Source organism: Schistocerca americana, chromosome 4 (genome assembly GCF_021461395.2).
Source record: "Schistocerca americana isolate TAMUIC-IGC-003095 chromosome 4, iqSchAmer2.1, whole genome shotgun sequence".
Lineage (NCBI taxonomy): Eukaryota > Metazoa > Arthropoda > Insecta > Orthoptera > Acrididae > Schistocerca > Schistocerca americana.
In genome coordinates, this window is record NC_060122.1 from 430,301,439 (window position 1) to 430,445,617 (window position 144,179).

The window sequence follows — 144,179 nt, forward strand, 5'->3', positions numbered from 1 at the left end:
GCTAGCTTTCCAGTTGAGCATCCATGGCGCAAACAGCCTGATCAAGGTGGTCCCACAGATTCTCCATTGGATTTAAATCCTGGGAGTTTGGTGGCCAGGAGAGTACAGTTAACTCATCGTGGTGCTCTTCGAACCATGCACGTACACTGCGAGCTGTATGATACATTGCATTCTCTTGATGGTAGAGGCCATAGTGCTGAGAAAAAACAAACTGCATGTGGGGTGGACATGGTCTCCTAGGATAGATGAATACTTGTGTTGATCCATTGTGCCTTCCACAAACATAACTCTCCCTCCTCTGGCCATGCGTTTGCTCTTTCAGATGTTTCGCGCCGTACACGTCTACGGCCATCCGTCCAATGAAGCATAAAACGTGATTCATCTGGAAAGGACACCTGTCGCCGTTCAGTGGACATCCAGTTGTGGTATTGGTGTGCAACCTCCAACCTTCGTCGCCGATGAACAGCAGTCAACATGGGTGCATTAACCACACGCCTGATGCGGACGCCCATACGCAGCAATGCTCGATGAGCGTTCGTTGGGGAGACATTGTTGGTAGCCCATTGGTTCACCTGGGGGGGGGGGGGGGGCGGGGACAGTTGCTCGTCTACTCACCAGATTCACCAGTATAAAACTCCGCAGCCGTCGTTCATTCGTGTTATCTATGGCCTTTGGATATCATCACTTTTGGATAGCGCCACTTTTGGATAGCGCCATTTTGGCATCCACGGTATACTTTAACCACGGCAGCCTGCGAACAGTTTGCGACTTCGCCGTTTCGGAATGCTTTCACCACTGGCCTGAAAGCCAATGATCGTGACCTTTTCGATATCAGATAAATCGGTCCGTTTCCGCATTACGACGACGACTGACTCTTGTCCGCATCCCGCCGACATGTTTTATACACCGAGGTGACAATAGTCACGGGATACCTCCCAATATCGTGTCGGACCTCCTTTTGTCCGGTCTATTGCAGCAGCTTGACGGAAACAAAACGGCAATCCATGGCGCCAGTCCACCTCTCGTCCGAAGAAAAAGTTCAAAGCCGCACCCTCAGCCGCTCAAGTCATGGCGGCGGTCTTCTGGGATTCTGCAGGGGTTATTCCGTTTGATGTCCTGCTCCATGGTACAATGATGTCCGCCCCGATAGCTGAATGGTCAGCGTGACGGACTGGCGTCCTAAGGGGCCCGGTTTCGATTCCCGGCTGGGTCAGGGATTTTCTCCGCTCCGGGACTGGGTGTTGTGTTGTCTTCATCATCAATTCGTCCCCATCCGGCGCGTATGTCGCCCAATGTGGCGTCGAATGTAATAAGACCTGCACCCAGGCGGCCGGACCTGTCCCGTAAGGGGCCTCCTGGCCAATGACGCCAAACGCTCATTTCATTTCCACGGTACAACGATCAACTCTGAAGTGTGTTGTACTACTCTCAGGAAATTGAAGAAACAACTTCGGCGTATTCGTCGCCACAAAAATGCAAGCGAACTTCCCCTTCTCCACGACAACGCAAGACCTCACAAGATGTTGCGCACCCGAGAGGAGCTCACAAAACTTCATATGACAATTTTTCGTCAGCTATCCTACAGGCCGGATCTCGCACCTTCCGACTTCGATCTGTTTGGTTCAATGAAGTATGCTCTCCGCGGTAAACAGTACGCAAGTGAGGCGAAGGTCATTAATGCAGCAGGACGCTGGCCACGATGTCGACCAGTAGAGTGGTACCATGAGGGCATACGGACCCTCTCAGTACGGTGGTGTAAGGCCGACGCATTGAACGGAGATGAAAAATAGGGTTTTGTTGCCAAAAGAGTGGGAGCGTATTGACGTCAGCCGGGTCAATCATGGTTCTTTCAGAGTATTAATTACCAAAAAACAGAATACTTGACTAATGATTCAGATGAGCTATACGTTGAAGGAAAGAAAATCAAAAAAATAAACACTTTCTGTTATTTGGGATCCATTATAGAAATCGAGGGAAAATCAGAGTCAGAAATCAATAAAAGAATTAGTAGCGGACGGAGGGTCATTAGAATGCTTAACTCAATCTTATGGAGCAGGAACGTAATGAGAAGAACTAAAAGATTAATATACAAATCCATATTAGAGAGTGTGGTTCTGTATGGAACGGAGACCTGGACAATTAACATGAAGCACATTAAAAAATTACAAGCTCTAGAGATGGACTTTTGGAGAAGATCGGCAAGAATCTCCAGGAAAGAAAAGATAAGGAACACCGAAATAATAAGGAGAATGGAAATAAAAGAAAGAATATATGACGTAATGGATAGGAAGAAATTACAGTGGTACGGGCATGTACGGCGAATGGAGAAAACCAGAATACCAAAATTGATACTGGAGTGGGAACCGGAGGGGAGAAGAAGAAGAGGACGACCTATGATCACCTGACTCCAGAATGTACAGCACACAATGAGGAGAATGGGCGCAGAGGAAGAGGACACACAAGATCGAAACACCTGGAGGAATATTTTGAAAATATAGTTTAAGAACGTTTATTGTTTGAATTTGTAATTTCCAAGTAAATTATTGTGTTGGAGATAAGCCTCTGTAGTGAGGAAAATCTCAAAATAAATAATAAAAAAAGAGTTTCTTTTCAAAATGTAATATGTATGAAATACAGTAAGTACAATGTTTAGTTCTTGTGCAATAAACAACTGGAAGTGTTCCCGGACTTTATGTACACCCTGTATATAGATAGCGGTAGTACCGCGTACACAAGTTATAAAAGGGTAGTGCATAGGCGCAACTGTCATTTGTACTCAAGTGATTCATTTGAAAAGGTTTCGGACGTGGTTATAGCCGCACGGCAGGAATTAACAGACTTTGAACACGGAATAGCAATTGGAGCTAGACGCGTGGGACATTCCATTTCGGAAATAGGGAGCTCAATATTCAGAGATCCACAGAGTCAAGAGTGTGGCGACAATACCTCATTTCAGGCATTATCTCTCCCCACGGACAACTCAGTGACCGATAGGATTTCATTTAACGACAAGAACAGCGGCGTTTTAGTAGAGTCGTCAGTGCTAACAGACAAGGAACACTGCGTTAAATAACCGCAGAAATCAATGTGGGACGTACCACGAACGTATCCGTTGGGAGAGTGCGGCGGAATGTGGCGGCAGTGGGCTATGGCAGCAAACGACCGACGCGAGTGCCTTTGCAGACAGCACATCGCCTGCAGCTCATTTCCTTGGTCGCGACCATTTCGGTTGGACCATATAAGACTGAAAAACCGTGGCCTGGTCAGATGCGTCCAGATTTCAGTTGGTAACAACTGATGGTAGGTTTCGAGTGTGGATCCTCTGGTCCAGCTGAACCGATATTGACTGGGAATGGTTATGTTCTGCTACTTGGATACCATATGCAGCCAGTCAAGGACTGCATGTTATGGATGGAAATGCGCCATGTCACCGGACCACAATTGTTCGCGATTGGTTTGACAGTTCGAGTGAATGATTTAGCCACCCAGACCGCCCGACATGAGTTCCATGGAATATTTTTGGGACACAGTCGAGAGGTCAGTTTGTTCACAAAAGCCTGCACTAGCAACACTTTCTCAGTTATGGACGTCTATAGAGGCAGCATAGCTCAATATTTCTTTAGGGGACTTCCAACGACTTGTTCAATCCGTACATGGAGCTGCTCCACTACGCCCAGCAAAACGAGGTCCGACACGATATTTGTCACCTCAGTGTATATTCCTTCCACATTTCAGCTTTCACTTCGTTGCTTACTTGTGCACTCCTCAAGTTTCTCTTTAATGTCCTGTAGGCGGCGTCTACCTTCCCTTAGTTATTCATGATTGACAGCCTTGCATTCGTCTTCTATCCATTCCTGCTTAGGCATTTTGCACTCCCCGTGGATCGCATTTTTTAGGCGTCTGTAGGCGTCTGTATTCACTTTCGCCTGATTCGTTTGCTGCATTTTTATAATTTGTTCTTTCGTCAGATTTAATATTCACTGTGTTATCCACTGATTTCTACTAGGCCTTGTCTTTTTGCCTATGTGATCTTCTGCTCACTTCCCTACTTCGTCTCTCAAAGCTAACCATTCGACTTCTCTTACCCTCCTTTCTCCTGTTTTTGTCCAATTTTCGCTGGTACTTCCTGTGAACTCTCGACAACCTCTGGTTCCTTCAATTTATTCTAGTCGCATCTTCATAAGTTCCTACCTTTTTGCGATTTCATCTATTTTAGTGTACTGTTCATAACAAAGAAATTGGGGTTAGAGTCCACACTGCCTTTCCATTACATAATAAGTCTTAATCTTCTCAGTGTCCCCAGGTGTCTTTCACCTACACTGATTCTTAAGCAAAGCGTTAGTAATGACTGAATTTTGTTCCATGTAAAATTTTATCGGGCAGATTCCTCTTTCATTACCTTGCCCCAGTCCATGTTTTCCTGTTATTTTCCCTTGTCTTCTTTTCCTTATATTGAATTCCTGTCACATATCACAATTGAGTTTTTATCTCCTTTAACTACCTGTATAATTTATTTTATCTCACCATACAGTCTCTCAATCTCTTCATCATCTGAAGAGCTAGACTGAGGTGAGTGTTAAGCGTCTTCCTTGACTAGGGCAACACGTTCACTATGCTGTTCATGGTAGCTTACCTGCATTACTGTTTTCTTATTCATTATTAAAACTGTTACTGCATTACTCCTATTTGATTTTGTGTGAAACTGTAACCCGCCTATATTCCTTTCTAAGTTATCTTGCCTATCTACCGGATTAAGAGATCTTACATACCATGCTCCGAATCGTAAAAAGCCAGTTCTGCTTGCAACTATGATCAAATGTATTGCCTCTGGGCCCTACTTCGTATGACATAGAAAGGTGATCAGTTTAGATTGTGCAACTATATGCTGTCTTTCAGCACAACAGAAAAGGCTTAGGAAAATTATTTCATATGGATGTACGAACTCAAGTTTAAGTGATCATATGGTTCAAATGGCTCTGAGCGCTATGGAACTTAACAAAAAAAAATGGCTCTGAGCACTATGGGACTCAACATCTTAGGTCATAAGTCCCCTAGAACTTAGAACTACTTAAACCTAACTAACCTAAGGACATCACACACACCCATGCCCGAGGCAGGATTCGAACCTGCGATCGGAGCAATCCTGCGGTTCCGGACTGCAGCGCCAGGACCTCTAGACCACCGCGGCCGGCATGGAACTTAACATCTTAGGTCATCAGTCTCCTAGAACTTAGAACTACTTAAACCTAACTAACCTAAGGACATCACACACACCCATGCCCGAGGCAGGATTCGAACCTGCGATCGGAGCAATCCCGCGGTTCCGGATTGCAGCGCCAGGACCTCTAGACCACCGCGGCCGGCATGGAACTTAACATCTTAGGTCATCAGTCTCCTAGAACTTAGAACTACTTAAACCTAACTAACCTAAGGACATCACACACATCCATGCCCGAGGCAGGATTCGAACCTGCGACCGTAGCGATCGCTCGGTTCCAGACTGAAGTGCCTAGAACCGCTCGGTCACACTGGCCGGCAAAGTGATCATATTTTTATGAGAGTCCCATTTGGCGGTTTTTACACCGTAACAGAAGACTCTGGTAACATTTCCTTTCAGTTTTAGCGGGAATTTGGCCCACGTTTCCGAGAAGTTTTAACGTCAATATTAACAGGAGTTATATCACTGTTTCTGTCTGTTCAAGAACTTTCGACTGTCGTTCAGAAAAGTATAAACATCTTTTTTTTATAAAATATTTATTTCAATGCCTTGTTTGATACATTAAGAGTATTAACCACACAACGAAATTATTTGCCCTTTTGCGCAATACCATGTGCTGAAGATGTCGATTAGAGACGTTAAGACATTCACGAAATAAAGTGTGTTCATTTTGACGCGACTCCCTCTTTATATTCGCATCAACACAGCATCAGCGCTCCTTCTCTTCTCCATCGGTGTTAAACGCTGATATATTTGATGTTTATGAAAAAAAATAGGGAAAAATGCTACTATCGGAGCACAAAAAAGACGAAAATGCCCTTGAAAGTGTGAGGTACCAGCTGCCTCATTTTACGTCCCTCAGCACTTTTTAAATTTTTTCAAGCGAACATATACACCGCTCTTTTTGACATGCAACTCACCTCTCACACCCACGAGCTCCCTTAACTGTAGCTCTCTCACGCCCACTACTTCATAGTTTTAAGTCGCTCAAACTCATACACTTCCACTGGCCTATTCTCCTTCACTCATTCAGCGCAACGCATTGATATAACCTTTTTGTGTCTCTCTGTCACTGTCTCCTGTCTCACATCCAGTCTCCTTCGTTCTGTTCTACTAATTTGGTGTCATCTCATTGTCTCCTTGTTATCTCTTACTACTACTGTCTTATTCGTTCCTTCCCATGCTGCCGTCTCTTCTCACTGTCACTATCTCTCTCTTCCCCGTAGTCTTCGCCAAAGACTCTATGTCTAATTATCACTGCTTCTCATCCACTTCCATTTGTCCTTCTCTTTATTCCTCTCCCACTGACACTATCTCCTCCACTATTTTCTTAGCACTTTTCTGTCAGTGTCGGCTCTGTTCCACTGCCACCCTCTCTTTCTCTAACACTGGCATTGTCTCCTTCGCATTTTCACAACCTTACCATTGTCTACTATCTTCCAGTATTTTTTGAGGAAGATAGAATGAGGCAGCTGATACCCCACATTTCAGTCAGTCTTTTAAATTAATTCGCCTCTTTTGTGCTCCGATAGGAGCATTTTTCCGCTGGTTCCCTTCTTTTCCCTGCCACAGCAGCGCATGTAACTCATACAAAAAGAAATTTATCGTTCATTAAAATTTTGACAATTTATTTACATGAAATCTAAATAGCACAAAACTAACTTTACACCTGAGAATGGATTTGACATTCACAAAAAATTCGTATGGGCTTCAGTGCTACAAAGCACGGTTTCCAGAAACATTCTTATGATAAAGGAGACATTTTACAGCATATTTCTAAGTGCTACGTCACTTTAGAAACTACATCTTCGCCTCACACTGAACTTTGCGCGTTCAAGCAGCGTAAATGTGGACTTCTGTATCTCTGAAATGGATAAATGTATCAAGAAAATTATCAGGGTTGTTAGAGATGAGGGTCTAAGGAATGCACTGCAAAAATTCCAGCCATTTGCTGTGCATAGTCGTCTTGGAATCCACGGCTCAGTTTTGGTTTCGAAAAAATGGTTCAAAAACATCTTGTTTGGGTTTTCTAAGGAACCTCCATGAACTAATGGTGCCTCCACAAGCCCCTCAAGGGCCATGGTAAACCACAACAAAAGGAAAAAGAAATAATAGATTTGTTCCATTTGCCTAAGCAGCAGGAAGTGTCTAATATTATTACTTTGATCCTGTGTGTAGGATAGTGACACTAAGACAATCCTTTTATGATCGGCGTTTTGGAACATATTAGCTATCACATGCGTACCGACTATTCGTCACGTAGAAAAAAGGGAGAAAAGGAAAAAGGAAGGAGGGCAAGGGCTCAGCTGGACCACCGTAAGCAACGGAGACAGAGAGAGAGAGAGAGAGAGAGAGAGAGAGAGAGAGAGAGAGAGAGAGAGAGCGTAGGCCGCACTGTGACACGGCCGCAGCGGCCACTCGCGTGCTGTGGGCAGGAAGCGATGCGAGCGCGCGTTTATTTCGCTTTTGGCGGGCGCCGCGCCGCTCTGCTTTGTTTTGTGCTCTGCGCTGCGCTTTGAGATGGCAATCGCGGCGACACAGCACTGACCGCCGCCGCCGTGTTTGTTGCAGCTGCTGACGGGGCCCACAGAGGACGCAATGGAGGTCCTGCGACAGAGCGGACAGCACGGTGAGTACAGCTCCGTCCTGCCTGCCGAACTACTCACAACGCCAAGTTTATTTTCGCGCCTTCAGCTGGACGTAAACGGTAAAAGTATTAACTATAATCATTTCGTATTTCAGCGTTGTCACTAAGAAAATGTGTACCGTAATCTTACTTTTTTGTAGTAGCTAAAAAGGAATTTGTTAACGTGGACTATTAATTTCTTGGGAAGTATTTTTAGATTGTATTATTCTGCAGTGTAATCTTGTACGCAAGTGAAATGTAGAAATAAACAATTCAGATAGGAAAAGAATACAAGACTTAGAGTTCCTGGCTACAGAAATATGCTGAAGATTAGAGGGTGAGTTCGAATAGCTATTAAGTGCTGCATTTTCGGTAGTACTTGACTAAAAGGATCGGTTGCTAGGACGCCCTGTAGCATCATGGAATTGTCAAATTGGTAATGGAGGAATCAGTGGGGGGAGGGGGGCGGGGCGCGTCTAAGATTGCAGAGGGAGACCAATGTTTGAACACAGTAAGCACGTATAAATCTGTGCACTGTAGGCTGCAGTAGTCACGCAGAGAGGCGTCTTGCACACGACTGGCTAGCGTGAACAGCTGCCTCAGACCATTTCTACCGAACGCAAAATGTTTGAAAAAAAAAAAAAAAAAAAAAAAAAAACGGTTAAATGATTCGACTAAAGGTAAGAAATAAAATAGATTAGAGAAACATTTCACGCCCTTTTGAATAAGGCTCAAATCGTGTACAGCAGCTAAGATGCTTATATGTTAGTGACGTAAGGAGACCACTCAGTGAACTTCAACCAAACACTGAACTTCAAATTTTGAATTGCCACCCCATTTGCTGTAGACGATTTCGAGCACCATTCAAAGCCACTTCAAATGGTTGTTTTATTTCTTGCTTTTACATAAATCACTTCACAGAACATTTGATTCCTTTTTTCAGTTTTATAAATAGGAATCGGTGTTTTGTTATTTTTAAGTGTATATAGATCAAGAGGAAGGAGAGAAGTTCAAATTTGTACTGCGATTTTTTCACACTTCAGTTACGCAGCTAGTACCAACTGTTAGTGATTTGGGGCAAATTGAAATATTCCACAAAGCATTTTTAACTACTCTGGTTACTTTCAATAATTTAAAACCTTTTATGTAAAGCTAGACCTGACTCTGATCAATTTGATACGCTTTATGTCAATTTCTCGCTCGTCATTTAGCTATGAAAATTTGGGCAAAAATCCATTATGTAATTTCTAGGGCGGCCTTTTTTCTCTCCGCTTATTTGACCATCAAAACAACATATCACTGACTGTTCTATGTATAAACAGGACAGTGCAATGAATGGACAACTTAATAATATTCCATTAGTGACTTTTCAATGGCGTTTTTAATTTGTAAATGTACACTGTCGTCTTTATATGATCTGTGAACCACATCTGATTCACTAGATTGTGTTTAGTATAATGCAGAAAACGGCGAAATACCGGACAGGCGTTTATGGCGTGTTGACATTGCAATGAAGGTCGTAACATAACTGACATCCTCATGATGCTGTGACTTCAAGATGTACGTTGATAAAGTAAAAACGTTATTGAAAATTCAGTAAAGGAAGAAGATGGATATTATTATTAAGCTGTCCATAGCTTCACTGCTTAAGACAGTACCGAGTAGTTGAGGACTGCTTCATCTAAATGAAATACCACTGGCACCGGCTCCTACTTTTATTTTAGTAAGAGCTGACAAACAGCTTTGTACTTTATCATCCTTCATACACCGTTTTAGTGGAGATAGTAGTAGACATTAGACGTCCTTGCTAGACAAGGACGTCGTCGTAGACTTTTGCATACATTTCGTTTGTCCGTTGTACAAACGCATGTTGGCCATGCATGATTCCGAAGATCTGCCCACCTTGCATTAACTTGTCATGCCAGTCCCTTTATTGGCTGTTGGGATACAGGAACTAGCTTTCCTGGCTCACCTACTATCCATCCGCCTGGTGTACTCACTTAATTTTCATTATAATCATATTTACGTCTGCCACTCCAGTCTGTTCCATCGTCCACTTATTTGCTGTCCTTAATAACTTCTCTTCAGCAACCACCATTTTTCCCCTGGTCATAAAGTCGAAGATCTAGTGATGTTACAGAAGAGAATATGCTGTGTAATATAACATTTTAACCCTAGAACACTACATGGCGGAAAAATTGAATTTTTACTAAAGCGTCGTAAATTTTACTGCATATTTTATTCAATGTAAGTCACAATATGTAGTTTATGCAGTAGTTACTTACAGTTATAAGGTGTCTTGTTTCCACCCTAAACTGACGATACAAGATAGGCGGGAACCGCGAGTTGGTAGCAACCGCAATCGTAAGTTGTACGAGGGTTTAGTAATTTAGGGTTAAATTAGACTAATTTTCTTTGGGCACTACTAATTTTGATCTAAAATGTAATGACTCTGATAACTTTGTTCTAGAGATTCTGTAATTAGCACCAGAAATAAAGAGAACAAGGTAAGGCTAGCATCTTTGTTCCTATGTCTGTCATAGGAGCACAAACTGGAAAACCTGTTTCAATGCAGTTGCATGAGGACTACAACAATGTATTCATTAATGTTAACGTTAATCGTGTAGACATGTCCTATAAACTCATTCGATCCGCGTCATTTCGATAAAAGAATCGTTCAAATGATCTGTGGAACATGTAACTAACCAACCAGCTAACGGCGTTTGATTATAGTGGAGGAAGGAATCGATTTTGGCCTCCTTCAACGTACCATCATAGTACTCGCCAGTTGTCGTTTTCCTCGCCTTCATCCCGTATCTTCACATGGTCCGCATCTTGATTAATGAATTTGAACTCCTTCGCCCCACCCCCATCCGGCCCAGCTCCCTCCCAGGATTGAATTTGTGTATACCTTTTCTGGTAAGTAGAATGTCTGCCTTGATTCATGTTATTATTGTGATCGTTGCTGATACTGGTTGGTTTAGAGCGTTCCGCAGCTCGGTGGTAATTTAGTGTAGATCGCAATTACGTTGCACAGTCTCACAATTTTGGCTTGAAAATATTTCAATATTATCCCAAGCGAAAGAATGCGAACGTTTTCCAAATGTCTGCGACTCGTGTGATGGAGAAGCGGCATGGGGACAAGCGCGGTATTCATGTAGTCGGATGTGGCAAAACGCACAAAAACAGCGTTTATGCTGGCTGGCCGCGGTCGAAACTCTGGGGTTGGCATGCCTCCGGAATCCCGAAAGCGGCGTGCTAAAGTGCGGCTACGCGGGCGTCAGTGATATAAGGAAATCATGGAAAACGTCTGCTGCAAGGTCTCTACCGAAATTAGATGACATCTCTTTGCGAGTTGCAGTTTTAAAGCTTTTCCAACTCCCATAGCTCAGCCTAATTTGAATGACGAAGATCGTAAGACAGAGATAATTCTAGAAAGTTTCCGTTCCTAAAATCGAGTCAGATCTGTTTCACACGTAATTAGAGTTCCATTTGCTGTTTGAAGTCCCTCATACTGCAACGAGTTAGCTACTGATAACGTCTGGTTTACACAAGTCTCCCAGTAAACAGTACGGCGCGGCACTCTTGATGGAAACTGTTAACACAGTAGCGACTGCACGTGCTGCTAGGCTATTAACTCCTTTACCCTTGTTTACATCATGTGCGTTCTGTTTGCGTTGGTCACAGACCACACAAACTGGCCTCCGCTCTCCAATTCATTTTCAAACCGTATTCTGCTTCCCTTCTTCCTCATTCTAAATTCATACGTCCTGTTTCTGGTAAGTAGAATGTCTGTCTTTATTGATGTACTTTTTGAAGCTGTTATTGTTCAGGTCGTTACTGATAATACTTAGTTCAGAGCGCTCCACAGCTTGGTGATAGTTTAGTGTAGATTGCACAGTCTCCCAAAATAGTTTCAGCTTGAAAATATTTCAATTTTTGTTAAAAAATAGAGCACATGTGGTGTTAGATAAGTATGTCGAAAAATGTGAAAAGATAAGAAACGAGGTGGTTCTCCGGCAAAGAGAGGAACGTGTGGAAGACATTGACAAGAATGGAGAGTATGACAACATGGATGAAAACATCAAGGTAATATTTCAGTGGTGCTGGAGGCAGTCGTAGAGCATAAAGCTCTAGAGGGAGATTGGAATATACCCAGCAAGTAATGGAGCACGTTGGATGCATATGCTAGTCGTAGATGAAGAGGTTGGCGCAGGAGAGGAATTCGTAACGGGTAGCATCAGACCCTTCAGCACATACCCTGGAAAAACAAGGACAGGACACTTAATGAGAAATAGCACAAGGTAAGAAAGAAGCCTTCAAATTCGTGAGAATGCTGCTCGACAATACCGTGGACAGACAGCATCAAATGACCTACTGAGAAAAAGCAGCGCAGAGATGTATTACGGTACTGATCGCTTGTGAATGATGCTGTTTGGAGATGCCAAAGAAAAATGTCACGCTATGAGTGCTCCATACGAAGTGTTGCTGCATGAGTACATGTCGAATCGCTAGAACATACACCAATAAACTATTGACCAAACTGAGGCTTTCATGTTTGTTTCAATAAATCGATTGTAATAAAACGTTAGGCACACTTTCAAACAGTAATAGTTCCCATTTAAGTCTCAAGTTGATAACTTTAATACTTCATGATATATATAAATTAATTTATTCCAGACTCGAAGTTTTCGGTCTTGCCTAAGGAACCTTGGTCTGATGCTGTCTATGTATATAAAAAACCTAGCTAAACAAGTCAAAACGTGGCTTTTAAACATCAGTATCAATCAGTCAAATCTAGAGGCCGTAAATTCAACTAAATACCTAGGAATTACAATTACAAACAACTTAAATTAGAAGGAACACACAGAAAATGTTGTGGGGAAGGCTAACCAAAGACTGCGTTTTATTGGAAGGACACTTAGGAAATGTAACAGACCTACTTAGGAGACTGCCTGCACTACGCTTGTCCGTCCGCTTTTAGAATGCTGCTGCGCGGTGTGGGATCCTTACCAGATAGGACTGACGTACATCGAAAAAGTTTAAAGGACAGCACATTTTGTGTTACCGCGAAATATGGGGGAGAGTATCACTGAAATGATACAGGATTTGGGCTGGACATCATTAAAAGAAAGGTTCTTTCGTTGCGACGGAATCTTCTCACGAAATTCCAATCACCAATTTTCTCCTCCGAATGCGAAATTATTTTGACACCTACCTACATAGGGAGAAACGATCACCACGATAAAATACCGAAAATCAGAGTTCGTACGGGAAGATATAGGGGTTCGTTCCTCCGCGTGCTATACGATATTGGAGTAATAGAGAATTGCGAAGGTGGTTCGATGAACCCTCTACCAGGCACATGAACGTCATTTGCAGATTATCTATGTAGATGTAGATGAAATTGTAACATTTTTTTCTGTTCAAATTTATTTTTGGTTTTAATAAGTAGTTGTCACGTTGGCAGAATGCGTTGTGGAATGAATCACGAGCTTATATATATATAAGGACGATTTTTTCCCACCGGCACAAACTATAGGGATTGATCGATGAGAGGATACGGAACAAAAAAGGTCTAATGAACTTATGTCTGGGAGTACATTGTTTCCAAGCTAGAGCCCATTAATTCAATCGTGGTTGAATGGCTCTGAGCACTATGGGACTCAACATCTGAGGTCATCAGTCTCCTAGAACTTAGAACTACTCAAACCTAACTAACCTAAGGACATCACACACATCCATGCCCGAGACAGGATTCGAACCTGCGACCGCAGCAGTCGCGCGGTTCCAGACTGAAGCGCCTAGAACCGCTCAACTCAATTATGCTTTGTTACATAGACTGCAGTCTAACACGCCCTGTACCACGAAGCCACAGTTACAGTATGCATGGATTCCTCCTACAGGATGGTACTGTTCCTCATGCGTCACGCCCTAGCGGCCTCTCCTGCCGTAGTAACTGGTAATGTTGTCCGATTCACTTCCCTTACTGACTCACCTTATAGTGGATGTGATACAGCGTTGTATACAATGGTTCCGTATTTGAATCTAGAGCTTGCCGACATAGTGTTTACTTACGTAAAGGGAAATAACAGCCGGCAGCAGGGTTGTATCAGGAGACTTATCCCCGCCGACAACCACCACAGCATTTAGTGTTTGCAACAGTGTTTCGCCGTTCGTCTGAGGCAGGGTCGTTTCAGGAAGCAGGAAATCATGAAGGACGTACGCGAAATGCGAAATGTTTGGACACCAGACTTGAAAAAAAATGTGATTAACATTGTGGAAGGCGACCGCCGCGTCAGAACCAGGAAGTTGCCCCTCCTGTACAGGATAAGCCAGACGACCGTGTGGAACATTCTCTATGACAATTGTTACTACGCTTATCACTTACAGCGGCTGTAGGGCTTACTAGCGACAGACTTTCCACTACGGGAGTAGTTTCGTCACTGATTCATCAGGCAACCACGATACTGGGATTTGTCATCCATCCTATACGCGGGGTGATATCTTAAACTTTCATAACTGTCATCTGTGGAATAGTGTGCAGAACCTCCATGGTATGGTAACAGCGAATCATCAGCATCTGGATGTGTGGGCCGGGATAATTTTGGGACCAATCTTCCCTCCACATACCCTAGCAGGTTGAACTATCGATGTTTCTTGCGGATGACTTTGCCTTCCCTGCTGGAAGAAGTCCACTGGTGATACGAAGGGTTATATGGCTGCTACATGATGGCGCTGCAGCCTACTTCGCCGTTAATCGCCATCTAATCGTGTCTTCCCTGGTCGATGGATCGACCGGGGGGAGGAGGGGGGGGGGGGTCCAGTTGCATGGCCTGCTCGTTCATCGGATCTCATCCCGCGCGATATCAGGTTGCAGGGCCGTCTCAAAGGTATCGTGTATGCAGAGCCCATTCCGGCTGTGGAGACACTAGAGCAGCATATTCATGCTGCCTTTGACACTGTTTGGATGCAGCCTGGCTTATGTGAAGGTGTAAGAGAGAACATGCTACGGCGCGTATACGCATGCGTTGAGACACATTGAAACCATTTTTAACACTTGCTGTAACTGTGGCTGCGTGCTACAGCGCGTGTTAAACCTCTATCTTTGTAACAATGTAGGATTGAATAAATTGTCTCTAGCATGGAAACCATGCGTTTCTGGACATAAGTTCATTAGAGTTTTTGTTGCGTATCCTTTCATCGAACAAAATGCTGTCACTACGTAGAGGGTAATGCTCACTGCATGAAAAAATTTTGTAAAGTGGCCGGTATTTGTATCGAGGAATTAATATCTGATTCAATCCTTCATATGGATGTAAAGATATTATTTAAAGGTTATCTGGCTTTCCGTGAGTCGATAGTGGTCAGAATTTGAAAGAAAATAAAAGGCTTGTGATTGATTCAGCAGGGGGAGTATCAGTTATATGAAACCAACAAACACTCCAACTGGCCGTAGTTTCTCAGCCAGCTAGAAACAGTGCCGTTCAGCGTTCTGGGGACTACGGATTGACAATGCGAGCGAATTACCATGTAGTCTAGGTTAGTTTACGTAGAGGATGGCTCAGTCTCAAGTTACTGTGGAACTTCTGAGAAATTGTTCACTCGTGTATTTTGATGAAGTGTGATGAAAGAGAGTACACACTGAGAAAAGTCATGGGATGGTGACATGCACATGCACAACTGGCGGTAGTATCGCGTACACAAGGTATAAAAGGACAGTGTACTGGCGGAGCTGTCATTTGTAGTCAAGTGATTCCTTGTGAAATGGTTTCCAACATGATTATGGACGCACGATGTGAATTAAGACTTTGAACGTGAAATTGTAGCTGGAGCGACGCATGGGACATTCCATTTCGGAAACCGATAGGGAATTACTCAGAGATCCATAGTATCAAGTGTGTGCCGAAAATACGAAATTCCTGGCATTACCTTTCACCAGTGACAACGCAGTGACCAACGGCCTAACGACCAAGAGCAGTTGTCTGCTTAGCGTTGTCAGTGCTAACAGACAAGCAGCAGTGCTTGAAAGAACCTCAGTAATATGACATATTACGAACGCATCCGTTACGACAATTCGGCGAAATTTGGCGTTAACAGGTTATGGCAGCAAGCGACCGACGCGAGTGCCTTTTCTATCAACACATCGCCTGTAGCGTCTCTCCTACGCTCTTGGCCATATTGGTTGGACACTAGTCTAGTGGAAAACCATGGCCTGGTCAAGTGAGTCCCCGGTGTCAGTTGGTAAGAGCTGATGAGAGTGTGTGGCGCAGACCCCACGAAGCCATAGACCCAAGTTGTCAACAAGGCACTTTTACAAGCTAACGGTGGCTCCTTAAGGATGTGTGCTGTGTTTAGATGGGGTGGACTGGGTCCTCTGGTGTAACTGAACCGATCATGGACTGGAAATGATTGTTCGGCTACTTGGAGACCATTTGCAGTCACTCATGGGCTTCCTGTTCCCAAACAGCGAAGGCATTTTTATGGACGACAATGCGTCTTGTCACCGGGCCACAGTTGTTCGCTATTGGTTTGAACAACATTCTGGACGATTAGAGCGAATTATTTGGCCGCCCAGATCGTCCGACACACACACACACACACACACACACACACACACACACACACACACACACACACACACACACATATATATATATATATATATATATATATATATATATATAATTTCGCAATTATGGACGGATATAGAGGCAGCATGGCTCAGTATTTCTGCAGGGGAATTGCAACGCCTTGTTGAGTCCATGCCACGCAGAGTTGCTGTACATTGCCGGGCAAACGAATGTCCGACACTATGTTAGGAGTTATCCCATGACTTTTGACATCTGTGTATATGCAGAGCTCCTGACGGTAATTCTTGTTTTATTGTGTTAATTCTTTAACATAAGATTACACCTCCTAATGAGTATATTGACAGTATTTTCAAATTTTAAATTTTTTCAGAATTTATGTGGAATATTGAAAACCAGATTTTTGTTTCCCCTGGAAGCCGTTAGATAGGCACCCTTCGACTGGGTCCTTGCACTGTGTACTGGGTTTAGTAATCTACACTGTGCAACAGAATTAAAGGACTATTTTTCGAAATCCTGCAACTGTCTACTACGGCGACACACAAGTTTAAAATTTGGCCCAAAGGTGCATATAACCTTCCTCTGTAAAAGTGAAAAATCATGGCGCCCTGTGATATTTCCCTCTGGTTCAACGACGCTTCAAACAGCAAGGTAGCGACACATTCTAAAAAGGTCAGACCTCAGAAGTTCATATGACGTGTAAAGTAGATTGATGTGACATTGACACCAAATTTCACCAAAATTCTGCCCAACGCCACCGTGGACATGTCACACGATGCGAACGTTGTCACAGCACCTCTTACCCAGATTTCACCTTTTTTTGACACCTTGTCGATGGAGCTCAGAAACGCGAAGCCCGGCGTTGAAATCAAGCGGTTTTGTTATGGGTAGCCGAAGAAAAAAAATCATACAAGCCGCCTCTCAAAATCGACACGAAAAGGCATCAGGAAAGGCGTAAAGTGCGTCAATGAAAACACCCCTTTCCTTAGAACGTGAATTCCCACACATATCGCTCAAAAACGACACTTTGCAATGCGATGAGCAACAGGAAAATGTTTTCGATAACCTTTGACGCAGCTGACACCATTGGACGTTTCAACCTTTCCTCTAACGAAGTGGTGGTGCTACATCCCCATTAAACACGATCTGACCCCTTTGGAGCGGAGTGTGACTGCAATTTTTGCTCCAGCGTATTGGCTGGAACCACTAGGGACAGTTCTAAACCATTCGACGAAATTTGAACGCGAGCTGAAGCAGCAAAGTGTCCTTAAGCTTTTTTCAGTGTTCCTGTTTTGTGACTTCCTATGGCTTGATCGTGGAGGGTGCGACATTGATACATGCGCGAGTTCAGCGGCAGAGAGCCCTTTTAAGTCCCGCGCCAGTTCGCCAAAACTCTAGCTGACACCCACTCGCATTTGTTGACAATTTTAAAAATGTGCCTTTACAGAGAGAATCTGCGAAATACTGCCAGGTGACTGGAGGCAGGGAACTGGCGTCGGTGGTTTGTCTAGAGGTTGCCTACCTGCAGACTTCTTGAGCTACTTAAATTTTCTGTGTAAAGGCACATTTTTAAAATTCTCAGGGGTTGTTTCTTTTCATGTCCATCATACATCCTTTAAACTGCCCCCTGAGTCTTATCGTGTAGATTGTGAGCCACGGTGGCGTTCGTTAGAATTGTGACGAAATTTGGTGCCATCATTAATCCACTTCTGAGCTCTGGTCTTTTTTTCACATGTGACGCCACCTTGCTGCTTGAAGCTTCGTCGAGCCGGAGGGTGACGTCTCAGCGCGCCAAGCTTTCCCACAATTACTGAGGAAGGTTACAGGCGTGTTTGAAGGAAATTTCAAACTTATGTATCGCAATGAAAGACGATTACTGGATTACGAAAAAGTGATCTTCTAATTCCGTTGCGGAGTGTAGGTAGCTCTCTGACGAGTAAGGAACCGCGTAATATTTTGACGAGGAAACCTAACTACTGAATAGTCCTGAACATTTGACCGTTAACAGAAATTTTTGTTGAAGTTTCTAATGGAAGATCGTGAGTTCGATATGTTGACTGGTAATGAGGGTGTGTAGATTTAGTGAAGTGAAACTAAAAAGAATTGATAAAGATCACGATTTGTATCAAGAACTCTAAATTATAAAAGCATAATTGTAGTTTAGTAATCACTTGATGGCAGTCTTTGTGGCTTAATATCATGAAAATACAACGCAGTTATTTGCATTGATCTTATTCATTCAGCCAGCGAACCTAAAGAGGAAGCGAGGGACATGTATACAGCAGATCAACAGACACTAGTTCAGGTACATACTCGGCACGTACAGTACAATTTTATTGCTTTTCTTGTTCGTACACCAGGTAGGAGCCTTGTGGAGGTTAGGTAAATGAGCGAAGAGCAACAAAAACACCACGCCACTAAATTAAAATATGCGAGCAGCCTGCTCGGAGAGGAGAAATAACACGCTTAGGCAACTATTCCGTCGTTCACAAAAGTTCATTCGAGGGACTAATGGAAGGAAGACAGTGGAAATGACAACCACGACGGGAATTCACTTGAAAACATAGAGATCAGACTAGCTACAACAAAAGAATATTACCCTGAAGTTTTCCGTTCGTCGTGAGAGCAGAAGTGCTCGCTAGTTCAATTACTCCAGAGTGTAGTTCGATTACCATTTGAGCTGATGAGCTGTGGAGAATACGATAACTTCACAGTGTTGCACGGCACTGAGTGCATTGTTGGCGCCCTTGTGGTGCCTGTCAAGTACGACGGCGACCGTAAAGTGGTCTCCCAACGAACATGTGGTCAGGCATTTTTACAAACTGTATTGCAGATTGAAGAACCACACTTATTATAGGTCACTGTATAACTGACTGGATTAGTCAGTTAAAACTTACAATGGGACCATGCCTAGAAAATTGTGATGTTCAAATCAACTTTTGAATTGAGGACAGCTTTACCTGGTCTTACGTCAATCATAGCCTATTCTCACTATTCATCATATTTACTTGCTATGGTAATATATTCTTACATCACATATATTGTAATGAACAGTGAGAGCAGGTGAGATGCCGCATAGCCCTCTCACAGAAATGAAAACAAAAAGTAAACGGGTCTTAACTATGTTACAATTAAGGAATTCAAAAGTCAAAACTTCCAAAACGGAACGCAAGAGGCATAACATGTGGTATCTGTGTGAAACAAATAGGAGGTACATGTGGCCACTTGCTGATGCTCTGCCCCTGGTGTTAGTAGAGAACGCCATAGTGGCTGACCTGCTTTTAAGTTTTATCTGTGACTTTTTTTTCTACTCTTCTTTGTGAGGAAGGGCACATTGGCCTCGTCGGTCGCTTGAGAGATTGGAGGGGTGCCGTGTCATCTGCTCCAACCCAGGGGCCCATAGCTGCCCTTCCCATCTTTTTAATTCTTCTTATTCTTTTTACATCTGTCGTTGTTTACTCTTTCATCATCCGTACCTTCCCGCATATAGGATGTAGGGACTGATGATCTCAAGGTCCCTTTAACCCTATCAATTCAATCCTTATGACAGTTGGTCCTCGGTATCTTTGCAGAAACCTAGCCCTAACTACCACTCTGAGAATCCTTTGGTATGTCCTACCACCAGGTGCCATGAATATCTTCCTTAATGTAATGGACTGCGCACAAAAGGCGTTTTTAGTCTGGTTGTTAAGACATCACTAAAAGTTGTTTCAAGTTGTAATGTTAGATCTGTAGCAGCTTCCTCTACAACAAATCCTGGTCCATATAACTTAGTTGAGTCGTGAATATCTCGCAGTTCGCCTTACATAGATTGTCATTAAGTCCTTCAGTGATTTTAGCATGTGGTTGTGACAAGTTTTTTGCCTACTTCTTGGATTATTGGGTGTGATAACTGTTAGTAATACCCTCTACTCTTGTCCTTCAATATATCTGTCCAGCAATGGTGGTGTTGGCTTGGGACCTACGTTGTTCTCGGCTCCTACACTTTTGTGGTAAGTGGATACGTATCCAGCCCTTCACTATCACTTGCTTCACAGATCCAACTGTCAGTGTTTCTCACCAACTCGTTATTCGCATTTCCTTGCCAGAACACACACCTGGAGTTTGCTCCCGTTGTGAAGCTGTGACACCACCGGCCCCGAACAGGATTTCCAATTTTCAGCCACTCTAAGCTCAATTTCCTGCAAGTACTAGAAGACTGGAAGTACTTGTCAGAGTAAAAATCCTTCGGTTGGTTCCTGCACTTTAATCCTGACTGTCTCATCACATGACCAGGTTTGGTGATAGCAAGTTCTCGCCTGCAATTACCACCGTCGAGCTTTACCATTAGATCTCTGTAGCTGTTTTCTATAAATTATGACCTGTGAAAACTCGTCAATCACCTTCCAAATCTCTTCTGGAGCAGTGGCGCCCCTAACTGTTTTTGTGACATATCCCTAAACTCGCTATAGTCATTTCTTAAACGTATCTGATAGGAAGATGGAATTTCAGAGAAGAGTCGAATATGACCCTACTGTATGACCTAACCAAGTCACGATTCACATCTATGCCAAACACTTAGTTTTGCCTGATAAAACTGCCACATAGCTCCTTCACACTCAGATTGATTCGCCCATTGCTTATACGGTCTGCCGCCGTTGATACCAGATGCATCATTCATTCTACTTTTGGATATCTAGACCTCATCATAGCTCACATTATTTGTATCAATAATTTGCTCTCTTGAAGCCTACCAAACGTCATACCGAGCGAGGTGGCGGAGTGGTTAGCACACTGGACTCGCATTCGGGAGGACGACGGTTCAATCCCGTCTCCAGCCATCTTGATTTAGGTTTTCCGTGATTTCCCTAAATCGTTTCAGGCAAATGCCGGGATGGTTCCTTTGAAAGGGCACGGCCGATTTCCTTCCGAATCATTCCCTAACCCGAGCTTGCGCTCCGTCTCTAATGACCTCGTTGTCGACGGGACGTTACACACTAACCACCACCACCACCACCACCACCAAACGTCATAGAGTCCTCGAATATATATATATATATATATATATATATATATATATATATATATATATATATATGCTCGTCGTCTTAGTGATTTGCATGTCCCTCCTCAGTGGTAAAGTTTCGTATTATAGTAATTTAAGTTTTATACTGAAAAAGTACTATGGCGTTTCTGGAGGTCAACATGTGAATGACGCATTCCCTTAACCACAGCAAAGAGTTATATTGACATTCTACTACATACAAGGTTATTGAAAAAATTGGATCTAATTTAATAAATTTTTATTTAATGAAATATAAATTCGATATGTATAACTTAAACAGTGCTAAGGAAGAGAAGGGTCTAAAGTTCTCATTATCACTGCAAGATTGCGGATAATTATCAACGACAACTAGTCTTCGCACCAGCAGCCAGCCAGCTCGTGTTGGTTGTAAGATGGCTACTATGCAGCATAAAATTTTCTGCGTTCTTGATTCATAAGTAATGAGCTAAATTTCAGTGCAGAGGGTGTTTCGGCTCGAATTTGGCATTGAACCACTGACTAGGAAAAGCATAAACCCTTGCTTGAAGTGATTTCAACAAACTGGATAGCTCTGCAAAGGAATGCACAAGCCTACCGCAGAGGACATCACGTGATCTGACGCAATGTCATTTTTTTTTCCTTGAGAGACTTTACGAAAGACAGTTTACGTTCGTGGAAAAACTTGAGAAATGGTATAACTCAGCGACACACATCAGATTTTTCACCTGTGGGACGAGTTCGGCTACAGCTTAGATATTAGCCATGCAGTAGGAGGGGCGCACATTGAATATTTATAACCTGTGCGTGGAAATTTCAAAACAAGTTTCCTTCTGAATAGACAGTGTGTCCGAGAAGTTCTCCATACCCCTGCTGATTTTGTACAATTGGGGGAAATAAACAGGGGGTCGCACGAACGTCCACAGACAGAGCAATGACAGAGATAATGATGGCGTTTGCAGATCGCTTCGACAAGGTCACACTTCGTGAAGCAACCCTGCTGCATTGGGAGAAACGTACTTTTCTTGCAGACTGCGTCAAAGAGAAGCCCCATAGTGGACGTAAAAGACACGAAACGTATGCCACAACTATTCAATCAACTAAGCAGACCCCATTGATAAACATTCACAACAGAGCTATTGAACTTAAAGTACCGCTGCCAACACTGCATGACCTCATTTAAAAAGATTTGAAAACTGAAGTATTTGGACCAATGTTTGTGAATAATGTGGATGGCGACGACAAGGAACAGCAGTTTCAACATGCCGTACTTCGTTGGCGCAATTTCCAAGTGAAGCGTCTCGCTCAAGAGTGTTATTGTATGATGAATGTGCGAGGTATCGCAGTTCACACAGGAGGAACCTGGTTTTCTGATTTAAGGAAAATCTTCATTACGTGCAAGGTTTGGAAAGAGAATCTGTCCACGTTATGGGCCAAGACGTCACTAAGACTCCCTTCGAATAGTCTTTTTGTATGGTTAAGTACATGCAAATTCTTATGTCGACAGGACATGGTGTAAACGTGGTTCAGCCTCAGCTCCAAGATAAAGGAATCATGGATCATGAGTGATTACTGCAGGATACACTTTATAATTCGGGTGCATGAGTTTCTTGCTGAACAGTTTCAAAAGGCCTGGATTGGACATCATCTCCAGCCCCATTGATGTGGCTACCACGAAGCCCGGACCTAAGCACACGTGATAGCTCATTATGGGGGATAACCAAGTCTCAAATGGCTCATCGTCGTTAAAAGCAACGAAGAATTGAATAAGTTTTCGAAACACATCACTTGAAATGCTCCGAAAGGTGTCTCGGGAGGCATGAATACATACCTGACAAAGATGGAGAGCACGGTAAGGCACGTCGAATGCAACAAAATTTTCCACGTAACCATCAGTCGGAAACGCACCGTTTTGGAGCTACAATCAATCCGTGACTAGCTGAGTGGAAGTGTGCATTTAAAGTAACCTGACCCAGATAAAACCCTTTATGATAAAGAACAGAGCTATTAATGAAATTAGCTGAATGTAACAGTTTCATTTCAACTGTCATAACTGAGGTTTGTATCTGCACATGCGTGACAATGCTGCAAAATTATGCGTTCGCCATAGACGTTACTAATCTAGCTGACTGTGGGTGCTTGACCCGGGAGTCAGGGCACTGAACACTGTAAAAGAAAAACTCGACGTGCAGGACGGGGGAAACACTGCATAGAGAGAGGCACAGAGAAAAGTTCAAAACGCCACCAGCGCGAGTGACCGTAACAGCTAGCCTACAAAACCAAGAGCCTGGTGCGATGCAAAAGCCAAGTCCACGTTAGTCAATCTCACTATAAGAACTGACTGGTCTTGCCTACTGCCGCCAGCAAAGAAATACCTGGGTCAGCAATTCTGTCCATATGACAGGTGACGTGCGCCGTTCACAATAGCTTTCAAGCACTACTCTGCAGTGGGACTCAAGCCAGCTCATCTATGTCCGTATATCCGCTGGTGAGATACTAAATCATTCCCTCCCCCCCCCCTGCCCCCCCAGGGGGTCCACAACTCTTTTGTGGATACGTGCGTAGCGAGCACGGGACCCCGAGCTAATGTGGCCCTCCTTCCTTTCTGGGCTGCATACCTTCCTTTTCCACATCCTTCCCTAACCCCCATTTTCGCCCCCCCTCCTCTCACCGCAGACTCTTTCCTTCCCTTCCTCCCTCTCTGGGAGTATGTTTTGTGCCTACGTCCGGAGACGGACGCTCGAAAATGTAACACATTCTTCGCTTTCTCTGCTTGCACATCTTCATCCTTCCTTTGTCCTTCTCTTTCCCTTACCTCTTCTCTTTACCCTTTTCTCCGCTGCGGCGTTTGATACCTCTCTTCTTTCCTTTCCCTTTCTTTGTTTTTCCCTTTTCTCTTTTTTCCTTCCTGTGCGTGTCTGAAGGCCAACCCACGCATTTTCGTGTGTAGCAGGTGACAGGGTAACGCGTAATTCCCCACCCCGAGTAGACAGGTAAGACACGTACATACCCCCTGGTAACGGCCAGGCCCAGGGAGGGGTGATTACCCGAGCTGATACCTTCCGAAAGTGCCGATTGGTCCCTCCGTCCGTTTCTCGGGAGGTGTGACCTGAGGTGTGAACAATCACCTAAGGCGGGAGTGTCCTCAGAGAGGGCCCCCACAAGGGAGGAGCGCGCCATCGGAGACGCCGGTAATCATGGGAGATTCTTCCGCAATGGTTTCCTCATCTTCCACTATGTTTGCTCACAAGCGTGAGTTCACTGAGTCTCAGCCACAATTCCTTGTTTCTCGGTCTGACGAAGGTCACGACTTCTCCACGGTCAACCCTTTCATTATTCAGAAAGGTGTCGACGCAATTGCAGGTCCTGTAAAGTCTTGTTCCAGATTACAGAATGGCACCTTGTTGTTAGAAACAGTCAATGCCCTCCAGGCACAAAAATTGCTGCATACTTCACTGGTCCACACCTTCCCTGTCCGGGTGGAAGCACACCGCACTTTAAATTCCTCACGTGGAGTCGTTTATACACACTCCCTCGTCGGATTGTCCAACGAGGAAATTTAACACTACCTGTCTGACCACAGCGTAATGGCTGTTCATAGTAATGAAAAGGGTTGACACGAACATCATTCCAACCCGTACTGTCTTCTTGACATTTGACAAACTCCCATCGAACATAAAAGCGGGCTATGAGATAATTTTCGTACGCCCCTAAGTCCCAAACCCTACGCATTGCTATCGGTGTGAGCGGTTCAATCATACCAGCCAGTCCTGTTCCAACCCGGCCAAATGTGTTACGTGTAGCAAGGATGCCCATGAGGGTGCTTGTCCACCTCCATCCCCTCGTTGCATCAACTGTATGGGTGACCACGCTGCTTCCTCTCGAGATTACCCCATTTTTAAAGACGAAAAGCTCATTCAGGAAATCAGAGTGAAGGAAAAGGTGTCGACCTTTGCTGCTCGAAAATTATTCGCCAGTCGAAAGCCCATTGTGCCTCAGACAGGAAAATACAGCACTGTCCTTGCCTCTCCTCGGTCAACAAAGGAAGCGGCCACGCAAACTTGTGATCTCACCTTTAGTGACATGGTCGTCAGATCGGCCAGTGCAAAGATCGCCCGTTCAACCTCCTCACTTTCGCCTGCTCACTCTATGGCTCACCCTTCATCGGGTTCAGCTAAATCTCGATCCCAAAAGTCGCACTCGGATTTCCAAAAAAGAGCATACTCGTGAAGATTTTTTACATACTCCAACTTCACAACCATCGGTTCTTCCTTCATCTAAACATTATGTTTCCAAGAAGGCTAATAAGAAATCCAGTTCCTCTCCTTCTCCGCCAAGGCGTGTCTCATCTACAGCACCACCTGGCGGTAACCGCCCTCGGCCATCTTCTGTGTCGCCGAGGCGCACTGCTGGCGGCCGATCGACCGGCCGATAGCTGGTGGCAGGAGCTGCTCCTGAACAACCTATGGATCAGGATCTTCTGCCTTCGGCTGAGTGCCGTTCCACGCTGTCGGTCGCAAGCTCTGAGCAGTCGTTGAGTTGACAGCAACCTTGGTCACATTCTTCCATTTTCTGTCCACCCTATGTCCATTATCCATTGGAATATCCGCGGCATTCGAGCCAATCGGGATGAATTGACGATCCTCTTACGATCCTACTCGCCAGTCATCTTCTGTCTTCAGGAAACAAAGCTATGTCCCCACGACCACTTTGTTTTCCCCCATTTTCAGTCAGTCCGATTTGATCTCCCCTCTGTTGAAGGCACTCCAGCACATGGAGAACTCATGATTCTTCTCCATGATACTCTCCATTATCACCCAATCCCCTTAAACACTTCCTTCCAAGCTGTCGCTGTCCGTCTTTCCCTTTCTGGATACACCTTATCTCTTTGTACTGTATACATTCCATCGTCCACACCAATGGCACGAGCTGATCTCCTTCATCTTCTTGGTCAGTTTCCACCCCCCCTATTTGCTGGTTGGGGACTTCAATGCCCACCACCCGCTTTGGGGATCTCCACATCCTTGTCCGCGTGGCTCACTATTGCTAGACGTCTTCCACCAAGCGGATCTTGTTTGCCTCAACACTGGGGACCCTACATTTTTGTCTGCCTCCACGACAAATTTCTCTCATTTGGACCTTTCGGTCCGTACTGTTCAGCTAGCTCGGCGCTTCGAATGGTTCGCCCTTGCTGATACACATTCGAGTGACTACTTTCCATGTGTCCTTCGATTGCAGCCACAACTGCCATATATGCGCCCGAGACGCCGGAAGTTTGCCCAAGCCGATTGGACACTTTTTTCGTCTCTAGCGACATTCGATGACCGTCACTTTCCTAGCGTCGGCGATGAGGTCACTCATATTACAGACGTTATTCTTACAGCTGCGGAACGTTCAATACCTCGCACCTCCGAATTGCCCTGGCGCCCCCCAGTTCCTTGGTGGAACGAGGCATGCCATGACGCAATACGTGAGTGGCGACGTGCTCTTCGCGTTTTCAGACACCATCCTACTTTGGCCAACTGTATCCGCTATAAGCAGTTCCGTGCGCGGTGCCGTCGCGTCATCCGCGATAGCAAGAAGGCAAGCTGGGACTCCTTTACTAGCTCATTTAACACCTTCACTCCCTCCTCGGAAGTTTGGAGTCGGATTCGACGGTTATCAGGCGCGCCTAGTTTCTCCCCGGTCTCTGGGTTCACTGTCGCGCATGATACATTAGTGGACCCCGCCGCAATTTCTAACTCATTGGGTCAACACTTTGCTGAGATTTCGAGCTCTTCAAATTACCCCCCAGCGTTTCTCCCGAAGAAACGTGTAGCGGAAGTGCGACCTCTTGCTTTCTCCTCTCAAAATCGCGAAAGCTCAATAGTGTTTTCTCCATGAGGGAACTCCGACCTACACTCTCTTCTTCTCGCTCCTCCGCCCCAGGACCGGATGGTATCCACATCCAGATGTTGCTGCATTTATCATACCATAGTTTGCGTTACCTCCTTCGCCTTTATAATCGAATTTGGACGGACAGCACTTTTCCCAGGCGATGGCGGGAAGCTATCGTCGTTCCTGTTCCGAAACCTGGAAAGGACAAACATCTCCCCTCTAGCTATCGCCCCATTTCTCTCACGAGTAGTGTATGTAAGGTTTTGGAGCGTATGGTGAATTGCCGTTTAGCTTGGTGGCTGGATTCCCGCAGTCTTTTAACACCTGCCCAATGCGGTTTCCGAAAGCATCGTTCTGCAGTTGACCGTCTTGTTGCTCTCTCCACTTATATCATGAACAATTTTCTCCGGAAACGCCAAACAGTAGCAATATTTTTTGATCTGGAGAAAGCATACGATACCTGTTGTAGGACAGGCATCGTCCGCACACTGTTCTCTTGGGGCTTTCGCAGTCGGTTGCCCCTTTTTCTTCGCGAATTTATGGCAGATCGCACATTTAAAGTGCGGATGAACACTACTCTCTCCTGTACTTTCTCCCAAGAAAATGGGTACCCCAGGGCTCCGTGATAAGTGTTGTACTGTTTGCCATTGCCATAAATCCAATTATGGATTGTCTCCTTCCTGATGTCTTGGGCTTCCTCTTTGTGGACGATTTTGCGATCTACTACAGCTCTCAACGGACCAGCCTTCTTGAACGACGTCTTCAAGGATGTCTCGATCGCCTCCACTCTTGGAGCATCGAAACAGGCTTCCGCTTTTCTCCCAGTAAGACCGTTTGTGTTAATTTTTGGCGTCGTACGGAGTTTCTTCCACCTTCCTTACATCTAGGACCTGTCAACCTTCCGTTTTCGGACGTCGCTAAATTCTTGGGTCTTATGTTTGACAGAAAACTGTGCTGGTCCTCCCACGTTTCCTATCTTTCGGCTCGCTGTCTGCGATCCCTCAACACCCTCCGTGTCCTGAATGGTACCTCCTGGGGAGCGGACCGAGTGGTCCTTCTCCGCCTCCATCGCGCCTTAGTGCGCTCGAAATTGGACTATGGAAGCATAGTTTACTCCTCTGCTCGGCCGTCTATTCTTCGGCATCTCGACTCTATCCACCACCGTGGATTACGTTTAGTGTCTGGAGCTTTTTACACCGGCCCTGTGGAAAGTCTATATGCTGAGACTGCTGAACCTCCGCTATCCAATCGGCGAGCTGTCCTAAGTCGTTATGCTAGCCATTTGTCTTCCATGCCAGCTAATCCGGCCCATGACATTTTTTCGACGCCTCTTGGATTTAGTGTATCCAGGCCGCCCTTCCTCCCTACTACCACTGGGAGTCCGCTTCCGTCAACTGCTCCATTCTCTTTCCTTCCGCTTTCCTAAAACTTTCTTGACAACTTGGGGTACAGCACCGCCTTGGCTCCATCCCCGGACCTGCCTGCTCCGTGACCTTTGTCAGTTTCCCAAGGATGGTACCCCTTCACTTTTTTATCTTCGGGCATTTTCTGCTCTCTGTGCACAAATGAAGGAAGCCACATTTACTTACACTGATGGCTCAAAAACATGGTTTTGGTGTAGGGTATGCCTATATTGTTGGCGACACCCCAAATCGATTTCGGCTTCCCGACCAGTGTTCAGTTTATACTGCGGAGCTTTACGCTGTTCTCCAGGCTCTCCACTACATCCGTCGCCATCAGCGGATACAGTATGTTATCTGTTCAGATTCTCTCAGCTCTCCTCAGTCTCCAACCTCTCTACCCTGTCCACCCTCTGGTCCACCGGATTCAGGACTGCCTACGCTTGCTCCACTTGGGGGGCGTCTCGGTGGCGTTCCTCTGGATCCCAGCACACGTTGGTATCTGGAAATGAGGCGGCCGATATAGTGGCCAAGGCTGCAGTCTCTCTTCTTCGGCCAGCTATTCGCACGATTCCCTTCGCCGATGTACGGAGTGTTTTATGTCGTCGTGTTGTTCTTTTATGGCACTCACATTGGTCGACACTTCCCCATAATAAATTGCGGGACGTGAAAGCTCTTCCCTGTGCTTGGACCTCTTCCTCCCGAACGCGTCGTCGGGAGGAGGTAATTTTAACTAGACTCCGGATAGGGCACTGTCTTTTTAGCCATCGACATCTTTTAAGCGGCGATCCTCCCCCACTCTGTCCCAACTGCTCTCAGCTGTGGACGGTAAGACACCTTTTACTTGAGTGCCCCTATTTTACTCCGATACGCACCTGTCTACAGCTGTCGCCTGATATATCGTCCATTTTAGCAGATGACACGTGCTCAGCCGATCGCGTTCTCGAGTTTATTAGTGGCAGTGAGATGACGTCAGTCATTTGAAGCTCTTTTTGGGGACAACCAACCCCTTTCTGTAGTGGTTTTTTAAGCTTTCCTTCTGCTTTGTTTCTCCAATTTTTTGAGTTTCGTTCCCATTGCTGCTGGTTTCCATTTTTACCTTTTCCTAAGTCACAGACCAGGCGCTAATGACCATAGCAGTTTTGCGCCCTAAAACCACAACAACAAAAAATTCCCTTCCTAAGAAGGCCACGCAGGGCCAAAAATGACCTTGCTTCTGCCTCGACCACTGTCGCAAAACTGGAGATGGCGCGAGATTTCCCAGCATGAACCTACCACCAAAACTGGCAATGACGACTCAGCTAGTTCCGCCAGAAAGCTAGTGTGGAGATGACAGCGTCGCAGGTACAAGGGTCATGCAAGCATATGATATCAATGACGGGTCAGTTGCTCCTTACCAATATATGCGACAAACAAATGCCAACCTTTGATGCCCACCACGAAACCTGGCAGCCACCCCTGCTGCAGGCCGAAAACTGGGTCCCAGCGGGAGCTCCACAGGAAAAAGCGGCAGCCCACGACGGTGTAAGGAAAGTAATGAGAGATGTAACAAATCCTTCAGACTGCACGCATTAACTGACATGAACCAGTATGTGGGTAGGAAGCTAGACAGTGCATTGTCAAGCGAAGAGGGCGACATGGACTTCATCATTTGGGTCTTGAAAAGTTCGCTCCGAGTTAAAGCTGGGTAAAACAGAGCAGTATTCAGACGCTGGTTACCTTTTCAAATGCAAAAATCTTCAAACTCTCGTGACACAGATTGCTGATCATTATCAGACACAAATATCTGGGAGAGCCCTCGATAGCAAGAACGACTGACAATGCACAAACAGTTGGTGTCGATATCATGGACAGTGTGATTGCGTATGGGATATTCAACAATGCACCTGCCACAAAGAACCACATGCTTCCCAAAAAGGGCTCATGATGTTGATGCCCATGCTGTCCCAAGCGTGCTCCAGAACAGGCTAACAGGAAAACTGGCACAGTGCAAAGCCTGATTCTGTGCAGAGGCCGTGCAAGTCTGGACAAGATGTTCAATGTAGCGATCGATCGTCAGCCAGCATTAGTGCTCCCGTGCGAAAGTCTTCATACGAGACACCCCTGGCGTGACACACACAGCAGCTTGTAACTCGCCCGGGGGTACAAAAGGGTGGGGGTACCTCTTTATGCTGTTTGTCGTATCTGCTTTTCTTGACCGTGCACCCTGTCCACACCACGTACCTGATAATCTCGCGGCGGTCTTACTGTCCTGCTCCACACTGCTGCTGGCTTGCCTGAAATTATCTATGGAAATAAGCAAGCGAGCAAGGGACCCACTCAACGTTAAGCACAAGACTGTCCTACGTCTGGTATGAACATCTACATTCTGAGACTATATGGAAATCACAGGTTGCACTGTTTACATTCTAATTCATAAGTGTTTATCCCAATTAATGTATGATTACCAGTCCACAATATCACTTGGATGAGTGTACGCCCCCCCCCCCCAAGGGGTCCACAACTCTTTCGTGGATACATGCGTGGCGAGCACGGGGCCCTGAGCTATTGTAGCCTTCTTTCTCTCTAGTGCTGCATTTCCTTCCCCTTCCCCTCCTTGCTCCTTTCCCATCGCCCTCTCCTCTCCCTCTCTTGGTGTCCTTGATTATTTTGGCCCCTGCTCTCCCCCTGGTACTGTTGGGTTTACAATTCGGCTTTGTTGTGTAATCATCTCCTCCTTTTGGCATTCCCTGGTCCCCCTCTGGGGTTTGACCTCCATTACAAAATTTCTCCTCCGTAGTGTGAGCCATTTGGGGAAGAGCATCTTACTTAGTGTCTCCAACGTGCGCCCTCCTAGTACATTCCACCTTTTCTTTCACATCGTTGTCTGATGCTAGGGTTCATAGCCAGCACGGTAGCCAGCCCGTGTGGTGGGGTCGCTATGTACCCTTTTGGTTGAGCCCCCTGAACACACAGGGATCACACTTCTGATACCTGAGCTGTGACTTCCTCATGCATGCCTTGGAGTGGTTGCTCGTCATCCTGGAGCATCAGAACTCCTGGCAATGGCCACCGTGCCAGACGGCCCTTGCTGTCGCTGGGTGGTGCCCGTGAGGAGAGCCCCTGATCGGAGTGGGTGGTATCAGGGTGGACGCTATGCAAATGAAATGTATACGGGTCCAGAACTCTGGCCGTTCTTCTGCGGCCGTCTCTCTGTGTGGAACTGATTCTTCAAGTGCTGCTTCTCTTGCCTCTTCGGCCTTCCCTTCCATGGCTACCCCCTGGGAAGAGGGTCAGGCCCGTTGGCTAGCGGCGAAAACTTTCCCCTGTTATCTAGTTTGCACCAGGACTGATGGATACTTTCACCAATACCAAACCTTTATTTTTTGTGGAACACATTGAAGACAGGTTTGGCGAAGTGGACTCCCTGAGCACGATGCGGTCAGGTTCGTTGCTGATCAAAACTGCTTCAGCTGCCCAATCTGCGGCCCTTCGTGCATGTACCCATCTTGGCACAATTCCTGTGTCTATTACCCCCCACCAGGTTCTAAATATGGTACAAGGTGTGATTTTTCACAGGGACCTCATCCTTCAAACTGATGAGGAACTTCGGGTCAATCTCAGATGGCGGGCTGTTCACTTAGTTCGGCGTGTTCAGAAGGGTCCTAAAGACAGTCACATTGATACTGGTGCCTTTATCCTGGCCTTTGAAGGGGATACCCTCCCTGAGAAAGTTAAGATTATGGTTTATCGATGTGATGTGAAGCCGTACATCCCACCTCCTATGAGGTGTTTTAAGTGCTTGTGTTTTGGACACATGTCTTCCCGCTGTTCATAGGTCCCTCTCTGTGGCGACTGTGGAGGTCCACTCCATGAGGGGAGTCCCTGTGTTCCCCCTCCTGTGTGTGTAAATTGTCATGGCAGTCATTCTCCACGTTCACCAGATTGCCCAGTATATAAGAAGGAAAAGAAGATACAGGAGTGTAAGTCCCTCGATCATTTAACCTACACAGAGGCCCATAAGAAGTAGACATCTCTTCACCCTGTGTCCATGACCTCTAGTTACGCTTTGGTTACATATTCACCCCTTTCTCCCCCTTCCTTACCCCATCCCAGACCCCTCTCCTCCCCCCATCCCCTGCAGCTCCCACACCTTCTCCTCTGGGCGCTGCTCCCCCTCCCCAGCCGGAGAAGTGTCCCACTCCTTCGGCGTCTGCCGGTCAAGGGCGCCTCTCCCAGGATGCCCCTTCCCGGCACCTTCCAGGCCAAAGGTCTGCTGCCGCATGACGACCGCGGGAGCTGCGGTCTGTCGGCCCCCAGGTCGCCCGGTCTCTTTCTGTTCCTGATCTTGCTGCAGTTGGCTCCTTTATGCCACACAGCCCTCCTCGATCTCAGCCTGAAAAGAAGAAGAAACATAAGTCCCGGGACAAAGAGCCTCTGGTGTCACTGGAGGTCCCATCCTCGACTTCACAACCAGATTCTGACCCGTCGTTCATGGATGTCGCCCCCTCCTTGTCAGTGACGGGTGGGGACCTGGCAGTATGACTGGCTTTAGCGTGTTCAGCCCCCATTTAAATCATCGTTCTGTGGTTCTCCAGTGGAATTGTAATGGATACTATCGTCACCTTGCGGAATTGATATCCCTTCTTTCGTCTTACTATGCAGCTTGTTGGTTCTCCAGGAGTCTCATTTTACTGATGCTCACTCACCGACCCTCCATGGGTTCCATGTTTTCTGTCGAAATCGGGTCGGACCCCTGCAGGCTTCTGGTGGCGTTTGTACATTGGTACGTACCTACATTCCCAGCACGTGGATTCCTCTTCGAACTCCATTGGAAGCGGTTGCTGTTAGGGTCCACCTGGACTCTGCGGTCACGGTTTGCAATCTTTATCTCCCTCCTGACAGGACTCTTACACCTGCTGCCTTAACTGCCCTTCTTCAGCAACTTCCTCCTCCCTTCCTCCTCCTTGGGGATTTTAATGCTCATCATCCATTGTGGGGCATGCCTTTCCATCTAGAGGTGGTCTTCTCATAGACCAGTTTATTGCAGACCACAACTTGCACCTTCTTAATGATGGCTCCCCTATTCATTTCAGTGCCGGTCATTGTACCTTTTCTGCCATTGATCTTTCTCTTTCTTCTCCCTCTCCCCTCCCTTCATTAAACTGGTCGCCACACGACGACCTTTGTGATAGTGACCATTTCCCGTTGATTATCTCACTCCCTTCCCGCTCCCCGATGAACAGGTTATCTTGCTGGTCTTTCCAACGCGCCGATTGGCCTCTATACGCTGCACAGGTCGTGTTTCCTCCCTATTTGTCGGGTTGTATTGATGACGTCCTACGTGACGTGTCTGACGCGATTGTTCGCGCTGCTAGCCTTGCTGTCCCGCGCTCATCTGGACCATTTCGTCACCGGCAAGTCCCATGGTGTAGTACAGCCATTGCCATTGCCATCTGTGATCGCCGTCGAGCTTTGCAACACTTTAAGAGGCACCCATCCGTAGCGAGCCTTACTACCTTTAAACGCCTCCGTGCTAAAGCCCGTTATTTGATCAAACAGAGCGAGCGGATATGTTGGGAACGATTCGTTTCTTCCCTTGGTTCTACTGTCCCTCTGTCATGGGCATGGTTTACACTTCGCTCTCTCCAAGGTTGCCATCGGCAGTCCACCCTCCCAGGCCTTCACCACCCAGATGGCCTTTGTACGGACCCATTAGTTCTTGCAGAACATCTTGCGACCAATTTTGCAGTGGCATCAGCATCAGTCTCCTATCCAGCTGCTTTCCTTCACCAGAAACAGCGGGCTGAAGCTTCCACCTTATGTTTTACCTCTTGTGAGTCAGAATCTTACAACAAACCTTTTACTGAATGAGAATTTCTTTCTGCTCTATCTTTTTCTCACAATACGGCCCCTGGCCCAGATTCCATTCATAACCAACTGCTTCAACATCTCAGTGCTCTACAACAGCAACATCTTCTTTGGGTGTTTAATCATATCTGGCTCCAGGGTGACTTCCCTTCTCAGTGGAGGGATAACATCATGGTTCCTGTTCTTAAGCCTGGTAAGAACCCCTATCTGTTGACAGCTATCGGCCAATTAGTTTGACCAATGTTGTTCGTAAGTTACTTGAATGGATGGTAGCCTGTCGGCTCAATTGGGTCCTCGAATCTCGGGATCTATTGTCCCCTTACCAGTGTGGCTTTCGAGAGGGATGGTCTCCAATCGATCATTTACTTCGCTTGGAATCCGCAGTTCGGCAAGCTTTTTCCCAGCGCCGCCATTTCATTCAGTGTTTTTTGACCTTCACAAGGCCTATGACATGGCATGGCGCCATCACATCTTACTTACCCTTCATCAGTGGGGTCTTCGGGGCCACTCCCGATTTTTATCCGCCAGTTCCTGATCCATCGGTCATTCAGAGTTCGAGTTGGTACTGTTTTCAGATCTCCACGGAGAAGTCGATGGACTTGTGGCCTCTGTCGGTCCTTTGGTCGCCCCTGCCCTGTATGTGGATGATTTCTGCATTTGGGTTAGTTCCTCCTCGATGGCATCTGCAGAACGGCAGCTCCAGGGAGCTATATGACGTGCCTTTGCATGGACCCTCTCACACGGGTTTCAATTCTCTCCTTTAAAATCGCGGGTGGTCCACTTCTGTCGCCGTACTACGATCCACCCTGATCCAGAGCTCTATCTCGCTGCACAACGATTGCCTGTGGTTCCACAGTTTCGTTTCCTGGGTTTTCTTTTTGACAACAAGCTCACTTGGCTGCCCCATATCAGACTCCTGAGGGTAGGATGTTTCCGTAAACTCAATGTCCTTTGCTTCCTTGCCCACTCCTCTTGGGGTGCGGACCGTTCCCTCCTTCTCCGTCTTTATTGTGCTCTAGTTCTGTCTCACTTGTACTATGGTTGTCAAGTTTATGGTTCAGCTGCTCCTTCCACACTGCACGTGCTGGATCCAGTCCACCATCGTGGTATCCGTTTGGCCACCGGTGCCTTCCCTACTAGCCCTGTTGATAGTCTCCTGGTTGAAGCTGGGATCCCTCCCCTTTCTGTTCGGCGGTCCCAGCTTCTGGTGTCTTATGCACTCACTATCCGTTCCTCTCCCACTCATCCTTCCTATTCTATCCTGCCCCCAGACCATGGACGTCGCCCACCCGACTCCCGCCTGGGCTCCGCCTTGCGTCTCTTTGCCGTGATTTTCGGCTTCCTTCTTTGTCCTGTCTTCCTAGCTCCCTCCCCTTCACCCCCCCTTGGTTAGTTCCTCGCCTCGAATTCGGATGGATCTTCGCCGAGGTCCAAAAGATTCCATCCCCCCGATGGTGTTCCGTTCCTTTTTCCGCCAAATTTTGTGGGAGTTTCGGGATGCTGTTGTTTTTTACACTGATGGCTCTAAATCTGCTGATCATGTGGGGTATGCCTTCATGTCCTCTGTTGGAACGGAAAATCATCTGCTGCCACCTACATGTGGGGTGTTTACTGCGGAATTGATGGCAGTTTCCCAGGCCCTTACCTTTATTAAACAGTCCCAATACAACCGCGTTTTGTTATGTACGGACTCAATGAGTGTCCTCCTTGCTATTGACCGGTGTTTTTCGCGCCATCCCTTGGTCTCTGACCCTTGGTCATGACCATCTCGCTGATATTCACTGTGCTGCTTGTTCCATTGACTTCCTTTGGGTCCCTGGCCATGTGGGCATCCTGGGTAATGAGCTCGCTGATCGTTTGGCTGGGGGAGCAGTCACTTACCCCCCATTTTCTGTAACCCCTCCTGCAGCGGATTTACGGCTTCACATCAAATCCCATTTCGCACAGTCATGTGCCAATTCTTGGAAGGCTACTCCCCTGTCTAATAAACTTCGTGCGATTAAGGTGACACCAGGCCCGTGGCGTTCTTCCTTTCGCCTCTCCCGAAAGGACTCGACCCCACTGTGTCGTCTCCGCATTGGTCGTAGCATGCTGACCCATGGTTTTCTTTTGCGTGATGAGCCACCCCCACTTTGTGGTTGTGGAGCCTTCCAGTCAGTCGCCCACATTTTAGTTGACTGCCCCCTTCTTTTGGCTGTGCGTGCTAAGTACAGACTTCCCCACGCTTTACCTTTGATGTTGGCTGACGGTTCAAGGATGGTCTCTCTGGTTCTCGGCTTCCTCCGGGAAAGTGGTTTTTATTATCAGTTTTAAGGTTTTTAATCTCTCTCTGGTGTTGGGGCAGGGCGGTGAGTGTTTGGGTGTCTCCCACTGTAAGCCGTGTTTTGAGATTCCCGTCTCACCTCCCTGACCGAGATCCTCTTTTCTTCCCCTTTTACTCTGTTTTTACCCCCCATTTTTTTAAGGATTGGTTAGTCTCCTTTTCCCATACGTACTTCTACATTCTAGCGGTTGCACCTTTTAAGTCACAGGTGGTCTTGCCTATACTGCTTCAGCATAGCGTTGGGTTCGTTCTCTTGCTGACTTCCCTCATTATGTTTTTACCATTGACAACATGACTGCCCTTTCACGTTTTTAGCCTTTTCCCTTTTATTGTTCTGACTTTCCTGAGATGTCACATTAGCGGAATGGACCACATTTGAAACAAGGGACTGATGACCTTACTGTTTGGTCCCCTAAACCCCAAACAACCAACCAACCAACCAACCAACGAGCGTACGCGTAACCGCCACGACGCGGGTGATTGTTGATGCGGAAGCCGAATGATCGCACGAAAGTTCTTACGCTCGTCACGCATACACAGATATTTGGTACCAGTCCTCCTTGACACTAGTAATAAATTTTAACACTGTTAACAAAGTTAAATTTACAGTTCAGTTCTCAGTTGTATGAGCGTGCGCGTAACCGTCGCGGCGAGGCTGATTGTTGATGATACGCGATGACCGAACGCATGTTATCACGCTCGCTACAAGACACTGGCACTTGTTTGCACTCTTTTATGGTAATTAAGTTTTGCTGATTCACATTAGTTCGTTCTGAGAGATCGAACATGGCGCGGATGATTGATACTGTACGGTATGACACGCAACGAGAGGATACACAAATACATTATCAGCAGCACTTCTCATTTTTAAATTACTACTTGACGCACTTTCCTCTGAATCACTTGCATATTTTATCACTTTACTATAATAACACTTGTAGCAACACTTCAACTTCCATGCTAACAATGCCTCTCACATGCAGAGCTACACACTAGAGATGGGTAGTTCGCGAACGAACGAGTGCAAAGGAATGGTTCACCAAGATGAACGAAAGGACTGAGGAACGAATTCCAAGGAACGATCGGTTCATAGTTCACTTCGGTCGTGGCGGTCTACTTATAGTTCCCGGGAACGAGGAACGATCGGTTCATAGTTCACTATTTCACTTCGGTCGCGGCGGTCACTTCCGCAGTTCTCGTTCCAGCCTCGGTCGTGTGCTCGTCTGTCTCGGTCTCCCTCGGCCGCACTCGTCGTTCGCGTGACCACCTGTCTCAGTTCCACTTCCGACTGCTCCTAGTTAGTTCAGTATCCAGTTGTTCGTTTCATTCACTGCGCTCGCCCTTTTTACTTGTGTTCCAAACTGTTCTTGCACTTGGCTCTGGCTATTCAGCGTCCACAACCGGTAATCAAAAAGTATTTTATAGTTACATAAATTACATAAAATTACGTTGTATGTAATAGGTACGTCTTTTCAGGTAACAAAAGGGCATATCAGCTCACTTCATTATATCGATGAACAGCAGAAGTCATAACAAGCAAGCTTTTTTTGTTATTCATATATTTTTTCGTTCATCGACTTGATTTAGCAACTAACTTTAAGTAATTTGCTTAATTTTTAGTGTAAGAAAATTCATATAAAATGATTTTAGTGTATCTTTCATATACAAAACATTACATTTAGGAAGGCTCTAATTATTTTTAAGTTTGGTTGTTTCCAATTTGCATTACCTGCTAGTTTGGTTTGTCTGAAAAAATAAAGTGGGTTGTGGGTCATTTTGGCTCAGTAGGAAAAGCGGTGCCTCTCCATTTGAAAAGACATAGATTGCCATAAAATCATATTTACTTATCTCAAAATCATTACTGCGAACTTAATAATTATTATTACTGCTGCATTAACTTTAATAATGCAACATAAAAACCTAATTTTTACTAAGCTTGTGACGCAAGTATGATGAGCAAACCACATTTTATTTTATGCTTCCATAAAGTCTTTACTTCGCCTACGAACTCGGAGGCAACGTGAATTATATATAGGGTGTAAACGATTGTTTACAACGTAGCATAGCTATGTAGTGGAAGTCGAAACAAGAATTTTATACAAAACACTTGTGGTCTATTAAGTTGGGAAACAGCCACCAACAGGTTTACAAGACTACATGAGCTACAGCCCATGCGCGTCGCGTGAGATTTTCATGTTCTATTCTCCAGCTCTCTACACATCGTCATAGATTGTTTCGCAATTGTTGCTTGCATTAGCTTGTTATTTCTTCACTGCCTAATTATTACATGTTTGTCTGTTGTATCTGCTCGTAATGGGCAACACATCGTCCGTAATTGGCGATCAGTTTGTACTCGGGGCCGGTTTCCCGTGCGCCACCCTATATTATTTCCCTGCGATTAGCCACACAACGCTACAGTTGGCTAAACGAGAGGTTCTGCAGAATCACAGAAATTACTTCTAAAAATGTGTAAGAGTTCTGTAATGAAAAAACACTCTATAGTCCAGGGGGAAGGCAAGTGCCCCTCTTGGTGCCTCCATCCTTCAGTCACCTACACTACTAGTTTTCAGTTTCTCATAAGAACCATATACCAAGCACAAGTGAACGGTGAACGAGTAAAAATGAACGGTTCTCAAAAAAGAGTGAACTAGTTCCCAAGGATGGAATCTCTACTACACACTACACAACATAAGTTTTGTGTCCCGTGCTCGACTCTACAGACGCGGCTGCCTGCAAAGATACTCCGCAACCAAGCCAGCGATATGACAGTACACTTACAAGCTGGAGTACACGAGGATGCAGCACGGAAATGATTTTCCAGAAGAGCAGGTTGGCGGATGTAGTGGAAACGAATGTCATAACAATAATTAGTGACAAGGGAACATTTCCAGGGGCTAATAAACAATCCTGATGAAACAGAGGAGGCAAAATAGTGCAATACAATTTTTTTGTTTCTAGCCAATTTAACTTTTAAGGGGTAAAACACAATCCAGAAAGTAATTTGGCATGTTAAGTTTAGAGGGATTGTCTTCTAAAAGATGATAAAAAAATATGTTCATATAAAAGTTGATATGTAATTAATGTTTCAAAAGCTGTATAATCAACTTCAGTAATAATTTGAAATTAATTTTGGAAAATGAAAACTTTTGTTATGACTTAAATTAAGCTTTCAAGCCACGTACTTACCTATGTAATAAAACTGGTTTCTGGAACACTATTTTTGGGAAATAAACTGTCACATGTACTAGCAGAGCATTTTCAACATAAATAATTATATTATCTTCTTTCATTACTGTTCTAATTATTTATTTGACTTATTTGGTTTATATTTTAAATTATTTTAAGTTTTAGTACATTGTTTTTTTGGTTTTAGTTTACCATTTCACATATTGTATGTTGTTAGTTGAAAATAAGTAATTCATTATTATGACAGAAAATGTTTATTGTAATGATAATCTGTAAGGAAATGCCTAAAACATGTTTTTTACAGCTTGCACATAATATGAACGATATATCTTAATGTAATATACACTACAGAGAAGACGGTATAAAACAAAATCAGCGGGATTTCAAACTGTCGCGAGTGAGCCTCTAAATATCCTGATTTGCGTCAGGTATATTTCAGTATATTGGTAAGCCTTGTCGGAGGGAAAGGAGTACTAATGACTGCAGCTTGGTTATACTGTTTCTCAAGTGGGGGCTGACGTCATAATCATTCTACAGGTCTGAAAGTCTTCTCACAAAGTTCTTCCAACATCGAAACCTGTATGTCCCAAGACTGTATCTGCATCATAGAGTTCTTCAGGATAATTACAATAGTAATGAATGTTTAGATATTTTAAATGGGTATGGTGAAAACACTCAGACAGCACACTGTGTACAGCTAATTTTCCAAAAATGGTATTTCAGAAACCAGCTTTATTACACAGGGATGTATGTAGCTTGAAAGCTTTTTAATTTATCTTGTAACTAAAGTTTTCATTTTTCAAAATTAAGTGATTGGGTATTTTGCAAAATTTTAAATTACATAAGTTGATTATACAGTTTCCAAGAAAATTAATTACATGCCAGCTATTATATGGAAAACATTTTTCATGTATCATCGTTTTGAAGATATTCCCAATAAACCTAAAATGCCAAATTACCCTAAAAGTGAAATTGGTCGCAAAAAAATACATGTTGCACTATTTTGCTCTCTCTTCACCCCCACAAAGTTTTATCAGTATTATTTGATACTTTGGAATATTCCCTTTTAAGAGCATCCACGTCCTATCTGATAGCTTAAAAAGAATGAAGTAACTGTCTTATGGTGGACGATGAGTACAAGATTTGTTCCATATAAAAAAATTAAACATTCTAATGCCAAAAATTCCAGCCAGTACCTCATTTTTCACCTGTGAATAGTTACTTTGCGTCACAGAAAGTGTTTTCAATATGGAAGCGAAGGGTTGCTCGGTGCCATCTGGATTCTAAGCCAGTGCCATATTGGGACATGCTAAGTACTTTTCCTCTGGGACAGAAAAACATTTTCCAAGTTGCAATGAAGGCTGTTGTCAAAAGTGCTTTGGAAAGCTGCCTGCATGTTTCGTATATTTCCCTATTGCATGAAGCCTGTGCCCCAGATGCCATAAAGTTAGTTGACACAACAAGGAATTCTGCCCTGCTACCCCCTGGAGTTCGCTTTCGTCGCCTCCTTCAACACCTTGATTTTTCACTCCCTGCAACCTTTAGAGTGGGCGAGAGCCACACGCCACCTTGGCTCCAGGCTCAGGTTCGCGTTCGAGGTTACCCCCAGTTCGGTATCCCACTCCCGTTTTGTCGAACTTCGTTCGAAGTTCATTAATATGACCTTCATTTATACAGATGGCTCTAAGACCAATGACGGGGTCGGGTGTTCTTTTATTGTCGGGGCACAAAGTTTCAAATACCGGCTCCATGGCCATTGTTCGGTCTTAACAGCTGCGCTCTTTGCCCTCTACCAGGCTGTTCTTTATATCTGCCGCCACCGACATTCTGCTTATGTCATCTGCTCCGATTCTCTGAGCGCCATCCAGAGCCTCAGTGATCCGTATCCGGTTCACCCTTTCTTGCACCGGATCCAACGCTCTCTTCAGCAGCTGGTGGACGACGGTTCTCCGGTTAGCTTTATGTGGGTTCCTGGCCATGTCGGTATCCCTGGGAACGAAGCTGCAGATGCCGCGGCCAAGGCTGCGGTCCTCCAGCCTCGGACAGCTTCTTGTTATGTCCCTTCATCAGATTGTAGCAGGGTCATTTGTCGGCGCATTTTATCGCTGTGGCATGCCGATTGGGCTGCACTTACGGACAACAAGCTTTGGGCCTTGAAACCTCTTCCCGCAGCTTGGACGTCCTCCTCACGCCCTTCTCGGCGGGAGGAGGTAGTTTTGGCCCGGTTACGGATTGGACACTGCCGGTTCAGCCATCTCCATCTGCTGACGGCTGCGCCGGCGCCGTTCTGCCCATGTGGGCAATTGCTGACGGTCCGCCACATTTTAACGTCCTGTCCGGATTTTACTACACTGAGTCTTGATCTTGGCCTGCCGTGTACTCTCGATGCCATTTTAGCGGATGCCCCAGGAGCAGCTGCTCGCGTTCTTCGTTTTATCAACTTGACTAAGGACATTTGATTATGCTGTTTTTTTAATCCTATGCCTGTCAATCTTTTATCGTGTTTTACCTTTTAATTGCTGTTTTAAACTTGTGCCTCGCGGTGCATTCCTAACGTAGTCTGGGCGCTAATGACCATTGAAGTTGTGCGCCCTAAAACCACAAAAAAAAATCCCTAATCAAATGTTCCAAATGTCTTTGATAAATTGCTGAGGGCAGAAAATTTCAAATGGCAAGCAATCAAACTGATAATGCTCAGTGGGGTGTTGAGCACTAAGAAAGGCTGAGAAACGGCGTCCCATGGCCAGCTACGCATCGTGCAAGTTGAAGTCGAAAAACACTACTCCGGACATGGAAAGGGATACGAGTTCTTGACACGTTGAGCCTTGACTATCTGTTTAAAATTGCCTCAAAGGTGCTCGGAGCCATTTGGCTCCTGAATCGCCATAAAAGGTATAGTCCACTGGCTAGATGAAACGGGAAATGACTTAGAGTTCCCTCGAAAGCTGCAAGTCGGCGTTGATCTTGTCACAGTTGGTGAAGGGAACGCTATGGATTGACAAAGCTGATGGCTCCCCCCTGCGGGTCCGGGGATTAGAATAGGCCCGCGGTATTCCTGCCTGTCGTAAGAGGCGACTAAAAGGAGTCCATCCCCCTCACGGGGGTAGTTCGCGCCTGCGTCCGGAGACGGACGGTTCCACGACCTATCATCGTGGTCCTTTTGGTTTTTCACTTCTCGTTTCTTCCTTCCTTTGCTCTTCTCCACCTCACTGTCTTCCTTACTCTTTCCCTTGCCTTCTCCTTGCCTTCTCATTGCCTTCTTCTCCTTGCCTTCTCATTGCCTTCTTCTCCTTGCTTTCTCATTGCCTTCTTCTCCTTGCCTTCTCTGGTCTCCGCCTCGGCGTTTGAGACAGTCTGTCCTCTTTCTCCCTCTCTCTCTTCTTTTTCCTTTTCTTCCTTCCTCCCTGTGCGTGCCTGAAGGCCGACCCACGCGTTCGCACGCGTAGCCGGTGACGGGGTAACGCGTAAGTCCCCGCCCTGGGTAGACATGTAAGGCACGCGCGTACCCCCTGGTAAAGGCCAGGCCCGGGGAGGGGTGATTGCCTGAGCTGATACCTTCTGACCATGCCGATTGGTCCCTCCGTCTGTTTCTCGGGAGGTGTGACCTGAGGTGTAAACATTCACCTAAGGCGGGAGTGCCCTCTGAGAGGGTCCCCACAATGAAGGAGCGCGCCATCGGAGACGCTGGCAATCATGGGGGATTCCTCCGCAATGGATTCTACTCCATCTCTTTCGACTTCGACCCAAAAACGGAAACGTGACCAGCCAACAGTGACAAAAGTACTACCGCCTGCCCCACAGTTCCTCGTAGTTTCTCGATCTGAGGACGGAAAGGATTTTTCCTCTGTCAACCCTTTCGTTATTCAGAAGGGCGTAGATGCCATAGCTGGATCTGTCAAATCTTGTACCAGGTTGCGTAACGGCACCTTATTACTAGAAACTGAGAGTGCCTTTCAGGCACAAAAACTGCTTCGGGCCACCCTCCTGTACACGTTCCCTGTCCAGGTGGAGGCCCACCGAACTTTGAATTCGTCTCGTGGTGTAGTCTATACTAGCTCCCTCGACGGATTGACTGACGAGGAGCTTCAATTATTCCTCGCTGAGCAGGGCGTGACGGCTGTCCATAGGGTCATGAAAAAGGTCAACAGTGACCTTGTACCGACCCGGACGATTTTCTTGACCTTCGATAGTGTTAAGCTGCCATCGCGCATCAAGGCGGGCTACGAGGTTATTTCTGTTCGCCCCTATGTCCCGACACCTACGCGCTGCTACCAGTGTCAGCGTTTCAATCACACTCGACAGTCTTGTTCCAATGCGGCTAAATGTGTCACTTGTGGCAGGGATGCCCATGAGGGTGACTGTCCACCTCCGTCTCCTCGTTGTGTGAACTGTCAGGGTGACCATGCCGCATCCTCCCGCGACTATCCTGTCTATAAGGAAGAACGCTGTATCCAGGAAATTCGGGTCAAAGAGAAAGTGTCCACCTCGGCTGCTCGCAAGCTATTGGCTAGTAGGAAGCCCACGCTGCTCCCAGCGGGGAAATACAGTACTGTCCTCGCCTCTCCTCGGACTACCCGGGAGGTAGCAACCCAGACATGCGATCTGACCTTCAGCACCACGGTCGTCCGTTCGGCCAGTGCTAAGATCGCGCGGTCGACGTCTCCTCTTCCTCCCATCACCCCACAGACACGAGCACCTTCCTCAGCTTCTGCTAAGACGAAGACACCGAAGTCAGATGCACGGGCCTTCAAGAAGGAACCATCCCATGCAGACTTCCTCCGTACCTCGACCTCCCAGCCTTCGACCGGTACTTCCACTACACGTCCTTCCAAAAAGGCGCATAGGAAGCACAGTTCTCCTTCCCCGCCACGGCGCATTTCTTCTCTTGCGCCACCCAGCGGCTGCCGCCCCAGGCCGTCATTCCGTTTCGCCTGGCCGCACCGCTGGTCGCCGTACATCTGGCCGTTCACTGGCGGAGGAAGCTCCCCCTCCCGGCCATCCTCCCGAGATGGCCGATGACCCTATAGACCCAATGGACGATGACTGTCCGCCTACTGATAGCGGCGGCAGTGCTCGCTCGAAGCCAGCCCCTAAGCGGCCTTCGAGGTGACCACTTGTCTCATCTTCCTTTTCTTACGATGGCACTTATTCACTGGAATATTCGCAGCATTCGCTCCAACCGAGAGGACTTGAAGTTGCTGCTCCGCTTGCACCGTCCGCTTGTCGTAGCCCTCCAGGAAACGAAGCTACGCCCATGCGATCAAATTGCCTTGGCACACTACACCTCTGTGCGTTTTGACCTACCCCCTGTGGTAGGTATCCCAGCTCATGGAGGGGTTATGTTGCTGGTCCGGGATGATATTTACTACGATCCCATCACGTTGCACACCGGCCTGCAGGCAGTTGCCATCCGCATTACTCTCCCCACTTTTACGTTTTCCTTTTGTACCGTTTACACTCCATCGTCATCTGCCGTTACCAGGGCAGACGTGATGCAACTTATTGCTCAGCTACCTGCACCATTTTTGTTAACTGGAGACTTCAATGCCCACCATCCCCTTTGGGGCTCTCCAGCATCCTGCCCGAGGGGCTCCTTGTTAGCAGACCTTTTCAACCAGCTCGAACTTGTCTGCCTCAATACTGGCGCCCCTACTTTTCTTTCGGACACATCTCACACCTATTCCCATTTAGACCTCTCTATATGTACTCCCCAACTTGCACGCCGGTTTGAGTGGTATGCACTTTCTGATACATATTCGAGCGACCACTTCCCGTGTGTTATCCATCTCCTGCAGCATACCCCCTCTCCGTGCTTCTCTAATTGGACCATCTCCAAGGCAGACTGGGGGCTCTTCTCTTCCAGGGCGACCTTTCAGGATCAAACCTTTACAAGCTGCGATCGTCAGGTCGCACACCTCACGGAAGTCATTCTCGCTGCTGCTGAATATTCCATCCCTCACCCTCCTTCTTCTCCACGTCGCGTTCCCCCAGGGGGTCCACAACTCTTTCGTGGATACGTGCGTGGCGAGCACGGGGCCCCGAGCCATTGCAGCCTTCTTTCTCTCCCCGGCTGCATTTCCTTTCCCTTCCCCTCCTTTCCCCTCCATACCCCTTTCCCCTCGCCCTCTCCTCTCCCTCTATTGGTGTCCTTGCTTATGTTGGCCCCCGCTATCCTCCTGGTTCTGTTGGTTTTACACTCTGGCTTTGTTGCGTAATCATCTCCTCCTTTTGGCATTCCTTGGTCCCCCTCTGGGGTTTGACCTCCATTCCAAAATTTCTCTTCCGTAGTGTGAGCCATTTGGGGAAGAGCACCTTACCTAGTGTCTCCGACGTGTGCCCTCCTAGTATATTCCACCTTTTCTTCTACGTCGTTGTCTGATGCTAGGGTGCATAGCCAGCACGGTAGCCAGCCCGTGTGGTGGGGTCGCTATGTACCCTTTTGGTTGAGCCCCCTGAACACACAGGGATCACACTTCTGATACCTGAGCTGTGACCTCCTCATGCATGCCTTGGAGTGGTTGCTCGTCATCCTGGAGCATCGGAACTCCCGGCAATGGCCGCCGTGCCAGACGGCCCTTGCTGTGGCTGGGTGGCGCCCGTGAGGAGAGCCCCTGATCGGAGTGGGTGGTATCAGGGCGGACGCTATGCAGATGAAACGCATAAGGGTCCAAACCTCTGGCCGCTCTTCTGCGGCCGTCTCTCTGCGTGGTACTGATTCCTCAAGTGCTGCTTCTCTTGCCCCTTCGGCCTTCCCTTCCGTGGCTACCCCCTGGGAGGAGGGTCAGGCCCGTCGTCTAGGGGCAAAACCTTTCCCCCGTTATCTAGTTTGCACCAGGACTGATGGAGATACTTTCACCAGTGTCAAACCTTTATTCTTTGTGGAACACATTGAAGATAAGTTCGGCGAAGTGGACTCCCTGAGCAAGATGCGGTCGGGTTCATTACTGATAAAAACTGTTTCGGCTGCCCAATCTGCGGCCCTTCGTGCCTGTACCCATCTTGGCACAATTCCCGTGTCCATTACCCCTCACCAGTCTCTAAATATGGTACAAGGTGTGATTTTTCACAGAGACCTCATCCTTCAAACTGATGAGGAACTTCGGGACAATCTCGGACGGCGGGGTGTTCACTTTGTTCGGCGTGTTCAGAAGGGTCCTAAAGATAATCGTATTGATACTGGTGCCTTTATCCTGGCCTTTGAAGGGGATACCCTTCCTGAGAAAGTTAAGATTATGGTCTATCGCTGTGATGTGAAGCCGTACATCCCACCTCCTATGCGGTGTTTTAAGTGCTTGCGTTTTGGCCACATGTCTTCTCGCTGTACCCAGGACCCTCTCTGTGGTGACTGTGGACGTCCACTCCATGAGGGGAGTCCCTGTGTTCCCCCTCCTGTATGTGTAAATTGTCATGGTAGTCATTCTCCACGTTCAGCAGATTGCCCAGTCTATAAGAAAGAAAAAAAGATACAGGAGTATAAGTCTCTTGATCGTTTAAGCTACACAGAGGCCCGTAAGAAATATGCACGATTGCACCCTGTGTCCATGACATCTAGTTACGCCTTGGTTACATCTTCATCCCTTCCTCCCCCTTCCTTACCCCCGTCCCGGACCCCTCACCTTCCCCCCTCCCCTGCGGCTCCCACACCTTCTCCTCTGGGCGCCGCTCCCCCTCCCCAGCCGGAGAAGTGTCCCACTCCTTCGGCGTCTGCCGGTCAAGGGCGCCTCTCCCGGGATGCCCCTTCCCGGCACCTTCCAGGTCAAAGGTCTGCTGCAGCGCGGCGACCGCGAGAGCCGCGGTCTATCGGCCCCCAGGTCGCCCGGTCTCTTTCTGTTCCTGATCTTGCTGCAGCTGGCTCCATTATGCCACACAGCCCTCCTCGATCTCAGCCTGAAAAGAAGAAGAAACATAAGTCCCGGGACAAAGAGCCTCTGGTGTCACCGGAGGTCCCTTCCCCGGCTTCACAACCGGATTCTGACCTGTCGTTTATGGATGTCGCCCCCTCCTTGTCGGTGACGGGTGGGGACCCGGCGGTATGACTGGATTTAGCGTGTTCAGCCCTCATTTAAACCATCGTTCTGTGGTTCTCCAATGGAATTGTAATGGCTACTATCGTCACCTTCCGGGATTGAAATCCCTTCTTTCGTCCTACTCAGCAGCTTGTGTGGTTCTCCAGGAATCTCATTTTACTGATGCTCACTCACCGACCCTCCGTGGGTTCCGTGTTTTCTGTCGAAATCGGGTCGGACCCTTGCGGGCTTCTGGTGGCGTTTGTACGTTGGTCCGTACAGACATTGCTAGTACGTGGATTCCTCTCCAAACTACATTGGAAGCAGTTGCTGTTAGGGTCCACTTAGACTCTGCAGTCACAGTATGCAATCTTTATCTCCCTCCTGACAGGACTCTTACACCTGCTGCCTTAACCACCCTTCTTCAGCAACTTCCTCCTCCCTTCCTCCTCCTTGGGGATTTTAATGCTCATCATCCTTTGTGGGGCAGTGCCTTTCCATCTAGACGAGGTCTTCTTATCGACCAATTTATTGCAGACCACGACCTGTGCCTTCTTAGTGATGGCTCCCCTACTCATTTCAGTGCTGGTCATGGTACCTTTTCTGCCATTGATCTTTCTCTTTCTTCTCCCTCTCTCCTCCCTTCATTACACTGGTCGCCACACGACGATCTTTGTGATAGTGACCATTTCCCGTTGATTATCACGCTCCCTTCCCGCTCCCCGATGGAGAGGTTACCTCGTTGGTCTTTCCACCGTGCCGATTGGCCTCTATATACTGCACAGGTCGAGTTTTCTCCCTCTTTGTCGGGTTGTATTGATGACGTCCTACGTGACGTGTCTGACGCGATTGTTCGCGCTGCTAACCTTGCTGTCCCGCGCTCATCTGGACAATTTCGTCGTCGGCAAGTCCCGTGGTGGAGTACGGCCATTGCCATTGCCATCCGTGATCGCCGTCGAGCTTTGCAACACTTTAAGAGGCACCCATCTGTAGCCAGCCTTTCTACCTTTAAGCGCCTTCGCGCTAAAGCCCGTTATTTAATCAAACAGAGCAAGCGGATATGTTGGGAACGATTCGTTTCTTCCCTTGGTTCCACTGTCCCTCTGTCACGGGTATGGGCTACACTTCGCTCTCTCCAAGGTTGCCATCGGCAGTCCACCCTCCCAGGCCTTCACCTCCCAGATGGCATTTGTACGGACCCATTAGTTCTCGCAGAACATCTTGCGACCCATTTTGCAGTGGCATCAGCGTCGGCCTCCTATCCAGCTGCTTTCCTTCATCAAAAACAGCAGGCTGAAGCTGTCACCTTATGTTTCACCACTTGTGAGTCAGAATCTTACAACGAACCTTTCACTGAATGGGAATTTCTTTCTGCTCTATCTGCTTCTCATGATACAGCTCCTGGCCCAGATTCCATTCATAACCAGCTGCTTCAACATCTCAGTGCTCCACAACGGCACCATCTTCTTCGGGTGTTTAACCGTATCTGGCTCCAGGGTGACTTCCCTTCTCAATGGAGGGATAGCATTTTGGTTCCTGTCCTTAAGCCTGGTCAGAACCCCCTATCTGTTGACAGCTATCGGCCAATTAGTTTGACCAATGTTGGTTGTAAGTTACTTGAACGGCTGGTAGCCCGTCGGCTCACTTGGGTCCTCGAATCTCGGGATCTATTGTCCCCTTACCAGTGTGGCTTTCGAGAGGGACGATCTCCAATCGATCATTTGCTTCGCTTGGAATCCGCAGTTCGGCAGGCTTTTTCCCAGCGCCGCCATTTGGTTGCAGTGTTTTTTGACCTTCGCAAGGCCTATGACACGGCCTGGCGCCATCACATCTTACTAACCCTTCATCTGTGGGGTCTTCGGGGCCCCCTCCCGATTTTTATCCGCCAGTTCCTGATCCATCGGTCATTCAGAGTTCGAGTTGGTACTGCTTTTAGTTCTCCACGGACCCAGGAGACGGGCATCCCACAGGGTTCTGTCTTGAGTGTCCTTCTTTTCCTCATTGCTATCGATGGACTTGTGGCCTCTGTCGGTCCCTTGGTCGCCCCTGCCCTGTATGTGGATGATTTCTGCATTTGGGTTAGTTCCTCCTCGATGCCATCTGCAGAACGGCAGCTCCAGGTGGCTATACGGCGTGCCTCTGCATGGACCCTCTCCCACGGGTTTCAATTCTCTCCTTTAAAATCGCGGGTGGTCCACTTCTGTCGCCGTACTACGGTCCACCCTGATCCAGAGCTCTATCTCGCTGCACAAAGATTGCCTGTGGTTCCACAGTTTCGTTTCCTAGGTCTTCTTTTCGACAACAAGCTCACTTGGCTGCCCCATATCAGACTCCTGAAGGTAGGATGTTTCCGTAAACTCAATGTCCTTCGCTTCCTTGCCCACTCCTCCTGGGGTGCGGACCGTTCCCTCCTCATCCGTCTTTATCGTGCTCTAGTTCTGTCACGTTTGGACTATGGTTGTCAAGTTTATGGTTCAGCTGCTCCTTCCACGCTGCACGTGCTGGATCCAGTCCAGCATCGTGGTATCCGTTTGGCCACCGGTGCCTTCCCTACTAGCCCTGTTGATAGTCTCCTGGTTGAAGCTGGGATCCCCCCCCCTTTCTGTTCGGCGGTCCCAGCTTCTGGTGTCTTATGCCCTTACTATCCGTTCTTCTCCCGCTTATCCTTCCTATTCTATCCTATTCCCAGACCATGGACGTCGCCCGCCTGACTCCCGCCCTCGGGCGGGTTTACCGGTTGGGCTGCGCCTTGCGTCTCTTACCCGTGATTTTCGGCTTCCTTCTTTGTCCTGTCTTCCTCGCTCCCTCCCCTCCACCCCTCCTTGGTTAGTTCCTCGGCCTCGAATTCGGATGGATCTCCGCCGCGGTCCGAAAGATTCCATCCCCCCGGTGGTGTTCCGTTCCTTTTTCCGCCAAATTTTATGGGAGTTTCGGGATGCTGTTGTTTTTTACACTGATGGCTCTAAATCTGCTGATCATGTTGGGTATGCCTTCACGTCCTTTGTTGGAACGGAAAATAATCTACTGCCACCCTCATGTGGGGTGTTTACTGCGGAATTGATGGCAATTTCCCGGGCCCTTACCTTTATTAAACAATCCCAACACAACCGCGTTTTGTTATGTACGGACTCGATGAGTGGCCTTCTTGCTATTGACCGGTGTTTTTCGCGCCATCCCTTGGTCTCTGCCATCCATGACCATCTCGCTGATCTTCACCGTGCTGCCTGTTCCATTGACTTCCTATGGGTCCCGGGCCATGTGGGTATCCCGGGTAATGAGCTCGCTGATCGTTTGGCTGGGGGAGCAGTTACTTACCCCCCGTTTTCTGTAACCCCTCCTGCAGCGGATTTACGGCTTCACATCAAATCCCACTTTGCACAGTCATGGGCCAATTCTTGGGAGGCTACTCCACTGTCTAATAAACTTCGTGCCATTAAGGTGAATACAGGCCCATGGCGTTCTTCCTTTAGCCTCTCCCGCAAGGACTCGACCACGCTGTGTCGTCTCCACATTGGCCATACCAGGCTGACCCATGGTTTCCTTTTCCGTGATGAGTCACCCCCGCTATGTGGTTGTGGAGCCTTCCAGTCAGTGGCTCACACTTTGGTTGAATGCCCCCTTCTTTTGGCTCTGCGTGCTAAGTACAGACTCCCCCACACTTTACCTTTGATGTTGGCTGACGATTCCCGGATGGTCTCTCTGGTTCTAGGTTTCCTCCGGGAGAGTGGTTTTTATTCTCAGTTTTAAAGTTTTTAATCTCCCTCTGGTGTTGGGGCAGGGCGGTGAGTGTTTGGGTGTCTCCCACTGTAGGCAGTGTTCAGAGATTCCCGATTCACCTCCCTGACCGGAATCCTCTTTTCTTTCCCTTTTACTCTGTTTTTACCCCTTCTTTTTAAGGCTTGGTTAGTTTTTCTATTCCCATACGTACTTTCTGCATTATAGCAGTTGTACCTTTTAAGTCACAGGTGGTCTTGCCTATGCTGTTTCAGCATGGTGTTGGGTTCGTTCTCTTGCCAACTTCCCTCATTTGTTTTTACTAATGACAACGTGACTGCCCTTTTACGTTTCCCCTTTATCCGTTTTATTTTTCTGACTATACTGAGATGTCCCGTTAGCAGAATGGAGCCTATTTGAAATAAGGGACTGATGACCTTGCTGTTTGGTCCCTTTAACCTCAAACAACCAACCAACCAACCATCCACGTCGCGTACCGGTCCCCTGGTGGACCGCAGCATGTAGAGACGCTTTACGTGCTCGTCGACGTGCTTTACGCACTTTTAAACGCCACCCTACAGTGGCGAATTGTATCAATTATAAAAGATTACGTGCTCAGTGTCGTCGTATTATCAAAGAAAGCAAGAAAGCCAGCTGGGCTGCTTTCACAAGCACCTTCAACAGTTTTACTCCTTCTTCTGTTGTCTGGGGTAGCCTGCGCCGGCTATCTGGCACTAAGATCCACTCACCAGTTTCTGGCTTGAAGGTCGCGAATGACGTCCTTGTGGCCCCTGAGGCTGTCTCCAATGCCTTAGGCCGCTTTTTCGCAGAGGTTTCGAGCTCCGCTCATTACCACCCTGCCTTCCTCCCCCGCAAACAGGCAGAGGAGGCTAGGCCACCTAACTTCCGCTCCTCGAATTGTGAAAGTTATAATGCCCCATTCACCATGCGGGAACTCGAAAACGCACTTGGCCGATCACGGTCCTCTGCTCCAGGGCCAGATTCTATTCATATTCAGATGCTGAAGAACCTTTCTCCTGCGGGTAAAGGTTTTCTTCTTCGTACATACAATCGCATCTGGATTGAGGGACATGTTCCCGCATGCTGGCGCGAGTCTATTGTTGTCCCGATTCCTAAGCCGGGGAAGGACAAGCACTTGCCTTCCAGTTATCGACCTATCTCGCTTACCAGCTGTGTCTGTAAAGTGATGGAGCGAATGGTTAACTCTCGATTGGTTTGGCTGCTCGAGTCTCGACGCCTACTTACCAATGTACAATGTGGATTTCGTAGGCGCCGCTCTGCTGTTGACCATCTGGTTACCTTGTCGACCTTCATTATGAATAACTTCTTGCGGAAGCGCCCGACCGCAGCTGTGTTCTTTGATTTGGAGAAGGCTTACGACACCTGTTGGAAGGCGGGCATTCTCCGCACCATGCATACATGGGGCCTTCGCGGTCGCCTCCCTCTTTTTATTCGTTCCTTTTTAATGGATCGACAGTTCAGGGTACGTGTGGGTTCTGTCCTGTCCGACACCTTTCGCCAGGAGAATGGGGTGCCACAGGGCTCAGTTTTGAGCGTCGCTCTCTTCGCCATCGCGATCAATCCAATAATGGATTGCCTCCCAGCTGATGTATCAGGCTCCCTTTTCGTGGACGATTTTACCATCTATTGCAGCGCGCAGTGTACACGTGTCCTGGAGCGCTGTCTTCAGCGTTCTCTTGACCGTCTTTACTCCTGGAGTGTCGCCAATGGCTTTCGTTTTTCTGCCGAGAAGACGGTCTGTATTAACTTCTGGCGATACAAAGAGTTTCTCTCACCGTCCTTACGACTCGGTCCCGTTGCTCTCCCAATCGTGGAGACAACCAAATTTTTAGGCCTTACATTTGACAGGAAACTTAGCTGGTCTCCACATGTGTCATATTTGGCCGCCCGTTGTACCCGTTCTTTAAATGTCCTCCGTGTTCTCAGTGGTCTGTCGTGGGGAGCGGATCGAACCGTCCTACTTCGTCTATATCGGTCGATCGTCCGCTCCAAGCTGGATTATGGGAGCTTCGTATACTCCTCTGCACGGCCATCCATCTTACGCCGCCTCAACTCCATACAACATCGGGGTTTACGACTAGCGATCGGAGCATTTTATACCAGTCCCGTAGAGAGTCTTCATGCTGACGCTGGCGAATTGCCACTCACCTACCGGCGCGATATACTGCTTTGTCGGTATGCCTGTCGGCTACTGTCAATGCCCGACCATCCGTCTTATCGTTCCTTTTTTGACGACTCTCTTGACCGTCAATACGGGTTGTATGTCTCTGCCCTGCTACCCCCTGGAGTTCGCTTTCGTCGCCTCCTTCAACACCTTACTTTTTCCCTCTCTGCAACCTTTCGAGTGGGCGAGAGCCGCACGCCACCTTGGCTCCAGGCTCAGGTCCGCGTTCACCTTGACCTCAGCTCGCTCCCAAAAGAGGTCACCCCCGGTTCGGTCTACCACTCCCGTATTTTGGAACTTCGTTTGAAGTTCATCGACATGACTTTCATTTATACAGATGGCTCTAAGACCAATGACGGGGTCGGGTGTTCCTTTATTGTCGAGGCACAAAGTTTCAAATACCGGCTCCATGGCCATTGTTCGGTCTTCACAGCTGAGCTCTTTGCCCTCTACCAGGCTGTTCTTTATATCTGCCACCACCGACATTCTGCTTATGTCATCTGCTCAGATTCCCTGAGCGCCATCCAGAGCCTCAGTGATCCGTACCCGGTTCACCCTTTCGTACACCGGATCCAACGCTCTCTTCAGCAGCTGGTGGACGTCGGTTCTCCAGTTAACTTTATGTGGGTTCCGGGCCATGTCGGTATCCCTGGGAACGAAGCTGCAGATGCCGCGGCCAAGGCTGCGGTCCTCCAGCCTCGGACAGCTTCTTGTTGCGTCCCTTCGTCCGATTTTAGCAGGGTGATTTGTCGGCGCATCTTATCTCTGTGGCATGCCGATTGGGCTGCACTTACCGACAACAAGCTTCGGGCCTTAAAACCTCTTCCCGTGGCTTGGACGTCCTCCTCACGCCCTTCTCGGCGGGAGGAGGTCGTTTTAGCCCGGTTACGAATTGGACACTGCCGGTTCAGCCATCGCCATCTGCTGACGGCTGCGCCGGCGCCGTTCTGCCCATGTGGGCACTTGCTGACGGTTAGACACATTTTAGTGTCCTGTCCAGATCTTAACACACTGCGCCTCGATCTTAACCTGCCAAATACTTTCGATGCCATTTTAGCGGATGACCTACGAGCAGCTGCTCGTGTTCTTCGTTTTATCAATTTGACAAACCTCGCTAAGGACATTTGCTGATGCTGTTTTTTAATCCTATGCCTGTCAGTCTGTCTTTTATCGTGTTTTCCCTTTTAGTTGTTGTGGTCAACTTGTGCCTCGCGGTGCATTCTTAGAGTAGTCAGGGCGCTAATGACCATTGAAGTTGTGCGCCCTAAAACCACAAAAAAAAAAAAAAAGCTGATGGCTTAAGGGAGACATGGGCCTCGACATGTTTTGCCTGACTTGACGTGTTCTCAAACAGCTGACTGGATGACGTGCGGAAAAAGTCCAAAACTTGAAAGGGGACTGATTGGGACACTAATGGAACTTGTGAACGATCTTGAATCCAAAAACAGAAAAGGCGTCTAGCCCAAGAGTGTTTTGTGCCAACGGTGAATTTACCACGATCAGTGTAAGTTGCTATGCCACTTTTTATAATATGCAATTTGCTATAAGATACTACTTGATATAGCTGTCGTTTGATAGCAGAGCAGCCCAAGAGCATGTATTTTTGTAAGTTAGTCTGACCGTTGCTGCTGTGTCTACATGAAAATCAGTTGGTCGCCCACCGACGGCCAATGTTAACAGAATACGCTGGAGCGATTTTGGGGTGTTAGAGAGAGCCTCTGAGCCCAGGGAAAACTTTAGGGCCTGAGACGATCGCCAACTAACTGATGACAATGACATACTTTTTGGGATAACCCACACTGGTCGTCTATGTATAGGCAGTCCTATCTAATATTCACCGAATGTCAATCGGGGCAGGACCACAGACTTCCCGTTGAAGAGAAACAGATGCGGAAGGAGAACACCGAGAGCCCGAAAAACGTCGTTAGTAGGGATAGTAATTGTTCGACCTAAAAGATCTGCCAAGCGCGGCTTGGGCGAAGGTGGGCAGCGCCGTGACATCGCTGTACTCGTATCGTAAATGGCGTCATAGTGCGGCTCAGTGAAAGACAAGGTCGCCTGGCCAACCTCCTGGGAGCTGTTTGCTGCACAAATCTAATTTTGCCACCTGCCAGTTGTTGGGAAGTACGTCCCTTGCCACTGCTGTAAGTTCAAGTTACTCAGCAATCTGAGGAACATTGGCTAGGGAAGGATCGGACGAGGGCAATGCCCTATTTGGGTCCTCAGGGCACGGTGCTAATTGGATGAACCCATCCCTAGATAGTGAGTCCAAATAAGTGTATCACATGGTGAACACTCACATACTTGAGATCTTGCAGGTCAGGAATCCAGGCCACAGTCAACTGCTTGGGGCGCTTGTGGTGCTGATAAAACTGCACTATGCCGCCGCCACCACATACGTTTCATGTCCAGGATAATGTGTGAGCAACTAATGGAGCTTCTCGAAGTTAAATTTTCTGAGCTTGGTAGAGGTCTTCAAATGTTAAATGATTTCAAATAATCGTACACCGCTGGTCAATAACAAGGTGGCTATACCATTTGGATCAATGATATGCCGTACCTGGCTGTGCTACAAACAACTGGCACAGCTAATTCTCCTATCTTTCTGTATACTCGTCGAAACCAGTGGTGTCAGGGCAGAAGGCTTTTCTGCAGGCACTGGGTCCACCACTAGTGCGACATGAGAACAGATAAATTTCCCATTCTTTTTGAACAGCTCCTGCATATACTCCTGCTGCAGTTCCTGTAGCTTCTGGAAGAGGAAAATTTTCCTGCCAACATTGTGAAAATGCCAGATACGTGGTGGTCAAAATGATCACTATGAAAAAAATTAACATGTGGAAGAAAATCCTGTCACCGTTTTTGTATCTGCATAACACCACGGAACCGTCCTGTCCACAGAAACGTCACTCCTCCAGTCGATGTCAGGTGATCGTGAAATAAAAATTATTTGTATTGGGTCTCCTTTACGAATAACACTGTTTCAACCAGTGAAACGGAGAGTTGTATGAATTGTAAGTTTAGTTTTTAAATTACGTCGTATTGCTGCTGTCTAGCGACGCGATGCAGACTCTGAGATGGTGGTCGGTGTTGCAGCGGGCAAGATGAGCGCCGGGAGCGGGTCTGGCGTGGCGGCGGCGGCTGCGGCGGCGGCAGCGGCGACGAGTGCGGGCGGCGCCAGCAGCCACAGCGCGGCGGCGGCGGGGGCGGGCGCGAGCGCCGCGGTGCCCAGCCAGCAGAGCCAGGGCCTGGCCGCGCTGCTCGTCATGGTGGCCGTGCTGTGCTTCATCGTGGCCTACTGCTGCTGGGGCGCGCCCTGCTGCCGCGCCTTCTGCCGCCGCCGCTGCGCCGCCGCCTGCTGTGCCTGCTGCGGCTGCCGCGCAGACCTCGAGGCCGCCTCGCCCTCGGACCTCGCGCTCAGCGTCGACCAGGGGATGGTCGCCACGCCCACCATCATCCTGCTGCCCTACGGGCGCATGCTCGTCGTCGACGGATCTGTCTTCGCCCAGCTCCAGGTATGCCTCTCGTCATTCTTCCATGCACCAGCTACGTTGAGATCCTAAATGAGAGGGCCCTACTAAAGATACGAAAAAACCCACAAAACAGTTCTGGCATGGGCTACACCTTCGATACACTGCAGGCTAAACTCCTCTTTCATCAGATCGCCAATGGTGTGAAAAGCACATGGTGAAAAACCCAGGCTGTACAGAGACTTTTGCCGTGTCTTCCAACCAAATCAGTGAAGTGTGGCCTTCATCCGATTAGCACCGTGGGACGGTCGTTATTGTTAAACCAGATGATTCCATCCGACAGCATTCCTGGGTATTTTTACTGTGGTACCATTTATCGATACTTGCCCAGGGATGTCTTTAATTTGGCAACGGAATTACACGTTTCAATCAGATGCCGCACGCAGTCGTGTGGTTTGACATAACCAATGGTGCACACCCACTGAGCCCTGCCTCCAGTGGCTCTGGACTAAGATCGGCCTCTGCCACCCTGATACAGGATGGAGCCTCTTCGCTACATGATGCTACTCACTCACGCCCTAGTCGCTGCTCTGACACCATCGTTTATGATACAGTGCAGTGAGCCTCTTTCTCGTTAACATGGAGAGCTGCACACTTTCTTGCGGCGTCATTTCTAATCAGTTTCATCGTTTGGAGAAGTAACAGGTAAGTTTGTTGTTGTATCTTGTTTGCTAATCATTTCTGCTCCTATCCAGTCTTCCTAAAACCATAGTTGCTGCATCACTCTGTAGCCGACCTCTCCTTACTGTCGGGTATGAAGTCATACACGAAATTTATTTCGTGGCACGTCACAGGTGTCTTCATAGCGCTGTGCATCGATTGTAGTTCCACGCTTGAGGAACTCGATGAGCATAGGGCCCATGCAGTGGAAAGTGGTGGTCATGATGACATTACCAGAACTTGTGTGAACAGCTTCGGATTTGTTTGGCGGGTATGATGTGGGATGTTGCCCTCAGGCTGTTGGAATGCTGTTGGACGGAGTCACACTGCCGGTAGGATGAAGGCTATGCTTCAGTGATATAGTTGGAAACACTGCAACAACCTCTGTACGGCCCAGACATTTCATCATGGGTGTTTCACATCTTGGGCGACCTGAAGAGAGCCATGTATGGACGTCGGTTTGTCATACGAAGTCAGAGTGGATCTGCTTGTGGATATGTCAGCAGCCGAACGCATTCTATGAAACAGGAACTGATCATCTCGTCTCCCAGTGGGATAAATGCATTAACGCATATGGTGATTATTTTTGAATGGATCTATTCCATGGTCCCATAGTGACGGGTGTTCGATTTTCGTTTGACTGCCCCTTAAACATCTACACCTGTATTCCACAAGCAACCTTACTGCGTGTGGCAGAGGGTACCTCTCATATCACCATCATTTTTCCCCTTCTCTGTTCCATTCGTAAACGGTGCGTGGGAAGAAAGTTTGCCTATAAACTTCCACATAAACTCTCATTTGATTTAATGGCCATGGCCATTTCGTGAGACGTCTATGGGAGGAAATAAGTTACCCAACTCTTCTTCGAATGTATGCTCTCGTAAATTCGACAGTAACCGTCTCAGTGATTCACAATACCTCTCCTGTAACGATTGCCACTGGAGTTGGATCCCTTCTGCGAACCACTCTTGAGTACTGATAAGGTATTTGGATCCCCAACCAGGTCGATTAAAGGAAGACATCGAAGCAATTCAGAGACATGTTGGTAGATTTGTTGCCGGTAGGTTCAATAAACATGAGAGTATTACGGAGATGCTTCGTGAACTCAAATGGGTATATCTGGGGGTGGGGGAGGGGGAGACGGGGTAGGTGAAGTTGCTTTCACGAAACAGTTGAAAATGTACAGAACCGTCATTTGCAGCTGACTGCGGAATGATTCTACTGCTGCCATTTCGCGCAAGGGCTGCGAGGACAAGATAAAAGAAATTAAGACTGGCGCAGAGGCATTTAGAAATACATTTTTCCCTCGCTCCATTTACGAGCGGAGATAGGAAGGAAATGACTCGTAGGCATACAGGGTACACTAAATCATGCACCGTTTGGTGGCTTGCGGAGTATCTACGTAGATGTAGTTGTAAAGGGTCCCAGGCCGATGAACAATAAGAATCCGACGAACAAGTGGCTTGGCCGGCCGGTGTGGCCGAGCGGTTCTAGGCGCTTCAGTCTGGAACCGCCCGACCGCTACGGTCACAGGTTCGAATCCTGCCTCGGGCATGGTTGTGTGTGATGTCCTTAGGTTAGTTAGGTTTAAGTAGTTGTAAGTTCTAGGGGACTGATGACCTCAGATGTTAAGTCCCATAGTGCTCAGAGCCATTTGAACCATTTTTGAACAAGTGGCTTGTAAACCATTTTCTAGCGGACGGATTACATTACCTTAAGATTCTTCGAATGACTCTCACCCTGGCATCTGATTTGGAAAGAGCCCAAATGACGATTTCCCAGGGTACACTACACGCCTCCACTCAGCTACTGAGAAGTTTGTTTTGTTGATCCCGTTGAAGAGGTGTAGCTTTGGGTGTCGCTGTGAGAACTTGCCTCTTAGGAGGTATCCGACCCCATATGTCCATCGGAAAGTGGTTGTGACTCGTCTGCATTCACTGAAAACTGACAATTCCTATTGGGTTTGAATTAGATTTTTTTATTTTTTTACAAGGTGTGGCAGTCTTCTCTGGTCCCTGTTGGTTAGGATCTTTTTACGACCACTGTTCCTACGCCGTGTGGCATTGGTTCAGTATTACACTTTTCGTAGGGTAGTCTGCGTCGATAAACGAATGAATCTGGCAACTTTCATCACGGTGTGGTCGCAGGCACATCCATTCACAGTAGCTCTTTTCCGCCATTCTGTCGTGCCTCTGCGTCGACTCATCTTACTGAGCTCATTCCATGTAACCGACTGGAGCTGACACACTTGTTCACTGTCGTGAGCTGTCAGCAGTATAGTAATACGGCCTCCTGGTACCATTTCCACACTATCTACAGCGCTCCTAAGCGACCAGTGAGCTGTTAAAATAGCCACTAATATATAGTTTCTTGACCTTTCTTCTCAAGACACTTGGGGTGTGTGTGTGTGTGTGTGTGTGTGTGTGTGTGTGTGTGTGTGTGTGTGTGTGTGTGTGTGTGTCAGTAGGTATACCACTGACATTACACACTCCCTTTTTTGTTCTCCCGTTAACTAATGGTGCGTGCGATGTACGACTGTTGTAAAGCCTCCATGTGAGCTCTTAATTCCTCCGATTTTTCTCGTTTTCGTCATTTCGCAAACTGGTAGGGAGTAGTGTGTTAACTTCATGACGTCTTGTAGCGTCTGCCTCTGAAGTTTCATGGTTATCTCCATAACCAAACTGCCCTTAATCAACGTGACTGAACGCGCGGCTCCACCCCCCCCCCCCCCCTCCCTCTCTCTCTCTCTCTCTCTCTCTCTCTCTCTCTCTCTCTCTCTCTCTCTCTTATTAATCTTAAATGGTAAGTCTTATATTGACGAGCAATGCTCAAGAATCAGACGAACGAGCGTTGTGGAAACCGTATCAGGCAAGGGTGAGTTACTTGATCCAGTGAGTCCCAGCGTGGCATTTGCTGTTCCTACAACTAATTTTGTGTGATCATTTCACCCCAAGGTCGCTCTCGACGTGCGACGATACTTGATGGTTACTGCTGCTAAAGTGGAGTTGCTCTTTCACTGCTAAGTGGAGTTGCTCTTTCAAACATCAATCCATGAGAGCTAACCAGTTGCGTCTTTACCTCCGGTTGCTCGTCCTTTAGGTACTGGAGCTGTGCATGGCTCTGTATAGAAAGAATAACTCAGTCACCAGGTTGAGCCGTACTCGTCTGCATTAATGCCCCGCGGTTAATCCGCTGCAAATAATAACCTGCAGCTGTGATCCTGTAGTCTATGCGCTGGCTAGAATTCCGTATTAACTATGCAGAAATACATAATGAAAGATAAATAAATAATTTAACGAAAAGGGTTATAGCCTAGCGTCTGTAATTGATGTCAACGACAGAGAATTAAGCTGAATATTGGTTATTCATGAAATGACATCGCAACTAAACGGGAACTGATCCTACGATACACGGACAGAAAATGCTCTCATGAAATGCAGTAAAATTACGTTGAGTGTGTTAAAAGAATGGTAGCAAATTCTCCAGACAAAATAGTCATCAAAGATAAGTGAAAACTAAGCTCATTTCGCTATTACAGCAAACGAAATATTAATCAGTTCAGAGTTCAATTCACAAATTAACACGTGCGATACACAAAAAATAGAACCACATAGTCTATTTCCCAGTTCCATAAATCAAGGGCAAAATTTAGTCCTTCTCGAGAGCACATTCAGACCTCTCGAAATATAAAGTCCCTTCAAAAGTTAGAGTATTGTAGATGACGTTTACCGCCCAGAAAAAATTACCTATACTACTGAATCACACATATTACTCTAGACACGTCTGCCTTCTTCGAGAACTCGCCACAAAGTGTCCATAATAGCTCCGTTGAGCTCTTCACTCAAGAAGTCCCAATCTCCATTTGACTCCCATAGTGTTCCGCTACCATCCGCTTCTCCATTGGCTGAAGGCCATCCCCATCAAAAATAAATCATCCTTAAGCTTTACAGACATCATTTGATTTAAATTTACCACTTCTTGGACTAAAGTAATACATTATAATATTTTAAATAAAAATGTTATAAAGATCCAGTTACATTCAGATCATTAACAATAAATATAAGGAATGGTTGGTTCGTGAATGAATAAGTCAGTTTTTTTGCGCAAGTGCGCTCACGTTAAATGACAACAGATTATTGCTAAATATTATTTAAACGATTATTTATGCCTTCTTAAATGGAGCATCTTTTGGTTATCTTTCCAGCTGTCGTCGGCTAACACATGTGGTTGACCACCTTTAAATTAGCACAGCTTGTTAAAAGCAATTGCAATCAACATTTAAATAGTTACTGGCAAAATGGTAAACTGTTCATTAAATAAAAACGCAAGTATAACAAAATATGAGGTATTGATGCTGTGTTCATTTACTGAGCATATGCGGAAAATATGATGATCTGACAAATGTTTATGTAATGAAAGAGACATAAAAGATGTCGTAAATCAGTAAATAAAATATAGGTAGGTAGCTTTCAGGGGTGATAGCTGCCATGCAATGCTATCATCTAAGATACTGAAACTTCCTGGCAGACTAAAAATGTATGCCGGACCGAGACTCGAGATCGGGACCTTTGCCTTTCGCGGGCAAGTGTTCTACCAACTGAGCTGTGAGGACGGGGAGTGAGTCGTGCTTGGGTGGCTCAGTTGGAAGAGCACTTGCCCGCAAAAGGCAAAGATACCGAGTTCGAGTCTCGGTCCGGCACAGTTGTAATCTGCCAGGAAGTTTCATATCAGCGCACACTCCGCTGCAGAGTGAAAATCTCATTCTGGAGCTAAGATATTGTTCGTTGAAATCGAACGAAGCAATTAAAAGTTGTTAATTTAGAGGTTCGTTGTGTAAGTGTATATTCACTGTGAAATATTAGCTTCTGTAGTTTTAAAGGTATTGAAATATTGTTGTCATTGGATGCACTTCCTTTTCCTGAGATCGCAAACGCACTCAGATTTGCATTAATATTTGCTGAGAGTTATTGTGGAATTTCAGAAGAGCTGTAACTCGGCCATCACTGATTGTCTGACACTCCGCCATTTCTTGGAGCATTGTCTCCTGCACAAAGGCCATGCTAGCAACAGTCGTCCAGGTTCCCAGCGTTGGGATTTACCCACTTCTGGTGCCTTGCTGACGGCCTTGCACCTGGCTCGCTGCCGGCCGGGGTGGCCAAGCGGTTCTAGGCGCTACAGTCTGGAACCGTGCGACCGTTACGGTCGCAGGTTCGAATCCTGCCTCGGGCATGGATGTGTGTGATGTCCTTAGGTTAGTTAGGTTTAAGTAGTTCTAAGTTCTAGGGGGCTGATGACCACAGATGTTAAGTCCCATAGTGCTCAGAGCCATTTGAACTTGTCTCGCTTGGACACGGCCTGAGACCTGGGCCCGCAAGCGTTCATCACTACGCCAGATTCGTCTTAACTCGTTACAGTTTTGGGCGGCTGATTAGTGCACCTAAATAAGCGTACTACTACAGACACGGTTATCCTAGGTTATTACTGTCCATTAGTGTAATCAAACATTAATAAATCTCCCCGCCTATTTATGCAGAATATGAGGCATTTATTTACAGCCACTGACTAATTTCCTCTATAGCAGCATCGACTGAAAACAGTGGAGCTTTAGTTAAGCAGTAGGTCATTTACACACACTGTAAACAGTAACGCCCCTCTAACATTCCTTGTCGTACTTCTGAAATTGCCATTTCAGTCTGTAAAGAACAACAGGTAGAGTTCTACCTGCTGGGAGTCCTGAGTCAAGTCACAAATCTAATTCGATACTGGAGAAGTCTTACTTTGTTCACTGATGGCTAGTGCGCCGTTGTGCCGGCCGAAGTGGCCGTGCGGTTCTAGGCGCTGAAGTCTGGAACCGCGAGACCGCTACGGTCGCAGGTTCGAATCCTGCCTCGGGCAAGGATGTTTGTGATGCCCTTAGGTTAGTTAGGTTTAATTAGTTCTAAGTTCTAGGGGACTAATGACCTGAGAAGTTGAGTCCCATAGTGCTCAGAGCCATTTGAACCATTTTTTTTTTTTTTGCGCCGTTGTCTACAGTGCGGTGAATCTCGTGAATGAACAGAACGAACTGACTTGTACGAGATGTTTGAGTGCCGGTTGCGTGTTGATTGCTATACAAAGGATTTTTCGTTCTTCGAAAACTTGTAACACATGAGCATGACACGTGCTCCGTATTTCTGTAACAGGTGGAAGTTAGTGATACTGCTCTATAAATGTGTACAGCTTTCGAAGACATCAACGGTAATAAAAATGAAAAGTCGTTTTATATCCGCCCTTAGCGCCCTTACAAGTATTTGTTGTTGTTTAGTACCGTCGCTTCATTAGCACTTCCTAGGGCGATTTTATTAAAATGCAAGCAACTGCAGAAACTTGTTATACACATAGTATTGAAACACGTGTTTCAGTAAGTCCATTTTCTTTTCTGTTGTTGTAACGACAGATATTGTACTGGACTTGATCAGTTTGGGAAGCTATTTCAGGCTGTGGTGGTTCACCAGACAGTTCATCTTGAGAGACTAATATTTGTTACTTACATTTATTAATTAGAAATAATGGTCTTTGTTTGTCCAGCTCATAATCTTTGTACCACCAACTGTAGTATTTGATAGTAACTTCACGCTGCTCTCGATAATATTCTTTCTTCCAACATTACTGAACACACTCTTTCATCTAAATCTCTTTAAAAGCATTCCGGGAAAGTGCTTAGTGTGTAATATCCCTCGCAGTATCCAAAAACTGTTCTATTGGTGGTCATTAAGTTGCTAGGTCCTCATTTTGCATTGCGCATTGTCACTGCTGACAAACTAAACGGATATGCCTTCAACTGCATTAACGTTTGGGAAGGGTAATTGTTTGTTATTGTGTGGAAAACTATTATTTCCCATCTTCAATACTACCCACCTATCGACACGGTACAAGAAGTCTTTACTTTCGCTCCAAAGTGCGCTCGTTTAAACGTGTTGTGACTTCATTATAAATTTGTTGCTTCATGTGCAGTTGACGATATCGGTACAGACTGGTCACCGTTCTTCTTTCTTTGGCATTAAAACTTCTGTCGCTCCACGAACTGCCTTTCAACCTTCTTGGATATAATTCTAATTGGTTTTGTGTAACTAGCAATTTTTTCAATAATGTGGTTGTTTTGTTTCGTATTGTTCATGACATACGCTGTTCCAAAAATATTAATCCTGTTTCATAAGACTTTATCTTCTACACGAATTAAGATAGTTATGTAAATTAGGCAAAACCCCATACAATCTTACAGGGGTATATTTTCTGCGTGAATACACAATCGCCCGCATCTCGTGGTCGTGCGGTAGCGTTCTCGCTTCCCACGCCTGGGTTCCCGGGTTCGATTCCCGGCGGGGTCAGGGATTTTCTCTGCCTCGTGATGGCTGGGTGTTGTGTGATGTCCTTAGGTTAGTTAGGTTTAAGTAGTTCTAAGTTCTAGGGGACTGATGACCATAGATGTTAAGTCCCATAGTGCTCAGAGCCAATACACAATCAACATTGATGTTTGTACAGTTCATTTAGGATCGATGTTTTCATTAACATTTCGCAAATGTTCAGTGTGCCCAATACCGAACGCAGGACAAATACGCAGATGATAGTCAAACTCGTTCCACAATTTTGTGAGCATGTTAAATGTTATGCTTTCACCGTTGTTGCCACGCGGCGTCATAGTACACTAAAAGTTGTTGGAATGGGAGGCATACAGACAGCGTCTTTCACAAACCATCTACCGTGAGATTAGGCTATCTCGGAGGCCAGTGTTGCAGTGCGAGATCAGATTGTTGAGGAAAATAATGGCGCACACTTGTAATTGACTTGCACCTGTTGGAATGGAGAACACAAAAGGCCTTTTGTTGCTGCGTTATCGTCATTTCGACTCGACGCGCATCGGATAATTAACGCGCGAGCGAATATGCTGAATTAGGGAGACACCCACCGCCAGGCACATGAACCAGCAGCTTGACTGGAGCCAAAGTAAACATGTACTCGTAGTTTACATGTTAAAATTATCTAAGTTCCTGCTTCACCCATTTAAAACACACTCTTCTAAAACCTTCTTGAAACACTCTGCGGTCACAATTTTCTTAACATTTCAGTTGTTTTGACGTAACGTGAACTAATAATGCCTTCTTGTCACTTCGCATTCATTAAGTGCGCTTCCTTTCGCAGGCAGAGGTAACGACATCCCGTTAAATGTGCAGTGTGAGCATTTAGCTAACAGAATAGACAGAACTGAAAGTTGTAGTAGAGGCGCGCGACTGTTATGGTTACAATAATGAAAATGGCTTTAAAACAGCTGTTTGATCGCAACAAAATAGTCACAGGACGTTATTATTTATTATGTGTTTCGGGCTCTGCCCATCTTCACATGTTCTGCTAATAAATTGTTTTTATAATTTTGCAAATTTACACAATTGTTAAAAAGAACCTATGCTAAAACATGATTGAACAGCAATATCCTTGTTGTTCAATCATGTTTTAGCATAGATCCTCTGACACTTGTGCAAATTTAAAAGATTGTAAAAAGAATAATAATGTTGCTAATTTGTCACTAGGTCGTCTGAAAACGGGCAGAGCCCGAAACGTGTAATGAACGATAATACATGGGCCCAGAAAAATCCTGTGGCTATTATTTTGCGACCAACCCGCTATTTTGGTCATTTTCCTCGTATAGCTAAGACGTTCAGATATAAGAATACTGGAGTCAGCGTAATGCAAAATTTTCAAAATTCGAGACTTCAGTGACACGCTATTGTCAAAATTGTCACCTCACGCGTCGAATCTGAGGTAAAATTAGACATCGGTGGACAATAAAGAACGATGGAAGAAGGAAAGAAATTATGATTGGGATTAAACGTGTTGTTAGTAGAGATGGAGCACAATCTCGGATAGGTCAAGAATTAGGAAGGTAATTGACGGCGTCCTTCCCAAACGAAGTCTTCGCGTATCCGTGTTAATCGATTTGCGGAAATAGTGGAAAATCTAAATCATAATGGCCGCACGGTTATTTGAACTCCGTCTTTCAGAATAGGAGGGTAGTGCCTTATTCATTGCAGGACCCTTAGAGGTGCCGAAAAAAGAAGCGGACAGTGGGTCAATTGTTTCAGAAATGTAGCGCTCAGTCTACCCATCTCACAGAACAGCACACTATCTCGTTTCTCAGTAGTTTCTCGAAAGGAACGTCGCCTTCCTTCCAGTGATGCCGATCTGAGTTCCCGAAGTATCTCCGTAATACTTGCGCGTTGTTCCAAACTATCATTAACAAATCCAGCCGCCCGCCTTTGAATTGCTTCGATGTCTTACTTCAGTTCGAACTAGTACGGATCCCAAACACTCCAGCAGTACTCACCAGTGGGTTACACTAGTGTCCTATATGCGGTCTCCTTTACAGACAAACCACAATTTCCTGAAATTCACCCAATAAACCGAAGTCGACCATTCGGCTTTTTTTACCACAGTTCTCATATACTCGTTCCGTTTCATGTAGCTTTGCAGCGTTACACCTAGATATTTAAACAACGTTACTGCGTCAAAGATCACATTATTAATCCCGTGTCCGAACATTACGTGTTAGTGTTTCCTACTCATCCGCATTAATTAAAATTTTTCTACATTTAAAACTACCTTCCATTCATCACACCAGCTAGTAATTGTGTCTGTGTCATCTTGTATTCTCTTATAGTTCAATTCTTTTATCTTGGCGGCTCGCGCATGCCCGCCCAGGCGCTGGAGATTGCTGCGTTGCCAGTTGCACACGACGCACGCGCCAATAGGAGCAGCGCCATACTATAGCATAGTTCGCAAGCTTACGTGCAGGGGGGTGCGCGCAGTTCATGAAGTAAAGCCACCACGGCCGCATTAACCCTTTCGCTGCTACAGACGTGCTCCCTGCATTCCGCGCTGTGGGCGATTTTGTCACTGCACTGCTCGCCTATGCAGACACATTGTGTTCCGACTGCTTTGACACTCTTTATCATTAGATTCCACAAAAACTATTTGGCTCAAAAATTAGATTTTTACCTATCTTCTTGACTGATACCTTCCCCCCATAAATGACCTAATTTTGTTTCGATGTTCAACGCAGTTATTACGCAGCATTAAATATAGTAAACCTTTGCACGATATTTTGAAGAGTTTGCAGGGGTAAAAGTCCATAGAGTATACTTTCCGTATGGTCGATTTTAGTTGCCACAATGTTGAGAATGAAATGTGGACAAGATACCTATATATTTCATTTAATTTAAGTACCACATAAGTGTCGTATGTAATATTGAGAAATATTCCACCTTTCGCGACTGTAACAAAAGTTTTACTTACACTGGGCACGTTTGGCTTTATTTTAAAGCACTTCAATCAATCAAAAGGAAGTAGACAAACGCCCGGGTTCCCGGGTTCGATTCCCGGCGGGGTCAGGGATTTTCTCTGCCTCGTGATGGCTGGGTGTTGTGTGCTGTCCTTAGGTTAGTTAGGTTTAAGTAGTTCTAAGTTCTAGGGGACTTATGACCACAGCAGTTGAGTCCCATAGTGCTCAGAGCCATTTTTTTTTTGAAGTAGACAAAATACATTAAACAAAACTGTGGACTTACAAAAACATTAGGACTTGAATATACCGTCTGTCAGTGAAGTGCTCAGAGCTATGTCACATATAATTTTGTGTGTGGCACACACAAACAGCATTTATTTGCTAAAACACTGATGAGCCAACACAAACGTTGAATATTGTGCTACCGCATCACAAAACTACGAAAGGTGACTTGGCAATGGAGGACACAAAATACAGTCCTCTTATGATGCTTCAAAAGAGAGAAACGCGTCTGGTCTAAATAAGTCGCTTATAACAGTTGCAGAAGAGGGATATATTTCAATACCATTGGTAAAACTGCGACTGTGGAACAAAAACAAGAAATAGAACATGAATACCATTGTGTATGTGCCATACCTTTCACCGATGGAAGTGCTTTAAAATAAAGCCAAACGCGCCGTGTGTATATAAAACTTTTATTACAGTCGCGAAAGACAGAATATTTCTCAATATTACATACGACACCTATGTGGTACTTAGATTAAATGAGATATTGTTATACAGTAAATATTATATGAAATTTAGGTATCTTGTCCACATTTCATTCTCAACATTGTGGCAACTAAAATCGACTACTCAGAAAGTATACGCTGTGGACTTTTACCTCTGCAAACTCTTCAAAATTTCGTGCAATGGTTTACTACATTTAATGCTGCACATCAAAACAAAATTAAGTCATTTATGGGGGGAAAGTATCAGGCAAGAAGACGTGTAAAAATCAAATTTTTTGGCCAAATAGTTTTTGTGAAATCGAATGATAAGTGTATCAAAGCAGTGGGAACACCATGTGTCTGCACAGGCGAGAAGTGCAGTGATGACAAAATCGCGCACAGCGCGGAATGCGGGGAGCACGTGTCTGCAGCAGCGAAAAAGTTAATGAAGAGGCAAAGCACTAGATATTTCATTCAAACGAATAAAATTCGTGAAGTAAGGCACTCCAATATTGTTTTTAAATTAAGAAAATATTAAGCACCGCACAAGGTTTGAACTCGTAACCCTTCACTTGGCAGCCCAGCACCTTATCCGTTCCGCTACTTCGGCTCATCGAACAGTGTAACTCCATAAGGACTGTAACACCTCACGCAACTACTTATAAACACTGTTGGTATGACTATGAATTACTCACGCTTCGTCGAAGTACAATAGGAAATAAACAATTACCGCTGTTCTTTATTGCGAAAAAGCAGTTCGTGAGATTGAAACAAACACCTTTCCTTGCTATCGCCTGAATTAGGAGTCTTATTGCTTGTTTGGTTTAATTAATTAATAGAATATGAAGCAATTGGTATAAAGAATGCTTTTTCCAAACTTTCTGTAAAAGAGTCTGCTATCAAGACATTGCTTTTGTTCTATTACTTTATTTATGGCTGAACGTTTCTAAAACTGAAGACACTCGTCCGTGCTCTGCACTGCTGTCGAGATCTGGCAACGTCGTTCTCTGTTCATTGGCTGACTGTGTTTTGTGACGTCAGATGCGCAGAACGAACCTAAACTCGGCCGCCAAGATATATGACGCGCACTTTAGTCACACAAGTTCGACACATTACCGTACAACAAGGCACCATCAGAAAGCAAGTGCAAATTGCTGCCCCCCCCCCCCCCACTCCCTTTCCGTTGTATCGTTTGTGTGCATAGAGAATAATAACCAAGCCAGTAAGGATTTCAAATCAAACGAAAATCAGTTTCTAAAGAAAAGTTTCAATGAAATATGTTCCCGAGATATTTCAGTGGCTCGAAGACTGCTTAAGTAAAAGAAGCAGTATGTTGTCCTCGAAGGAGAGTGTTCATCAAAGACAAGGGTATCATCAGGAGTGCTCCAGGGAATGTGATAGGACGTTATTATTTTCTATATACATATGATACGGCGGAAAGGGTGAGCAGCAATTTGCGCTTGTTTCCTGATGCCTTGGTGTACGGTAATGTGTCGAAGTTGTGTGACTGTAAGAGAATACAATATGACAGACAGAATTTCTAGCTGGTGTGATGAATTCAAGGTAGTTCTAAATATAGAAAAATTGTAATTAATGCGGATGAGTAGAACTCACTAACACGTCGGACACTAACCGTCGGACACGGCATTAATATAATCCTCGACGCAGTCACGTTGTTTAAATATCGAAGTGTAACGCTGCAAAGCAATAAGAGGTGGAACCAGCGTGTGAGGACATTAGTAGAAAGGCCGAAAGGTCGACTTCGGCTTATTGGTGGAGTTTCAGGAAAATGTGGTTTATCTGTAAAGGGGACCACATATAGGACACTAGTGTGGCCCACTGTTCTAACTTTGCTGTTCTTTGGATTTAGGTGACTGTGGATTTCCAACAGAGAGAGAAACCAAATGCATCTGCCTGCGAGAATACAACATTGGCCCTGTTTTATTATCTTTTTTAAAATGTGCAAAGTGATTAAATCCTGAACTTAACGATTAACTTCTCTAATTAAACGAAGTGATCCCTGTGCGTTAATAATCTGCCTAATAATATGAAATGGTGCCTGTGCGTTGATAATTTTTGCAGCAAACTGATCCTGAAATGAAAATATTTTCCCTCGTAAAGCAATTGCTTGGAAACGCGGTGCTTGCTGCTCTGTGCGTCAGCTGCAAATCTCTAACTACAGCTGCTGAGTTTGGTGCAATGCTCCAGACAACAAGTAAAATATTTTATACACCAAATAAAAATGACTTGGATCGACGATGTGGAGATTGCTCTTTGGCGAAATATTCCTTTAACAAACGGTTTTTAAATTGTCTGATAGTTATTTGCATGAAATGTGTTCCAGCATTCATTAACATTGACAGAAGGTAACATTGATAATAAATCCTCACTCTCACTAATGCTGCACATCATTAATAAGTATGAAAAATATCTTGCTTTGAAAATTACTCAGTCTTTAATGAAAATTCTAAGGTTCCCCGATATGGATGTCTCGTTTAACAATGAATCATAACTACGCAACTGCAGTGCCAATAAATAAAAATATTGGCTTCATTCCTCTTCATACTCTTTTTATCCTAAATCATTAATCAAATTCTTCTCGTCTGTTTCACAAAAGTAAAATAAAAATGATTTTTAGTTGAAGGCAAATGCATTTAACTTCACGTCCACATTGCCACGAACCCTCTGCTCGGCGTGTCTCAGTAATGCCTTACGATAGAACTCCCGCGCTCCTCGCAGCCATGACAAAAACAAGCACATCTTCCAGCGACAACTACTCTGACCAAAGACTGCGCGCGAAAAATAAGCGATTTAAAAGTGCCGCATAGCGTCTGAGACATTCACGGAACGTACTAATTCTAGAAATGCAAATAACAAACTTCCAATAGACCTCACCATGTGCTCATATCTTCGTTAAGTCTGGAGTGGGGCACTGTGTCAAATGGTTTTCCGGAAATCTATAAATATGGAATCTGGCTGTTGCACTTCGTCTATAGCTCGCAGTAAGCCATGTTAGAAAAGGGCAAGCTGATTTTTATACTAGCGGTGCTTTCTAAGACCGCGCTGATCCGTGGGCGTAAGCTTCTCGGTCTCACCAAAATTTACTATATTCGAACTGAGAATACGTTGAAGGATTCTGCAGCAAACCGATGTTAGGGATATCGGTCTGTAATTTTGTGGGTCCGTTCTTTTACCCTTCCTATACAGGGTGGTCCATTGATAGTGACCGGGCCAAATATCTCACAAAAAACTACAAAGAACGAAACTCGTCTAACTCGAAGGGGCAAACCAGATGGCGCTATGGTTGCCCCGCTAGATGGCGCTGCCATAGGTCAAACGGATATCAACTGCGTTTTTTAAAATAGGAACCACCATTTTTATTGCATGTTCGTGTAGTACGTGAAGAAATATGAATGTTTTAGTTGGACCACTTTTTTCGCTTTGCGATAGATGGCGCTGTAATAGTCACAAACATATAAGTACGTCGTATCACGTAACATTCCCCCCAGTGCAGACGGTATTTGCTTCGTTATACATTACCCGTGTTAAAATGGACCATTTACCAATTGCGGAAAAGGTAGATATCGTGTTGATGTATGACTACTGTGATCAATATGCCCAACGAGCGTGAACTATGTATGCTGCTCGGTATCCTGGACGACATCATCCAAGTGTCCGGACCGTTCGTCGGATAGTTATTTCAGGAAACAGGAAGTCTTCAGCCACATGTGAAACGTCAACCACGACCTGCAACAAATGATGATGCCCAAGTAGCAGTTTTAGCTGCTGTTGCGGCTAATCCGCACATCAGTAGCAGACAAATTGCGCGAGAATCGGGAATCTCAAAAACGTCGGTGTTGAGAATGCTACATCAACATCGATTGCACCCGTACCATATTTCTATGCACCAGGAATTGCATGGCGACGACTCTGAACGTAGTGTACAGTTCTGCCGCTGGGCACAAGACAAATTACGGGACGATGACAGATTTTTTGCACGCATTCCATTTAGCGACGAAGCGTTAGTCACGAACAGCGCTAACGTAAACCGGCATAATATGCACTATTGGGCATCGGAAAATCCACGATGACTGCGACAAGTGGAACATCAGCGACCTTCGCGGGTTAATGTATGGTGCGACATTATGGGAGGAAGGATAAATGGCCCCCATTTTATCGATGGCAGTCTAAATGGTGCAATGTATGCTTATTTCCTACGTAATGTTCTACCGATGTTACTACAAGATGTTTCACTGCATGACAGAATGGCGATGTACTTCCAACATGATGGATGTCCGGCACATAGCTCGCGTGCGGTTGAAGCGGTATTGAATAGCACATTTCATGACAGGTGGGTTGGTCGTCGAAGCACCATACCATGGCCCGCGCGTTCACCGGATCTGACGTCCCCGGATTTCTTTCTGTGGGGAAAGTTGAAGGGTATTTGCCATCATGATCCACCGACAACACTTGACAACATGCGTCAGCGCGTTGTCAATGCATGTGCGAACATTACGAAAGACGAACTACTAGCTGTTGAGAGGAATGTCATTACACGTATTGTCAAATGCATTGAGGTTGACTGACATCAATTTGAGCATTTATTGCATTAACGTGGTATTTATAGGTAATCACGCTGTAACAGCATGCGTTCTCAGAAATAAATTCACAAAGGTAGATGTATCACATTGGAACAACCGAAATAAAATGTTCAAACGTGCCTACGTTCTGTATTTTAATTTAAAAAACCTACCTGTTACCAACTGTTTGTCTAAAGTTTTGAGCTATATGTTTGTGACTATTACAGCGCCATTTATCACAAAGCGAAAAAAGTGGTCCAACTACATATTTGGAGATGGGCAAACTCTTTCAACCTTGGGAACTAGCTCACTGGTGATCGCTCTTTTTTGGGAACCGTTCATTTTTACTCGTTGACCGTTCATTGTGCTTGGTATACGGTTCTTATGAAAAATTGAAAATTAGTAGCATAGGTGACTGAAGATGGATGGCGCCAATAGGGGGACTTGCCTCCACCCTGGAGTACAGAGTTTTTATTCATAACAGAATCCTCACACACTTGCAATTTTCGTGATTCTGCAAAACATCTCGTTTAGCCAACTGTAGCGGTATCTGGCTGATCGCAGTGAAATAGACTGCTCGCCAGTTACGCACGATTTGTTGACCGCTACGAGCGGAATAGATAAATATGTAATAATTAGTTAACGAAGAAATAACAAATAAGCTAATGCAAACAATTTCGAAACAACAGATGACGATTGGTAAGGTACAATGAGCAGTCTAGTACTTGCGGCTGATTTTTAGTGCGCCAGTGAAATATTGTAGGAGTAATCATATTCTCTTTACGAAATGTGACACCATACACTCAGTTACGAAGCCCGGGCTTCATTCGGTTGTAAGTCGGGTCTTCCTTCCATAACAATGAACATGCACTTTTAACTTGGATCAAAAAAACACGGAAAAATGGCCATTCGCGTGTGCCGTGCCGACGTCCTTTGCATGTGTAATAACAAAAAAATTTGCTTTTTACAAGTATTTCTTCTGCTGTTTATCGAAATGAAGTAAGCTGATATGCAGTTTTGTTACCTGATAGATATATATAATACATACCACGTAATTTTTATGTAGTTTAATTATAAAATACATTTTAATTACCGGTCGTGAACGCTGAATAGAATAGGAAAATAACCAGAAGTTCAGATTTCGAAAAAGGTTTGAAACAGATCTAGAATGGGCGCGCGAAGCGAACGAAACGAAGAACAACAACTCGATACTGAACTATGAGCAGTCGCCAGTGGAACTGCGGCGACTGGCCACGCGAAGGAAGAGTCCGGCCGACCGAGACCGAGACAGGCGGAACGGGACTGAGGCTATGAACGAGAGCGACCGCTTCCCGTTCCCGGGAACTATAAGTAGAAAGCCGCACCCGAAGTGAACTATGAAGGACCGGTCCTTAGAATTCGTTCCTCGCTCTTTCCGTACATCTTGGTGAACCATTCCTTTAGACCCGTTAGTTCGCGAACAACCCATCTCTATTCATATTTCTTTACGTACTGCACGAATATGTAATAAACGGGGGTTCATATTTTAAAAAACGCAGTTGATATGCGTTTGACCTATGGCAGCGCCATCTAGCGGGCTAACCATAGCACCATCTGGTTTCCCCCTTCAAGCTAGACAGAGTTTCGTTCTTTGTACTCTTTTCGTTTGATGCTTATTTCGTGAGATATTTGGCCCGGTCACTATCAATGGACCACCTTGTGTACAGGAGTCACCTGCGCTTCTTTCCAGTCGCTTAGCACTTTGCGCTGGGCGAGGGATTCACGATAAATGCAAACTAAGTAAGGGACCAGTGCTGCAGAGTACTACTGATTGGAGAACAGACAAAACTAGTCTGCTCCAATTTTATGATACTTTTGTACTACCTTGGATGTGTGGTATACTGTCTGCCAGACTCATATCTTCAAATATTAAACGCTGTGCACGAAAACTGTATAGGCCCTAAAGGCTAAGAGCTCTGAAGAGGAGCCCAATCTCAGTCTTTCTGCTGAGGCTGGTAAGCTGGTACTGTCCATTGGGAGCCATCTGCTTATGTTGCGATAAGCATAGAACATGCACTTTTGACTCTCTCCTTGTCCGAGATTGTGTGACGTAATTCAACTCGTGTAATGTGCTTTCATTTAAAAAAAGTAAAGTAGCATTCAAAAGAAAATATCAAGTCTAGTGCGTTTGCCCGTATCACGTAATTTTAGTAGCTTATCTATTCTTTCCAAATATACACGGATTACGTTTGCTTATGCTGAGAATCAGTTGCCAGTCTTGCCACCAACGCCTGGCTAAAAGATCTTCTCGCATTTCGCAACAGTTTTTTAATCACTTGACCCACCTCCGTAGCGCACTAACGTGTTCCAAACTTACAAACTACGCACCTTGCTGAATTACCACTCCTGAAAGAAGCGCTGTTCCAGAGAAATGGCTTAGCCATTATTTGAGGCAACATTTCTTGAACGTATCGTTTATTCTGTAGCGCAATTGGCGCTATTCTGAAACTTTCTATCCAATTAAAATTGTGTGCCGGACTAGGACTCGACACAGTATCTCGCTTTTGTGCTCTTCCAGCAACTAACTGCTGACACAAAAAAAAACAATTTACTCGATTGCTGAATTTCTCAGCATAAATGAACATGCTGCATATTTTGTTTTACCAAGAGGCCTTTTGAGTCTCGGCATAAATATAAATTCTCATGCCTGTTGTGAGATGCATAATATTTATTTTCATGTAGCAAGAAGTTGCGTAAGTCTATATGGAAATTAACAGGAATTTATTATATTACACTCTTCTATATTCGTTTTCGTAAATTTAGTAAAAGATTCATTATAAGTACTCTGACTAGACTACTATTGGGATGATGAACGAGACTCGTAATAAAATACAGATATTTCAATAAGATTCATCTGATTTTCCAAGGCTCCATCTTCAACAGCGATGGAGACAAACTTTCGATAATTTTAAATCTTTACCCATGCAAAAGATACTGTTTTGTGGAACTGGATGAATCTTTGTGAAACACCATCTAGGAATCAAATATCGATACAAAATTTAAGACTGACCCTCACAATTTCAATTCTGGCAATAGCCCTCACCAACTGTCCGAAGATTACAGAAGCCGTGCGCGTACTTGCTAAGACTAATACAAACGCAATATTTTAGATTAGAGTCCAAGGCCCAGCACACAATACTAAACCTACCAGAAAGTTCAACAGCCCATATTCCGCTGCAAAATGAAAGATTGATCCAGGAAACAGCACCCAATGTTGTGGCCACGGCATTTTTCCAGTATCTTCCTCACTTCAGGAGTGCTAGTCCAGTGGAGTATGCATAATTGGTCTGTAGCCATTTGAGAAGTAGAAATGAGGAACTGGTAGAAATGACGTTGCTAGTATCAGTCACAAGTCACAGCTGTAGACACTGTTGTCCAAAATGAAAGCAACAAACAGCTATTTTCCCGTCCTGTGTCTAATTCACTACATAATCATACAGACGGTCAACAGATGCCCGTACTGTCGTGTTCTGCACGGAAGATGACATTCCGTTCAACGCACAACCACGCCAACGATGACATCAGGGCACCTATCAAACGGCGTGGTGTTTGCCGGGTAGTCCCACATCCACAATCGCTGTGTACAATCACACAGTACGGCACAGAAGACGCCTACCCACCCTCTACGTTGGAGGACCGTAGGAAGAATGGAAGCAGGATAGTCGCAAACTGGTGTAGCCCGATGGCTTAATGTGAATCTTTCTACTGTTTCTTGGATGTAGCGACAGTTTAGAGGGGCCAAAACGGTGTCCCAAAGACCAGTGCACAGCCGACCACGTGTGACATCAAAAAGAGAACCGTTACACGGCTGTAAGGGCACGACGTTACCGCGTTAGTACAGCACGGCAACTGGCATCTGATATCGCAGCATCCACTGGGCGTGTTATATCTAGCCGAACGGTGTGCAGAAGGCTTCGGCAGAGTGGAATATGTCTGAAAACTGCTGCATGTGTACCTCTGACGCACGCGGCTTCACAGAAGGAAACGACTGGAATGAAGTCATCAAAACGCCACCTGGACGTCGAACAGTGGGAAAATTTTCGTTTCACAGACGAGTCCCGATTTGGCCCGGAGAGTGACTCTCGACAGATTCGCACCTGAGGGAACATAGAACACTTCGGGAACCGACATTTGAGTAGGATCCCTGATGGTCTGGGTGGAGATTATGTTGACTACTCGAACACCTCTTCATGAAATTGTACTGTTGAATCGTCAAGGTTTAACTGCCGTAAGGTATCGCGACGAGATCTTGAGACCTCATGTGCGGTGGTTGTGAGGTGCTGCGGGCCCCGACTTCGTGCTGATGGACGATAATGCTAGACGGGTTGATGTTTTCTTGGAAACGGAAGATACTGCACGCATAGCGTGGCCTGCCCGCTCTGTCCGTTTGAATTCCATGAGCACATCTGGGATGCACTAGGGAGACGGGTTGCATCACGTTAGCATCCACTAACCACTCTTCAAGACTTCTGAGCAGCTCTGCAGGAATAATTGGTATTGCTGTCTCAACATAAGATTCATATCATTCCCATCATGCTCCGTCGTTGTCAGGCCTGTATGGCTGCCAGAGGTGGCCACACACTATACTGAGCACATTAACCAGTGTTCGGAATGTGTGCAAGTTTCCCACAAAAAGCCACATGATCGGCGACTGGGTCTGGGTGGCTGTAATACGCCCGGGAGTACAATTGGGTGGGGAAATTCTTTTAAACTGTTTCGGACCGTTGCTTGACCGTGCGTCCTGTCCACACCACGTACCTGATAATCCCGCGGCGGTCGTATTGTCCTGCTCCACACTGCTGTTGGCTTGCCTGAAATTATCTATCGAAATATGCAAGCGAGTAAGGGGAGCCACTCAACGTTAACAACACTGTTCTACGTCTGGTATGAATATCTATATTCTGACACGATATGGAAATCACAGGTTGCACGGTTTACACTCTAAGTAGCAAATGACAGTCCTGATGATTATCTGCCCGCAATATCATTCTGACGAGCGTACAAGTAACCGACACGACGCGGGTGATTGTTGATGATGCGGAAGCAGAATGATGGCACGAAAGTTCTTACGCTCGTCACACATACAGATATCTGCTAATAGTCCTCCTTGTCACTAGTAATGATATAACACTGCTCTAAAGTTAATTTTTCAGTCCTTAGTTCTCACTTGTACGAGCGTGCGCGTAATTGTCGTGGCGCGGCTGATTGTTGATAATGCGGAAACACGATGATGGAACGCACGTCCTCGCGCTCGCTACAAGACACTGGCACTTAAATGCTCTCTTTTGTGGTAAATAGTATTACTGATTCACATTAGTTCATTCTTGGAGACCGAACACGGCGCGGATGGTTGATACAGTACGGTAAGACACGCAATGAGAGGATACACAAATACGTTATCAGCAGCACTGCACAGTTTTAAATTACTTCTTGATCGCACTTTCCTCTGAATCGTTTACTTATTTTATCACTTTACTGTAATAGCAATTGTAGCAACACCTCAACTTCCAAACTAACAGTATCTCACATGCAGAGCTACACACTACACAACGTAACAGTTCCATGTCCCGCGCTCGACTCTGCAGACGCGGCTACCCGCAAAGATACTCCACAACTAAGCCAGCGACCCCCCTGCGGGTCCGGGGATTAGAATAGGCCCGCGGTATTCCTGCCTGTCGTACGAGGCGACTAAAAGGAGTTTCAACCGTTTCGGCCTTCCATTTGATGGTCCCCCTTGGGGTTTGACCTCCATTTTTCAAAATTCTACAGAAGTACGAGCCTTTTGGGGAAGGACACCTTACATGGTGTACCACTGGTCCTAAGTGCACTAAGACCTTGGCACTCAGCATTGCACTGGCGTTGTAACCATACCCACTATTCCTCAAATTGGGCCTCAACGCGTGATGGGTTGTCCAAGTTACGCCCATCGTGCATCTCCATCTGCACCAGCGATCATGATGGACTTTCCATGGCACCAGAAATCCAGCACGGTAGCCAGCCCGTTGTGGTGGGGTCGTCATGTACCCCCTAGGTTGTAGCCCCCTGACAACACAGGGATCGTACTGCCGATACCTGAGCTGCACCCTCCCCACGTCGGCCAAGGAGTTGATGCCCGTCTCCTTGGGGCATCAGGACTCCCGGCAATGGTCATCCTGCCAGGTGGCCCTTGCTGCGGCTGGGTGGCGCCCGTGGGGAGAGCCCCTGGTCGGAGTGGGTGGTATCGGGGCGGACGTTTCGCAGATGAAACGTCAACATGTATCAGGTCGCTCTGTGGCCGAGTCTTTCAAAAGAAAAGGTACCGTTTCTAGTTCTGGTTCTCCTGCCCTTTCCCCCTTGGCCACTCCATGGGAGGAGGGACAAGCCCGCCGGCTTGGGACGAAGTACTTCCCCCGCTATTTGGTCTGTTCTCGAACCGATGGGGGGACGTTCGCCACCTCCAAGCCCATGTTCTTTGTTCAGCACATTGAGGACGTCTTCGGGGAAATCGAGGCTCTCAGCAAGATGCGTTCAGGGTCCGTTCTTCTCAAGACCACCTCCGCCACACAGTCGGCGGCGCTCCAGGCGTGCGACCGCCTAGGGGACATCCCAGTATCCACTGTCCCACATCTGGCACTAAATAGGACGCAGGGGGTTATTTTTCATCGTGACCTCCTGCTACAATCTGATGAGGAGCTCAGGGCCAACCTGGAGCGCCGAGGCGTGCATTTCGTCCGGCGAGTCCAGCGCGGCCCCAAAGACCGTCACATCGACACCGGGGCCTTTATCCTCGCCTTCGAGGGGGACGTTCTCCCAGAGAAGGTAAAGGTGATGTGCTACCGGTGTGACGTGCGCCCTTACGTCCCGCCTCCTATGCGCTGTTTTAGGTGTTTGCGCTTTGGGCACATGTCATCACGGTGTGAGGCTGAGCCCCTTTGTGGCGATTGTGGACGTCCTCTTCGTGAGGAACATACATGCACCCCACCACCTCGGTGCGTTAATTGTCCTGGCGTCCACTCGCCTAGGTCCTCAGAATGCCCCGCATATCAGAAGGAGAAGAAGATACAAGAAATCAAAACTTTGGATCGGCTCTCTTATTCTGAGGCCCGGAAGAAGTACGACCGCCTCCATCCTGTGTCATTGACCACTTCGTTCGCCTCAGTTGTGTCCACTCCTTCTGCGGTATCCTCACCCCTATCCTGTCCTCCCTCCGCCTCCTCCGCCCATCAGGGGGCTCTGCCTCCGCCTCCCAAATCCCTCCCTTCCAAATCATCCTCCCCCGTGGCCCCCACCCCCTCTGCCCCAGGGGCCACCCTTCCTCCTCCTCCTCCTCCTCCTCCTCCTCCTCCTCCTCCTCCCCCCCTCCCCCCCCTCCCCCCCCCACGCCACCTGAGAAGCGATCCTCTTCTCAGGCGTCCATCGGGGCAACGTTCTGGACCCCAGCTTCCGAGGTCCGGCGTTCCAAAACGGACCCCGCGCGTGAGGACCTTCTTCGGGTCCAGCCCACCATCCCTGTGCCTCCTCGGCCTTCCAAGAAGGCCTCCAAGAAGAAGTCTCTATCCCCCTCTCCACCCCGGCGCGTTTCGTCTGACGCTCCATCCGTGAGTCGCTGCTCCCGGCCGTCCTCAGTTTCGCCGGGACGCTCTGCTGCCAGGCGCTCCGCCGGCCTTTCGTCGGCAAATGATGCGGCCCCTCCTACACAACCAGGGACAGCGGCCGCAGCTGGCGACGACTCGATGGAACCGGATCCGCCTCCCGTCGGTTGTAGCGTTGTTCCCTCACAACCTGGCCCTCCGCGGCCGTCGAGGTGACCAGCTCTTCCCCCGTCTCGTTCCCCCAACCTTTTGACTAGCGATGGCGTTGTTTCATTGGAACATAAGAGGTATTCGATCTAATCGGGAGGAATTACAACTGCTCCTCCGCCTGCACTGTCCACTCGTCCTTGGTCTCCAGGAAACCAAGTTGCGCCCGACTGACCGTATTGCCTTTACTCACTATACCTCGGAGCGGTATGACCTCACCCCTGTGGACGGTATCCCAGCTCATGGTGGGGTCATGTTGCTCGTTCGGGACGATGTTCACTACCATCCCATCCCATGGACCACCCCACTCCAAGCAATAGCTGTCCGCATTACTCTTTCTGCTTTTACTTTCTCAGTTTGTACCATCTACACTCCACCGTCATCTGCTGTTAGTCGGGCTGACATGATGCACCTGATCGTTCAGCTTCCCCCGCCGTTCTTATTGTTTGGCGACTTCAATGCCCATCATCCCCTTTGGGGCTCTCCTGCATCCTGTCCAAGACGCTCACTCTTGGCGGATGTCTTCAACCATCTCAATCTTGTCTGCCTCAATACCGGCGCCCCGACTTTCCTCTCGTACTCTACTCATACCTACTCCCACTTGGATCTCTCGATCTGTTCTACCACTCTTGTCCGTCGGTTCGAGTGGTATGTCCTTTCTGACACCTATTCGAGCGACCACTTCCCCTGTGTCGTTCGTCTCCTGCACCACACCCCATCCCCACGTCCTTCGAGCTGGAACATACTGAAAGCTGACTGGGGACTTTACTCCTCCCTGGCGACCTTTCCGGACCACGATTTTCCCAGTTGTGACAGTCAGGTCGAATACCTCACGGCTGTTATCATCAATGCTGCCGAACGTTCCATTCCTCGTACTACTACTTCTTCTTCACGTCACGTTTCCGTCCCCTGGTGGAACGAGGCTTGTAGGGACGCTATCCGTGCTCGACGACGTGCTTTACGCACCTTTCGCCGCCATCCTATGTTGGCGAATTCTATTGAATACAAACGACTCCGAGCGCAAAGCCGTAGAGTCATCAAAGACAGCAAAAAAGCTTGTTGGGCCTCTTTCACCAGCTCCTTTAACAGTTTTACTCCCTCTTCCGTCGTTTGGGGTAGTCTGCGCCGGCTGTCGGGCATTAAGGCCCACTCCTCAGTACCTGGCCTGACCTCGGGTAATGAGGTCCTCGTTGATCCTGTGGCTGTCTCCAACGCCTTTGGCCGCTTTTTCGCGGAGGTTTCAAGCTCTGCCCATTACCATCCTGCCTTCCTTCCCAGGAAAGAGGCAGAAGAGGCTCGGTGACCTTCCTTCCACTCGCTGAATCTGGAAACTTATAATGCCCCCGTTACTATGCGGGAACTCGAACGTGCGCTTGCACTGTCCCGGTCCTCTGCTCCGGGGCCAGATGCCATTCACGTTCAGATGCTGACACACCTTTCTCCGGCGGGCAAAAGCTTCCTTCTTCGTACCTACAATCGCGTCTGGACCGAAGGTCAAGTCCCCATGCGTTGGCGTGACGCCGTTGTTGTTCCTATACCCAAACCCGGGAAGGATAGACACCTTCCTTCTAGTTACCGCCCCATTTCTCTTACAAGCTGTGTCTGTAAGGTGATGGAGCGCATGGTTAATGCTCGGTTAGTCTGGATTCTTGAATCTCGACGACTACTTACTAATGTCCAATGCGGCTTTCGTCGCCGCCGCTCTGCTGTTGACCACCTTGTGACCTTGTCAACATTCATCATGAACAACTTTTTGCGAAGGCGCCAAACGGTAGCCGTGTTCTTCGACTTGGAGAAGGCTTATGATACCTGTTGGAGAGGAGGTATCCTCCGCACTATGCACAGGTGGGGCCTACGCGGTCGCCTGCCCCTTTTTATTGATTCCTTTTTAACGGAACGAAAGTTTAGGGTACGTGTGGGTTCCGTATTGTCCGACGTCTTCCTCCAGGAGAACGGAGTGCCTCAGGGCTCCGTCTTGAGCGTAGCCCTTTTTGCCATCGCGATCAATCCAATTATGGATTGCATTCCACCTAATGTCTCAGGCTCTCTCTTTGTCGATGACTTCGCGATCTACTGCAGTGCCCAGAGAACATGCCTCCTGGAGCGCTGCCTTCAGCGTTGTCTAGACAGCCTCTACTCTTGGAGCGTGGCAAATGGCTTCCAGTTCTCTGAAGAGAAGACGGTTTGTATCAACTTTTGGCGATATAAAGCGTTCCTTCCGCCATCCTTACATCTCGGTCCCGTTGTTCTCCCATTCGTGGACACAACTAAGTTTCTAGAGCTCACATTGGACAGGAAACTGTGTTGGTCTCCACATGTCTCTTATTTGGCGGCCCGTTGTACACGTTCCCTTAATGTCCTCAGAGTTCTTAGCGGTTCATCTTGGGGAGAGGATCGCACTGTCCTGCTTCGCTTGTATCGGTCCATAGTCCGATCGAAGCTGGATTATGGGAGCTTCGTCTACTCGTCCGCTCGGCCCTCCCTCTTACACCGGCTCAACTCCATCCACCATCGGGGGATACGTCTTGCGACCGGAGCCTTCTACACTAGTCCTGTCGAGTGTCTTTATGCTGAAGCTGCTGAGTTACCATTGACCTACCGGCGCGACGTACTGCTGTGTCGGTATGCCTGCCGGCTGTTGTCTATGCCCGACCACCCCTCTTACGAGTCCTTCTTCGCCGATTCTCTCGACTGTCAGTACGGGTTGTATGTGTCTGCCCTGCTGCCCCCCGGAGTCCGCTTCCGTCGCCTGCTTCGACAATTGGATTTTGCCCTCCCTACCACCTTCAGAGAGGGTAAGAGCCCGACACCACCTTGGCTCCAGGCTCCGGTTCCTATTTATCTCGACCTCAGCTCACTCCCGAAGGAGGGTACTCCGGCTTCAGTGTATTGCTCACGGTTTGTCGAACTTCGTGCTCGACTTGCCGGTCACACCTTTATTTACACCGATGGCTCCAAAACTGACGACGGTGTCGGCTGTGCCTTTGTCTTCGGGGCCGCCACCTTTAAATACCGGCTCCTCGACCAATGTTCCAGCTTTACGGGCGAGCTTTTTGCTCTCCATCAGGCCGTTCAGTATGCCCGCCGCCACCGCCATTCATCGTATGTACTCTGCTCTGACTCACTCGGTGCTCTTCAGAGCCTTGGAGCTCCCAATCCGGTCCATCACTTGATTCAATGGATACAGCAGTCCCTCCATTCTTTCGCTGATAATGGTGGTTCTGTCAGCTTTCTGTGGGTTCCCAGACATGTAGGAGTGCCTGGGAATGAGGCTGCGGATGCTGCAGCCAAGGCTGCAGTCGTCCTGCCTCGGCCAGCCTCCCATTGTGTCCCGTCATCTGACGTTCGTGGGGATGTATGTAAGAGGCTTGTGTCGTTGTGGTGGGATGCTTGGTCATCCCTCCAAGGAAACAAGCTCCGGGCAGTAAAACCGCTCCCAACTGCTTGGACAACATCCTCCCGACCATCTCGGCTCCAGGAGGTCCTTCTGACCAGGTTGCGGATTGGGCATTGCCGGTTTAGCCACCGCTACCTGCTCTCCGGTGACCCAGCCCCGCAGTGCCCTTGTGGTCAGGCATTAACAGTGCGCCATGTTTCATTGTCGTGTCCCCGTTTTAGTCAATTTCGTGTTATCCTGTCCCTGCCATCTACTTTACCGGATGTTTTAGCTGATGACGCTCGAGCAGCTGCTCGTATTCTGCGTTTTATAACTTTAACTGGCTTGTCCAAAGACATTTAACCTTCTTACTTATTTTATCTGCATCTTTGTCAGGTCCTTCTGATGTCCCCCCATCCCCTTGAGTTTTAGCAGATTCCATGTGCTCTAACACCAGTGACTGGGCGCTAATGACCTCAGCAGTTGAGCGCCCTTAAAGCCTACCCAACAAAAATAATAAGCCAGCGATATGACAGTACGCCTTCGATCATAAATATAATAGACTGGACCTGACGTCATTTTCGTGGCTCCAACATCTCTGGGCTCAAGTCCCGTGAATGTTGACAAAACATGGTTGTTTCGTGTTGCGCTTATGGCTGTACTCAGCGTTTTGTCTGGGGAAATGGCATTACATTTCACGTGTAAATGTTTCTATGATAGTGCAGGTGCGTTTATTGAAATCTGCTGAATTGACTTTTATATGTTTTTTTACACTTGAAATAGAGTATCACGTAAATTAGTGTTGAAAGTGATGCCTGTAAAGTCAGACTCATATTACATTTTGGAAAGTATCTGCGATAATTCGGTTACAGAAGTATAACTGTTTCTTGTTCCTACTCATAGGTTCCCTAAGGATGAAAAAAAACTGAAGGCAGCTTTGGATGCAGGGCCTGAAACAGAAAAACTTCAAAGTCTCACCTTTCATCTAAAGTATCATTTTTTAAAAACTGACAGTTTCTACTTTTGTAAAAATAGTAGAAACTGAACCTTTGAAGTGCACCTAAAATTGATACTCTAAAATGGACCTGCTCCTAAAGTCGACAATTTTGGCACCTATAGTAGACATAATTCCCATATCCCATTTTCTAAGTGACTAGAGCTCAAAACGAGGCGAATCCAATGTTTAAAGTTTTGACACGAGCCCATTCTTTTGTTTAAAAGAATTTTAACGACATTTTACTTTAATTGATAGTTTATAGTAATTTCGTCTCGCTGCCCACCAGAATGGCGTTCGATGTATTTGCTAGATTTTATAAATGGTACTGTGAACAAATCCAGATCAAAATGTGGTTCTGGCATAATTTTTCGCAAATAAAAAAGTAATTTTTGTTGGAAGCGTTTCGCAGTCAATTGAGAAATGAGAAAATACGATACAAACATAGGATGGCAGACCGCTGATTTGAAATCCCGCCACATTTTGCCAACAGTCACGTGGATTATGTTGGAGCCACACCAGCCCTATAGCTTCTGCACAGCAAGGCCAGTCTACTAAAGTGCGCGTCATTTATGACGGCGGCCGAGTTTAGGTTCGTTCTGCACGTCTGACGTCACAAAACAGTCAGCCAATGAACAAAGAACGACGTTGCCAGAGTTCGACTGCAGTGCAGAGCACGGACGCGTGTCTTCAGTTTTAGAAACGTTCAGTCATAAATAAAGTAATTGAACAAAAGCAATGTCTTGACAGCAGACTTTCTTTTATAGGAAGTTTGGAAAAAGCATTCTTTATACCAACTGCTTCATATTCCATTAATTAATTAAAACAAACAAGCAATAAGCCTCCTAATTCTGGTGATAGCAAGGAAATGTGTTTGTATCATTCTCACTAACCGCTTTTTCGCAATAAAGAACAGCGGTAATTGTTTATTTCCTATTGTACTTCGACGAAACGTGAGTAATTGATAATCATCCCAACAGTGTTTGTCGGTATTTTGCGTGAAATTTTAAAGTCCTCCAGGAGATGTATTGGACGACAAGCTGCGTTAGCGTAATGGTTAAAGTATGTGGCTGCTAAGCGAAAGGTTCGAAGTTCAAACCTTGATCGGTGCTTTTTTCTTTATTTAAAAACAATATCGAAGTGTCTTACTTCATGAATTTTATTCGTTTGAATGTAATTTTTTGAAATTTCTAGTGGCTACTAAAATCGACCATACAGAAAGTATAACCTATGGACTTTCACCTCTGCAAACTCTTCAAAATTTCGTGCAGTGGTTTACTACATCTAATGCTGCACAATAACTGCGTTGAACATTGAAACAAAATTGTCATTTATGGGGGGAAGGTATCAGTCAAGAAGATGTGTAAAAATCAAATTTTTGGGCCAAATGGTTTTTGTGAAATCTAATGATAGTGTGTCAAAGCAGTCGAAACACCAGGTGTCTGCACAGGCGAGCAGTGCATGACGACAAAATCGCGCACATCGCGGAATGCGGGGAGCAAGTCTCTGTAGCAGAGAAAGGGTTAATGCGGCAGTGGTGGCATTACTTCATAAACTGCGCGCTCCCTCCTAAACGTAAGTTTGCGAACTATACTATGGCGCTGCTTCTCTTGGCGCGTGCAATTGGCAACGCAGCAATCTCCCGCGCTCTGGGCGGGCATGCGCGAACCGCCAAGATAAAAGAATTGAACTATAGTGTCTATGGTCGAAGAAGTACGCTCACATGGTCGCGAGGGGTGGGGGTGGGGAGGGGGAGAGTCTGCTCGGTTAGGCGGGTCTCACTCTAATCTAGCAGAATGTTTGAAAAACAGCATTTGTAAGATTAATTTTTGAACTGTCCTATGATCCAGCATCAGCCGTGTCCTCGTTTGTCCGCAGGCTGACACGAGCGGCCTGGACCTGATAGAGCTGGGCGAGAACGTGGTGCGCGCGCAGCAGCGGCAGCAGCACCCACCGCGCACGCCGTCCAGTTTGGCGGCGAGCAGCACACCCAGCGTGCTCGAGGTCGACACCGAGACGCTCAGCAAGGACGGCGCCGGCTCGCCCACCATCTCGCTGCACCCGCCGCCCACCTACGAGTCCATCTTCGGCTGCTTCGACATGGCGGACCTGCCACCCTCCTACGACGAGATCCTCCGCCAGATCGAGATGCGCGAGTTTCGCGTCGCTAGCAGAGGCGGCGGCAGCAGCGACGGCGGAGGCGGCGATGGCGACACCGGAGGTGGCGGCGAAGAGGAGTGCCTGGCACCTAACGGCCCCCCGCCGGAGGCTGACAGCCTCCAGCCGGAGGCGCAGCCGCTCACTGCGACGATAGCGGAGGCAGAGGAAGATTACGAGCCGGGCGACATACGAGAGAGCAGGGTGTAGCGCGCGAGCTCCCACCGCTCGAGACAGTTTCTTGAGGCACCGACAGGTGTCTGCAGGATTTTAAGGACGTTTCCAGTTGACGCATATCCGTTTATCGCATTTTGTGCAGACAATATTGTAGAATGGTAGCCGAACGTATATTTTGTATTTATTGAGACCACGCTTCGACGGTTACTTCAGGTCTGCATCCGCAGCTTTCTCGCTCATAATGTTGTCTTACCTTTCTTTTCGGCGCCTCAACGGTTCTTTGCGTTTCGTACGAGACGGCAGAAAACAGTGGCGGAATATCGGACTGTAACAGTCTCTGAGAAAACAGAGTACAACGATCGCGCAGAGTCTCAGATAGTACAGTAGTTTGTAGCTTAAATAAACGCTCAACAACGAACGTGATGTTCGCAAAATCGTACAATATTTTCCATACGTAGGAAGATTTTTTATTATGTACTGAATACACAAAACATTTCACAAGTTTCAGTGTTTAAAATAAAATCCTCTCAATGGGTTTATCAATATTGTACAAAATAATTATGAATTGCGAAGTAGAGAGATGGATTACTTTTATCGAAAATTACATAAAACATGAATTTATTCGTAAGTTTCTAACTGCTAATTAAGAACGTTGGATCTCTTATTTTCAGTAGTATTTGTTCCGATCCAAACTTGCGCAGAAATGACTTATTTCTTAATGAAATATTAAGACATACAAAACCGTGAGAGCGAGTGTACACAATTATTATTTAAATTTCGACAAAAGTTTTTGTCGCTCTCGCTTTGCCCTTTCACTTCTCCGGTACAATTTCTGATATTCAAACATACATTACTGTCATGAAACTGTAATTACTATAACATTTGTCCAAATTCTAAATGTCGGAAGATATCTTTTGTCTTCTACGAATTGATTGTACAGCACTTAGATAAGACGATCGCTTGAAGATTCAAGCATACTGTAAGCTTTTGCAATTTCTCTGTAAAAACTCTTTTTTTTCATTGTCCGATAAAATGTATATCATGCTGAAACACGCATTGTAAATCTAAACAAAAAACTGGAATTTTCAAACAAATTATATGGTAATCTAGGTAATATGGCACTTAAACGAATAAAAATCTAGTCCAGTAATTGTCATTATTTGTATAAATTATGTCAGGATGCAAAATTCAGTTGCTGCATTCTCGTCATGGCGAAGGATACCATTGGCATGTCAGTGAGAAGCAATTTCATAGCAACTAAGAGGATGCAAGTCAGTGAACAGACCTTTTCGTGGTTTATGCTGATACCATGTACCGATTTATTACTGCATTATGCACCTCTAAATCTTCAACAAACAGGAGTACCAATATATTAGTAGAGCGATCACACGATATGCTGTGGTTCAAATTGTGAAGAAATTCTTCTGAAAACAGTGCCATGTTCCTCACACAAGGCAAACAATGATGTGAAAAGAAACGAAATATAAACCAAATGTATGTTTCCTGTGTCCTAGCCAAGGTAGAAAGAGTCCTTCAGCAGAGTGGACAAGTTACTGTAGCGATAACACCATAACTATATACTTTACACCTCAAAAAACAGTCTTGGTAGTACTGGTGCACTTTTGAAATTCATCTTTACGTTGCTATTTCCATTCAGCAAGGAAAAGGGCAAAATCCGAAAATGTCAGGAAACTAGATACATTTCTAGGGTGTCAGAACGGAATGCACTGAGATCATATGCACTACTGGCCATTAAAATTGCTACACCAAGAAGAAATGCAGATGATAAACGGGTATTCATTGAACAAATATATTACACTAGAACTGACATGTGATTACATTTTCACGCAAATTGGGTGCACAGATTGTGAGAAATCACCTCTGGCCGTAATAACGGCCTCCATACGTCTGGGCATTTAGTCAGAGCTTGGATGGCGCGTACAGGTACAGCTGCCCATGCAGCTTCAACACGATACCACAGTTCATCAAGAGTAGTGACTGGCGTATTGTGACGAGCCAGTTGCTCGGCCACCATTGACCAGACGTTTCCAATTGGTGAGAGATCTGGAGAATGTGCTGGCCATGGCAGCAGTCGAACATTTTCTGTATCTAGAAAGGCCCGTACAGGACCTGCAGCATGCTGAAATGAAGGGTTTCGCAGGGATCGAATGAAGGGTAGTGCCACGGGTCGTAACACATCTGAAAGGTAACGTCCACTATTGAATGTGCCGTCAATGCGAACAAGCGGTGACCGAGACGTGTAACCAATAGCACCTCGTACCATCACGCAGGGTGATACGCCAGTATGGCGGTGACGAATACACGCTTCCAATGTGCGTTCACTGCGATGTCGCCAAAAACGGATGCGACCATCATGATGCTGTAAACAGAACCTGGATTCATCCGAAAAAATGACGTTTTGCCATTCGTGCACCCAGGTTCGTCGTTGAGTACACCATAGCAGGCGCTCCTGTCTGTGATTCAGCGTCAAGGGTAACCGCAGCAATGGTCTCAGAGCTTCTAGTCCATGCTGCTGCAAATGTCGTCGAACTGTTCGTGCAGAGGTTTGTTGTCTTACAAACGTCCCCATCTGTTGAGTCAGGGATCGAGACGTGGCTGCACGATCCGCTCCATGCGGATAAGATGCCTGTCATCTCGACAGCTAGTGATACGAGGCCGTTTGGATCCAGCACGGCGTTCCGTATTACCCTCCTGAACCCTCAGATTCCATATTCTGCTAACAGTTATTGGATCTCGACCAATGCGAGCAGCAATGTCGCAATACGATAACCCGCAATCGCGATAGGCTACAATCCGACCTTTATCAAAGTCTGAATCGTGATGGCACGCACTTCTCCTCCTCAAACGAGGCATCACAACGTTTCACCAGGCAACGCCGGTCAACTTCTGTTTGTGTATGAGAATCTGTTGGAAACTTTCCTCATGTCATCACGTTGTAGGTGTCGCCACCGGCGCCAACCTTGTGTGAATGCTCTGAAAAGCTAATCATTTGCATATCACAGCATCTTCGTCCTGTCGGCTAAATTTCGCGTCTGTAGCACGTCGTCTTCCTGGTGTAGCAATTTTAATGGCCAGTAGTGTAGATATCAAGTGCTTCTTTAGGGGGGGCTGGGGGGGCTGGATCCACAGCACGATGCAGCTGAAAGAATGGGAAAAGACAGTGTGTGTCAGTAATTGGGGTGCACTGTGAATGTGTTCTCCATTACAGCATGACGCGGAGATATTAGGATGTCTTCATGGTGAGGGCTCATCAGGAACTGGAAAGACCAAGTGTGAAGCGTGTAGCCCAGGAGGTTGGTGTCGCTCACAGCATTGTTCCACATGCACGTGGAGAGCTCCGAACTGCAGGCATCGCTGTCCAAAGGAGAGGAGGTAGTCGACTACGGCCAACTACGGCAGCAGATGACCGCTACATCGTGCAACAGACAAGAAAAGGATGCAGCTGCGAACAAATTTAACAAGACTGCAAGGTATGCAATTTTCTCCTTATCTCTCTCTCTCTCTCTCTCTCTCTCTCTCTCTCACTCACTCACTCACTCACTCACACACACACACACACACACACACACACACACACACACACACACACACACACACACACACACACACACACACACGGCGACCAGTTCGTTGACACACGACATGGGCGGCGCAGTTCGCGACGGTGCCAAGAGCGCAGGGACTGGGCCAACGAGGAGTAGGGTCGCGTATTATTCTCAGATGACAGCAGATTCAATCTGAATAGTGATTCTGAACTATCAAATGGCAAAAGGTGGGAACGGGTAACGCAGCCAGGAACATTGTCGAACATGATGTTTTGGTGGTCCAGCTGTTACGATGTGGAGAGAGTATGTTGGTTGGGCGTATATACTTCCAAATCTTTGAAAATAGCACACTCACCAGTCAACATTATTGTGACACTACTCCTTTCTGTGGCCAGCACTTCATTTTTATGGATAACAATCTACGATTGTGTCTAACAATGCAGATGGAGTTCTTGGAACGAGAGGGTATTCGGCGAGTGGCATGTCCTGTCATTTCTTCAAACTTAAATCCCATCGAGCACATATGGGATGCACTGGGGAGATTTATTCAAGCACGTTCACAGGCACCGCTGTTGGAATAATGGGACATCCTGTCACAAGAAATTCTTAGGAAATCACGGAAGGACGTTGCAGAGGATGCATTGGCGTCTGGGTTAATAACTTACTCTGTCAAGAACCAGGCACCGCCTTTTGCAATGTTCAGCAGAACATCATAAATCGTGGTGACTTCAGTGCAATTATTATCTTTAAATAAATCGCTTCCGTTCGTCTCATTGCGAATTTCTTTCAGTTACTTATGGACTCTACTGTAGCAGTTCTTTCTATATGTGAGCTAGATTTAATCGAGCAACGTTACTTGGCAGTGGCACCTCTTGCGAAAGTTACTTTCATCCATAAGTTTTGTACAGCAGTTTATGTAGCACGAAGGGTCAACAGCACTATCGGATTGGTCAGTGACGAAACTCATGTTTACAGCAGACTAATTATCGCTGCTGAGATGGCGGTGGTGAAGCCTTCGACTGCAACATGTCTAAAACTCGTTGTAGCCGCTTCTCGTCCGACGGAGTGCTCACTGATGCTACGTGTTGACAGCCAAAGGGCGTACAGTTCCCACAGGATACGATGGCCAATGCACAGTGACCAGTCTTCATTCAAAACACCGGACGAGTTCATTCGTTTGTTCGGAAGGGGAGGCCGACAAGTGTTTTCCACATTTCAACCAGTCGATGATGACAGAATCGAGGCACACACCATGGAATCTTTCTCAAACGATTTTTTACAAACTATTCGGTAAAAAAAATAATTTTTGCTTTATTTATAGCTTTTATGTCAGGTTCATGATGTGCCCATTATTTCGTAAATAGCCATAGTTATTTTGATATTTAGGTGAAAGTAAGACACTGCGTGAGATTGGAAAAGTGTGTAGCGAAACAAGAGGTTGCTGTGATTTTGAGTTTGGTGCGTATTACATATGTTAATGCATTTGAAATTTATCTAACATACTGAATTTTTCTTTAGGCTAGGGTAGAGATATGTTACCAGTTTCAAGAAAATTGATCTGATCTAGCACACACATTTGCGACCACACTGCACCAGTGATAAAGCCAGAGTGAAATGTCCACAACATTCCCCATATTCCACAAACGGTTTCAAATAACGAAGTGAGATTTTGGAAAATGATGGCACACAGAGAGGAGAGTATTTTACAATACCGTTATTATGTAAAAAATCATAATCTGTGTCATTACAACTACTACAGACATTTTTGGTGAAAGAATGTAATTTTTAATGTCAACTGACAGATGGTGAAATGAGAAATGCTATGGGTTCTGGAACAATGTATGTGAAGACATTACACATTGTTTTTCATCTATTGAGAATGTGCTTTTTCATAAGCTGCTGAGTTTACTTTTCCTCAGCCTCACTTAATAAATTTAATAAACCAGTGTTTCAGAATTGTCCCACAATTGTCTCTGTACAACATGTCAGTGAATTGAGACAGTATAAACTCCTGTGTGTTTTGGAGAAAGAAGTGAATTTTGACATGGCAACCAGAGATATGTGTAGATTTTACTTCTCTGAAAGTTACAAATGGTTAGCAAGCCAAGGGAAAATAAATTGCTGCACTTTCAGTGGAATTCTTTTTAGGTACTAACGAAAGTAGAGGTAACAGGCCTTTTTGAATGGGCACCATGCAAATGTGGGTGTGGAGAGGCCACGCTTAATATTTACAAAAAAAAAGTGAGAGCTAAGGCATCAGTTTAGAACGGTGCTTCCCCTTCGGCGCTCGGCGTTTCCCCTACAGCCCTCCGAACGACCCCCCCCCCCCTCCCCCCCCCCCCCCCCCCCCCAAGTGCCGCTCTCCCCACGCTTGCCCAGCCGACTGCACATCACTATAGCAATCGTCTCGTCCGTGTCTGCTGTCGAAGGCTACCGTAGATGTGCTGGAAGTCGACTGCGTGCAAACAAAAAATCACACGCAGGTTGCTATGGTAGAATGCACCTGTACAAACTTCAGCTGCGGAAGCGAGTAGTGCCCCGCCATCAACTGACGTCTCATAGACTCTGTCTTCCCACGACCACTCGGAACTCAGATTTCCTCCACTTGACTTCTAGCGACATCCCGGAACCATCGGACGCCAAGATGAGGTATTCTGTCCCGTTATGAGATTTGTTAAGATGTGAATAAAGTCTTCCCTCGTGGAATACTTTTCAGTTAACCGTGTTTATCGGAGTGGGACGAAGTCTTATAAGAAGTGTCATTTCTTTTTTAATATAGCTTTGTACTGGTATAATTACTATGTATTACGTTGAATATATTGTGCTGGCTCGTTTTATCTGGCCTAGAGAGAAGAGATGACTTAAACTGTGGTGTACAATTTGTTGTCGTAGATCACAAGCTGCTTAAGACAGAAAACAACAAAGTGTCGATTTGGAAAAAAAAATCAGTGTTATTCTTTAATTTCGCTGTAGCGTATTGTCTAGATTCAATATCCAAACACAGTTAGCCATAATATTTGTCACCTAACCTTAATTATGCAAGCTGAGTGTGCATTTAACTAACTTAGTGTCACTGTCTATGCCCCAAGATAGTTTACGTCCTTAAAAACCGTACTGATCTCAAGCACTGTCTATAGATTTTGCAATTGCGGCTGTTCATCACTGGTTACTTTTTTAAGAAATCTGTTTTGTCACATTTGGACTCGGATAGTTTAAAGAAATCACTGGTTTCAGAACAGCGTTCTTCATAAACACTTTCTAATCAAAACTATGAAAAAATTCAGTTTCGTCAAACTTACGACTTGCGAAGTAAAATGCTTTTCAAAAACACTTCAGTAATAAGAAATGACTTCAGTATCTTCTGTGGACTTACTTTTCACATTAATTCTCAATACGTTTCCAACGTAAAGGTTTGAAATGCTTAAAAGAAAGAACCATGTAAACAGCTTTTGATTAAGTTACTCAAGAAATCTTAGACACAAGTTTTGTTTTTTAATTTATTTTTTAACGATGCGACTGGTTTTATTTTCTCTCAAAGAACTATCTCACGAATAACGCATATGTCAACGGCTCGAGAGTCAGCTGTAATTGTTTGCAATATTTTTCGTTTTGTAGTTCATTAACAATGAATACAGAGGTTCAAGACAATGGTGGAGCGATGTTCCCGCCGGTGATAACCGCCAACTGTCTGCTGAAGTGATGACCCACACCGCCAGATGTTGCTGCGGGGGGAACACAGCTGGAACACCCTGTCTGCATTCTCCTCAGATTACGTGGAACAGACGAAAAGAACAGATTTTAAGTACATATATTTAACAAACATTTATTGAAATTATTAGTGTAAATAGGAGTTATTGAGTTCGCTCAAGAGGAGACAGTAGCGCCCATCCAAATTTTCATAATACACCTGATATACTCGTTTCCAATCTAACCGTACGGGGTTTCCTGTTGTAATTAAAGTTCGTGTCTGTTCACAACCGAAAAAATTCGCACACACTGACCTTCTAGTGTGTTCTAAGAGTAATTTCACGTTCGTAAACGTTTCCACTTCAACATAATGTCAGCCTATTACATTCAAAATCAGTAACACAAATACATCGTTTCACTCTAATGCATCACCAAACTAAAAATGAGAAGTCAAGCGTCTCTTCTGTAAGAGGACAACTACAGGGTGGGCCCAAAGTTACGATCGAAAAGCTTGCAAGTAACTTAACATACAGTTCCGGGTTTACACGGATCGAGACACACATTCTAGGTTGAAAATGATGTTCCTTGCCCTTAGTACATCTGTTTACTTGTAGCGGTCACTCAGAGCACAACAATGCAGGCGTCATGCGATGAAATACGACATGCCATGGCGTTCTTTCGCTTGTGGTTCTTGCGAATGCTACGGCATGTGATCGTATTCTGGTTTGCTACAAAGGTGACAATTTGAAAACATTTGTTTTTAATGGCAGATACAAGCTAATTCACCATTGAAGAACGTCGTCTTAGTGTATGGATGCATGAAAAGGAGCGAACATGTACGACATGGTGAAATCAGGGTCGGAGGAGACGAATATTTCCAGAACCTCCAAGCGTCTTTCGATGAAGAGGGGTTGCAGTTTATTTCCACGCTGCAGCATCAATGAATTAAAATGATCATGGTATGAATACGCGACGTGATTCGTGGGAACAGTTACTTGCAACTTTTCCAGCATTAGCTGCTCGCCGTAAGGTTCTGATGACAGATGAATGTGCTATGTATCTTAGCTCCCTACCTCGAAATGTTTACATGTGGTTGAAAGACAGCCCTGAGAGTGATCTCTCCTTAACTTCGGCGTCGGGCAAGCAGACGCAGCTGGGCAACGAATCCAACTCTGCGCCGATAATGATGGTTAGAGTTCAGAGAGAGTTTAAAATATGTAATAAGTGGGTAAGAACATTCGTTTTTCTGTTATTCCATTTTTGCATATATCTTTTTCTATTAAATGCGATTCCAGCTAGAGTTAGGGTTCTTTCATGTTCTTGTTTGTCTTTCATGTTGCCTCTTGTTTCAGTACAACAACATTAATCATTTCCGATCGTGACTTCTGGTCCAATCTGTATATTCACACAAAACAGTATACAATCAATGCGCCATAATATTTCCTAACTACAGTAGCTTTAAATCTTCATATCAATAAATGCTCTTTAGCGTTGGCCTGGCACATACTTGTGTTTGGTGTATAATTCAACCAAAAAATCTGATCTTTGATATTGTACAAAATGCATTCCCTTTCTTCCGCAGAGGCAGTAGAGCGCTTTATCGCTGTCGCATCAAAATGAAAGGTAACTGCTTTCTTCATCAGACGCCAGTAGATTGTAGCCTCTCTGTCGCTGCACTCACTGTTGAGTTCCAACTACTTCTCTTTCCATTAGCCCCGTGGGACACAGTATGGGTCGTACAAATAAAGAACTTGTGCAACATTATCATAGCACCGGTTAGTACAAGTAAAATTACCCTCGCCAGTACTAGGTTTGTACTCTCAGCAATAAAGATTAATTAAAAACTCCTATACTTAACAATATGTTTGAGGATTAAAAATGAACATAGACGGTCGCCCTAGGTAAACAGCCATAAACGTAAAGGGGAATCTTTGAAACGTTGTTCTCGCGAAACACTTTTGTGCAAATTTAGAGAATCGTATTTCGAGAAAAACTGAGAGACAATTTTGCTCGCACCACAGTGTATACCTCGAAGGAATCACGAGAATAAGATAAGAGAGAGTCTGGCATGTACTGAGATATACAGATCGTTACTTTTCCTTCCCTCAATGCCGGCCGGTGTGGCCGTGCGGTTCTAGGCGCTTCAGTCTGGAACCGCGTGACCGCTACGGTAGCAGGTTCGAATCCTGCCTCGGGCATAGATGTGTGTGATGTCCTTAGGTTAGTTAGGTTTAAGTAGTTCTAAGTTCTAGGGGACTGATGACCACAGATGTTAAGTCCCAAAGTGCTCAGAGCCATTTGAACCAACCTTCCCTCAATGCGCAACTATTTCTATCTTTGGTTGTAAACAACAATATATTGTCGACTTCCTGCTTAATATTTAGATTAATTTGGACTCCTGCTGAAGTAGTTCCACTGTTAAACATCAGATTCACAATTTGGTTCGTGAAAATGTTAGGGAGTCATATATTACAGTTAACAAGAAGTGTAGAACCGTAAACTGATACGGATTCGCTTTCGCATCCGAGTTAGAACAACACGATAGGTAATGAGAACGGTTACCTCCCCGTGTAATACGAGATGGAGAGATGACTCTTGGCAGAAGAAGAGGAAATATATGCGATCATGGCGGGAACAATCCCTGTGCTGAGCTATAAGGAACATTACTCTCAATCCATACACATGGATACGTCAGTTATCCCAGCAGAAGCTAAATGCTCACTTGGACGAAGAAATCATTGCATGAGATAAGAGGCCAGTCTGCACAGCCGTTAAGCTAAGCAGCACGTCAACAGATGAGGTATTACGTAAGGCAGTCAGTCCTTAACCGCTAGTAAGTTTCGGATCTACAAGTACACTGAACCTAAACTCGTTCTTTTAACTTGGCGTGCGACCATGGACGCTCTTTCATGTGGTTTACTGCACACTTCAAAAGGTCCATGATAAATCATACATTTTTTTAAATTTGTGCATTTATTCGCTTGGACTTCTCAATCCTTAATGGAATAAAATCTCCCACTTCGAAGCTGACAGGCTCTAATTTTTCATCGTACCACCACCTCATTTTTGTCAGCGCTCTTCCCTCAATCTTTTCTTAGGCAAACTTTTCTTTTCTTGCAAAGTCAATCCTCTAACTATACACATCTTTTTAGTTTAGACACAATGATATTTATAGTACAACCATCATTACCGGTTTTAGTCATACATTGTCCACCTTCAGGAAAAGAACAAATCTAAATTACAAACTTGAAATCTATAAAAGTTTTGTCTCCTGTATTTGTAATTAAAATAAAAATCAAAATACATACGGCTCATTCCTGTACTAATAGGTGGCGTATGGTGAATAAAGCATTGTCATAACGCCGAAACTGGCGCTGATTGTTATATTATAAATAAGATTGTGTCTGGAACATAATGGTACATATAGTTAGTCACATTTCTCCACAGACAGACAGGCAGGCTGCTCTTTTTTAATTCTTTGACTACGAGAATTTCTACTTTTCGTATTTATCTTCCTGTTGTACTTAAACTTGTCGTTAGTTTCCAAGAAGCGAGCTCTGTGGCCTCGTTTACATGTTATTAACATCTTCATTTCAAACGCAAATACGTAATTGCCCCATTCTGAAATTCTTTCGTTTCACAAACGATTTAGTCTTCATTATCATTTAGTTCACCTTGCCATGTGTAATGTAAGCAGCACTTTGGACGTGCTTTGTTATTTCTAGACATTACTGAATTTCTTGGACACAAATTAAGGCCAATTATCAGAAAAAATGCTACCCTTCTCTCTAGTGTCAGAATATATTTCCCTCATAACTTGTCCGCCAATTTCCTTGCATTAGCTTTATGTTCCCCCCTACCTCCCTGCCCCATGAACCATAGACCATGACGTCGGTGGGGAGGCTTGCGTGCCTCAGAGCTACGGATAGTCCTATGGCAGATGCAGTCACACTGGAGTGATATCTGTTGAGAGGTCAGATGATCGTGTGGTTCCTGAAGAGGGGCAGCAGCCTTTTCAGTAGTTGCAGGGGCAACAGTCTGGATGATCGACTGATCTGTCCTTGCATCACAACCAAACCGGTCTTGTTGTGCTAGCGCTGCGAACAACTAGAAGCAAGTGGGAACTGCAGCCGTAATTTTTCCCCATGGCTTGCAGCTCTCCTATATGGTTAAATGGTGATGTCACATTCCTGGGTGAAACATTCCAGAGGTAAAATAGTCCACCATTCGGATCTCCGGGCGGGGATTACTCAGCAGGATGTCGTCGACAGGAGAAAAAAAAACTGGCATTCTACGGACTAAAATGTGGAATGTTAGATCCCTTAATCGAGCAAGAAGGTTACAAAATTTAAAAGGGGAATGGATTGGTTAATGTTACAGTGGGAATTAGTGAAGCTCTGTAGCAGGAGGAACAGGAACTTTGGTCATGTGAATGCAGGGTTATAAGTATAAAATCAACCAGAGATAATGCAAAGTAGGTTTCTTAATGAATAAGAAAATAGGAATGCGGGAAAACTACTATGAACAGCATAGTGGACGCATTATCGTAGTCAAGATAGACACGAAAACAACGCCTATCACAGTAGTACAAGTTTATATGCCATCTAGCTCCGCAGATGATGAAGAGATTGAAGAAATGTATGATGAGATAAAAGAAATTATTCAGGTAGTTAAGGGAGAAGAACATTTAATTGTGAGGGAGATATGGAATTCTATAATAGGAAAAGGACGAGAAGGAAATATAATGGATGAAAGATGAAAAATTGGGGGGAAAGGAATTAAAGAGGAAGTCGCCTGGTTAATTTGCACAGAGTACAATTTAATAATCACTATCACTTGATTTAAGAATCATGAAAAAAAGACTGTATATGTGGAAGAAACCTGGAGACATCGGAAGGTTTCAGATTTATTATATAATGTTAAGACAGAGATTTTGCAACCAGATTTTAAATCGGAAGACATTTGCAAGAGCATTGTGCACTCTGACCATAATTTATTGGTATGCAATGTAGGTAAAACTGAAGAAGTCGCAAAAAGATAGTAAATTAAGGACGTAGGATAGATAAGTTGAAAGAATCAAATGTTGTTACAATAAAATTAAAGAGGCCTTTGGAGAAAACACAAGCAGCTGTAAGAATATCAACACCTCAGATGAAAAACCAATCCCAAGCAAAGAAGGGAAAGCTGAAAGTTGTAAAGAGAGATACATTTGAAGGCAATATTTTAGAAATGGAAGAGGACGCAGATGAAAATGAGATGGGGAATATGACATTGCGAGAATAATTTGACATAGCTCTGGAAGTCCTTAGTCGAAACAAGACCCCAAGAGTAGAAGATATTCCGTCAGAGCTACTGAAACGTCCCCTTAGAACAATTATACATGACTGTGCTTAAACTGACACAATATTTTTTGGCGCAACGCAATCTGACTTTCAAAAATCCCTACAAAAGAATGGCCCTGACTAACATTAAACTATACCTTTCACAAATCACTTACCTCACAAAAAATCTTCGTTACTCGAACTACTGCAATACAGCGAGTACCACTACTGCCAGCTAAATAAAAGATTCAAACTACGGAAGACACTAACTACTGATAGGCATAGTTAGCAAATGAAAGATTTTAATAGAGAACAAACAATGTATTTACCTTAATAGTGTTGAAAAATCATAATATACATAGCAGTTCATGACATCCAGTCTTACAAATTTCAAAACTCCGCCATTTCTCTCCCCACATCCACCACTGCTGGCGGCTCACCTCCAACTGCGCAACGCTACGCGCTGTTCGCATCCAGCTGCCCAACACTACAATGGCAGACAACAATGCAAACTAGCCACAGACTGCACACAGCACAGCCAGTGATTTTCATACAGAGCGCTACGTAACGTTGCCAATAAGAAAACATAAACAGCCTACTTACACTACTGATGGCCTTAGGCGAGACAGCCATGACAAAACTCTTCCATCCGGCGCGCAGGATGTATGAGACAGGTAGAATACCCTCAGACTTCAAGAACAATAAAACAATTCCAACTCCAAAGAAAGCAAGTGTTGACAGGTATGAATATTACCGAACTATCGGCTTGAGTGCTATTGTTGCAAAATACTGACACGAATTCTTTACAGAAGAATGGAAAAATTAGTAGAAGCCGACCACGGATAGGATCAGTTTGGATTTCGCCGAAATGTAAGAACACGCGAGGCAATACTGGCCTATGGCTTCTAGTAGGAGCAGGAAAGGCAACCAATGTTCATAGCATTTGTAGATTTAGAGAAAGCTTATGGCAATGTTGACTGGAATACTCTCTTTTAAATTCTGAAGGTAGTAGGGGTAAAATATAGGAACCGAAAGGTTACTTACAACTTGTTCAGAAATCAGACGGCAGTTATAAAGAGTTGACAGGCACGAAAGGGAAGCAGTGGTTGAGAAGGGAGAGAGACAGGGTTGTAGCCTTCCCCGACGGTATTCAATCTGTACATTGAGCAAGCAGTAGAGGAAACAAAAGAAAAATTGGGAGTAAGAATTACAGTCCGAGGAAAAGAAATAGAAATTCTGAGGTTTGCTGACGACATTATGGGAGGGTTGCATGAAAAGTAATACCCCCACCTTCGTTAACTGGGTTTGGATGGGAATATTTTAATAAATCACACGCAGAAATAATCCTTTGAATGTGACCTTTAATTACCAATATTCACTTTTCCACATAATCACCAGCCTTTGGATACATTTCTGCCAACGTTGAACAAGTTTTTTGAAGCCGTCACGGAAGTATCATGTCGTTTTTGGAAACCCAGAATCTACTCTGTAGGAATCAACATGGATTCCGGAAACAGCGATCGTGTGAGACACAACTCGCTTTATTTGTTCATGAGACCCAGAAAATATTAGATACAGGCTCCCAGGTAGATGCTATTTTCCTTGACATCCGGAAGGCGTTCGATACAGTTCCGCACTGTCGCCTGATAAACAAAGTAAGAGCCTACGGAATATCAGACCAGCTGTGTCGCTGGATTGAAGAGTTTTTAGCAAACAGAACACAGCATGTTGTTATCAATGAAGAGACGTCTACAGACGTTAAAGTAACCTCTGGCGTGCCACAGGGGAGTGTTATGGGTCCATTGCTTTTGATAATATATATAAATGGCCTAGTAGATAGTGTCGGAAGTTCCATGCGGCTTTTCGCGGATGATGCTGTAGTATACAGAGAAGTTGCAGCATTAGAAAATTGTAGCGAAATGCAGGAATATCTGCAGCGGATAGGCACTTGGTGCAGGGAGAGGCAACTGACCAACATAGACAAATGTAATGTATTGCGAATACATAGAAAGAAGGATCCTTTATTGTATGATTATATGATAGCGGAACAAACACTGGTAGCAGTTACTTCTGTAAAATATCTGGGAGTATGCGTGCGGAATGATTTGAAGTGGAATGATCATATAAAATTAATTGTTGGTAAGGCGGGTACCAGGTTGAGATTCATTGGTAGAGTTCTAAGAAAATGTAGTCCATCAACAAAGGAGATGGCTAACAAAACATTCGTTCTACCTATACTTGAGTATTGCTCATCAGTGTGGGATCCGTACCAGATCGGGTTGACGGAGGAGATAGAGAAAATCCAAAGAAGAGCGGCGCTCTTCGTCACAGGGTTATTTGGTAACCGTGATAGCGTTACGGAGATGTTTAGCAAACTCAAGTGGCAGACTCTGCAAGAGAGGCGCTCTGCATCGCGGTGTAGCTTGCTCGCCAGGTTTCGAGAGGGTGCGTTTCTGGATGAGGTATCGAATATATTGCTTCCCCCTACTTATACCTCCCGAGGAGATCACGAATGTAAAATTAGAGAGATTCGAGCGCGCACGGAGACTTTCAGACAGTCGTTCTTCCCGCGAACCATACGCGACTGGAACAGAAAAGGGAGGTAATGACAGTGGCACGTAAAGTGCCCTCCGCCACACACCGTTGGGTGGCTTGCGGAGTATAAATGTAGATGTAGATGTAGAAGAAGTCGACGCTCTGCTTCCGTAACCACAGTCTTACAGTTCTCTCAACGTCTTCATCAGAAGCACAATGGTGTCCCCGCAATCGTCTTCCATTATCGGGAACAGTTGCAAGTCAGACGGTGCTAAATCTGGACTGTATAGAGGATTGCCATACGGTGGTGAGAAGTTCCGGGGGACCCATCGTGCACAGATTTTCCGATAGCCAAGCAAAGCAATAATGTGAGCCACATGTTCTTGTGAAATGCCAATTGTGGTTGCAGTTTCTCTCTGAGTGATACGATGATCGTCCTGAATCAATCTGTCAACATTTTGCTTGTGGAACTCGGTGGTTTCTGTCACAGGACGTCCAACTCTTTGTTTGTCACGCAGGTCAGATGCTCCCACCTCAACATCTTTAAACTTAGTCGTCCAACGACGCACAGTTCTCACATAAACACAGTCACCATAAACTGCTTTCATTTTCTGATGAATCACCTTTGGTTTGACACCTTCTGCTGTCAAGAATTCAATGACTGTACTTTGCTTAAGTCGCACTGACCGACCGTCTGTGCAGGGTTCCATACTTCAAACTGTTACAACACAACCGTTCAATGCTAAGGCTTCCCGCCAACTGGGGCTGAAGAAGAGAAGAGGCTACGGAACAAACTAGTACCAGCCGCATACCAATGCTGCCAAGTGTTGAAGAGTTACGAAGGTGGAGGCATTACTTTTCAGACAACGCTCGTAATTCTGTCAGGGAGCAAAGGACTTACAACAGCAATGGAACGGAATGGAAAGTGTGTTGAAAGGTGAATAGAAAATGAACGAAAGCAAAACAAGGATAATAGCATGTTGTCGGATTAAATCAGATGATGCTGAGGGAATTAGATTAGGAAACCAGACATCTAAATAGTAGGTGAGTTTTACTATTTGGGCAACAAAATAACAAATTATGTCCGGAGTAGAGAGAATATAAATTGTTGACTGGCAACAGCAAGAAAACCTTTTCCGAAAAGGAGAAATTTGTTAGCTTTGAATATAGATTTAAGTGTTAGGAAGTCTTTTCTGAAAATATATGTATGGAGTGTAGCCCTGTGTATAAGTGAAACATAGACGATAAACAGCTTAGGCAAGAAGAGAAAAGAAACTTTTGTAATGTGGTGCTACAGAAGAAAACAAGATTAAATAGGCAGATCACGTGGCTAGTGAGGTGTAACTGAACACAATTAGGGAGGAGAGCACAATTGACTAGAAGAAGGGATCGGTTGATAGGAACAGATTCTGAGACATCAAGGGATCACCAATTAAATATTGGAGGTAAGTATGGGAGACCAAGAGATGAATACAGTAAGCAGAACAGAAGAATGTAGGCTGCAGTAGTTATGTGTTGATGAAGATGTTTGCACAGGCTAGATCAGCATGGCTCTGAGCACTATGCGACTTAACTTCTGAGGTCATCAGTCCCCTATAACTTAGAACTACTTAAACCTAACTAACCTAAGGACATGACACACATCCATGTCTGAGGCAGGATTCGAACCTGCGACCGTAGCGTAGAGTTACAAAAATGTGTGAACTAGATTCCTTTTCCACTGATAATGGACTGAAGAAATCAACCCCCATCATCAACTCTCTAGGGTCAGCAGACTGTAGACCAGTGCCTTGGACACTGTATCAGATCGACTGATAATTCTACTCACTGACATTTTTTTTTTCTTTATTGTGATTTTGATACCTGTACAATAACAGGTAGGCTGGCAGCAGCACATTACGCCGCTCTTCAGCCCAAGAGTTAACAATGATAAAACAGAGAAGACACACGAGTTTGAACAATCGGCGAGTAAAAAAACAGTAGACACAGTAACATAAAAAAACATGAAGCCATTCACACTCAATGATAATCCACACGACAAACTGTTGACACGATGCACAAACACTGATGATAGCGATGGCACATGTGAACGATGGAGCATGACGGTGAACACAAAACACAAAACACGACGGCACAAACGAGAAACGGATGGCGATGATCTCCGGCGCGCAAATGTCCACGTAACATGTGCGAGTCCAGGGACCTGCCAAGAGGGGTAGAAGGGCGAGGGGGAGGGAGAGGGGACAGCGAAGATGCCAGTGGCAGAGAAGATGGGAGGAAGAGTAGAGGGACAGGGGTAGGGGAAGCCAGGGGGAGGAGTGGGGAGAAAGGGAGGAGGTAGGGAAGGGTGAGAGAAGGGAGGGAGGGTGCCCAAAGGAACAAACACAGGAAGAGGGATCAAAGTTGATAGGAGGAGTAGATGGAGGGGAGGAGGGCATCATCACGGAGGGGCAGCTGGCGGAAGCTGCCTTGGGAGAGGGTAAGGAGGGTGGAGAGATGGAGACTGGGTGGGATGTGGGAATACAGGTGCGGCAGCGGGCGGGGGTGGCAGAGGGTGAGTGAGACAAGCGGGTGAGGAAGATCGAGTTTACGGGAGGTGTAGAGGATCCATATCCGTTCGAGGAAAAGGAGGAGGTGGGGGAACGGAATTAGGTCATACAGGATCCGCGTGGGGGAGGGGAGACAGATGCGATATGCGAGGCGGAGAGCATGGCGTTCAAGGATCTGAAGGGATTTATAAAAGGTGGAGGGGGCGGAGATCCGGGCCAGATGGCCATAACAGAGGATAGGGCAGATGAGGGATTTATAGGTGTGGAGTATGGTGGAGGGGTCCATACCCCATGTACGGCTGGAAAGGAGCTTGAGGAGACGGAGTTGGGAGTGTGCCTCGGCTTGGATTGTCTGGAGATGGGGGGTCCATGAGAGGCGACGGTCGAGGGTGACACCAAGGTACTTAAGGGTGGGAGTGAGGGCGATAGGACAGCCATAAATGGTTAGATAGAAATCGAGGAGGCGGAAGGAAGGGGTAGTGTTGCCTACAATGGTCGCCTGGGTTTTGGAGGGATTGACCTTGAGCAACCACTGGTTGCACCAAGCGGTGAACCGGTCAAGATGGGATTGGAGAAGGTGTTGGGAATGCAGCAGGGTGGGGGCAAGGGCAAGGAAGGCAGTGTCATCGGCAAACTGGAGAAGGTGGATGGGGGGTGACGGCGGCGGCATGTCCGCCGTATACAAAAGGTACAGAAGGGGGGAGAGGACAGAGCCTTGGGGCACACTGGCGGAGGGAAAAAAGGTGTAGGAATCCGTGTTATGGATGGTGACGTAGGAAGGACGGTGGGAGAGAAAGGAGCCGATCAGATGGACGTAGTTAATGGGAAGGGCGAAGGTTTGCAGCTTGAAGAGGAGACCGGAATGCCATACGCGGTCATAGGTTCGTTCGAGGTCTAGGGAGAGGAAGATTGCAGAGCGACGGGAATTAAGCTGTTTGGGAAGGAGATGAGTGAGGTGAAGGAGAAGGTCATCGGAAGAGAGGGACGGCCGAAAGCCACACTGGGTAACGGGAAGGAGGCGGTGCTGGCAGAGATGTTGGTGGATGCGTCGGGTGAGGATGGATTCCAGGACCTTGCTGAAGACCGAGGTAAGGCTGATGGGACGGTAGGAGGAGACGGCGGACGGCGGTTTACCGGGTTTAAGGAACATCAGGATACTGGAGGTTTTCCACAGGTCGGGGTAGTAGCCAGTGGACAGGACTACATTGTACAGCCTGGCCAGGGAGGAGAGGAAAGAGACAGGAGCTTCACGTAGGTGGCAGTAGGTGACACGATCGTGACCAGGAGCGGTGTTGCGTTTTGTGCGGAGTGTAGCAATGAGATCCTGTGTAGTGATAGGGGCATTGAGTTCCGTGTGTGCAATGTTGTCCAAGTACTGGAAACCAGGTGCAAGGGGAGGGACAGAGGTGTCAGTTCGATCGCGGACATCCGGGAAGAGGGAGTAATCGAACTGGGGACCATTGGGGATGGAAAAGACATCGGAGAGGGAGGAGGCAAAGTGATTGGCCTTACTAAGTGTGTCAGGGAAGGGGTGATCATCATGGAGAAGAGGGGGAGGGTTTAGTTCCGGTAAGGCGACGGAAGGCTGACCAGAACGAGTTTATAGGTAGGGTAGCATTTAAACGGGTGCATGTCTGTCGCCCGTCCCGGCGTTTCTTAGCCGCGAGCAAGTTTCGGATGTGTCGCTGGAATTGCCGGTGGCGTCGTAGTGTGTCCGGGTCACGCGTGTGGAGGAAGGCACGGTAGAGACGGCGAGATTCACGGAAGAGGAGGACGGTCTGTGGGGGTAAGGTAGGACGGTGGGGGTGGACTCACTGACACAGGTCACATGCCTTTAACGCAATCTTTACCTTCTTCCACAAACGCATGTAATTTGATTATAAAGTTCCTAGCACCGAGAAACTGACAGCTCTCACATATGTAATCAGTTAGCATCTCTACAGGATGGTCCATTGATAGTGACAGAGCCAAATATCTCACGAAAAAAGCATCAAGCGAAAAAACTACAAAGAACGAAACTCGTCTAGCTTGAAGGGGGAAACCAGATGGCGCTATGGTTGGCCCGCTAGATGGCGCTGCCATAGGTCAAACGGACATCAACTGCGTTTTTTGAAATAGGAACCCCCATTTTTTGTGACATATTCGTGTATTACGTAAAGAAATAGGAATGTTTTAGTGGACCACTTTTCTCGCTTTGTGATAAATGGCGCTATAATAGTCACAAACGTATAAGTACGTGGTATCTCGTAACATTCCGCCAGTGCGGACGGTATTTGCTTCGTGATACATTACCCGTGTTAAAATGAACCGTTTACCAATTGCGGAAAAGGTCGATATCGTGTTGATGTATGGATATTGTGATCAAAATGCCCAACGGCCGTGTGCTATGTATGCTGTTCGGTATCCTGGACGACATCATCCAAGTGTCCGGACCGTTCGCCGGATAGTTACGTTATTTAAGGAAACAGGAAGTGTTCAGCCGCATGTGAAACGTCAGCCACGACCTGTAACAAATGATGATGCCCAAGTAGGTGTTTTAGCTGCTGTCGCGGCTAATACGCACATCAGTAGCACACAAATTGCGCGGGAATCGGGAATCTCAAAAACGTCGGCGTTGAGAATGCTACATCAACATCGATTGCACCCGTACCATATTTCTATGCACCAGGAATTGCATGGCGATGACTTTGAACTTCGTGTACAGTTCTGCCACTGGGTACAAGAGAAATTACGGGACGATGACACATTTTTTGCACGCGTTCCATACAGCGACGGAGCGTCGTTCACCAACAGCGGTAATGTAAACCGGCATAATATGCACTATTGGGCAACGGAAAATCCACGATGGCTGCGACAAGTGGAACATCAGCGACCTTGGCGGGTTAATGTATGTTGCGGCATTATGGGAGGAAGGATAATTGGCCCCATTTTATCGATGGCAATCTAAATGGTGTAATGTATGCTGATTTCCTACGTAATGTTCTACCGATGTTACTACAAGATGTGACAGCGTGACAGAATGGCGATGTACTTCCAACATGGTGGATGTCCGGTACATAGCTCGCGTGCGGTTGAAGCGGTATTGAATAGCACATTTCATGACAGGTGGATTGGTCGTCGAAGCACCATACTGTGGCCCGCACTTTCAACGGATCTGAAGTCCCCGGATTTCTTTCTGTGGGGAAAGTTGAAGGACATTTGCTATCGTGATCCACCGACAACGCCTGACAACATGCGTCAGCGCATTGTCAATGCATGTGCGAACATTACGGAAGGCGAACTACTCGCTGTTGAGAGGACTGTTGCTACACGTATTGCCACATGCATTGACGTTGACAGACATCATTTTGAGTATTTATTTCATTAATGTGATATTTACTGGTAATCACGCTGTAACAGCAAGCGTTCTCAGAAATGATAAGTTCACAAAGGTACATGTATCGCATTGAAACAACCGAAATAAAATGTTCAAACGTACCTACGTTCTCTGCTTTAATTTAAAAAACCTACCTGTTACCAACTGTTCGTCTAAAATTGTGAGCCATATGTTTGTGACTATTACAGCGCTATCTATCACAAAGCGAAAAAAGTGGACCAACTAAAACATTCATATTTCTTTACGTACTACACGAATATGCAATAAAAATGGGGGTTCCTATTTTTAAAAAAAAGCAGTTGATATCCGTTTGACCTATGGAAGCGCCATCTAGCGAGCCAACCATAGCGCCATCTGGTTTCCCCTTCAAGCTAGACAAGTTTCGTTCTTTGTAGTTTCTTCGTTTGCGCTTGTTTCGTGAGATACTTGGCCCGGTCACGATCAATGGATCACCGTGTATATATTAATCCAGAAATCACGACTTCTATTTCTCTATATCTTCTAGCTTTCTCCTGAAATGTGGCCAACTGTAACCTTAGGCTGATCGTTCCAAACAAGTAACATTTCACCAGCTGTAAGTTTTTGTAACGATTTCGATCTCTACTGATTTTTCTCCAGTTTTTTCTCATTTCTTTGCCCATTTTCATTTTCGGAAGTTTTCCGTTTTTCTCCACTCTTCGCATCCTGGGCAGGGCAACTGCCACACGTGCTCGTCTTCCTTCAAATATATGATGTCAGTGTCGAACAATTGTAAATAAACTGCTGTTGTTGTTGTTGTGGTCTTCAGTCCTGAGACTGGTTTGATGCAGCTCTCCATGCTACTCTATCCTGTGCAAGCTTTTTCATCTTCCAGTACCTACTGCAACCTACATCCTTCTGAATCTGCTTAGTGTATTCATCTCTTGGTCTCCCTCTACGATTTTTACCCTCCACGCTGCCCTCTAATACTAAATTGGTGATCCCTTGATGCCTCAGAACATGTCCTACCAACCGATCCCCTCTTCTGGTCAAGTTGTGCCACAAACTTCTCTTCTCCCCAAGCCTATTCAATACTTCCTCATTAGTTATGTGATCTACCCATCTAATCTTCAGCATTCTTCTGTAGCACCACATTTCGAAAGCTTCTATTCTCTTCTTGTCCAAACTATTTATCGTCCATGTTTCACTTCCATACATGGCTACACTCCATACGAATACTTTCAGAAATGACTTCCTGACACTTAAATCAATACTAGATGTTAACAAATTTCTCTTCTTCAGAAACGCTTTCCTTGCCATTGCCAGCCTACATTTTATATCCTCTCTACTTCGACCATCATCAGTTATTTTGCTCCCCAAATAGCAAAACTCCTTTACTACTTTAAGTGCCTCATTTCCTAATCTAATTCCCTCAGCATCACCCGAATTAATTAGACTACATTCCATTATCATTGTTTTGCTTTTGTTGATGTTCATCTTATATCCTCCTTTCAAGACACTGTCCATTCCATTCAACTGCTCTTCCAAGTCCTTTGCTGTCTCTGACAGAATTACAATGTCATCGGCGAACCTCAAAGTTTTTATTTCTTCTCCATGAATTTTAATACCTACTCCGAATTTTTCTTTTGTTTCCTTTACTGCTTGCTCAATATACAGATTGAACAACATCGGGGAGAGGCTACAACCCTGTCTTACTCCCTTCCCAACCACTGCTTCCCTTTCATGTCCCTCGACTCTTGTAACTGCCATCTGGTTTCTGTACAAATTGTAAATAGCCTTTCGCTCCCTGTATTTTACCCCTGCCACCTTTAGAATTTGAAAGAGAGTATTCCAGTCAACATTGTCAAAAGCTTTCTCTAAGTCTACAAATGCTAGAAACGTAGGTTTGCCTTTCCTTAATCTTTCTTCTAAGATAAGTCGTGAGGTCAGTATTGCCTCACGTGTTCCAGTGTTTCTACGGAATCCAAAGTGATCTTCCCCGAGGTTGGCTTCTACTAGTTTTTCCATTCGTCTGTAAAGAATTCGTGTTAGTATTTTGCAGCTGTGACTTGTTAAGCTGATAGTTCGGTAATTTTCACATCTGTCAAAACCTGCTTTCTTTGGGATTGGAATTATTATATTCTTCTTGAAGTCTGAGGGTATTTCGCTTGTTTCGTACATCTTGCTCACCAGATGGTAGAGTTTTGTCAGGACTGGCTCTCCCACGGCCGTCAGTAGTTCCAATGGAATATTGTCTACTCCGGGGGCCTTGTTTCGACTCAGGTCTTTCAGTGCTCTGTCAAACTCTTCACGCAGTATCATATCTCCCATTTCATCTTCATCTACATCCTCTTCCATTTCCATAATATTGTCCTCGAGTACATCGCCCTTGTATAGACCCTCTATATACTCCTTCCACCTTTCTGCTTTCCCTTCTTTGCTTAGAACTGCGTTTCCATCTGAGCTCTTGATATTCATACAAGTCGTTCTCTTATCTCCAAAGGTCTCTTTAATTTTCCTGTAGGCGGTATCTATCTTACCCCTAGTGAGATAGGCCTCTACATCCTTACATTTGTCCTCTAGCCATCCCTGCTTAGCCATTTTGCACTTCCTGTCGATCTCATTTTTGAGACGTTTGTATTCCTTTTTGCCTGTTTCACTTACTGCATTTTTATATTTTCTCCTTTCATCAATTAAATTCAATATTTCTTCTGTTACCCAAGGATTTCTACTAGCCCTCGTCTTTTTACCTACTTGATCCTCTGCTGCCTTCACTACTTCATCTCTCAAAGCTACCCATTCTTCTTCTATTGTATTTATTTCCCCCATTCCTGTCAATTGCTCCCTTATGCTCTCCCTGAATCTCTGTACAACCTCTGGTTCTTTTAGTTTATCCAGGTCCCATCTCCTTAAATTCCCACCTTTTTGCAGTTTCTTCAGTTTTAATCTACAGGTCATTACCAATAGATTGTGGTCAGAGTCCACATCTGCCCCTGGAAATGTCTTACAATTTAAAACCTGGTTCCTAAATCTCTGTCTTACCATTATATAATCTATCTGATACCTTTTAGTATCTCCAGGGTTCTTCCATGTATACAACCTTCTTTCATGATTCTTAAACCAAGTGTTAGTTATGATTATGTTGTGCTCTGTGCAAAATTCGACCAGGTGGCTTCCTCTTTCATTTCTTAGCCCCAATCCATATTCACCTACTATGTTTCCTTCTCTCCCTTTTCCTACACTCGAATTCCAGTCACCCATGACTATTAAATTTTCGTCTCCCTTCACAATCTGAATAATTTCTTTTACTTCATCATACATTTCTTCAATTTCTTCGTCATCTGCAGAGCTAGTTGGCATATAAACTTGTACTACTGTAGTAGGCGTGGGCTTCGTATCTATCTTGGCCACAATAATGCGTTCACTATGCTGTTTGTAGTAGCTTACCCGCATTCCTATTTTCCTATTCATTATTAAACCTACTCCTGCATTACCCCTATTTGATTTTGTGTTTATAACCCTGTAGTCACCTGACCAGAAGTCTTGTTCCTCCTGCCATCGAACTTCACTAATTCCCACTATATCTAACTTCAACCTATCCATTTCCCTTTTTAAATTTTCTAACCTACCTGCCCGATTAAGGGATCTGACATTCCACGCTCCGATCCGTAGAACGCCAGTTTTCTTTCTCCTGATAACGACATCCTTCGTTATTAGTTAGTCTTCCTGGTGCTGCAATTTGAATGACCAGCAATAAACTGCTGGTCATTCAAATTGCAGCACCAGGAAGACTAACTAATAACGAAATTTTACTTATTGTGGACAAAAAGTTTAGTAGGAAGCATATACACACATCAAAAAAAGTTTTACATCACCCCAGTTCCCAGAACTCCTAAAGATACACGTTGACTGTGGATATTGTATCACAGACACAGTCCCTTTGACTGTTCAGAGATGTCACCAGTCCCACCCAAAGATGTAAACAATCAAACATGAGCAGCGCCTATTAGACGAGGGGGTCCGACAGCCGATCAGTTCCAGTCATTGCACCAGGAAGGAGGTATACGGCTCGTTTTGTCTGTGCTTCAACCATGCCTAGATGGTCAGTACCGAGGTTCGATCGCGACCGCATTGTTACTTTGTGCCAGGAAGGACTCTCAACAAGGGAAGTGTCCGGGCGTCTCGGAGTAAACCAAAGCGATGTTGTTCGGACACGGAGGAGATACAGAGAGACAGGAACTGTCGATGACACGCCTCGCTCAGGCCGGCAAAGGACTACTACTGCGGTGGATGACAGCTACCTACGGATTATGGCTCGGAGGAACCCTGACATCAACGCCATCATGTTGAATAATGCTTTTCATGCAGCCACAGGACGTCATGTTATGACTCAAACAGTGTGCAATAGGCTGCATGATGCGCAACTTCACTCCCGACGTCCATGGCGAGATCCATCTTTGCAACCACGAAACAATGCAGCGCGGTACAGATGGGCCCAACAACACGTGATTGGCATCACGGTCTCTTCATCGATGAGTGCCGCATATGCCTTCAACCAGACAATCGTCGGAGACGTGTTTGGAGACATCCCGGTCAGGCTGAACGCCTTAGACACACTGTCCAACGAGTACAGTAAGGTGGAGGTTCCCTGCTGTTTTGGGGTGGCATTATGTGGGCCGACGTACGCCGCTGGTGGTCATGGAAGGCGTCATAGCGGCTGTAGGATACGTGAATGCCATCCTCCGGCCGATAGTGCAACCATATCGGGAGCGTACTTGCGAGGCATTCGACTTCATGGACGACAATTCGCGTCCCCATCGTGCACATCTTGTGAAGGATAACGACGTCGCTCGTCTGGAGTGGCCAGCATGTTCTCCAGACATGAACCCTATCGAACATGCCTGGGGCTGTTTAGAGACGACATGACAATCAGGACCAACAGTGACGTGATGAACTTGTGGATAGTGTGCCACGACAAATACAAGCATGCATCAATGCATGAGGACGTTCTGCTGGGCATTAGAGGTACCTGTGTGTACAGCAATCTGGACCTTCATCTCTGAAGGTCTCGCTGTATGGTGGTACAACATGCAATGTGTGGCTTTCATGAGCAATAAAAAGGGCAGAAATGATGTTTATGTTGATCTCTATTCCTATTTTCTGTACAGGTTCCGGAACAGTCGGAACCGAGATGCCGCGAAACATTTTTTTGATGTGTGTATATGTATAATAAACTGCTGATCATTCAAATTTCAGCACCAGGAAGACTAGCTAATACGGATAATTGTATAATTAAATCTGTAGGTAATTTGAGGGTAGATAAGCTGTCAAATCTGGTACACGTCTGGCAACAACAATGGCTCTTGCCCGGCTGGGGATCGAGCCAACTGACAGATGCAGCTGCTTCATTCTACGCTGTCTCAACTTTTTGCCATAGTTCATTCGTTGTAGTGGGCGACGATTGGTGACGTGTCAGTATCTCGATAAATCATGACCACGTGTTTTCATTGAGGGAGTTATCTGGAGAATGTGGCAGCCAGGATAACAGTCGAACACATTCTGCAGAGACGTAAGTCATAACAGCACGGGAAAAATGCAGACTTGGCTTATTTTGCTGAACATAACTTCATGAAGACTTCGAAATTAGGACACAGCCATCTGCTGGTACATCAGATACTGAACTCCTGCTGTTCATGGCGATTCAGACGTGATTGTTTTGCGTGCTCGACAGTAACCCCTACCGTCTCTCCAGACGTCGCACTCATATGACGATGTTGAATACGCGTATAATCTGGCAAGGTCGTTCTGCTCGGAGCCTCCACACACAGATACATTCATTATCATACTTTACACAAAACTGAGACTCGAATCAGAAGTCGTCGTGTTGCTACCCAGGCGTCCATTGTTGCTGGGCCCACCACTGATGTCGCACATAGTCAGCACGGTTTCAGAAAATATCGTTCTTGTGAAACACAACTAGCTCTTTATACTCATGGAGTAATAAGTGCTATCGACAGGGGATGTCAAATTGATTTCATATTTTTAGATTTCCAGAAGGCTTTCGACGCCGTTCCTCACAAGCGTCTTCTAACCAAACTGCGTGCCTACGTTGTGCGACCTGATTCGTGATTTCCTGTCAGAATGGTCACAGTTCGTAGTAATATCGGGCGTTCCCCAAGGAAGTGTTATAGGCCCTCTGCCGGCCGTTGTGGCCGAGCGGTTCTAGGTGCTACAGTCTGGAACCGCGCAACGGTCGTAGGTTCGAATCCTGCCTCGGGCATGGATGTGTGTGATGTCCTTAGGTTAGTTAGGTTTAAGTAGTTCTAAGTTCTAGGGGACTGATGACCACAGCAGTTAAGTCCCATAGTGCTCAGAGCCATTTGAACCATTTTTATAGGCCCTCTATTGTTCCTGATCTATATTAACGACAGAGGAGACAATCTGACAATCTGAGTAGCCGTCTTAGATTGTTTGCAGATGATGCTGTCATTTACCGTCCTGTAAAGTCATCAGATGATCAAAACGGCTTGCAAAATGATGTAGATAAGATATCTGTATGGTGCGAAAAGTGGCAATTGACCCTGAATAAGGAAAAGTGTGAAGTTATTCACATGAGTGCTAAAAGAAATCAGCTAAATTTTGATTACGAGATAAATCACACAAATCTGAAGGCTCTAAATTCAACTACATAGATTCAAAATGGTTCGAATGGCTCTGAGCACTATGCGACTTAACTTCTGAGGTCATCAGTCACCTAGAACTTAGAACTAATTAAACCTATCTAACCTAAGGACATCTCACACATCCATGCCCGAGACAGGATTCGAACCTGCGACCGTGGCGACATACTTAGGGACTACAATCACAAATAACCTAAATTGGAACGATCACACAGATAATATTGTGGGTAGAGCATACCAAAGACTGCGATTCATTGGCAGAACACTTAGAAGGTGCAAGAGGTCTGCTAAAGAGACTCCTTATGCTTATACCACGCTTGTCCGCCCTATTCTGGAGTATTGCTGTGCGGTGTGGGATCCGCATCAGGTGGGACTGACGGATGACATCGAAAAAGTACAAAGAAGGGCAGCTCGTTTTGTATTATCGAAAAAAAGGGGAGATAGTGTCACAAACATAATACCTGAATTGGAGAGGCAATCATTAAAATAAAGGCGGTTTTCGTTGCGACGGGATCTTCTCATGAAATTTCAATCACCAGTTTTCTCCTCCGAGTGCGAAAACACTCTCTTGGCACCCACCTACATAGGGAGAAATGATCATCACGATAAAATAAGAGAAATCAGGGCTCGCAAAGAAAAATTTTAAGTGCTCGTTCATACCGCGTGCCGTGCGAGAGTGGAACGGTAGAGAGACAGCTTGAAGGTGGTTCATTGAACCCTCTACGAGGCACTTTATTGTGGATAGCAGAGTAATCACGTAGATGTAGATGTAGATGTAGATGTCTACACCGCTGTGTCAAGGAAGTTGCTACAATAGTCGCTATGCTTGCAGTCCATACGGTTCCAGACGTAGTCATACCACCTGTGCGTGTACTCGTCTTGCTGCAAACTATTTCATTTCCACACTCAAGGTACATGACGTGGCTATAAGCTCCTGCACATTCAAGTAAACAGTGTCTATATTGCTGGGTCCTATTCATGTGGGGCCATTGACGTGCTTTATGAGACTAAGTATGTTCCTCCTGAACCCATTGATTCTCTATCTGCGGGACAGTAGTGGGATCCCGGCCAATGTAAGCAGCAAAAGTGAGGAACGATAAACGGCATTCTCGACAGGCCACGGTCATTTTGCTATCGAATTCCCATATGCTGCTAGACATTTATCGTTTTTTCACCAAGCGTAACATGATCTTCTCAAAACAACCAACACACAAATGTTATATCTGAATGAGACACTTTTTTGTTGCATAACCTTTCCTTATACATACAGAATGCAGATGGCATTATTACTATATGGTTTGTGCGGTTGGGCTGAAATGATAAACATTTCCGTGTCCAAAAATGTACTGCACTTCCTGCGAATCTGACGTTTTTTGTATGCTGTCTTACATGATACACTAAGGTGTTGCAATTTCAATGGCTGTGAGTGCACATGGCCCACCTTGTTAGCTGGCCACGTCTCAAGACACAGCTTTTCAAAATGAACGCTTTTTTATACGCTTAACATTACTGTCTTATGTCACAGCAAGTAGTATAAGAACTTCCGAAAACACATTACAGACGTAGCATTTCTAACTCAGATATAATGTAATTAGTAAGCTGACATAGCCTTGGTTGCAAATGCTCTCTGTTAAATCTTCTTTCCAACACTACTACCATTAAGGATGCTCACCTACTGTACCAGTAGATGCTGTTAGCCATACCAAATGATGTCTCAACGTCAAGGCGATATGACATCTTCGTACACAGTAATTCATTTTGTAGGTCTTTAATTGCGGCCGGCCGTAGTGGCCGAGCGGTTCTAGGCGCTACAGTCTGGCACCGCGCGACCGCTACGGTCGTAGGTTCGAATCCTGCCTCGGGCATGGATGTATGTGATGTCCTTAGGTTAGTTAGGTTTAAGTTGTTCTAAGTTCTAGGGGACTGATGACCTCAGAAGTTAAGTCCCATAGTACTCAGAGCCATTTGAATCATTTTTTAATTGCGTTTTCACATTCGTTTTCAGCAGTCTCATGGGATATTAAAGATCGGTTTGTCCTGTTACAATTTTCTACAGAACTTAAATAATGTCAGCATAGTTTTTAGCTGTCTTTGATAACGTGACGAAGTAAAATCCTCAATCCAGAATGAGATTTTCACTTTGCAGCGGAGTGTGCGCTGTTATGAAACTTCCTGGCAGATTAAAACTATGTGCCGGACCGAGACTCGAACTGGGGACCTTTGCCTTTCGCGGGCAAGTGCTCTACCAACTGAGCTACCCAAGCACGACTCACGCCCCCTCCTCACAACTTCACTTCTGCCAGTACCTCGTCTCCTACCTTCCAATCTTTACAGAAGTTCTCCTGCGAAACTTGCAGAACTAGCACTCCTGAAAGAAAGGATATTGCGGAGACATGGCTTAGCCACAGCCTGGGTGATGTTTCCAGAATGAGATTTTCACTCTGCAGCGGAGTGTGCGCTGTTATCAAACTTCCTGGTAGATTAAAACTATGTGCCGGACCGAGACTCGAACTAGGGACCTTTGCCTTTCGCGGGCACTTGCCCACGAAAGGCAAAGGTCCCCAGTTCGAGTTTCGGTCCGGCACATAGTTTTAATCTGCCAGGAAGTTTCAAAATTCTCAATGTTTCTCCATTTCCTTGTTTCCAGAGGGATTTGATTCTTTCTCATAATGTGCTGTAAGAAAATTGGACCATTCGTAACATTCACAACCGTAACAAAAAGTGTCATCGAAAAATTTTTACGCAATGGCGACTACACATAACCAGTAACTTACGCCCCCATATAGAAATACTATATACATTCTGAACTCCTTGGCCAAACTGATATTCTGAGATTTGTGGTTTTATTTAAGGATGATTAGAATTTTATACCATGGAATCTTTGTAATAACTCTATCATTCTGTCTGAACCACATCTTGCTTTAGTGCTATTTATTCAATATTTGGGCATCAATGACAACTCTTACACTACCGTCTTCCTCTGTAACCACAACTTACAAGTTCCTTAACAACTTGAACACTGTTTGTGGACTCGTCATTGCAACATCCTCCGCATCTCACCCCTCACCACATTTGCTTAGCAGATGGAACCAGAAAGACTCTCACAAAGAAGGGCTCCTAACCTTCGTTTGACATGCAAAATTTCTTACACTCCCAAGCTTGTTTGGAAAAGCTGATTTATTCTGTGGTAGCACTTCTTTCAATTATTCCCCATACGTTATCCAAGATCCTTTCTCCTAGGCTTCTCCCCCTGCTCTCGAAATTTCTTCAAATGATGTACCTGCATTAGCTTCTCTTGTTTCTTTGTCATGACCTTCACTCACAGCCAAGTACATTATTAGGTACTAAAAATCTCTCACAATTAACGATCATTCCAATTAGTGTGGCCTTTTGCTCTACTCCATCACCATCAAACATCATGATCCCTGATTCAAAGTCAAACTGGCCTTTCACTTCGTTAACCTAGCTCACTCCTAACAAACCGTCTATTGTGTAATTAGGAATTAATAAAAACTGAAGTTTCGTTGCATGTCGTTCACTGTGAATAGCAATAGCACCACTCGTCCACCCATTTAACTGTCTTTGTCAGCTTTTCCGTGGCGGCCCCTGATGTAGTGAATAATTTCCATACTATTGTTTATAGTTTCTTAGGATTCCCTGTGACAGCACACTCACTTCGACTGCCCAGTACGGTCTTAAGTTAATGAATTAGGTGGAACCACCTTAGCCAATAATCCAGAACTGGCTTGCTCTCTGTAATAACGCTGCATGTTATATCCAATAATATACCAACCCCGTAGTACTGCCACAAATCTCTGACGTTTCAGCCTTTATTTCTTATCTGTGTACGATACTTTTTTTAAAAAGCAGTTACCTTTCTTGTGCTCACAAAATGCTATTAGAGACCACTGACCATTAAAATTCAAAATCTTGTAACGGCTCACTTTCATGAGGCCCCTCCTTGATGTGATTACTACACTACATACAGTTAATCTCTTTATATTTCTTCATTTTAATCCTCCTAATTTCCTGTGTCAATCCTTTTGTGGTCCTTTATTTACACTCCTGGAAATTGAAATAAGAACACCGTGAATTCATTGTCCCAGGAAGGGGAAACTTTATTGACACATTCCTGGGGTCAGATACATCACATGATCACACTGACAGAACCACAGGCACATAGACACAGGCAACAGAGCATGCACAATGTCGGCACTAGTACAGTGTATATCCACCTTTCGCAGCAATGCAGGCTGCTATTCTCCCATGGAGACGATCGTAGAGATGCTGGATGTAGTCCTGTGGAACGGCTTGCCATGCCATTTCCATCTGGCGCCTCAGTTGGACCAGCGTTCGTGCTGGACGTGCAGACCGCGTGAGACGACGCTTCATCCAGTCCCAAACATGCTCAATGGGGGACAGATCCGGAGATCTTGCTGGCCAGGGTAGTTGACTTACACCTTCTAGAGCACGTTGGGTGGCACGGGATACATGCGGACGTGCATTGTCCTGTTGGAACAGCAAGTTCCCTTGCCGGTCTAGGAATGGTAGAACGATGGGTTCGATGACGGTTTGGATGTACCGTGCACTATTCAGTGTCCCCTCGACGATCACCAGTGGTGTACGGCCAGTGTAGGAGATCGCTCCCCACACCATGATGCCGGGTGTTGGCCCTGTGTGCCTCGGTCGTATGCAGTCCTGATTGTGGCGCTCACCTGCACGGCGCCAAACACGCATACGAACATCATTGGCACCAAGGCAGAAGCGACTCTCATCGCTGAAGACGACACGTCTCCATTCGTCCCTCCATTCACGCCTGTCGCGACACCACTGGAGGCGGGCTGCACGATGTTGGGGCGTGAGAGGAAGACGGCCTAACGGTGTGCGGGACCGTAGCCCAGCTTCATGGAGACGGTTGCGAATGGTCCTCGCCGATACCCCAGGAGCAACAGTGTCCCTAATTTGCTGGGAAGTGGCGGTGCGGTCCCCTACGGCACTGCGTAGGATCCTACGGTCTTGGCGTGCATCCGTGCGTCGCTGCGGTCCGGTCCCAGGTCGACGGGCACGTGCACCTTCCGCCGACCACTGGCGACAACATCGATGTACTGTGGAGACCTCACGCCCCACGTGTTGAGCAATTCGGCGGTACGTCCACCCGGCCTCCCGTATGCCCACTATACGCCCTCGCTCAAATTCCGTCAACTGCACATACGGTTCACGTCCACGCTGTCGCGGCATGCTACCAGTGTTAAAGACTGCGATGGAGCTCCGTATGCCACGGCAAACTGGCTGACACTGACGGCGGCGGTGCACAAATGCTGCGCAGCTAGCGCCATTCGACGGCCAACACCGCGGTTCCTGGTGTGTCCGCTGTGCCGTGCGTGTGATCATTGCTTGTACAGCCCTCTCGCAGTGTCCGGAGCAAGTATGGTGGGTCTGACACACCGGTGTCAATGTGTTCTTTTTTCCATTTCCAGGAGTGTATGTTCACCTCAATCTAGGCTGTGGCTTCAGTAAGGCCTGTTCTTCAGCTGTCATTCCCAGTACACTTCACTGAGGCAGTACTATACCAAAAACAAAATAGCGCTCTTCCAGAAATTCTATTACAGTTGTTGAGGAATCAACCTTTTCAAATCCAATGTATGTTTTCTTGTCTATCTAAAAAAAATGGCGTTTTGAATCACTGGCTTTACTCCCCCCTAACTGTAGTGTTACTGCGTAATATATTTAGAGTAGTTCATCTTACATTTTCCACTAGAGTATCAGCAATACGCCATGTGCAGATATGCGATGCGGTAAGTAAATAGAGAAAATATTTAGTAGATTTGTCGAACAGTGATAATGGCATTTTGGAGTTTGCTTCATTTGGCATCATACCACCAACAGTCAAAATTCCCTCGCATTAGGGTGGGATTGTAATAGCGAGACATGCATCACTTTATTCCTGACCTCTCGTCTGTTTCTCTTCTCAGTATTGCCACAGATGACTGCGTGCGTGTTCAACGACGTTGAGAGTCGCACAGATATTCTGGCAGTACTGTGGATTCCCATTCTAGCCTAAGTTCTGCCATTATAGTGTACTAAATCACAGGTTACAACAATGCGTACCACTTGGATTCCAGCCTTTCAATTTTTAAGTGAAAAAAAGGGGACCATATGGGTGCTCCCAACAACTATCAACATCCCTGAAGATAATAGACTTAAAACAGGAAGATTTGACACTGGTGACGCTACCAAATAATGCCTGGCCTCTGAGAAATACCACACTTCTGAAGATGCCTTGCGCAGCTCCAGGCAAACCTGTTTTAGCGCCCTACCCACGAAGTAAGCTCTTCATACATTGGTGATCCAAAACATTATGACCAACTGCTTAATAGCTTGTTTGTTTCTCTTTGGAACCAAATACACAACTGATTATGGGCATCAGGCATCCGATAGTTCGTTGGTAAGTTTGTAGAGGTATGTGGCATTAGATGTCTAGGCAAAAGTCATGTAGCTCGTGTAAATAACGGACTGCTGATTTGCATACGCGGTGATGGCGCCGGATAGCGACCCATATGGGTTCCATAGGATTTACATGAGGCGGATTTGGTCGCCGAGACATCAAGGCGAGTTTTCTATAATGATCCTCAAACCACTGTAGCACGGTTCTGGCTCAGAGACGAGGACAGCTATGCTGCTGAAAGATAACATCGCCGTCGGGGAACACATCAAGCATGAAGGGATGCAGAAGATTCGCAGCTGTCAATGTGTCTTAGATTACTACCACAGATTCCATGCAAGCGCAGAAGAATGTCTCCCGTAGCATAATACTGCTCCCACCAGCCTGCGTCCGTGACGCGCTGCACATTTCGAGCCGCCGTTCACCTCGATGACCCAGTCTGTGGAGACGACCATCGACCTAGTGCAGCAAAAATGTGATTCACTCGAAGAGCCGACATGTTTCTACTGATCGACGGTCGGATTCCGGTGGTCCCGTGCCCACTGAAATCGTATCTGATGACGTCCGGTCAATAATACGTGAACATGTAGGGGTGGTCTGCTGCGGAGCTCTCTGTTCAACAATGTGCGATGAACGGTGTGCACCGAAACACTTGTGCGTGCACCAGCATGGTGCCCTTTCGGCAGAGATGCCACAGATCACCATCTATCCTACTTTGCAGACCAGACGAGCCTCCGAACTTCACGTTCTGTGAAGAGTCGTGGACGTCCAACCATTTAGTGCCTAGTGGTAGTTTCACTGTCCTGCCTATTTCCGTAGATGCTCACGACAGTAGCACGTGAACATTAGATCACCTTCGCCGTTTTCGAGGTACTCGTTCACAGGCTCTGCCTAATAATAATCTGCCCTTTGTCAAAGTCGCTTATCTCGAAGGACTTCCACATCTGCAGCCCATATCTTCGCTATGATGATCCCTCATCCGAGTGTTCTCCGCGTGCTTCTTTTTGTTACGGTGTCACGTGCCCGCAGCGCCACCAGATGGCATGCAGCGTTGAGGTTGGCAGTGGTCATAATGTTTCGGCTCCTCAGTGTACACGAGTTGCAGACTTCTTCAAAAATGGTTCAAATGGCTCTGAGAACTATGCGACTTAACTTCTGAGGTCATCAGTCGCCTAGAACTTAGAACTAATTAAACCTAACTAACCTAAGGACATCACACACATCCATGCCCGAGGCAGGATTCGAACCTGCGACCGTTGCGGTCGCTCGGTTCCAGACTGTAGCGCCTAGAACCGCACGGCCACTCCGGCCGGCAGACTTCTTCCACACCAAGTTGCTGACTGAACCAGCTACCGCATATGAACAAACACAACTTCTCATACGACTGAAGGTAGTAATTTAGATAATTCCATATACTGTTTTACTATCGACCACCTAACATTTACTTTTTTGGTGTCAGAAAAAATTTTCTGTTAGAGCCCTAGCTAGGTGATCTATATGCAGTTACTCATTGTATAGTTTGATAAATCGTCAAAGGTTTGAAGTCAAAAACACACATCATCAAACAGTTGAACAATATTTGGCTGCAAAATCAGTGTTATTTCTGATCACAGTAAAACCACATAAATCGTGAAAAGCTATAAAAGCCATGAAGCTTCATCAGATGGAGCTGAAATCTAAAAATCGGAATTTCTCATTCACAGCGCATCTTCTGCTCATCATGTAAAACCTTGCTGCCTTAAGGTACGGTGTCCTGTAGGCGATCACATACTAATGGTTTATTAAAGTTTGCATTTATTACATTAAATTCACTGGAAATAAATCATCTGGTACAAAAAACACACTACAGTTATTTTATAGCAGTATTTACATCTTGATTCATCTAAGTTTCCTCTGCTTTAGCCACTTTGTCCTACAGTAAGCAGACTATCAGTGTGCCTATACGGAGCCTCTGCTATAGGATGATACCACCTTACCCAATCTATTACATCCTTTTTCTGAATAACTCACCACTCATTTAATTTTACTGCACCAGTACTACAAACTGACATAGCATTATATCCCGTTGCAGTCACTATTGCTTCATTACTAGAAATTTCAACACTGGGCACCAGATCACATAGGCTGTCAGGCCATGTCCATCACTAACAAGTACAGGTTTCCTGTTGATGGTCATGCTATTGCTCTTTATGGCATGCTGTTCCTGTACCTCCATCATCCAGTGCTGTTTTGTACAATAAATGGACGAAACGTAGACAGCACTCAATTTACTACAGGTGTTTTTACACCTAGAAAAGTAATACTGAGCTTCGTTTGACACTGATTTGGCTGGACGTAGTTAATTGTATTGGTCAATCCCTGACTTCCCACAAAGCCATCTATGCATAGTAGTACTTAATGTAATCTGAAATTCCTCCAGAAGGATAACGCTCACAGTTTTCTGTATGTCTTTTCCTTATGAACTAATAATACTATGGCTAGTAAGAAACTGCGCCATCCCACAGTATAACTTAATAATTCATGATTTCAGACTCTCTCATTTATCAGAAGAAATACCATTATTTCCATGACGTTAATGAGAATATTTCCACAGATGTATCACTTGTCTAAATTTCCTGCTTGCTAAATGCTGACTGACTAAATGTTCGTTTAATTCGTCCACTTCTGATTTCTTTGATCAATAATCTTCAGCTGACTGTTCAGTTGACACATGCAATGGATACAGTTTCTACATTACTAATGTTGAGTCAGTTGGAGCCGTTCCAATGCCCAAAGACTAGATTAAACTTCTTACGAACAGGCCTTGGAAGGCCCAACGGTACCAACCGACCGCTGTGTCTTCCTCAGCCGATTGGCGTCACTGACTGCGGATATGGAGGGGCATGTGGTCAGCACATCGGGCACCCGGACATCATCAGTTTTCGTGGCCGGAGACTCTGCTTGTGAATCAAGTATCCCCTCAATTGGTCTCACAAGGGCTGAGCGTACCCGGCTTACAAACAGGGCTCGGCAGACCTGGGCAGTCACCCATTCAAATGTTAGCTACGCCTGACAGCGCTTAACTTTTGTGATCTGACGCTGACAGTTCCCAAGGCTTCACAGAATAATTTTTCTTTGGAATCTGTGCTTTACACCTAAGGTGTGACATTAAGTGTCACATCTAAGACTCATGTTGTAATAGATACATGGAATATTTAAACTTAAAGACACAAGGACAGTGTTCTCTTACAAGAACACTTCACGGGTAATAACTTGAAGACTGTACTATAAGCTGAAATCGCGATCATGATACCTAAATTTAATATAGCATATAGGTTAGTCCACGGTACTTATTAATTCTTCTGGATATTGTTAACTTGGACTGGAGCAAGAGCTACAACTAACAGACCTGCAGCTGGCTGATCATCTGAATCAATACAAAAGTGTTACACAGATTGTCATGGAAAATGTAGAATCATTTTGGAAAAATGGGCAGGATTCTCAAAAATATTACCACATGAATTTAGAGAGCCAATTCTTGACATAGACTGTATCCGTAGATATACAAAATTACATGTATGTATTTATGTATGTATGTTCCACATCTCCTAAATCACTACATAGATTTTAACCAGACTTGGTGCATGTATGACTTACTGTCAGGATAAGAACCACCTACCATTCAAAGGGTTGAGGGTGAAAAAGTATCATAGTTCATGACGTGCAGATAGCCAGACTATATTCATCCAGTGTTTGAGAATGAGAGCACATAGTGACTTGCAACAAACATTATACATAATGTGGTGTCACCGCCAGACACCACACTTGCTAGGTGGTAGCCTTTAAATCGGCCGCGGTCCATTAGTATACGTCGGACCTGCGTGTCGCCACTGTCAGTGATTGCAGACCGAGCGCCGCCACACGGCAGGTCTAGAGAGACTTACTATCACTCGCCCCAGTTGTGCAGACGACTTTGCTAGCGATGCTACACTGACAAATACGCTCTCATTTGCCGAGACGATAGTTAGCTTAGCCTTCAGCTACGTCATTTGCTACGACCTAGCAAGGCGCCATTACCAGTTTATATTGAGATTGTAATTATGTATCATCAAGAGCGATGTTCTCCAATAATGGATTAAAGTTAAGTATTCCAGAAGCTATGTACTATTTTTGGCTACTATAATTACTTTACCTTGTTCCAGACCTCACGCCAGTCTGCGTGAGCTTAAACGCGTGCATTTCGGCCTCCTCTAGCAACACGGTGTTGGCTCTTCTGCCAACACATCACATAATTTATAATCTTTACGAGACTTCTTCTTGTTGACACTGCCCAAAAAACGATGAAAGGAAAAGATTTTAACTCTTACTACATTTTCGCTGTTCGAGCAGTAAAACTGCCACGTTGGACTTGACGTTTTAACCCTTCTATTTCTTTATTTCTAATGCTATTCGCAACACATTTTGCAGTGTCCTCATGTACCTGCAAATTTATATCAATGTAAGACACACACTTCAGGAGATATGATGTACAAATGTGAGTGAAACGTGTTAAATAGATGTGACAAGTACGTATGAAGCCAAAGCCATGGATAAAAGGCTCCTCCTAAACCCCTGGATTGATGTTAAACACGTATCCCCATTCTAGCCTAAGTCCTGCCATTACAGCGTACTAAACCATAGGTTACAACAATGCATAACACTTGGATTCTAGCCTTTCAATTTTTAAGCGAAAAACAAGGAACCATATGGGTGCTCCCAACAACTATCAACATCCCTGAAGATAACAGACTTAAAACAGGAGGATCTGACTGGTGACGCTACCAAATAATATCTGGCCTCTGAGAAATACAAAGCATCTGAGGATGCCTTGCGCAGCTACAGGCAAAGCTGTTTTTTTTTAAAAAAAACTGGTTCAAATGGCTCTGAGCACTATGGGACTTAACATCTGAGGTTATCAGTCCCCTAGAACTGAAAACTAATTAAACCTAACTAACCTAAGGACATCACACACATCCACGCCCGAGGCAGGATTCGAACCTGCGACCGTAGCGGTCTCGCGGTTCCAGACTGAAGCGCCTAGAACCGCTCGACCACTCCGGCCGGCGGGGGGAGGAGAAGATGGACAAAGTAAGAGGGAGAAAGAGGAGATAGACAATGAGAATGGTACGAAGAGATGTACAGGCAGAGGGGGAAGAGTGGATGTGCAAGGAGAGGAGGCAGAAGGAGATGCACAGAGAGAGGGGGAGTGGGTAGTGAACAGCGAAAGGGGGTGGTTGAGGTTCACAGGGAGATGGACAGGAAGAGGGAAAGATGAGATAGACACGGAGAGGGGCAGGGATACATGGACAGAGAGAGGTGGGAGGAGGAGATAATCAGAGAGATGGTGTGGGTGAGATGGACTTAGAGGAGGTTAGGAGGATTTAGAGGGGGAGAAGCAGATGGGCAGAAGGAGGAACAATGGATGGACTGAAAGAGAGGGGAGGGGCAGATGGACGTGGGAAGAAGCAGATGGACAGAAGGGGAAGTAGCAAATGGACAGAGGGGCAGGGAAGGTCTGATGGACTGAAAGAGAGGAGAGGAGCAGATGGACAGAGAGGGGGGCAGGATGACGTTGAAAGTGTCAGGGGTGGAGGAAGTGAACAGAGTAAGGGGGAGGAGGAAACGGAAATAGAGGTAGGTAAGGAGGAGATGGACTAGTAGATGATTGGAATAAATACATGCCCAGGCGATACTTAGTACTCAGCTTGTATAAGATAAAATGGACTAGGGGCTTTACAACCATGGAGTAATCGTTTCTTTATTTCATTCTCTAGAAATGCATTGTGATAATATTAAACCTAACTGGTTATTCCATTCCATATTCATAACCTTTGCACGCTTAGCTACACTCAGTCTGAAAGAAGTAGGAACTAAGTATCCAAATGCTCCGATATTATCCCATTCAGAAACCACCATCGCCACGGCATACACATAAGTTGATGTGCAAGTTTTAATTCACGCATAATAGAAAAATTTTAAGCGTAGGGTGACAGATGCTTTTTATTCTCACACAACAGTTATATAAGCTTCTGCTTGCATAGTTAATCGTCGTTGTGATTTTTCTAGGAACTTTCTCCATGGTATCTTTCACTTGAGCTGTGTTTTCTTGTGTTTGGATTCTTTTCCGTTAGTTTTCTGATGCTCTCTTCGCTGTTCTGATTACGTTGTCACGAAATGCCGAAATCACTTTTGGATCCAGTTTCATTTTGAACATCCCATACATGACTTCAGTTCGATGCAGGTATGAAGGTTATGATCCATGGATTTGTGTGAACGTTCACCATAGTTGTTGCAACCGTAAATGTCCTAAATCAAGACAAATATCCAATTCTGGGTTGAACAGTGGCATAGTAATGTCCTCTGTGGCAGATACATTGTTGTCATTTCGCTCATTTACCAGTTTCCAAAATCATATCATCAAATCCGACAGTAGAAGAGATGAACCCACTAAAGTGGCCAGGGAGAAACCAGGCTCCTTCACCAATCGGTAGACTCCTTAATTGTAACCAACAGTAAGATCAACATAAAAAAGCACTCCGCCTTCAGGCCATGAATGATCTACCGGGACCATCCGACCGCCGTGTCATCCTCAGAGGAGGATGCGGATAGGAGGGGCATGGGGTCAGCACACCGCTCTCCCGGTCGTTATGATGGTATTCTTGACCGTAGCCGCTACTAATCGGTCGAGTAGCTCCTCAATTGGCATCACAAGGCTGAGTGCACCCAGAAAAATGGTAACAGCGCCTGGTGGCCCAGACGGTCTCCCATCCAAGTGCCGACCACGCCCGACAGCGCTTAACTTCAGTGATCTCACGCGAACAGGTGTAGCGACTGCGGCAAGGCCGTTGCCTCAAGATCAACATCACAGTCAACTTATTTTGTTATGATCTTTTAGTATTTTGATTTCCAGAACGTGTTAACTCTTTTCATTGTCCCAGTTCCATTTGCAGTAGATCGTAATTAACTCATTTAATCAAATAAAGTAATTACCTTAGGTTCTGCAAGCCAGAGCGACGATCATGTTTAAGAGTTTCTGTATTGCTACAGTTCCCCTAGAAAGAAAAGACTTCTTTTTAACTCTTCAATACTGGGAAGTTAGGTACAACTCTGTAGGAGTCTCACTAAGTTTTCGCAGCCCGTCCAGTATTAACTGAATCCTCGCAACTGTCTGGCCGTAATCATTGCAGTCTCCATCTCAGCTTCTGCAACAGCTGTTTGGTACTTTTCTCTGGCTTGTATGAAACTCTCATTACATAAAACCGCTTAATCACACATTATTCGCTAGCGGAAGAGTATTAAATTTTACACTCGACCAACGAAATTAATTTTGATATCTGAAAATCTGGATCAGTTTTTATCCAAAAAGTATTCACAAAATTTTTCACTAGAACAAGACTGACATTTCTAAATTGTAAACGAGGATGTGACAAAAAGAAACTAAACTGTTCGTATGGTTAAATAATTTTTTGTCATTGCTTATTAGCCTTTCGGCCTTGAACTGTTTCCTTAACTTACGTTCGATTTCAACTTGCTCAATCAGTTCGGTGGCGAGTATGCTCGTATATACACAAAGAGATGACCACAAAACATAAGAGGAAGTGTAATACACCTTATTCTGCTCCTCTAATGGCACCTAACAAATGATTGCACATCCACCTGAAACTGATACCACACTACGGAGCTATTGTCCATAAGCGTGGAATTTATCATGGAATAGACATTGTAGCTCGTACTTATGCTCAGGGATACCCAAACCGACATGCAGAAATTATAAATTTCAAAAAATCGACAAGCAGTATAACAGACATGTTTTGGACATATTTGAGACCATGATAGAAGCAATGAAAATTACGTAGACATCCACTTACTACCGACAAAACGATATTATAGAGTTTTATACAACGAAATATTCGACTATGTAGTAAAGAGGAGCATCACTGAAGGAAAGTTCTCTCTAAAAACAAGATCTCTTACTGACTTCAAACTTACAATCAAGAAAGCTGCTTACCATGACTGAAACCGTGAATAGCACGTATCTCAGTAACATAAGGGCACACACCTAGCGGTCATACAACCACACATCTCTGATAGATTGTGGTTCCACTATGTGAGTTTATTCGTCTGAGGCTGGGAAACGGATGTTACCCTGCACATTTATATCAAACAAAAATTTTAGTCTCTGGACATTGTGATCAGGATTTAACTGACGTGGCCGATGTGAATTATGCAATACCGGCATGCACGAAGTACAAAGAAGCACAAGAAGTGCTTTAGTGCAGGAAACTACCTGCTAGTGTTACCTCCTTACTCCACAGATCCGTTGTAAATAAATACAGTTTGATAACAGAATACTTAAAAGAAGCTGACATACAGATCTAAACTTGGTGAACAGTAACAATAGTTTAAATTTGTATACGAAGACTGAAATTATTGTTCCTATGCATGGAATGGAAATGAAGTCCCACATTTCTTGACAGAGCGGAACTATGCAGGAGACCCTCAGCGCCGTACTAAGCAAGGTCCTAACGGAGGCGGCTTTCCGGTGCCTTCGTAAGCTAAGCTTACACTGTCCTTTTACTTTAACTCGAATTTTTAAGTTAACCCTGAACAGTTATAGCTGTCGCTGGTTGTATGGCTAGTGTCGCGTAAAGCGAAAATAAATAGTCCTAAATACATAAAATTAAAAAAATCTCAGTGGCGGTGTACTAGCAGTTTACTATAGAAGATATTGCGTTCCCCTGGAGAGCGCTTTATAGAAAACGGAAGGCAGAAATGTTTTGACAACTGAAAGAAAAAAATACAGGCCACGGTACGGTTTGTAAATTCAAAGAGCTCTCACTCTGAAGGTGCCCACCACTAGGTGAACATACGAGTATTTCGTAAGCATATAATTCTGTATCACTAGTCCCATTTCATCTGCACATGAGTTCGTACTCGAAATTTTCGGTAGAGCGAAAGAGCACATCTACATCTACATGCAAATTCCGCAAACCTCTGTGAAATACATGACGGATGGTACCTACCATTGTGCCATATGCGAGGTATGTTCAAGAAAATTCCGGAACATTCGTAATTTCGCGCCAATGGTGTCTTGGAGCGAAATACATTGGCATCCCTGCACACACCTGTGTTTAACGTGTAACTGCTCCAGAAGCTTCATTGTTGTGTGTCTGTTAGTTATTGTTCAGTGCTGTATTGAGTAGAACGTTGCGTCGCACAGTTTGCGAATTTGGAGTTGGCAGAGTTAGAGGAGCAACGCCTCTGCATTAAATTTTGCGTCAAACTCAGGGACACATTTACAGAGACATGCCAAATGATGCAGAAAGCCTACGGTGATGTTGAGACTAAGGTTCAATCTTCACAATGGGTCGGAAAAGATTCTCCAAGACCAAAAGAAGCTCGTTAGATCAGGTCAAATGTCAAAGCCATGCTGACAGTTTTCTCTGACTTTGAAGGAGTTTTTCATCATGAATTCGTGCCACAGGGACAAACTGTTAATCGATGGTACTATCGGGAGTGTTGCGACGCCTGCGAGAAAATGTGAGAAGGAAACGACCTGAAATGTGGCGAGACAATTCATGGCTCTTCAAATGGTTCAAATGGCTCTGAGTACTATGGGACTTAACTGCTGAGGTCATTAGTCCCCTAGAACTTAGAACTACTTAAACCTAACTAACCTACGGACATCACACACATCCATGCCCGAGGCAGGATTCGAACCTGCGACCGTAGCGGTCGCGCGGTTCCAGACTCTAGCGCCCATGGCTCTTCCATCACGATAAAACACCCACACATTCATCCCTGTCGTTGCGTGAGTGTAGCACAAAAAACTAAATCACTGTGCTTCCTCATTCTCCGTACTCTCCAGACCTGTCCTCTCCCCGGACATCTTTTATTTACAAAGTTGAAAACTGCCTAGAAAGGACGAATATTTGCAACGACTGTCGAGATAAAAGAAAATCCGCAGACTGCGCTTTGTGAGATCGAGCAAGAGGCGTACCAAAACTGCTTCCAGAAGTGGAAACGGGGTTGGGAGCGGTATGTTATTTGTGGAGGAGAGTTTTTCGAAGGGGCCCTTGCACAATAAGTAAAAGATAAGTGTAAAAAAATTTTGTGGACAAAGTTCTGGAATTTTTTGAAGAGACCTCGTGTTATGGTCTATTGCCGTTCCGTTCGCGTATGGATTGAGGAAACAATGATCGCTTAAATGTCTCGGTGCGCGCAGAATTTAGTCTAATTTTGTCTTCACGGTCCCTACAGATGCTGTGCATACCGGGTTTTGGTATACTTCTAGATTCCTCGCTCACCTACTGATTCATGAAACTTTGTAAGCTCTACCAAGTGTCTTCTGACTGCCTTATTCAAAATTCTTGAAAAAGTAATGTATTGTAAAGTAGCTTCTCACCTTTGTAAAAATAAAGTTTTAACAAAATGTCAGTTTGGTTTCCAGAAGGGTTTTCAACGGAAAATGCTATGTAAACTTTCACTAATGAAATATTAAATGCTCTGAGTAACCGGAAGTCACCTGTTGGGATTTTTTGTGATCTATCAAAGGCTTTTGATTGTGTAAATCATGGAATACTTCTAGATAAGGTCAAGTACTGTGGTATGAATGGGACAGTGCTCAAATGGTTTAAATCATACCTAACTGGAAGAGTGCAGAAAGTTGAAATAAACAGTTCACATATTATGCAGAAAACTGGTGTTTTCTCAAACTGGGGAACAATCAAGAATGGGGTGCCGCAAGATTCGGTCTTGGGTCCTCTGCTGTTCTTAATATATATTAATGACTTGCCATTCTATATTCACGAAGATGCAAAGCTGGTACTTTTTGCCGATGATACAAGTATAGCTATCACACCCGACAGACAAGAATTAACTGGTGAAATTGTAAACGATGTTTTTCAGAAAATCGTTAAGTGGTTCTCTGCAAATAAGCTCTCATTAAACTTTAACAAAACACAGTATATACAGCTCCACACAGTAAATGGAATGACCCCATTAATAAATATAGACTTCGATCAGAAATCGGTAGCTAAAGTAGAATATTCAAAATTTCTAGGTGTATGCATTGATGAGGGGTTGAACTGGAAAAAACACACTGAGGATCTACTGAAACGTTTGAGTTCAGCTACTTATGCTATTAGGGTCATTGCAAATTTGGCGATATACATCTGAGTAAATTAGCTTACCACGCCCATTTTCATTCTCTGCTTTCGTATGGCATCATATTCTGGGGTAACTCATCATTGAGTAAAAGAGTGTTCATTGCACAAAAGCGTGTAATCAGAATAATTGCTGGAGCTCACCCAAGATTATCCTGTAGATACTTATTTAAAGAGCTAGAGATCATCACTGTAGCCTCACAATATATATATTCACTTATGAAATTTGTTATTAACAATCCGAACGAATTCAAAAGTAATAGCAGTTTACATGGCTACAACACTAGGAGAAAGGATGATCTTCACTACTCAAGGTTAAATCTAACTTTGGCTCAGAAGGGGGTAAATTATGCTGCCACAAAAGTCTTTGGTCACTTACCTAATAGCATCAAAAGTCTGACAGATAGCCATATAGCATTTAAAAGGAAATTAAAAGAATTTCTTAATGGTAACTCCTTCTACTCATTAGATGAATTTTTGGATATAGTAAGTGGGTAATTTCCCAACCTCCAAAAAAAAAAAAAATAAAATAAAATAAAATAAAAATAAATTATTGAGTGTCATGTAATCATGTAATATTTTGTCCAATGTAATATCTTGTGCAGACACCTTTTATTAACCTGACACGTTCCACATCATTACGAAGTGTCATATTCATGATCTATGGAACAAGTACTAATCTAATCTAATCTCTGCTGCTTGAGGTTCTTCGACGTCTTGGTGATACTCTCCACTGACGAGGAGAGCAGGGTAAGTGCCATTGAACGATTTCCGAGATATTTCACTCGTTGGAAGAGTAATCAAAATAAGCGAATATGTGTCTCGGCTTATCTGTTTTAGGAGAAAACGACGGTGAAAATTTTCGATGTACTTTATGTTCCTTTTGAGCCCAGTGTTCACAACCAGATTATTATTCTTATTTTCGTTTTTGTTTTCCGTTTGTCTACCCATGTCTGTAGAAGATTGCTACACGAATGTTTCCCAATGTATGTTGAAAAAAGTTGTTTTTATTTGTCTAAAATTGTATGTCTGGTAAACGAATTTAAAAAATAAAAAGAAGTGCATGGAAAAACTACTTGAAATTACTTTTTGTGAAATTGCTGTATTGTATCTTGATTTATAACTAACTGCAAGCGCCAGTTTTCCAAAAGTGATCCGTTAAATGTGATTAACCACGAAATTATTGCCAACGTGTGAAATCTTCAGCAGTCTTATCGATGTTTCTTTCCCAGGTGACATTCATATGAAGAAATATCACAGTGGCAAACCTGCTTTCGTGTAATGCGTGTGGTGTTCGATATTTCCAAGTTTCGATTGTTTCTGTCATCAGTATCATCCAAAGGAATGCACCAAATCTTCCTGAAGAATAAACAAAAGGAATAATATATTGGAATTAAGAACTGAAGAATGAACTCTAAGAATATGAGAATTTAAAGAGACGGCCCCTGAAAATACCATACACACATAATAAATGAGTGACACTTATTGTGAAACCTAGTTGTAATTTTCAATTAATATAATGCCCTTATATCCCGTAACTTGATAGGAAACTTTCATGTAGTAACCATCTACGGAAATGAGTAAATAAATGAAAACAGTAATTGGGTCTCGACATCTTTTTTTGGTAACCATATATATTTATTTCAATTATTAACAACGATACATTTTAAAACATTTCTTTCTACTGTATTAAGCTATTATATTTCTACAGTTTGTTAATATTACTGTCGTTTTCATAGTTCGTTTGAATATTCTTTTCTTTTCATTTTTCTCTTATTGTTGTTCCTCGAACCCTTTTCCACGGCCATTTATCGTCTCTTTTTGTGGATAAACCATTGCAGGACAGGCAAAATAATTTATATCTAGCGTCAACAAATTGATTATGAGTTCAGATTTTTGTATGTGATGCACTTTGTGGTGCCACAGGCACATTTGCGTGCTGGTTTGATATCTCCCGCTAGTCAGCACTGTTAGGTGAAACAGTATCAGAGAAAACATCAGCATGACAGATGGAGCACAAGTGGAAGAAATTTTTACATATACTACAAACTAAAAGACAATTGAAGAAGAAAGCAAAAATAATGTCATATTATATAAGAGAACCAGAGACGAGAGTGTGAGTAAACGATATAAATTTTATAAAGCACATAGTAAAGGAAGCATTCAGTTTTTTATAAACCACATAGTAAAGGAAACATTCAGTTTTTTTAATAAGTAACTGGCACTTTTCGCTAATAGTGCTTGTATCCTAAACAATATAGTACAAATAGTGAAGTATACCGGGATGCTATGCAACACCGCTTGACAGGAATAATAATTGTATTTTTTAAAAAAAACACACGTTTAGAAACACTGGTAGTACTATTGGACGTACTTTTGACTCTGACTTGGATGTGAACATGATAAATAGAATACTAGACTATTTGAGGCGAGAGGAGGACACTTTATCTTTTCTGTTGCACTTATTCACTTTCACTGTACACTTTCTTCATGTGGTGAGTGCGGCGGGGTGGCTGGTGGCGGTGCTGAGGGTCACAGGCTGGGGAGGACTCTGCTAATTGCTGTCTGCATTGGAATTTGCCAGAAGTTTTCTTAGTTCTCGCGGTAGCGCCTGTGCTGCTGGGCCGTCTTGTTCTCCTCCCAGAGGTCCATCAGGAAGGCCAGATAGTAGGTCTGCCTCCTCGCTTCGATGGCGTGTGCCGTCATGGTGAGGATCCAGAGAGTCGCCACTCGCTTGGGTCGTGGAAATGGGTTGTATTCTGGGGTGGTGATTGCCTCCCCTGTGATGCTTCCCAGCGCCGTTCTGTTGATGTGGGCCACCATCTGCTGGCACGCTTCCTAGATGCTGGTGACATTCCTGCAGATGAAACGATGATCGAGGATGTCGGTCATGGCACATGCATCGCACTTGTCACTTGCGACGAGTTTCATCTCCGCCCTTCTTTGGTTGGTTGATACCGTTCTGTTTACTATTTTGTACCATGTCTCCTTTGGATCTTTAGGCAACACGTTTTCCGAGACATTTTCTCATATTTGTCTCCAATTGTACTGTAGAATTTTGTTTTCAGTTTTGTTTTTCGCCGGTTCCCCCTGAGGGCCCAGTATATTTTCTTGGCTGTTCTGTGGCCGGGGTTCGCCACAGTGTCCAGAGCGTAATTTTTGTCGACGTGGTGCAGCCTGACATGTCGCATTCTGAAAGGGATGTGCCTCGTGGCGACTTGCGCTTCTTCTGATGCGGGCTTGTATCTTGCAATCACCGTGGCTGTGATGTTGTCAGGGTTTTTGTCATTGATGGCGAGCGTTCGCTTTAATGGAAGCGCTGCACATTTAATCCTTACATCAACTAGACCTAGTCCCCCTTCTTTCGTTGGCAGCGAGCACGTTGCTTGTGCCACTTTGAATATACACTACTGGCCATAAAATTGGTACACCACGAAGATGACGTGCTACAGACGCGAAATTTAACCGATCGGACGAAGATGCTGTGATATGCATATGATTAGCTTTTCAGAGCATTCACACAAGGTTGGCACTGGTGGCGACACCTACAACGTGCTGACATCAGGAAAGTTTCCAACAGATTTCTCATACACAAACAGCAGTTGACCGGCGTTGCCTGGTGAAACGTTGTTGTGATTCCTCGTGTATGGAAGAGAAATGCGTACCATCACGTTTCCTACTTTGATAAAGGTCGGATTGTAGCCTATCGCGACTGCCGTTTATCGTATCGCGACATTGCTGCTCGCGTTGGTCGAGATCCAATGACTGTTGGCAAAATATGGAATCGGTGGGTTAGGAGGGTAATACGGAACGCCGTGCTGGATCCCAACGGCCTCGTATCACTAGCAGTCGAGATGACAGTCATCTTATCCGCATGGCTGTCACGGATCGTGCAGCCACGTCTCAATCCCTGAGTCAACAGATGGGGACGTTTGCAAGATGACAACCATCTGCACGAACAGTTCGACGATTTTTGCAGCAGCATGGACTATCAGCTCGTACACCATGGCTGCGGTTACCCTTGATGCTGCATCACAGACAGGAGCGCCTCCGATGGTGCACTCAACGACGAACCTGGGTGCACGAATGGCAAAACGTCATTTTTTGGGATGAATCCAGGTTCTGTTTACAGCATCATGATGGCCGCATCCGTGTTTGGTGACATCGCCGTGAATGCACATTGGACGCGTGTATTCGTCATCGCATACTGGCGTGTCACCCGGCATGATGGTATGGGGTTCCATTGGTTACACGTCTCGGTCACCTCTTGTTCGCATTGACGGCACTTTGAACAGTGGACGTTACATTTCAGATGTGTTACGACCCGTGGCTCTACCCTTCATTCGATCCCTGCGAAAGCCTACATTTCAGCAGGATAATGTACGACCGCATGTTGCAGGTCCTGCCCTGGCCAGCACATTCTCCAGATCTCTCCCAATTGAAAACGTCTGGTCAATGGTGGCACAGCAACTGGCTCGTCACAATACGCCAGTCACTACTCTTGATGAACTGCGGTATCGTGTTGAAGCTGCATGGGCAGCTGTACCTGTACACGCCATCCAAGCTCTGTTTGACTCAATGCCCAGGCGTATCAAGGCCGTTATTACGGCCAGAGGTGGTTGTTCTGGGTACTGATTTCTCAGGATCTATGCACCCAAATTGCGTGAAAATGTAATCACATGTCAGTTCTAGTATAACATATTTGTCCAATGAATACCCGTTTATCATTTGCATTTCTTCTTGGTGTAGCAATTTTAATGGCCAGTAGTGTATTTCGACACCACAGTAGGTAGTACATTGCGCTATAAAGTGCTCGCGCAATTTCGGTCGGGATGCTTCGGACTTGCGCCAGGTACCATGCTTTCGACAGGATCGTCGTGTTTATCAGGTCTATCTTCTGGTGGATTGTTAGTTTCTGGTTCGCGTGCTGTCTGGAGAGACCTCTTATGGTGTGTAGTACGACTCTCCATTTGTACGCAGCCATTCTAAGTTGACAGGGGTTTCTAAATATTCCAAGAACTTTATGGCTTTCTGCTATTTTGTACCATTGTCCGTCTGGTTTGTGCCGTTGATTTCCTATCGGCAGTTGCATTGTTTTTCTGGGTTTGGTTTGGGCGACTGACGCTTTTTGGAATGTGTTCATGATGGTTTCTGCTCGCCCAGTATCTTCCTGGTCTGCAACAAAGATGGCTAGGTCGTCAGCGAAGGCTATACATGCTATTGCTTTGTTTCCTACGAAGAATCTTCTGATGTCGTTTGTGAGTTTCCGCAGCAACGGGTACAGTGCTTCAGTAAAGAGAGCCATTGACAATGGACAGCCTTACCTCATAGATGTGTCCAGTTTCATCTGTTTTGTTTTCCAACTATAGACTGTTATTGTTGATCTCGCAGTACTTAACTTCTGTATGACTGTGATAAATTTTTGCCCAAACCCGAGTCTGTTTAGTGTCTTTACGAGGTATCTGTGACCGAGCCTGTCGAAAGTCATTTTGAAGTCCACCGAAATTATGGCACGTGTTGTTTCTGGTGGTGGCTGCCAGTGCTATTATGTCCCTGTAGATGGATGTAGCGTCAAATATATTTTCCCTGGTACAGCACATGTTTGCCACGGATTGATGAGTTTCCTCATCGCCGATTTCAGGTTATTTGCGATACATTTCGCTATTATTGTATAGTCGGCGTTGAGGAACGTAATCGGACGAAACTCTTCAATGCGGCGGGCTGCTTTCTTCTTAGGGATGAGGGTTATGGTCCCTTCAGTTGGCCCATGTGGAATTTCCGCGCCATCGAGTATCTCGATCACCATCTCCGTGAATTGCACTGCTAGTACGTACCAATATGAGAGGCAGAATTCGAGCTGGATGCCGTCGGCGCCCGGTGCTCTTCCTCTGGCGCTGGTCTCCATAGTTTCTTTGACGTCGTTCTCGTCGACATTTTCTGTTAGCAACGCCGTATCTGCCTCTGTCAGCACACTCCTTGTCTGCTGCAGAATTTCAGCAGTTGCTGCATCGTCTCTCTCTTCTCGACGGGACATGTCTCGGAAATTGTCTTCGATGTGTTTTGTTTCTTCCGTTTTAGTCGTTAAGGGTCTTCCTCTGCTTGTCCTGCAACTCACTTATGCATTTACCTGCAGCTCTCTCCCTTTCCCTGTTAAGGTGGTGCATGTGAGTAGCTCTTCTTCCACCTCGCCATATGTTTTGCTTTTGATGAGGACGCCTCTCATTTGATGTTCCTTTATTTGCAGAAGTTTGGCCTTGATTTTCCATACACGCGGCAGATACAGCTGGTCGCCTGCTGGTGCGTCGAGTGCGTCTTTCAGGCACTGCTGGAAGAACTCGACCATGGTTCGCCTCCAGAATGACTTTTCTGCGATTTATCTTACCAACAGGCTGTACATTGTCGGCTTCACTCGAGCCAGTCAGCACTCGAACGTGCTGCTGTGGTGTGCGCACTGCGCCAGACATTCTTGCCACGATTCCGCTATTTGCTTGCGCAGTTCTGCGTCGTGCAGGTGTGTATTTAACTTCCATGTGCTTCTTGTGCCCGTGGTCTTTCCTTTCTGGAGATGCAAGCTGCATTCATAGCTGCAGTCGTCCAAAAAGATGACAGGACAGACTTCGACGAGCGCTACATTTTCAATTGCTGCTCTGTTGACATACATACAGTCCAGTCTGCTTTTACCATTTTTGTGGTGGTATGTAAATTCGGTGTGCGTTGAATGGAGAAGGCGCCACGATACTTCTGTCTTCAGTTGTCGAATTAGTTCTTGCAGCTATGGGCGTATGTTTGGTCTTCAGCTCCGGCGACACAGTTAAAATCTCGTTCAATGAGGATGTTGTTATTGTTATGTATCAGCAGTTCGGATATTTCTTCGTTATAGAAGGTGCTTCTTGCTCGTTTGTTGCCCGTGCCAGACGGTGCGTATATATATTGATAAAGAGCGTCTCTCCTATTTTGAGCGCTATTCCTCAGCCGCTTGACAACATTTTAGTCTCGCCAAAGTCGATCCAGTTCCGTACCGTTATTGCCTTACGGCATTGGGAGTCTGGGTCTATGTTTTTGATTGTCGCATATCCTGGTATGTAGACGCATATCCTGGTATTTTAGTCGTAACCACTTCTCGCAATAGTGAGACGTCCATTCTTTTCCGGCGTGAGAAGTCCGTGAGGTCTCGAATTTTTAATGGCGTGCTCATTTTATTTATATTAACCGTGGCAACTTTATAGGTTGTATTAGCCTGCCTGCTCATTTAGTTTGTCAGTCGGTGCTGTAGTCTGTGTCCATGTGGACGTCTTTCTGGCTATTTTCTCTTCGCTCCTGTGACGAGTTGCAGCTGCGTCTTTTGCTGTTTTTCTTTGCGGTTTTGTTTACAATTTTCGTCGTTTGTTTCTGTTCGTCGTCTGCGTTTTGTTGCTTTTTCGGTTCGTCACCGCTTCCCCTGTCGGAGGAGGTTGCGGTGACGTCGTCGTTTCGGCTGAGTTTTAACACCTATCTCACGTGGTTACTCTTCTCCTTTATCCACTGCTCGTGCGTCTGCTCCACGGTCGGCACGGAGCTCCCGCCCGCGGGCGTCTTCGCATATTTTCGGCGGCGTGCTCCTTCTGCAGTTCCTCCTGCACCTATTGTGGCGCGCGCGCGCGCGGTCATCGGCTGACCTTGCTGGTCCGCCTCGTCCGAGCTGGCGTCGCTAATCTGCCTTTTGTCTGTGTTTCCTGCCGGCTGGCCCGTAGAAAGGAACAGTTCACCCTCGCCCGGGTTGAAGGAGGGGGGCCGCGCGGCAGCCGCTGTTGTCCCCGCCCCGGCTGGGCTGCCGTTGCCCTCGTTCTTCTGCAGCTGTGTCTGCTGTGGCGCATCCGCGTCCCTACTCGGGGGAAATTCGGCGGCGAGACCCTGTCCCCTCCCAGCGTACGTATTTTCTCTGGGCAGCTGCACTGTTCGTTTTCGCGGGCATTCATTTCTCATATGTCCTGTAGCGTGACAGATGGAGCAGGTCTTCGTCTGTCCAGTATACGAGACGAAGACCCTGTGCCCACAAACGTTAATGAAAGTCAGGATATGTTTTCTGAGGTCCGTTTTTACTGTTCTCGAGTCCACCTGTTTTCGGTAAGCACTCCCCCATTTCTCTCTTGCGAGTCCAAAAACATTCCCATAAAGCTTACAACTCTTTATGATTTCCTCGTCCGGTACTTCAAAAGGTAAGCTGTACATTTTGACATTCCGGATCCCGTAGCCAGAAGGCTGCATATCAACGATGCTTACTGAACAATCTCTGTGTTTAAATTTCCACGTTCCCCCATTTGTATTGACCAGTCTGTCAATGTCTGTGGGATTTCCTATTTTTATAAACAGAGCGTACAGAATAAAGTCCAACTGAATTCCGTGAATGTCCAATATCAGCACTTTTACGTCATCAGTAATCCAATTGTGGATGTCGAAAGCAGTCGGCTCCTCCAAATTTCTATCGAATGTGCACTGGATCGTGTCTTCGCGATTGAGCGTTGCCGATTTTTAAACGTTAAAGGTACAAAGTTTTATACTCGCCAAGGCGAAGAAACTGCAGCTCGCTCGACGTCCACCTTAGGCGGAGGGCGCAGTTAAGTGTGAAGTGTTCACAGAGAGGGGTAGGTGTGCAGTATAATAGCATGTGTGTCAAACATGTGCGTGGGGAAATGGCTAGTGTGTGTGTGTGTGTGTGTGTGTGTGTGTGTGTGTGTGTGTGTTTTTGTAATCTAGCTCATCAAAATATTTCTTCCAAATGCTAGAGAAGTTTTCATTCTCTTTTGTGTGTGTCTGCCAATGACTCAATGCTTCTGCTATTCAGCAAGTGGTCTCTTTTACTCTTAAATTATTTACAGTCCAAAGATGCAGATAACACCATTCTCAAATTTTAATGCTTCACAGTGCCCAAACTATGCAGCTCGAGACGTGGGCTCCCTCTAGAAAAGTGATCTGTTTGTTGTCCCACAAATATACTATTCACTGTCCCACTGTAGATGGTTTCTTTGGTATGCCAGTGCATTAGATGAATTGCATATATTCAATAAGCGTTCATGTGAAACATTCAAACTCATGTTTCAGATGCACAGTTCACAACAGAATAACATCAAACCAATGTAATATTTATACAGTCTATCTCCAGCATTGGCTCTCTACATTCGTGTGGCATTGATTGGGCTAATCACTAAGTTTGCCTACTAATTTTATTCCACCAATCCATGTTGATAATACCCAAAATAATTAAACAGTATTCTGGGCTAACATAATCATTATATTAAAGTTAGTCAGAATGATAACAATTTTGGCTTCCAATGTCATTTTCAGGTGATTATTCATTAAGTGCACCAATGCATTGCTCCTTTTATGAGGATACTGTCCTCATATCATTCATGTTTAAAAATTCTGTGCACATAATACAACAGGAGTATTTGTCATTTATATATAATGTAGCACTTCACATAATACATATAGCCATCTGTGCATGAAATTTACTCCATCTACCTACCAGTGGTGACAATGTGACACCTTTAGTGTAACACACAGATTCCAAAGAACTGTTATTCTTTGAAGTATTGGGGCATTGGAACCACACCAATTTGGCACACCATTAGTAATATTGGAGGTATATCCATTGTATGTGTTAATTCAACAATCAACTACAGACTATTGGCTGAAGAAGTGGGAATTTGATAAATTAGACAAATACTAGTCAGTCAGCATTTAAACAAGCAGGAAATTAAGGGCGCCTATTTAGACACATTGTATATGCATGGAAAACTTCTCACAAATGGTACGGAAAGGCTGATATTTTTTGTGATATACGATATAGTTAGATTGTGGGATGGTGCACTTTCTTACAGTCTGCAGCCCTGTTGTTAGGAAGAGACCTATAGAACACTGTAGGTGTTTTCCTCCTAAAGGAATTCTAGATCACGTAGTCACAGAGAAAGATAATTAGCTACAGTACACTTAGTAATATAACAAAATCAGAGCCAACAAAGGCCTTTATGAATTTGCTAGGTGTGAAAAAGAGAGAAAAAAGTGATGCCTTCAGTAAATTGTGTGCTGCCTAAATTTCATACATTGATTGTACAACATTAGGTGAGGGAGGTACAAGAATGCCATGACCATCAACAGGAACCCTGTGCATGCCAGAGACAGAGATGATATGGCAGCCAGTGATATCTGGTGCCACATGTATCAACTCCTATTGATAACATAGTTGTGACTGCAACAGATTCTAATGCTATGTCATTTGTATTTCACTGTTGTGTAATACAGTAAATAAATGGTGGATTATTCAGTAAAATAATGTAATAGATAGTATAAGGTTATAGCATCTTGCAATAGAAGCTGCATGTTGTCAGACTGATAGCCTGCTTACTGTGGTACAAAGTGGCCAAAGCTGAGGAAACTTAGATACAGCACAGAGATAACTACTGCTCGAAAATACGTTTAATGCTACTTAGACTTATAATATAGACTTATAATATTACCACTGGGGGTTTTTTGTACCATGTGGTGCATAATACTGAATGTAATGTAATGTAATAAA

General features: G+C 45.4%; 1 protein-coding gene across 1 annotated transcript; it reads left to right on the plus strand.

Moving 5' to 3' along the window:
• The first annotated feature begins 7,794 nt into the window (after positions 1-7,794).
• Positions 7,795-89,469, plus strand: LOC124612808. The gene is made up of 3 exons (XM_047141229.1): positions 7,795-7,847; positions 57,114-57,532; positions 87,875-89,469. Exons 1-3 carry the CDS (start codon positions 7,817-7,819, stop codon positions 88,361-88,363), a joined length of 939 nt encoding a protein of 312 aa, XP_046997185.1. The 5' UTR covers positions 7,795-7,816; the 3' UTR covers positions 88,364-89,469.
• The last annotated feature ends 54,710 nt before the right edge of the window (positions 89,470-144,179 follow it).

What these genes read in the sequence shown, in the direction of transcription:
- LOC124612808 (XM_047141229.1), top strand. Translation starts at nt 7,817, where the DNA reads ATGGAGGTCCTGCGACAGAGCGGACAGCACG. An exon ending in GCGACAGAGCGGACAGCACG is followed by an intron (nt 7,848 to 57,113) that starts GTGAGTACAGCT and finishes TCGGTGTTGCAG; the next exon opens with CGGGCAAGATGAGCGCCGGG. An exon ending in CTGTCTTCGCCCAGCTCCAG is followed by an intron (nt 57,533 to 87,874) that starts GTATGCCTCTCG and finishes GTTTGTCCGCAG; the next exon opens with GCTGACACGAGCGGCCTGGA.